This window comes from Rhipicephalus microplus, unplaced genomic scaffold (assembly GCF_043290135.1).
Source record: "Rhipicephalus microplus isolate Deutch F79 unplaced genomic scaffold, USDA_Rmic scaffold_15, whole genome shotgun sequence".
In the NCBI taxonomy this organism is placed as follows: Eukaryota; Metazoa; Arthropoda; class Arachnida; order Ixodida; family Ixodidae; genus Rhipicephalus; species Rhipicephalus microplus.
In genome coordinates, this window is record NW_027464588.1 from 19,040,384 (window position 1) to 19,184,562 (window position 144,179).

The window sequence follows — 144,179 nt, forward strand, 5'->3', positions numbered from 1 at the left end:
CTGACAGGGAGTACCTGGCGGCCGCTTCGTGGGCCTGCTGGACAGCCCATTGCTGGTCGGCGAGAAGTGAGCTCCTGAGGGACCTCTCCCACTTGCTTGAGGTAGAGTCGGGAGGAGTTGTTCTACACTCCCAGAGCATGTGATCGAGTGTCGCTGTGTGTCCACATGATGGGCATGTGTCGCTTGGGTATGCATCGAGATAATAAATGTGAAGCGTGGCAAGGTTTGGGTACGCGTGTGTCTGTAATAGGCGTAGGGTTAATGCCTGCGGTTTGTTAAGTTTCGGATGTGGGGGTGGCAAAATGCAGCGTTCCAAGTGAAAGTGCTTTGTAATTCATTGTACGTGATTGGTGCATCCCGATTGGTATCCAACCCAGCAAGATGAGGTTGCTCTGTGGCAGCGCGGTCGGTAGGTGCGCGCGCTGCATCATGGGCGATCTCGTTGAGGTTGGATAGGGCACCCGGCACCTGGCCGAGATGGGCGGGGAACCAGATGACAGTTTGGTGCTTCAGGGCACTTGGGTCCGCATTGCGCAGGATGCGTAACGCCTGGTCGGAGATGACTCCGCGTTCGAAGGCTTTGATGGCCGGCCTGGAGTCGCTGTAGATGAATTCCCGTTTGCTGTCGAGCATAGCTATAGCTATAGCTACTTGCTCCGCTATTTCGGGGTTTCGGGTGAGAATTGTGGCTGAGTTAAGTCTGCTGCGCGGATGATACCGCGACCGCGGCGAAGGCTTGGTTGTTGCGATAGGCAACAGCGTCCACGAACGAGACGTTGTCCCCTTCCATGTCTATGCGCTTGAGAATGGCGGTCGCCCGCGCAAGGCGCTTGCCTCTGTTGTATTCTGGGTGTACATTTCGTGGTACGGGTGCGATCGTGATAAGGTCGCGGATTTCACGGGGAATTAGAGTCAACTCTGGGGGGTCCCTGGCCCTCGAGGAGAAGAAGCCGAGCTCGCGCAGAATATGGCGGCCCGCCTTGGTGGTAGTGAGTCGGGTCAATGGCACACGTACTTGTCATAAAGTTCCTAAAATTCATATTATAAATGAAATATTTATTTTACGTGTGAAAGGCATGATATAATGCACGTCATTTGGCGCACTTCGAAATAATTAGAGCCGCTGTAAGTTTGTCTCTTCCTAAAATATAAAGCCGAAATACCAGCGCAGGCTTCTCTCTGCGTCATATTCCCATCCATGTGCTTATACCCCAGCTGGTCAAGAAACTCATGCTCCCGTGCTTACAAAAGCTATGCCATTGCTGCCTATGCATCATTCTGGTACTCACTTACGACTCGTTCCGAATTGGAGGGTGGGAAAACACGGACACCAGTATGAAATCATGAAACCTACAAGCTACAAGCTCTGACTGTTCAGTGCCTTATATTCTTCGTAATTCTCAAAAGAAATATTTCACGGGCGTTATTGTAGAAGGTACCCAATATCAATGCGGAATGTGTGTGAAAATATTTGTAAGGAATTCTCTGAATTTATATGCTATTGATTCCATCTCTGCCAATAAAGCAGACGTTCTGTTGCTTCCCAATACGCACACACTGCTTTGCAAAAAAGGTGCACTGCTGACTAAGCAGCATCATGGGTCGCTCATTAACCAATGTTAATATTTCAACGTCTCTGCAACTCCTTGTACGTAAGCTTGCAATATGAGCAGGTTGTGTACATCACATGAACTCACCGCTGGATTGACGTCAAGCAGGACCGTCTCCTGCTTCTCTAGGCTGCACACCGACACTTGCTGTCTCAGCGAGCTGGTGCATTCACAAAATCGACCTCTGGATTGTTCAGACATGAGGCTGAGAACGTCGGTGAATGTCCGCTTTGCAGTTCAAAAAGCGCTTGCACATAACAAGAGCTTTCATTTACTCCAACCAATGATCGCCTTCTTCTGCATGTTCACGTTCTTTTGTAGCTAATACCCACTGTGAGAGATGGGCAAAGAATTGGGGGGTCCTAATAAATCCTATGGGGTTGTTGTTATTCTTGTACCAATGATCGCCTTCTTCTGCATGTTCACGTTCTTTTGTGGCTAATACCCACTGTGGGAGATGGGCGAAGAATTGGGGGGGTCTTATTAAATCTTATGGAGTTGTTATTCTTGTTGTTGTTGTTTTTGTCCCAACACATGGTTTGTACCCAATAGAGGGGATTGCCCAATTATAAGGGGAATTCTTCAAAAATTTACTGGATTGTTTAATTCCAAGGAACGATTGTGTAGAGGCCTTCCCAGATTGAAGACCTTGTCTTTTTATATAATGCGCAAAACATGATCGAGACAAGGCTCCATTACCAATACTTGTTGCTTTCCACTATTCACTTTACGGATGTTTTAGTTTCTCAAGAAGAACATCGAACAATGTACTATATTTTAATCAAATCTTTCCTTCATTCGTAATGAATTAGAAATTACTGTTTTTTTATGCGGTCATTTGCGCAATTACCTCAGTTTGATATTTTTTATTTAGGAATACTTACAATCTCGTCAGTGATGCTTACAGCAGTTGGTCCAAATGGCGTGAAAACATTAGAGCACTCAGTCGCACTATTTCACCTTCTGGCTAAATGTTGTCTAGTGGCTAAGGTACTCGGCTGCTACCCGCAGGGCGCGGGTTCAAATCCCGGCTGCGGCGGCTGCATTTCCGATGGAGGCGGAAATGTTGTAGGCCCAAGTGCTCAGATTTGGGTGCACGTTAAAGAACCCCAGGTGGTCTAAATTTCCGGAGCCCTCCACTACGGCGTCTCTCATAATCATATAGTGGTTTTGGGACGTTAAACCGCACATGTCAATCAATCAATCTGGCTAAATGTGCTTGAAAAAAGGAAGAAACTTAACGAGAAATCGCTTTTGTAAATGTAAAATTATAAAAGTAAAATAAGTATGATAAACTCACGAAATGGAAAATTGATGACAAGTTTACACAAGCCTCCCCCAATAGTTTTAATTACAGGTGAGAAAGAAAGAGTTAAACACATATACGTGACTAAGTTTCCTCATACATCTACTGCCAAAATGACTCTTAATGCAATGCAATTATCAGTGCTTCGATTGTAAGCGAAATCAAAATTCCCTAATAATTTCTATTAGAGTGAACTCTGTGGCAGTCGTTGCTGAGCCTTATTGAGAATAATTACTTTCTGAATAAAGAATAATGGACAGCGCGTGGGTTTCCGTGGGATTCATATTTGAATATTAGAACATTGAGTATTTTTCAATACTTACCATAGATGGTTAAAAAGACAGCTGATTGGACAGCAGCCATCTTAAGTCCCATTCCAACTTTCTCGTAGATGGCAAATAGACAGCTCCGAAAAGACCGCATCGTAGACAAATACGATGCAGGCTACTTTGCTGTCCAAACAAAATGGCGACTCAACTATTCGCTCAGATATGTCGGATCTTACCGGAATGGTCATCTGCACACAAGTAGACACTTCGCCACATACTCAATGTGAGTAACGTTTATTTTTTTTAAATTTGAACACGAAATAAGCCACAAAATACAATATTTACATTTGTCTATTTTAGCCTTCTTTTCACGACGCGAGGTGGCGCCGCGTAGCGTAGAAGCCGCCTTTTCTCAGAGAGGAAAACCAGGCCGCACTACTTTTTACAGACTCACCAGCTGGCTTGCCCGTGCTCAACCTAGTGGGGTGTTCTTGGCTGAGGATTGAGTGGTTTTAACTTTCTGTCTTAGAGTGCGATTTTATAGTTTATCTGTTTCTGAGTCTAACCGTATCTCTAGCGCTCATGTCGACTACTTCTCCTGGCCAAGCGCGATCCGCCTGGTCAGCGTCCCTGCCGTCTAATGAATTACCGCTAGACTCCTTTTTCCGCAGTGGTATTGACAGTATTCCCGTGGCAATGGTACCTACAAATGGAGGCTTCATCAGACTTACAAACCCTCAGGCGGTTCAAAAGGAACTTAGGACAACTTCAAATCATTTCCAGACCATCACAGATGTGCGCCCAATTGGGCGAGGAGGTATCGTGTGTAGGTCGCCGGATCAGACCTGCGTGCAGGATCTTCTTAAATGCACCTCCTTTGCTGCTACACCGGTGAGTGCTTTTATTCCTCCTCACCTTGCATGCACCAAAGGCCTTGTACGGGGAGTCGACTCCAAGCTGACTCCAGCTGAGACCCTAGACAGGCTCTCTGGAGCAGGCGTAATTTCAATTTACCGGTGTAATCGTCTTGTCGACAACGAGAGGGTACCAACCGATTCTGTCATCGCGACATTTGTGGGCACAAAATGCCCGTCAGAAATAAAATTCTGACCACTGATCTTCCGAGTAGAACCCCTCGCTTCTCGTCCGATTCAATGCAAGAACTGCTGGAGATTCGGCCACAGTGCGAGAGGATGTAAATCTAACGTTCGTTGTAGCACCTGCGGAGAGAGCCATTCTTCAAGCAAGTGTACTGCAACAGCGGAAAAGTGTTGTCTCTGTGGGGGCAGTCACTGCGCCGACAACTCTGACTGTTCCGCTCGTTCCCGGGAGGTTCAAATCCTTGAAGTTATTGACCACCGCCGCTGTTCTCGAAGGAAAGCCATAGACATAGTTAGAGACAGGGCTTTTGGATACTCTGGTATTACAGGGCGCTGCACTTCCAGTATGGACTCCAAGCTATCGCAGGCTATTGAAACCGCTGTGGAAAAAGCAGTGAGTAAGGCAATGGATAAACTCATATCTAACCTTTCCGACTGTTTGGTGCAAATTCTTTTAAGTCAGATTGGACAAACTGTGAAGACTAGTACAGAACCAGCAGTATTAGACATTACCAGCGACGCCACACAGCTACGCAATGTAGTGTTGGACGAACTTTCTGCATCTGCAGGCAAGGCTAAGCAGTCAGGAACACAGGTGCACTTGGACCGACATTCGCCTCAGCCGAGCACAAGTACTGCTACAGATATGGAACTCGATATACGAACTAATAAACGTACCAGATCCCCTATCTTCACCAATCTATAGTCCAAATCTAAACGGAATGAATCAGCTATTTCGCGTGAAGATGCTAACAAGGGCGCGACTTGCGCCTCTGTGGTGCGCTCAACACCATAGGTCTGTTGAGGGTACTACAGTGGAACTGCCGTTCTATATTCTCAGCCTCAACCGACCTACATTACTTTTGCAATAATTTTAATCTTGATATTATAATTCTCCAAGAAACTTGGCTCTCACCAGATAAAAATTTTCATCTTGCAGGTTTTCGTTCCTTTCGTTTAGATCGCCCATCACGTGGTGGTGGTTTAATGATCCTTGTATCAAGTAAATTATGCCATAGGGCGAATATTTCTTTCAGAATGTTAGACTTGGATTGTGAAATATTAGCACTGGACTTTTGTCTCTCCGGATACCGTCCCTTTTCAGTTGTAAATTGTTACTTCCCCTCCGGTGTGCAAAGTACGCGTTATCTTGATAGCGTTTTGGTAGCATGTAGAAAGGAAGTTGTACTCACAGAAGACTTTAATTCACATCATTTGTCTTGGTGTATAAGGACAGATTCTTGTGGTAGGCGACTGTGGGAATGGACTATTGATCACAACCTCTCCTGTTTGAATAAAGGTCATGTAACATTCGTCCGAGGTCAAACTAGCTCAGTATTGGATTTAACGTTTTGCTCCAATGCAATCAAGGTTTTCTCATGGGCTGTTCTGGATTCGGCAACAGCGACCATCTTCATGTAGTTTTTGACATTACTTGTCCAAAAATAACTTCAGATCAGCAAAAACGCACATACATCGACCATAGCAAATTTCAAACCTGCCTTCGTTGTGCCATTTCCAAGCTTGGAAATGCCAGTACTAAGGAGATTCCATCTACGATTGGTTCAATGCTGGAGGGATCTATAAAAAAGTCCGAATTTTCTATTCCATTCAATAAACGATCCTCCTCTCGTTGGTGGAATGACGAGTGTACGCGCGATTATAGAAGACGAAAAGCCGCTTGGAAAAAACTTCTTCTTAATCAGAGCCCAACAAACTGGAAGGACTATCAATTCCTTGCTGGCGTATTTAAGCGTACAATAAACCGCGCGAAAGAAGAATACGACAGTAGACATTTTGATTATCTTTCTAAATCTAAATATAAGCGTGCTTTGTTCGCTTATCTTCGGACTAGAAAAGTACTGCCAGCACCTTTGACGTTGCAGTCATATGTCTTGACGCCGGAAGAAATGAACACCTGTCTAGAAGACATAGCGCAAGGTTTAGAACGCCGCTTCACTGCTAATTTTTTGGCTATTCAGTCTGTTCTGATAAACTTGCATGAATTTCCAGAAGTTTCTTTAGCTGAATTGAGTCAGACAGTATTATGCTTATCGAGGACGGCTCCCGGACCAGATGGGATTACGAACTCTATGTTGAAATGTTTACTCCAGGAATCGCCTAATATTTTGCTAGAACTCGTGAATTATTCGTTAGGGAACGCATGGATACCTCCAGAATGGAAACTTTCCAAAATTGTATTGTTGTTAAAAAATGAAAATGATGCATACACGTTGAATAACATAAGGCCGATCGCACTGACATCAAACTTAGTGAAAATGGTTGAGAAAATCGTCAATATACGAATTAATGAAATTTTTACTATGAGGTCGATTCTAAGTCCCTGTCAAATTGGGTTCAGGGCTGGTTGTTCGATTTAGGATGCCCACGTTGATTTAGAGAGTCGGCTTCAATTAGCTCGGCTGCATAAAAAATATGCAGCCTTAGTTACCTTAGACATCGCTAAAGCATATGATACCGTGGAGCACTCTATTTCGATAGATCGATTAGAACATCTTGATTTTCCATCATACATAGTAGCGTGGGTTCACAATTTTCTCGCAGAAAGAAAATTTTATTGTTTTAAAGATGGGTTTTCACCATCTACTCATACCCAAACGAGAGCAGTACCGCAAGGCTCGGTGCTTTCCCTGATGCTATTTAATTTACTAATGAGCACCATTCCACGTAAACAGGATATGACAACTTATGTTTATGCAGACGATATCGCATTTTTTGCAATGGCAGATAACACTCAGACCTTATATGAACGGCTGCAGACTTACCTTAATATATTGGAGAGCTGGCTCGATGGCAACAGCTTTTTACTTAATCTGAGTAAATGTGCCCTTCTTGTTTTTCCGCTGCAATACCCTGTGAACATCTCTCTGTCTTACCACCATGAGGACATACCACAGCTGGAATCTGTTAAATACCTTGGGGTAATTTATCACACGTCACTTAACTGGCAATCTCATATCGAATATATCGACGAAAAAGGAGTTCGGGCCATTGGCATATTACTTAGGCTAAGCAACTACCGCATAGGTATGAGAAGAGACACATTGGTAATGATATATTGCATGTACGTTCGTCCCATTTTGGAATTTGGATGTGTACGTTTCTCTGGAGTTCCAGCTTACAAGTTTCGGCCTCTAATTCTTCTGGAAAAAGAAGCTTTGCGCTTATGCCTTGGCCTTCCCAAAACAGTTGCTAACAATGTGTCGTATCTTGAATCGAGGGTCCCTCCGCTTTCTTGTAGAATTCGCCTTCTGACTGTTCAGACATTCTTAAGAATTTAGGAATCACCATTACGACATTCAAAAACAGCCTTTATTTCCACCCCGGAACCTTTTTTTTCTGCTAGATGGCCGCGATTTTGCACGCCACAAATTATATTTGTGCAAAATTTACTGGAGCCTCTAAACGTACGTATAAGCGACATCATGCCGAGTCGTGATAATTTAGCCCCGGTGGAAATTCAATTCGACGACATTTTTCCTAATAATGCCATATTACATCCCCATAATATTTTGGTAGGTTTACTACAAGATCACCTAAGCCGTATTAAAACGAACGTTATTATTGCTACAGACGCATCGCAATACGACGAAAAGTCAGGGGTTGGTATTTTCAGCCCGATTTTAAATTGGAATTATTCCCTTCGACTACCTGATTTCATACCCGTGTTTGTGGCTGAGTTTCTGGCAGTAGTGCTCGCCTTACGCAAGCTAGATACAGCAATTACATCAGCTGTCATAATAACAGATTCCATATCTCTCTGTGCGGCACTTTCTGTTGGTGCTGATAATCACGTAACAAGGGCGTTCCGTGTACTAGTACCTGTGCATTTGAGAAAAGTGCGATTAGTTTGGGTGCCTGGACATAAAGGTTTGTTTCTGAATGAAATAGCCGATTCCTTAGCTAAGTCGTCAATCAGCGAACCAATTCTACCACTCTGTACATCATCCGCTTATGTGACTGCTGCTCGATTCCGCAGACGTACGCTTATGCAGGTCTTTAAAGGTTCAGCACTAACAAACTCTACAGAATATCGCCATTTATTATATCCCTGGCGAAGAGACTTTTGCTGCACTCGAAAACAATAAGTAGCTATCACAAGGCTGCGTTGCCGGGTACCAAATCTAAATTTCTATAAACAGAGGTCTGCTCAGGCACCTTCGCCACTGTGTGCATTCTGTGATGAACTGGAAACAATAGATCATTTATTTTTGACTTGCAGGCGGTTTAACACAATACGAAAAACCCTATTAGAAATACCTTTACGTGGTATTGGTATGAACTTATCTCTGCCTGTCATTTTGTCTTTTGGAGCTTCCATTTCTGGTTTCTTTAATGCGACAGTATGCGCGGCCATCCGGGACTATATTGATGAAACCTAATAGGTTGACTAATTAACCAGTTTTATTATCCTAACAGGTCCACATAATTATATACGTATAAAATTATATTATTGCTCTATTCTAAGAATAAATTCGTTTATGTAAAAATTTGCAGACATTACACTAAGCAACACACTTTCATAGGCTATCGGTAATCTTTCTGTTAAACCTCCATTATTCAAAATCTGAACAGTAAATTTTGAAACCACTCGATTCTTGGCAAATCCCCACAAGTGGGTATGCGCCACTTACAATAGGAGAACAACAACAACAACAAAAACCAGGCAATGGTAGAGCGTATATCAAATGACAATAAGGAGTTAGCAGGGGAGTGCGAGATAACTATACTAGGTGATATGAATGCGCCCATAGAAGATATAGATGGGTATACTAACCCAACAGGCAAATTGATCATGGCTATGTGTAAAAGGCATGATTTGTTCATTTTCAACAGTACCGGGAAGTGTGAAGGGTAAATAACGCGGGAAGTAGGGAGGCTGCAGTCGACGATAGATTACGTACTGATGTCACATAGGATGTATGATATGCTCAGGGGAATGTACATAGGTGAAGGTGCTCCAGAAGTCTGGGTAGTTATCTCAAACGTATCAAACTAAGTTTAAGAAGAGCAGTGAAAGTGGGAAGGAGGTAAGATGAGCAACTACAGGAAAATTGTTATTCAGAAAGGCAAACAGATATAGCTACTAAACAAATTGAGAAAGTAGTCACTGACGATAATAAATCAGTGTGGACATGCACGAATCTAATTTTACTGTTTCAGCTAGAGCTAGCAAAGACACGTGACAAGTCACCCCGGAAAACAAGACACAAATCCAAAAGTTGGTGGGATGAGGAAGTTCAGAGAGCCAATGCAAAACCTCAGGAAGCCTCTAGGAAACACAGACATGCTAAGCAGTGGGGTGGACTGGTATATGATCTTCAAAGAAAATGGGAAATCTTTCGAAGCTTTAGAATGGATGCATCCCTTAGGATCAATGAAAAGATTAGAAGACAGGGAGCTCAGTAGCTCGCAGAAGTACATAAAAAAAGATAGAAAGGCAGCTGCGAAGTTTTGGAGCCATCTAAACTTCCTAAGAAATGAGACGAGCCTAGAGCAGAGGTTTATAAATACAGCTCAAAATGCTAGGCTAGAAGGGGACGAAGCTATTGAATATATTAGAACAAGAGTGACAGAAAAATTTCAAACCAAGAAGTGCTATAGGCACCACAATAGACCAGGATAAATCGAGTGGCGCAATGGCTCCATTTTCACAATGAGAGTGGGAAAGGACTGAGAAGAGGGTTCCTAGTAGTACAACAACAGGCCCGGATGGCATTCATATTATGCTGATAAAGACATTAGGTGCGAAGTCTAAGCAGGCTTTGAGAGAGGCAGTGAGCAAAAAAATGGTGAAGTGGTGAAGTCCCCGATGCATGGAAATTTAGCAGGATGAGCATGATCTATAAAGAAAAGGGGGACAAAGCTGACATAAACAACTGCCGTCCTATAACAGTGACATCAGTGGTCTACAAGCTGGCAATGCAGATTATAAAGGAAAGGCTGCAGGCATGGATAGAGGATGAGGGGTGCTGGGGGAACTGCAGATCGGGTTTCGGAAACACAGGAGGTTGGAAGACAATCTGTCCTCACTGACGCAGTGCATCGAAATAGTAGAAAAGGAACACAGGCTCTTGTGGCTAGCATTTTTGGATAACAAGGAAGCGTACTATAGCGTGCTTCAAGAGGAACTGTGGGGAATACTGGACACACTACGGGTGAAAGATGTAGCCACTTATTTTATAAAGAATATCTATAAAGGTAACAAGGTAATTATAAAGTGGGCAAAACAGGTATTCAAGCCTGCAGAGGTAAAATTGTGGCTTAGGCAGGGGTGTCCCCTGTCACCCTTGTTATTCATGATGTACCTACAAGGATTAGAGGCCAAATTAGAGAGAAGTGGACTGGGCTTTAACCTCCCTTTCGTCAAACAAGGAAAACTCATTGAACAGGCACTACTAGCATTGATGTACGAAGATGATATAGTGCTAATGGCCGACAACAAGAAAGATTTGCAGAGATTGGTGGACATCTGCGGTAATGAGAGAGGTAGGTTAGATTTCATATTCATTAGGGAAAAATCAGCTTACATGATATTTAGTTACAAGAAGGTAGTGAGCTTAGAATACAGGAGGTCACGCTAGAGATTACAGGTAAATGGAAATATCTGGGCGTATGGATAAGGAATGAGGCCGAGTACCTAAGGGAACATGAAATATACGTGACGACTAAAAGTAAGAGGAATGCAGCGGTAATGAAAACAGGGAACTGTGGAATTACAATTGGTATGATGTTGTGAGAGGAATATGGAAAGGGGTCATGGTTCCTTCTCGGACGTTCGGCAATGTTCGCGTGTTAAAAAAGTGTGTTCCATTTAGAAGCGAGTTAGTTGTACTGAAGCGCTCAGGATACTTCGACAATAAGGTGCTATGCGCTTGACGTACCAGAAGACATCAGAAACACATTCAATAATTCTTGCCTTAATAGCACATTCACTGCCCTAACGATGATCGACGATCATTTAGACTTTCAGTAAATGAGTGATTATTTTCCAACAGGTGCTGGTAAAGTAATTCATCTCATAAATCACTTAGTGTCAGAAAACGCAATACAATAATGCTAATAGATTATTTCGTTGTCTTTGGGACATTTATTATCGTGTTAAAAATATTATCGTCAAGAAGAGAATATTTCCGAATGGCGTGAAAAATTAACTTCAGTACTCTAAATATTTTTTTCCACTGCATACATCTTGAAGCGGTGCTTACTAGCTTCACTTTAACGTTTGAACGCATTGAAAAGCGTTTAGTAAGCACAATGTTTTTTCTTTGATTTTCTAGCTCAAAAGAATGGTTTCCTACGTGCAATGATCCACGTTCTTTCACTGATGGCCGAAATGAAATAAAACCTTGAAAGATTCCGCTTTCTGTGTTAGCTCACGGGCAGCAATCAAAAGAAAGCATTTTTTTCTTAATCAAGTCATTATGATCGCAAAAAATGTACAGCATGTATCCCTACATCTAGGAAAGAGCATTTAGGATCCCAACAGACAAAATGATCTATGCACTCAATCGCCTTTATGTAATACTAAATTCGAGTGATATCTTTGCGTACGCCAATACGGCAAGCATCCTTGGCTTCTATCTATCTATCTATCTATCTATCTTTCTATCTATCTATCTATCTATCTATCTATCTATCCATCCGCCTACATTTGGGTGCTGCGGTGAGCGCCCCATTACCTTGGGTTAAGCCAAAAGTTGCATGTGGGGGTAGGAGGGTTTCACAAATACGACTCGCTGGTCATGAACAATATTAGGCTACTATGCTATCGCGAAGTTGTCAAACACTGCTCGCTGGACAATGACACACACCCACGGGCGTGTACATGCCACAGGTGATTGACACTTCATATCTACCTAGGAGCGGCAAGAACACACATGAATAGTTTTGACGGGTGAGCTTCAAGAAAAAGCTGGCATTGGCTTCGTTGGAGCGGTGAATGTAAAGAAATAATGTCAGGCTCCCAGCAGTTATGCAACCCCAGTATTTTGCTTGTCAAAATGTATTCTTCTACAGAGCCACGCCAGGTCTCGCAGATGCTATCCAGAGAGATCGTAATCTTCGAGAAGCGTGAATTTGGAATGCAGGGATGGCTACCTATATTTTTACCAATACATATGTACTCCAACGTTACAGCCCTCACATGGCGTTAAGTTCAGCTGTAGTTAAACGCAATGCACCAAAAGTGATTGAGAGTTTAAATGAACCAAATTGTGGCACGAACAGACAATAGGTTTACTTCGAGAGCGTTTAGAAAATTCAGTGCACCTTCACGAAGTGAATGGAAACTTATGGGTGAAGGAATAGGTCCCAAAATTCATGATGTCTTTGTTGAAGACCCCGACTAGTAAAAAGGACGAACAGATAGACGGACCGATGGACAGGCAGACTTAAGCACGGGTGCATGGACGGTAGGACACTCGAATGAAGAGACCAACAGATGGGCCGACGGACAGATGGATGGATGGACGAAGAGAGGGGGTGGTCATCTGTTGCACTGTCATGTGGACAATTACACACAAAGTCGTGTGTTTACACATATGTTCTCGTTTCGTGTGTGTGTGTGTGTGTGTGTGTGTGTTTGTGTGTGTGTGTGGCCCTGAGGAGCTTCGCCCCTAGAAGCTGGAACCAGCAGCAAGGGCGGAACGTGTGCACAGAATGATTATCATTGTCTCCATGGGGACCCAGCCCCACATTCTGCGTTGCAACCAAGTATTCTACAACAAAGCGATGCTACGTCTCGGAACTGGCTTTCTGGTAGACCGCATCAGCTTTCCGCTTGTCATCATTTTTGTTCAGGTTCACCTCTTGCCGATGGCGCATACCCATGGTGGGGGATTGGCCGAGAATTGAGTGTTTTTATAAAATATTATGCAGTTTAAGAATAATCTAGTATATATAATAGAAAGATTTTCAATGACCTAGAAAACTGGCGCTTAGTCTAGTGCATATAATTATTTAGGCAAAAAAATTCTCTTGAATGAGAGCAATACTCTGATTTTTATACGTTTATAGTCTGGTAGACACGTCAGAATAATATTCTAGAATAATTAGTCAACTTACTAGTTTCATCATTATATTCCCGGACAGCCGCGCATACTGCCGCACTGTAGAACTCGAAAATAGATGCTCTAAAAGAGAAAATGGCATGCACAAAAAATCCATACCAATACCACGTAAAAGTATTTCTAAAAGGGGTTTTTTTAGTGTGTTAAACCACATACAGGTCAAAAAATTGCCCGCAGCTTCCCTCGGGGGAACACTGAGGAGGATGCGGAGCATATAGTTGGTTAACGGGGTGTTAAAGTGCGACTTACTTGGGTCGATGGCTAAATTGGTTAACGTGGTTGTGAAATGGGGTGTTAAATTGCGACTTACTTGGGTCGATGGCTAAATTGGTTAACGTGGTTGTAGAAGGGGGTGTTAAATGAGTAAACACGTACACACGTATGCGAAAGGGCCGCGTTGGTCGAAGGGACGTCGATCATTGTGTTTGTAAATTCGTTAGAATTCATTTCACCGCGACCTTGGACGTCGACGCGCCATGCAAACCAACCGACGAGCGGCAACTGAGCGAGCAAGCGCCGACCTTGAGTATATATACAGCGCGACGGCGCATGCACTGTCAGTTGTTGAATGTTATCGAAGCGCGACGGCGCATGCGCGTCCACTGGAGAATCAGGAGAATTGTAGAATGTTCTCGAAGGGGAGAAGCGCGCGCGGCACAGATGGTGGGTGACGGTGCATGCGCGCGTCAGCTGTCGAATGTTCGAGAAGGGGAAGCGCAACGGCGCATGCGCGCGTGTCAGCTGCCGATGTTCTCGAAGCGCGACGGCGCATGCGCGTGCGTCAGCTGCTGATGTTCTCGAAGCGTGACGGCGCATGCGCGCTACATTATACAGCTAGCAAATGTTCGTGAAGAGGAGAAGCGCACGCGGTGTGTAGAGGAGGAAGGTTGCACAGATGGTGGAGGAGTGAAGCGCGCGCGGTGTGTAGAGGAGGAAGGAATGCACAGATGGCGGAAGAAGGAGGAGGAAGCTTGCGGACGGCGTCGCACTACAAGCCTCGAGTATTAGATGCTCCGCATCTAAAAGAAATGATCTATTGTTTCTACTTAACCACAGAACGTGCACAGTGACGAAGGTGCCCGAGCGGACCTGTGTTTGTAGAAACTTAGATTTGGTATCCCGCAACGCAGCCTTGTTACTTCTTGTTTAGAAGTTTGGCAAAAAGCTCTTCGCCAGGGATGTAATAAATGGCAATATTCAGTAAAGTTTGTCAGTGCTGTATCTCTGAAGACTTCCATTAGTGCACGTCTGCGGAATGGAGCAACTTTAATGTCGATGTTTTAAAACATAACCAAACCTGGTTCACACAAAACGGGAAGACGTTCGCTACATAGACAGAGCCTCCCAAGATCTCGTGCCCACGGCGAGAAATGAAGGTGCCGATGACCACTTTGTCATAACAGACATGAACAAGTCTAAGCAACTGAAATATATGTCATACTTCAGTGTACATAGGCCTCTTATTGGCGCATTAATGAATGAATAAAGGAACAACTGTACTTCCGCTGATGGTGCTGACACTTCACTGTGATTTGGTCCAAATTAAGGAGGTGTCAACAGCCCACTGGACGTGTATTCTTGATCCATTGGCACAGGAACGACGCAGATGCGTGGCAGATGTACGCTCGTTGGCGATGTGTGCCACGTAACCAACATCGCGTGCTTAGGGAACACTTCAACATACCACAGTTCATGGTGGCGGTACAAGTCGAGCGTGTATAGCTAACGCTCTTCCATAAGCATCCTTCTCATAACGCCGATTTTCTAAGTAAGTGGGATCTGCCAAACATTCGAATAACGAACGAAGGGCAGGACTCTTGTCCCCCTTGTGCTTTTTGAGTTCTTGCCCATGCTTATACCTTGCATTATGCATAAAAAAGAAATGTAAACTAAATGAAGAGGATATTTTTTTCTTAAAATCTCGACTCACAGCTCTTCTGTTGTAATTTCATATATTTGCTGGAGTCTATTTTTAAACACTTAGGGTACTCTATCTTTTGAGCCGTTGTACGTTACGTGGTGGTATACGCGACAGCAACGTTGCAAAACCTAGTAGAGATAACGAGTATGCAACGAAGTCGCTCTGTAAAAGATGTGTGAGTTAACCCATACCGAGTACCGTTTCATGAAAAGTAAACTACATGAAAAAAAACAAGTACAGAGAGACAGAAAAAAGAAAGGACACCAGGGAAGGATAGGGAAGCAAGGACAAAGAGGTAATTTCTGGAGTACAAAAAATTATTTGCTGAGTCGAGGTTCAAACCCGCGCATGCACCATAAGTAGGTGAGCGTCTCAATCATTTTTCTACCCAGGCTTCTTGTTCTTTATTTCTTCGTTTATAAATGGACATCAGACACGATGGTAGAGCAGAAGTTATCCTTGCATACGCGGGGAGATCGGGCTACCTCCGTGCACGTTTGCATATGTGGTGTGCGGCGCGTGTACATACACGCAGTGGCGCTTTGTTGCCTGCGGACTCAGACGATTGTCGGCGAGTAGAGTGTGTGGATCGCAGTTGATTGATAATATTTACGCTCCTCTCTACTGAATCGGTACACGCAACCTATGCAAGGTTACTATTGCCAGCGAGCAAAGCACATTTTGCCTTTCAAAAGGATGTTCGCACTGGGTGACTCTCGGCGCTCTTTCGCACTAAATCACGCTTTGCCTGTGTTGTTTGTTTGTGTTTAGTTTGTGTTCCGCCTGCTGCACTCTGCTGTAGTAGGACGGAACTACGTACTTACCTCTTTCTCATCTGCATACAACGAAAAAGAAAAAAAGATAGTAGAAAGCACGCATATCTGTGCGATGTGTTCAGAACCATTATTTGCACTTATACACAAATGATAATTTTTCCTCATTTTGTACACCATCATATGTGATACAGTCGATTAGTCTGTCCAGGAAAGATTAATGGCTGACAGTGTTTTGTGCCCTACTGCTTTTACCACGTATACGCACGCGTTCATGCACCACTCGATATAAAAACCTCCTAAGTATTCAGCAAAAAGCTTTCATCGATGCATAATTCCTGCATGATAGTGCTACATCAAAAGTGTTCTTATATTTATGAGACAAGTCCTTTTTTTCAAAAAAAAATCACTACTGCCTTCCGTCGGCCGATAATAACGCTCAAAACAATGTAAAGAAACATGAGTTTTTCAGCGATATTTTGCAATAGTAAATGTAAGTAATGCCGTTTCAATTAAGTTTGAATGTTTGGGCTCTTTAAAGCATTCGTAAGTGTAAGCACACGGTTGCTTATGGTAACTTCGTTTTAAGAACAGTGAAAGTACAGAAGGGTCCCAGTTTTTGTGATTGTAATATTTCTGTGTAGGGGCACCATGGACATATAGGCTCATCCAAGGCACCTCGCATATTCGATAAACTACAGTGCTGTAGTTGTGCACCTGCAAAGAGCATGCAAAAGTGAAGCCTGGAGCTTCGTTTTTCTTAAGAAGCAAGACCCTAAAACACTGCATGCACACGCCACTTATTAGTACAAATGTTTGAGAGGATGTCAGGAGCATTTTGAGATGTCCTTGAAGTGGAAAGTGGCACCTATTCTGAAATAACTTCAGTAAATGGACGGCACGACGACAATCAACAGCATTGTGGAAAGTTGCACTCGCTGATCTAATTACAATGCATTAGTAAGAAACCTGGAGCCTTCCAGGGTTCCGGAGCCTTCCACTTGAGCCTTCCGGAGGATTCCACTGCGGCGTCTCTCCTAATCATATGGTGGTTTTGTGACGTTCGAGCCCACATATCAATCATCGATCTATGTATTAGCAGCCGAGGAAGGCCATACTATTTCGTACGTACTGTAAATCATACAATCAAGCAGTTACACTCGCACTAACATGACCGGGCAAATCACCCTTTGAGAATGCATACCGTACGCCCACATGGAAACACGACATGGCTAGCAGATGACGCATGGAGCAATTTAAACTTCTTCTTGTTGTTGTTGTTGTTGTTGTTGTTGTTTTCCTTTGCTCATCACTCGTACCCAATGGAGGAGATTGGCCGATTGTAAGGTGAATTCGCCCAATACTTTCCGCATTGCTTCATTCCTGGAAACGCTAGTTATATAGTTATGATTTCAAGTGCCAATTGCGAATTTGAAAAATATGTAGTGAGCCCCCTATTTAGCAATAAAATCGTTTAGTCGCAGTGATGTATTCCTGAATGGTGAATAAAACATCCCCTTGGCTGTACCCGAATGTAGAGGCTCCAAAAGAAAAAAAAGAGCAGGTTCTGATAATTTCAAGCCCAGTTCTTGAAGAGGTGATCCTAGTGCAATTTTTCTGAATAAATGAAAACGGCGATAACTGCGCGCTTCAGACAGTTGCCGCCAGGTGGTGACTCCACACGGTCTCACGGTCAATAGTGGAGCACGGCGAACGTGTAGGAAAGAAAAGTGACAATAAGGATGAGAGGAGAAGGCAAAGACGGGTACAGAAGAAAAAAATAGAGAGTTAGGGTGCGAAAACGAGTAGAAGCGCAAATATTTTAAATAATAAAAAGCTATGAAGACAAAGATAGAAGTCGAGAGTCTGACGGTCAGAAAAAAAAACGTGAGGAAAAATGAGGAAGAAAGAAAAAACAAATAGAAGAAATAGCTCAAAAGTTAGAAGACAAGTGTCTGAGAAGCAAAAAGAGAGCAATATAAATGATTGAAAGGAGAGCCAAAAAAGCAAAAACAGAGAAGGATTGATGAGTGAAAAAAATACAGAGACAAAGAAAAAAATGCAGTGAGAAAGGTTTTTTTTTGCAATTTTATCTCTAAAGTAATATTTCAGATTGTTTTTAGTTTTATTTAGATGTCCTGCCACCAGGTTCTTGGCCTATTCCCCTTTGTCGGTGATTGCCATTCATCTCAGATCAGCAGCATCATCATCAAACCTTACAAGCAGATAAACACACAAAAGAGATCCAAAGAAAAGAGAGAAAGCATAATCACATTTCGTAGAGCAATGTAAGTATAGTTTGCCGTGTGGCGCACAAAAGCTATAACATTCATGAATCCACACCTCGTCTCTCGATTGTCTAGTTCAACTTAACCTTGTCCGAACGGAACGTTTCCTTCGAATTGTACACAGTGGGATGAAATAACAGCGGCGGGTAAATTATGTGGTCTCAAACTGAATAAACAGACATATTGAATTTGCTGCTCCAATCTACGACCAGTTCACCACCTCTGCTGTAAACCAGTGTTGCCCCACTCTGTCTAAGATGAGCAATTTTTTTTCGGCAGAAGAAGAGCACGTGCTGTGATGGATGCACTAAAACGTGAAGAAGAAATCACGATAAAGACACGCGTTACACGAGGAAGCAGACGCAGAAGAAGAAGACTGCGTCCGCGCCAGCACCTGTGTTCCGTTCCCGCATCGTCACAAGGAGCGTTCTAGTCCAGAAGAGGCTCAGCCATTGCTTGAAAAAGGTCATTATCTTTTGCCTTACTGCAACTCAGGTCCTGGGCATTAGGGGCTGAACAATGGTCATTTTTTGCCGGATCAGAGACACCGTATTATCCTTCCTGCAAGTCTCTCGAAGCAGGCACTTTTTATGCTATGTTCATACCATAAGGCAGTCTAAAGAGGCGAGGAAATATGATCTGTAACGTTTACAATTTCACAAGTAATTAAATATCACTCGAAATCTCATTTAACTTTGATCCCCCTTATGAACCATGCTACAGGACAGCACTTCCCGGTCTGTAGTTTTAAACGCACGACTACGCTGACACATGCTGTACTCTCCGCTTGGTAGTGGTACCATGGACAAGTAAACTCAACCGAGTAAACCTAACCGAGGTAACGGTCAGGCTTTGCGTGCTTACGTTGTCCGCTTTCACGATTCAAAACTGGGTACAAATGGTAATAAGCTCACACATTTGAACTCTTCCCAGGAAATGCACTGTTCGCCACAACTGCAAATGCCGTCATCGAAATCTTACTCTACACAGCAAATTCGCGTGGCCTTAGATATGGTGCTGGTAGTAATTTTTCACAATATATCCACGTGGCATTTGGGAACCACTACCGGTAAACACATGTTTCTCGCTTGCTCATAACTAGCTTAGGAAAAGTAAGCGCGCACCTACGATGTTCAGTGGTCAAAGGATGGCCTTGTTGAGTCCTACAATTTTGTTGTTCACTTGTGCTACGGGACGTGACGCTTCTACATTACGTAAATGAAAGCCTATGCCCCCCTCTTCGTCGTAATTCGACAATTGTGAATTGGACTTTTTTTAAATGTCGTTAAACATTACTTTAAGAGGTTTTAGTTCTGGAGAAGTCCTACCAAAATGCCAGAGGGCAGCACAGCTAATGAAGACGGTGGATTGTGTGACTGATATTCGGCAATAATAACTGGCAGATATGGCCTTGCATGTAAATTATAATTTATTGATTCCCAAGAAGTGTGTGTCTGTGTGTATCGTATGTATATGTATGTGTTAAGTGTGTGTGTTTTTTAGTGTGTGCGCATGTGTGGGTATGTGTGGCCCTGGGTACGCGCGTGCGTGTGTGAGGGTAGAAGAAAACGAATGTCGCTCGTGAAATTTCTGTTCAACCTCCTTTCAATGATTTAGAATGTGGCACTTACTATTGTACTAATGTCTGAGTTACAGTCTTTTGCTATAAAACTGCACTCTCCATAAATTGACACGCTTACGCCAGTAAGTCTTTATTCGATCAAACTTGCCAGGATCACGAGAAGTAGGTAAAAGGGGGGTAAGCTAATCTTGAGCAATTACGCTCAATTTAATGTATTTTCTTTGTACCAACAACATAAATATACTGTTCACCATTACATTGGCAAATCACGTAGGCGAAAGAGAAAATTTTTATCACAATGAAGTGGAATAACACAGCATCATTGTTATCGCGCGTTCCTTGAGAGAGATTTTTATATCTCTCTGTCTTCCCGTATACACGGCGCTTGAGGATCACAATGAACTGCTCATTCATGAAAAAAATCTACATCACAAACATCGCTTTTCCGATACTTACACCCTACGAAACATTTTGCTATCGAATAACCACGCTCTTTTATTGTGGACGCAGTTCCTGACCACCGGGAATCAAGGACGAGTGAACGCATCCTACGCTATAGCTTCGTGAATAATCACCACTGTGTGTTTTCGAAAGTGTGCGTCTTAGAATACTGCATGAAGTTACACATTCAGTATAACAATTCAGTCCCAACTGCGGAGAGCAGATGATGACCTCTTTTTTGACAGCGCTCATAAGAAAGGAAAACCTCGTGGCACTTTTTGATATATTGAGCAGGAAAACAGCATGAACTGAAAGAAAATGACAGGCCACTCCTTCAAAAAAGAACACAAAGCCAAGCATGTGCACTGAAACTTTTCACATGGTGTTACCACGACAGATCAACCAAAAGCGAATTTCTATAGCCTTTCCCTTTCTATTCATGTTGTTTTTCAGCTCATACATAATACTGTTTTTTTATCAAGCCGCTTAGCCCACCACTATATTGCACCTTGAGGCCTCGTTGTTTCTGTCACGCGGTTGAAAACAGATACATTGCCTGAGACGCTCGCTACTGCTGATATTGACACTTTAGCGAGAGTTTACTAAACTGGTGGCGGTACGTCGGCGTTTAGGCTTCACAGCGTTTGACCATACTATAAGTGAAAGAAAATGCAGCGCTAGCAACGCGAACTAAAAACAAAACACGAGATGGCAAAGCAGATGGCATAGTTAGCGGTGGTATGTCATCTCGTGTGTTACTTTGCGCCTGCATTTCAAATCGTTTCTGATGTACAACCGCAAGACCCAATGGACCTTTTTCATAATTCGCAAGTGCGCTTCCTCTGAACTGCTTTTCTTTTCAATGAGTAATGGTGGTGCCTGTCGTGCTTCATGCGGAGGCGTGGTCCTAGGTTCTAGTCATGGGCATGCGTAGCGCTCGTAGTCAGGGAGGTGGAGGTCGATTGCTGCGCACACCACCCTATCTATAAGGTAAATATTGGGGGACAATTTTACGATCTCCCTCTTGTGTGGCTAGCAGAGTGCCCCTCTTCCGAGTCAATGTAAGGAACAGAACTTGCGCCCCCTCTTAAGTGACTAGGAGTCGCCGCCATCCCTTCTGCCCCCTTCGTGCGCACGCCTGAGTCCTAGTTGAATGTGCTCGTTCTTGTCTATTATGAGTGCCATATTTGAGAGGCGACTCCACATTTTCTCCATTATTGCGTACGCGAGACCCGCTTAAACAAGCTATCCGGACAGAATGACAAGCCACCTCTATTTGCTCAAGCCACATAGCAGGAAAGCAAACTTTACAATTTTGAAAAGGGTCTATTTTAGGCACAGTTCGGAATGTCTTAATATTTTTAGCACATCGCCTACGCGCTCCTACCCGCAAGCAACTAAACCAAGTCTTACGCTATTTAGAACTTAGTCCAATGATGTCTCCACAAAGCGGCAGATTGCGTAAAATGAAGGCAGCACATTAAAGTTTTTGCAATGCTTACGCAGTGTAGCTCGATGCGGCCATCCACCATGGTACCCTCGGAGGAAGGCCGTCAGGACCCTCGCAACGACGACGTAAGCTTGTCGTTGCCTGTTCGCGAGATTGGCCAGGCGTCGTTCATGCTTTCACCAACGCCGGATCCTTGTCCGTCCGAGACCGGTGCACACCTCTCGATTGACGCCTGCGTTGGCACTGCCCTTATCGGCCATGCAAGTGTGCCACGCACGGCTATTGGGAGCGCCAGTCGTGATGAACGAACGATGAACGCTCAGCTGATCTCGACGGCGCTTCAGGTGTTCGTGCCCTTTATCCTGGCTGGCTTCGGCTCCACCTTGGCTGGCATCCTGCTCGACGTGGTCACGGTAAAAATGGCTGGAGTGTAACAGCGAACTACTGAGTCACTCAAAATAAGAGCTTCATAAACAACTTTGATAAACGCTGTGAAATATAAAATGCATTGTTGTAACAAGGGAGACACTCACAAATGAAGAAAGAAAAAAAACAGACAGAAACAAGTAGGCGCAATCTCTCAATTGTGAATATTTCGTGAGGCAGCAATCGGAGCCGCTTCATGAAAAAAAAGGAAGAAAACGAGAGTACAAATAAAAGTAGAATATGTGAGAAAACATGGCTGATCTCTCTAATTGGGAATCAGTATATCAAGAATGAGAAACGTGTCATAACAGAAGGAGTTTACAGTTTATTTTCTTTTGTTCGTGCACAAAGGAGAACGAATATATGCTACAGAAACAAATTATACTCTCACGCAAAGAACGGCAAGCAGTTCGAAACTTGCAGCGGGACACTCAAGGAGAAAGCACGCATGAAAGTAGCATACACAGGACGCGCGCAGAGTAACAACTGTCGTAGATCGCATTCTTACTTATTCGTGTGTGAGCAGCTTTGGATAAACTCAATTCGAGTAGCTAGCGAAGCACCCTTCGTGCTCTCCTTAATTACTGTAACTTAAAAGCAATCTAGCCGTGGAAGTGCAAGAGGTACATAGCGCCTTAATCGCGAGATTAGTGGGTGTGCATGAACGACCTCGTTTTGTGAAGACGCGCGCGCATCTTCAGACACAGGACGACGACCTTTACCGCGTGCCCAATGCACGTCTTTCGGGCCATTTCGCTATAAATGTGAACGCGCTGAACGGCCTCTAATGTATATGAAAAGCTGGGCAACGTACACTCCATGGTCTAGTGGTTTTTTTCCGCCAAATATGGCATGGGAGGTTGTATGTTCGAAACCCGGGGAGAAGTTTGCCATTGGTTAGGATATATTTTGTGCGACATCAGTGACGGAAATAGGTCAGCGGAGTTGTGGTGCACCTCGGCAAAAACACATTTGTGGTAAAACCGATAAATCTAGAGATCCTATCGTGGGCGGGGGTAGGGTTGCCCATTTAGTGTGATAGTGAATTTTCATCACACTCGCCCCCCCTCCCTCTTCGTTGGCAAAATCCAAACGACAACGTGCTTTACATTGGGTTAAGGAATTGGAAATTATGCGGAGACTTCCTTCACCCAAGGGCTAGCCTGAGTTGAAGACGGGAAGTAGACAGTTCCTGAAATGCAAAGTCAGGTGTCTTCAGCTGCTAATAATTTAAAATACCAGTGTATTCGTAATTGAACAAACGTATGAGGCAGACTCTACAAACACCCTTTTAAGTGATTAAAAGAATGTCGCGTCTCTGTGTCTTTCCTGTACGCACTCGTATGATGCTATATATGCAAATATTGACTTGAGGCACTACATCATTTTTAGATTCGTTCACAAATTTGTTGCAGTTTCATCATAACATTCGAGCAGTACTCAGCTTTCAGATGGCTGGCGGTGAAACCCGATGTGTTGCTTAGATATCACACATTGCCAGCGTCATAGCATTTTCCACAGAAGAAACTGCTAAAAAATAAGGCCTTATTACATGCTTGACGTGCCTTCACTGCGGGATTAGCGCAAAAGAGCGTACCAAAGCTTTATTTCATAAAAACGAGAGCATCCTGTATTTACGACACTAGACATTCCATTGAGTTCATGTGCATGCACTGGTCCTGTGCGTGTCGCTTTTAACAATTCCTTCAAGTATTTCGGCAAAAAAAGTAACGTGTAAGATATTTCCCATCGCAATCCTAATCACATACCCTGAATTGATTAATCGCATAATGTCAAGCTTCGAAACCTTCAAATTGTTAAATTGTTCCCCATCGCGCCCTTTAAAACTGCACTGCACGACCTGTGGTAATAATGTAGAATATAAACTGTTGTATTGCGTAGCTCCAGTATCCTTCATTCGCAGTAATTGTATTACCTCGTATTTCAATGTGAATGGTTCTAGTTGCGACTTATGAATTTAGTACGAAAATCGCAGCGAACTTTGTGCCTCTTTTAGCACGACCAAACAGATTGTCGTTATTGTTTTTGACGGCCACGTATTTGATATATACAAAGTGGCTGACCAAAAGCAACCACCTTCTAAAAATAGGCGGACTTATTGGGTTGAGTAGCTATCCAATTTAAACCATCATTAGGTCTTTGTAAATGGAGTTCCGTCGAATTGAACGGATAAAACTATTTGCATTGTTTTAAAAGTTCTATTTAAAGCTTTGTATTGATGTATGGTACAACTGAAGAATTGAGAAGAATTGAGAGAAAAAAATGTCCAGACTTTTATTGGTGTTGGGGGACACCGCATTCTGTTTTGCGACTACACCTTGTTTGAGCCTGCTCTATATGTTCTCATTTTAACAATGCAGGAGTGGCCGGTGTATGTGATAGTGCACCACATATTCGTGGTCATTCCACCCTTGCTGGGACTCAACGGCAACCTGGAGCAGACCCTGGTTGCGAGGCTTAGCACCCATGTGCGTATTCAGTGTGCCACTCTTCGACCCACATTATACCGAACTAATCCACGTCCTCGCTTGTCTATTCCACTTGCTCTATTCGAATGTACGTTTTCATGCGTGCCTGTCAGACTGTAGCTTTCTGTTGCTCTGTAGAGTGTCATGTTTTAGTTTTAATCACACCCTCACCTAAATTACAAAACTTATTGATTTTTGATGGCGTCTTCCATAGCATAAGCTCCTTTTGATGTTTGCAACTCATAAAACAACGAACCCATTGTTTCTTGTTTAGGCACACTTTTAAGACGCCTAACTGAAGTATCTGATTCACCCTAATACTCGCAGTTTCATGGACTTTAAGTCTTCTCTATAAGCGTGTTCCCCGCTTCACTACTGTTATTTCGCACAATTTTCAGAAGATGTGAAGAGGAATCGTCGATAATATGGTATCCTTAAGCTACTTAAGCACAGTTACTAGACAAAATGCAGTCATCATTTGAACCAGTGTGTCCTAAAAGAGAAGCAAAGTTCACTAATTCAGGTGTGCTTGTTAAGGTAATAAAAATGTAAAATCCTTCAGCGCTCTGTAAATAGGCACAAAATAAAGGTGACGCTTTGAAAGTCATTGAAATTTGATGCTACAATTGCCACTTACCATAACTTTAGTCACTTTTTATCGCAAAAACAATGCAATAGACACAGATTCGTCTACACAACTTGGCATGCATACTGGAACTTTTGCTTGTAAAGTTAAAGGGACACTCAAGTATATTGACTATTTCCGCCAGAAAGAAAGCTCAATGCATGACAGGATCTAAAACGACAAGTTAATCAACGACAGTGCGCTACTTACCGTGTAGTTAGGGTAAATCCACAAGAACACAAGCGCCGCAGTCAGACATTCTTAAAATAATCCCGATTACATCGAATGAACCACGTAAAGTTATTCCATATTAATTTGTTTAACTGCACTAAATAAAGAACCTTCCGTGCATCAAAATACGCAATAAAGTGCTGCTTTTTGTATCTGTTTGAATAATGGAAAAAAGAACCGGCAGACGTAACTATGGAGAATGGCGCGAGTGGTTCAAAAATGCAATTTTCACGTGGTTACACTGCACAGATGGTGCCATATAGCGGGGCACGGTTGAACCAAAAAACGTCTACAATCTTGGAGCCGATGGCGGGAAGTTGATCTATGGCCGTATTTTCTGCTGTGGCTCCCACTGCTTTCGATCTGCTGCTAGAAAGCCGGGCAACATCGTGCATTGCAACAATGACGGGAGTTGGTCGAACTGTCCACGTTTTGAGGCGAGTAACTTAAAGTGCGCTAACCTGTTGCGGACCACTAAAACGTGATTTTATTTCAAAATAGGCCTTTCCTTGGCACAAAAGGAACACACGAGGTTTATGGACCAATATTTATACAGTCAACGTCGACCTAATAGTTGCCTTTAGTATCTCTTTAGAGGACATTGAAGTCTTGGCCCGCTAAGTTAAAGCGTTGTGCCAAAGCAAACTTCCAATCGCTAGGAAAGAAAATACGCAGTCATAACTTAGTTATGAACTTTTTCAAGGGAGGTCTTGAATCCATGCAATATGACATAGTACATACCCAACAAAAACTGATGACGGTGGAGCCCTTATATCAATTTCTGACGTACAAGTTACACGTGCGGCCTCCGTCAGATTGAGAATGAATTAAGCATAATCCTAATATATTTCATACTTCAGTGATGCATATACCCCTCCACCTCCACGCCCTCACATTTTTTCCCTTTGAAGAAGCCAATTCGGAATGGCGGCCTCCTTATCGCCACCACGCCCGCTTTCAAAGTTGCCCTCTACTACTTTTTGCTTGTTTTGAAGGAGAAGGTATGAAGCACGCATACAGAAGCACTGAAGAAAGTAGTGCAGAATTGAGGACAACATGTCGAAATGACGGCTCTAGCGCATACTGAATGCAGGAATTTTCCTTAACCATGCTTAATATTACATAGCATAGCAAGAAGGTGTGAAGGGAAGTTAGAGTGAGAAGAAGTCTTGTGAGGATGACAGAGGAATTGAGGAGGCGACAGGGTGAAACATGGCGCAGTCTTATAAGGTTCACTTTAACAAAGAGCTAGAGCTTGCGCCCAGGCGTATGAGAAATAAATGTGTAGCTTTGCTGCAGAAAGGGTCATCCGGACACAAAAGTAAGTCGTCCTGGCAGCGTGGTCTTGCAACACGTCAGCGAATTCCAGTCCGAGCACATCTTGATAACGCTGCCCCAACATCCTTACACTGTCCCTGTAGATGCGCCAGACTTTTTCATGCAATAACGTTAGAAAGGTTGTTTTGCAGAAATGCCGGCGTCGGCATCGGGGCCGGCATACTTTGTTGGGAGCAAAACATTATGATCTTGTCCTTGATTGACACAAGAGTCAATGAAATGAATTAACAATAAACATGTCCGGGACCAAGTGAGGATTGAATCCCAGCCAATTTCTTTTCAAGCAAGTATTCTGCCATACAGCCACGTCGATGCTTCGAAATGCAGCTAAAATTACTTCCTCTACTTGGGAATGCAGTCAAAACAACTTTCATGCTTTAAAAACACAAGAGCGTTTTATACAGGCTTCATAATATAACCTGGCATAGCGCTGTGAAAATCGCGTGGTTCAGGAGTACATTGACACTGGGTCACCCGGTAATCATAATGACGTCGTGGTTTGAAGCCGGCCACAGATGACAAAAATCACGGACGTTAAGGCATGTATCCCCTTGCTACCATGTAGTGGGTGCATAGAAAGCTAAAAACAGATACTTAGTTCGCGTAAATGTTTCTGAATGAAAGTGTGCTACCCTCTACAGAGAGTACAGTTATATGCAAAAACTTCATTGACACAAGCTACTTTCAGCTTTATCGCTTACTTTGAAGTAATCCATGATTTCAACATTTCGGGTTATATGACACATAAAACATTTTCATCGAGGTTTTTGAAATACGCAATTTAAGGACAGGACATTGCTCTCGCGTTACAGTTTGAACCCATTATAACCGAACGTACTTTTCAAAGTGCACTCCAATTTTCGGGAATAGAAAATACTGAATATAATATTCTGAACTTGTTCACTAAAATTTAGAATGCGGAACGTCCCAGCAAGCTAATTGTAAATGGTATATTCATTCGGTTCTGCTCTTTTTTGTTTTATAAGTCGTTAAGCTTTATAAAAGTATAACGAATCTTAGAACTAATAAAATTTTTCAACCTTTAGAAAAACGAGAACCCGTCAAACCCACGTAGTCACTGCTGCTTTACCGAAATTAATTTCAGTTTTCCCATTTATATATTTCGAAAACGAATTTCTTGTGCTTCACCAAGAACAAAATACTCCTTCCAACGCGCGAGATGCACATAGAGTGCATAGGTTTGCTTTGAGGTATAATAAATTGTGGGTGTATTTTGTAATCCACATTAGGACTTCGTGGGAGCACACACGGCCTGTTGTGCATTGCCTCAGAGACTAAACTATAGCTTTTTAGGGGTGCGGTATTGGGGGAAGGTAGGCTTTTTTTGCTTATATGAGGCTCACGAGACTGCACCAGTTGTCGTGCGTTGGTGGTGCCTTGGCGCCGCCTTCAGGGCCAGCCACGGTAGTATTCAGTCGTAAACACTTTTGTGTGGAATTGAAGGTGGCGGTAATTCAAGCTCAAGACAAAGAGCGTGTACGAATACGGGCGTAGGACTGAAGATGTACTGAGATGGCTCAAAGGGCCCCGCCACACTTTTACTACAGCCTTATTTAGCACTGAAACGCGTGTAGCCGTGATTACTGAAACAAATGCAACAAGACTGATGAAAATTGGTGCACAGAAAGTGAAATTATGAGTCCTCAAAGTTCAATACTTTAGCAGACGGCAACGAGAAACGTTCTCTTTCAAATGTTACTCGCCTGATGACGTCAAAGACCACTTCCAATCACAGCGCGCGTCTCATAAGGACATCCTGAAAATGTCATCTCTTGGTGGCTTTCACGCAATACCTCTTGGTCGCTTTTTTTAGGGCGTGATGGCGTGCTTAATACAAACCACATGCGTCGAGTAGCAGATGTTCCCATGTAAGATACACACATGCGCTTTCGGAGAGGTCAGGTTTCAGTTTGCATGCAAGGTGCCTTCTATTCGGCAACGCGGGCGTTCACAGCCTGTTGCATTTTTGGCTCGCTAAAAACTCGGTGCAAGTTTCCACTTTTAGTTGCCGGTGTGCCATAGCATCGTTTGCAGGTTAAGTGTTGTGTTCGTTGTTCTGAAAACACACCATTTCAAAAGAGGAATGGTTTCATTCTGAGAAAGTATAAAAAAAGATTTTTGCTGTTTTAGCATTCACACGTAGGCCTAGCTACCACCATATGAATATGGCCTGCTATATCTCGCATCAAGCTAATCAAAATAGTACGGTGTTTGTCGTCACGCCACATGACATGACGTCACTTCTTATAATACAAATAGCCGCAGTGTGTCGCGGTATCCTGAAAAAGGATAGTTTATTCCATGAAATAAATTACAACTGCGTCTATTTTGACGTTGTCGTGTGTGCAGTGATAGTAGTGGGTTCCACAGCACCAGAATAACTAATGATAAATACGTGTTCAAATAGTGTCACAGGCCCCCTTTGAGGCTCTTTTATTGTAGAGTATATCCTATACTTAAAATATTTCAACCTTGTTTCCGAATGTAATATACTACAAGGCATATTTTATTTATCTCGCTGGCAAACTTGGGCAACCTGAACCGGGTTCGCGAACAACTACCCATGATATTTGCAAACATCGCCCTCTTGCAGGTAACGTACCTATTTTTGCTCATTTAATTACTGCTACAATCTTGGAAAGCTTTTGCTAGTGAACTGTAAGGTGAATATATTTCACATGAATAATTAAGTGGTCATAATTGAGATTACTAATTAGGGTGAATAAATATATGAACAAACCAACCCAATAAATAGTTTTACCATTTCGTTCTGCAATGCAATGTTCATTGTTTTCACTTAAAACCACTACTTTTGCTAGATTTCGTTTCGTGTAAGTGGGTATTCCGTGTAGCATTTCTATCCATCATTCCAGTCTGTGGTTATAAAATTCCTGCCTGTGCGATATCTTGAAAAAGGCCTGCATGATGATAACTTCTTGTGATAACTTGTCTGGTGTACAAAACAAATGAGTAATTATCTGTGGTCTGTTATGCCAGCACTGACAATAATGTAGTTCACGTGTATCTAAACTATAAACGCTAAAAACATGGTTTCGACTATAGAATCAAAAAAAGTATTTCTTGTTAAGTAATTCAAGTAGGAATACACAGGGGACATGGATGAGGTAGTTTCGTTGGAAGTACTACAGGTTGACGAATGTGGAAGCTGCTCCTGTAGATGCAGAGCTCTCATCATTTTGTGGAAACAGAAAACAAGTGTGGCAGTGGCACAGGTTGTAGGGGCAAACTTTTCCATTGTAATCATCAAAAATTCAACTCTAAGCACGCTAACACTGATTTGCTCACTTAATTGGTCACAATCTGCGGACGCACTTGTTTCAACTATATGCAGAAACACCATTTTTACTACCGTTTGTCTTGTCGCGTTGTTCTAACTGGATAATTTAAAAGCATTAAAAATATGTATAACAGTATTATAAATATTCAATATATAGGTCTAAGTCGCATTCCTTTATATTTACTACGCGGGTCTCAGTAAAACTTTGCAGCAATTTTTTTCTACAAAAAGATCAACAAAGAGTTCCATTCGGGAGCACGATAGAATTGACAAATATGCACACAGGCCACACTCGAGTAGAATCATCACTTTAGGAGATACATGCAAAAAAAAGTTATTTTTCAAAGTCGCATGAACTTGTAAAACGTACGTTGGTGGGTATAAGTTCATAGGTTGATTGTGGTTTGGCAATTCATAAAGGCTTCAGTGTGCCGTTGAGACAAAAAAGGCTAAATTAAAGAAGGACAAATATAGCTCGATAGTTTTAGTTAGAGCTTGCTAAGGTACGAGTCAAATCAGCCGGGAAAAGCAGACACAAGACCAAGAGCTGGCGGAATGATGAAGGTAATGGATTCATAGTAAGACGTCAGGAAGCTTCCAGGGAACACAGGTATGCTAACCAGAGGGCTGAACAGGAAGATGATGTGAAAATAAAATGGGATAACTTTTCGAGCTCCAGAAGGAAGCACCCAATTTGATCAGTGAAAATGTAAGATGGGGGCCCAAAGAATGGCGGAAGTAAACAGGAAGGTTAGCAAGGCAGCTGCAAACTTTTAGAACCATTTCAATTCTCTGAGTAATAAGACAAGCATAAAACAGAGATTTATAACTACAGTTAAAGGGTTCCGACTAGAAGGGGATGAGGCAATGGAATTTATGATAACAATTATGACAGAAAATTTTAAACACTAAGACAGCGCTGCATGCACCGTACCAGATGAGGATGGACCAATTAGCTGAGTGGCTCCCCTGGGACAACGAGAGTGGTAAAGGGCAGAAAAAAAGAGTTCCTAATAGCACATAAACAGGCCCCGACGGCATCCGACTCATAGATAATAAAGAAACTAGGACCCAACTCTAAGCAAACAATAAGAGAGGCAGTGAGCAAAGCAATAATAGATGGTGCAGCCCCTGATGGGTGGAAGCTAAGCAGAATGAGCATGATCTATAAAGTAAAGGGGGCTAAAGCCGATATATACTACTACCGTCTCATAACAGTGAAAACAGTAGTATACAGGCTGGTGATGTAGATAGTAAAGAAAAGTTTACAGCCATGGGTGGACAACGACGAGGTGCTTAAGAACTACAAAATGGGTTTTGCAAACGAAGAAGGTTAGAGGACAAACTGTTTTCATTGATGCATTGTAATAAAATAGCGGAAAAAGAACATATGCCCCTGTGGCGGACTTTTCTAGATATCAAGAGAGCTTACAATAGTGTGATTCAAGAAGACTTGTGGAGAATACTGGACACACTAGATGTGGAAGATGGAATACCTAATCTTCTAAAGGACATATTTAAAACTATCAAAGTAGTTATCAAATGGGAAGAACAGGTATCTAAACCTATTCAGACACGACGCGGACTTGGACCGGGATATCCCTTGTCACCTTTGTTATTTATGCTGTATCTCCAGAGACTAAAAGCCAAGTTAGAGGAGAGTCGACTCGGATACAGCCTCTTTTTTGCCAAGCAAGGGAAACACATTGAACAGTCATTACCAGCATTGATCTATGCAGATGATATAGTAATAATAACCGACAACAAGTGATATCTGCAGAGATTGATAGACATCTCTGATAATGAGGGAGATATATAAATTGGAAGTTCTGCAGGGAAAATATTGCAATCATTTTTATTGATAAGAAAAGCAGTGATCATAAGATACAAGAAGTGACGCAAGAAATAGTGCGTAATAACGAATACTTGGGCGTATGAATAAAAAACGGCGCTAGGTACCTAAGAGAGCACGAAAGATACGCAATAGCTAAGAACACGAGGAATGTAGCTGTAATGAAAAATAGGGCACTGGGGAACTACAATAGGTATGACGTTGCGAGAGGAATTTAGAAAGGTGTCATGGTCTCGCGTTTGATGGTCGGCATTGCGGTCTTGTGCATGAAACCAGAAGTTCAAGCGAGATTGGAAAATAAACAAAGTGGCATTGGTAGACTTGCTTTGGAAGCATACGGGAATAACCCAAAACAGAGGGTACATGGAGACATGGGATGGACATTGTTTGAATGCAGGAAAGCTAGCAGCAAAGATAGAATTTGAGGAGCGATTGAGAAAAACGGCAGGGGAGCGTTGGGTTAGGAAAGATTTCAGTTACTTGTACATGAAGAAAGTTGATACTAAATGAAGGAAACTAACTCAAAATTATCAAGCAAGTATTTAGACAACAGCAGAATACAACGGTTAAAAAAAAGGTGAAGGAAACAGAGAAGAGACATGTGAAAGATGGGATTGCTTACGAAATTATCACTGAAGACCTACCGAACTTTTAAGAAGGAAACTGCAAAGGAAAAGATGTACGATAATTCTCGAGGTATTTCTCTGCTCTGCGAGGCTAGAACCAGACAATTTCGGACCAAGACGTACCGATTATATATGAAGGCACATACACGGTATATATTGCGTGTGAAGAGCAGGAGGAAACGGCTGAACATTTGATAATGTTTTGTAGAGGACTTCGCCGTATAGCCGAAGATACTGGCACCGATTTTTTAAAAGCATTGGGGTTTAGCGACAGTGAAGGCAAAATAATCTTTAAACGGGTAGAAATAACCAGGAGGAGGCTAAGTGATTGGTGGCTACAATCGAGGCGCGAGTGAAACTCAATCCTTAAACACACAGTGGTAGTACTTAGCTTTATGGCTAGGTGGCTTGAGCCACCGCCTGATCTAATTGGTACAGCCGGATACAACCACTCATCCAGCCACTCGTCGGCGTCGTTCATAGCATCCAGCTATTTCAAAGAGATCTTACACGCCCACCGACTTCATCTGGCTTTAACTCCGCGTTCCCCATGAACGCTCACCCCTCGAACAATCGCCGCATACCGAAAGTAACAGGTGACGCGCGTTGCGTTTCTCTGTCGCCGGGCCAGGCATTGTTCTGTAAGTGGTGTTTATAGGTGACCTTAGCGCGAGTTTCTCGTCCAATCAGTCACACTTTACCGGCTGTCACATTTTATTTTCTTGTTGTGCTCTCCCCCTTAACTACTTGAACTACCACAAGCATCTGGTACCACAAGGGTTTCTTTATTCCTTAATTATGGGTGCCAGTCGTGGGGACGGAGATGTATGACTAAGCGACAACGTGGATACATCCATGTTAACTAATAGACATTGTGCAAGCCCTCTTACCTCAATGTACTATTAACTCTAAACTAGTTCCCTAATGATGCATATTACTTTCGTGTTTTACTGACTCCTATCGCTGAGGGATCAGCGATGTTTTAGGAGCGAAGCTTCTTATTTCGTGGGTTGCGCGTCCGTGATGTATGTAATAGTAGTAGGTAGCCACCTCTCGTTTAGTCTTTGGAATGTCCGCTGGATGGTGGTGCTTTTATACGATGAATATATGAAAAGACGCGAGATGGCGGTACTTGAAGCGTTCATTTGATGGATGAACCGACGAACGGATGAAGAGATACAGGTTCACAGACGGACACACGGATGCACTGACGCACGCAAGCACGGACGCTCATATGGGCGGATGGACGCATAGAAGAACGCATGGACAGACGCACGGACAGGACGGACAGACGCAGAGACGGACACGCGGACGTAGGAATGAATGGACGGACGTACGCATGGATGGTTTCAAGGCTGGACGCGTGGACGGTCGCACGGACGGACGGAAGCAGGAACAAACAAATGGATGGGAGCGCGAATGAACTGACGAACGTTTCGCCCCAATCATCATCATTCATTCTGTGGATGTGCTCTGATTTTTTAGGTGTGAATACACTTTATAAGCGACCCCAAACTATCAACCACCGTCGGCGGCGTCCGCAATCTTCTCTCAATCTTTAAAAGAAAGAGGACTTGGCGGGCCGCAGCGCGACGCTCTACCGAATAAGCCACGAACGCGACGCTGACATTGGTGTCAGTAACACGCCTTATACCCCCTCCCCCTCCGCTCGCTCCTCCGCTCTCCTCGCTCACAGCAGCTGCGCGCGCACCCCTCTCTCTCGCGCGCCCGCCTTCTCTCTCAGTCTCCCGTCGAGAGCGGGTCATGCGATGGATGTCCTGGAGGCAACGCTATTATCAACAACGATTGCAGTACAACCGAATGCCAGCACTGCACCCGTCGTTGGAGGTGACGGTACCGCGGTGGTTTCGCCGACGTTGGAAGACAAAATGGCACTGCGAAGGGCTCGTGAGACCGAACGTAAGCGGGCGAAGCGTGCAGCGGATGCCGAACTGCGTGCTCGCGAAGCCGAGTGCAAGTGGGCGAAGCGTGCAGCGGATGCCGAACTGCGCGCTCGCGAGGCCGAGGACAAGCGGGCGAACCGTGCAGAGGATGCTGAACTTCGCGCTCGCGAGGCCTAGGACAAGCGGGCGAAGCGTGCAGCGGATGGTGAACTGCGCGCTCGCGAGGCCGAGATGAGGCGTCAGCATCGAGCCGCGAACGCGGCCCAAGAAGCGGAACGCCAACGCAAGCGTCAGGCGGAGATGGGCGATGAAGGCCGGCGTCAAGACGCCGCTCGCAATCGCCAACGGCGAGTGGACGTTCCCGAAGCCGTTCTAGCCAGTGAATTTGCCGCGCGGGAGAGGGTGCGAGCCCTGGACTTTGCTCGTCTGGACGCGTCGTGAAGTGTAAATAAATAATACTTCGTATATAATGTATCTGTGTACAAATGCTTCATGACAAACAACACTTAAATTCATTTTTTACACTTTATTCATCATCATCAGTAATAAAACTCCCAAGCATTTCCACGAGGGTGAACATGGTCAAGTGCGAATGCAAGGGGTGATGCTATGGGGGGGAGTAAAGTTAAAATCCGTTGGCATTCGCCAGTGAGTTAACGTAAACTCCCCCGTGTCATCAAATTGCGATTCCCAGGAACCATTACACCATAAATGCACCATAGTGTGATTAATAAATATAATAGGGCGAAATAATGAATACCCTTCATAGCATCACCCCGTGCATTTGCACTTAACCATGTTCACCTTCGGGGAAATGCTTGGGAGTTTTTTTAAAAAACACGGCAAGACAATTGTTACGCATTGTAGTATGTCTGTCTGTCTGTCTGTCTGTCTGTCTGTCTGTCTGTCTGTCTGTCTGTCTGTCTGTCTGTCTGTCTGTCTGTCTGTCTGTCTGTTGGTCGGTCGGTCGGTCGGTCGGTCGGTCGGTCGGTCGGTCGGTCGGTCAGTCGGTCGGTCGGTCGATCGATCGCTCGGTCGGTCGGTCGGTCAGTCGGTCGGTGACAGATTGCACCCACTTGCACTCGACCCACTTGCACTCCACTTGCACTCGGCCCACTTGCACTCGGTCTCGCGAGCACGCAGTTCGGCATCCGCTGCACGCTTCGCCCGCTTACGTTCGGTCTCACGAGCCCTTCGCAGTGCCGCCTTGTCTTCCAACGTCGGTGAAACCACCGCGGTACCGTAACCTCCAACGACGGGTGCAGTGCTGGCATTCGGTTGTACTGCATTCGTTGTTGATGGTAGCGTTGCCTCCGGGACATCCATCGCATGACCCGCTCTCGACGGGAGACTGAGAGAGAAGGCGGGCGCGCGAGAGAGAGGTGTGCGCGCGCAGCTTCAGCGAGCGAGGAGAGCGGAGGAGCGAGCGAAGGGGGAGGGGGTATAAGGCGCGTTACTGACACCGATATCAGCGTCGCGTCCGTGGCTTACTCGATAGAGCGTCGCGCTGCGGCCCGCCAAGTCCTCTTTCTTTTAAAGATAGAGAGAAGACTGCGGACGCCGCCAGGGGAGGTGGATGGTTTAGGGTCGCTTATAAAGTGTATTCACACTTGAAAAAATCAGAGCACATCCACAGAATGAATAATGATGAGTGGGGCGAAACGTTCGTCAGTTCATTCGCGCTCCCATCCATCCGTTAGTTCTTGCTTCCGTCCGTCCGTGCGACCGTCCACGCGTCCAGCCTTGAAACCATCCATGCGTACGTCCGTCCATTCATGCCTCCGTCCGCGTGTCCGTCTCTGCGTCTGTCCGTCCTGTCCGTGCGTCTGTCCATGCGTTCTTCCGTGCGTCCATCCGCCCATATGAGCGTCCGTGCTTGCGTCCGTCTGTGCATCCGTGTGTCCATCTGTGAATCTGTATCTCTCCATCCGTTCGTCGGTTCATCCATCAAATGAACGCTTCAAGTACCGCCATCTCGCGTCTTTTCATATATTCATCGTATAAAAGCACCACCATCCAGCGGACATTCCAAAGACTAAACGAGAGGTGGCTACCTACTACTATTACATACATCACGGACGCGCAACCCACGAAATAAGAAGCTTCGCTCCTAAAACATCGCTGATCCCTCAGCGATAGGAGTCAGTAAAACACGAAAGTAATATGCATCATTAGGGAACTAGTTTAGAGTTAATAGTACATTGAGGTAAGAGGGCTTGCACAATGTCTATTAGTTAACATGGATGTATCCACGTTGTCGCTTAGTCATACATCTCCGTCCCCACGACTGGCACCCATAATTAAGGAATAAAGAAACCCTTGTGGTACCAGATGCTTGTGGTAGTTCAAGTAGTTAAGGGGGAGAGCACAACAAGAAAATAAAATGTGACAGCCGGTAAAGTGTGACTGATTGGACGAGAAACTCGCGCTAAGGTCACCTATAAACACCACTTACAGAACAATGCCTGGCCCGGCGACAGAGAAACGCAACGCGCGTCACCTGTTACTTTCGGTATGCGGCGATTGTTCGAGGGGTGAGCGTTCATGGGGAACGCGGAGTTAAAGCCAGATGAAGTCGGTGGGCGTGTAAGATCTCTTTGAAATAGCTGGATGCTATGAGCGACGCCGACGAGTGGCTGGATGAGTGGTTGTATCCGGCTGTACCAGTTAGATCAGGCGGTGGATCAAGCCACCTAGCCATAAAGCTAAGTACTACCACTGTGTGTTGAAGGATTGAGTTTCACTCGCGCCTCGATTGTAGCCACCAATCACTTAGCCTCCTCCTGGTTATTTCTACCCGTTTAAAGAATATTTTGCCTTCACTGTCGCTAAACCCCAATGCTTTTAAAAAATCGGTGCCAGTATCTTCGGCTATACGGCGAAGTCCTCTACAAAACATTATCAAATGTTCAGCCGTTTCCTCCTGCTCTTCACACGCAATATATACCGTGTATGTGCCTTCATATATAATCGGTACGTCTTGGTCCGAAATTGTCTGGTTCTAGCCTCGCAGAGCAGAGAAATACCTCGAGAATTATCGTACATCTTTTCCTTTGCAGTTTCCTTCTTAAAAGTTCGGTAGGTCTTCAGTGATAATTTCGTAAGCAATCCCATCTTTCACATGTCTCTTCTCTGTTTCCTTCACCTTTTTTTTAACCGTTGTATTCTGCTGTTGTCTAAATACTTGCTTGATAATTTTGAGTTAGTTTCCTTCATTTAGTATCAACTTTCTTCATGTACAAGTAACTGAAATCTTTCCTAACCCAACGCTCCCCTGCCGTTTTTCTCAATCGCTCCTCAAATTCTATCTTTGCTGCTAGCTTTCCTGCATTCAAACAATGTCCATCCCATGTCTCCATGTACCCTCTGTTTTGGGTTATTCCCGTATGCTTCCAAAGCAAGTCTACCAATGCCACTTTGTTTATTTTCCAATCTCGCTTGAACTTCTGGTTTCATGCACAAACCAGCATTCCGAACGTCAAACCCGAGACCATGACACCTTTCGAAATTCCTCTCGCAACGTCATACCTATTGTAGTTCCAAAGTGCCCTATTTTTCATTACAGCTCCATTCCTGTTGTTCTTAGTTATTGCGTATCTTTCGTGCTCTCTTGGGTATCTAGTCCCGTTATTTATTCATACGCCCAAGTATTCGTAATTATCCACTATTTCTTGCGTGACTTCTTGTATCTTATGATCACTGCCTTTTTTATCAATAAAAATGATGGCAAAACGTTTCCTGCAGAACTTCCAATTTAACCTATCTCCCTCATTATCCGAAATGTCTATCAATCTCTGCAGATATCCCTTGTTGTCGGTTATTATTACTATATTATCTGCATACATCAATGCTGGTACTGACTGTTCAATGTGTTTCCCTTGCTTGGCAAAAAAGAGGCTGTATCCGAGTCGACTCTCCTCTAACTTGGCTTCTAGTCTTCATAGATACAGCATAAATAACAAAGGTGACAAGGGATATCCCGGTCCAAGTCTGCGTCTTATCTCAATAGGTTCAGATACCTGTTCTTTTCATTTGATAACTACTTTGATACTTTTAAAAATGTCCTTTAGAATATTAGGTATTCCATTTTTCACATATAGTGTGTCCAGTATTCTCCACAAGTCTTCTTCAATTGCACTATGGTAAGCCCCCTTGATATCTAAAAAGTCAGCCATAGGGGCATATGTTCTTTTTCCGCTATTTTATTACAACGCATCAATGAAAACAGTTTGTCCTCCAACCTTCTTCGTTTGCAAAACCCATTTTGTAGTTCTTAAGCACCTCGTCGTTGTCCACCCATGGCTGTAAACTTTTCTTTACTATCTGCATCACCAGCCTGTAAACTACTGATGTCACTGTTATGAGACGGTAGTAGTACATATCGGCTTTAGCCCCCTTTACTTTATACATCATGCTCATCCTGCTTAGCTTCCACCTATCGGGGGCTTCACCATCTATTATTGCTTTGCTCGCTGCCGCTCCTAATGTTTGCTTAGAGTTTGGTCCTATTTTCTTTATTATGCATGATTCTGATGCCGTCAGGGCCTGTTGATGTGCTAATAGAAACTCTTTTTTTCTGCCCTTTACTCCTCTCCTTGTCCCAGAGGAGCCACTCAGCTAATTGGTCCATCCTCATCTGGTACGGTGCATGCAGCGCTGTCTTAGTGTTTAATTTTTCTGTCATCATTGTTATTATAAATTTCATTGCCTCATCCCCTTCTAGTCTGACTCCTTTAACTGTAGTTATAAACCTCTGTTTTATGCTTGGCTTATTACTCAGAGAATGGAGATGCTTCCAAAAATTTTCAGCTGCCTTTCTAACCTTCCTGTTTACTTCCGCCATTCATTATGCCCCCTTCTTATCTTTTCAGTGATCAAATTGTATGCTTCCTTCTGGAGCTGAAAAAGTTATCCCACTTTGTTTTCACATCATCTTTCGGTTCACACTTCTGGTTAGCATACCTGTGTTCCCTAGAAGCTTCCTGACGTCTTACTATGGATTCTTACCTTCATCAACCCGCCAGCTCTTGGGCTTGTGTCTGCTTTTCCCGGCTGATTTGACTCGTACCTTAGCATGCTCTAACTCAAACTATCGAGTTATATTTGTGTACATCCAGTTTGCTTTAATATCCTCGGTGATTATTTTATCAATCTCTTTAGCTGCTATTTCTATTTGCATTTCTGAATAAATATTACCGTGTGGTTGCTCGTAATGCCGCCTTTCCAGTTTATTTTTTTCCCAAAACTCAGCTTGATAGGTTTGTGATCACTGCCTAAGCTTCTGGACCCAAATTCGTCTATGTTCATCACCCTTAGCCGATCATACATCCTATGTAACATCATTGCGTAATCTATTGTCGACTGCAGCCTTAACACCTTTCATTTTATCTGCCCTTCGCATTTCTCGGTGCTGTTGCAAATGAATAAATCATGCCTTTCACACACAAATATTAGCATTCTGCTTGTCGGATCAGTATATCCATCCATATCTTTTATGTGCGCATTCATATCTCATCATACAAATACCTCGAACTCTTCTACTAGTTCGTCAAAGTCATTTCCTCATCACTGCACCGTTTATTGACTTTCCTCTCTGCCTTTTGCCCCTGTCCACAAGTACACAAAACCGAGGAGCGTCACTTGCCTGGCCACTTTTCCTTTTATCCATAAATGTTCCTTGCGTGACTGCATGACCCTTTGGCAGTCTGTACTTTTATGAATGAATGTTCCAATACCACGACCCTTTCAGCGGCCATCTGTACTGTTAAGATATTCCCGCGTGTAGTCCGGATGGTTAGGAGGTTGTTCCATGCCCCTAAGATGTGTTTCTGCAAAACCATATACCATCGGCCTCTCATTCCTCAGCTGTTCTTCTACCTTGTCCCACTCCAGCCTATTTCTGCCACCCTGCATGTTAATACACCCTACGTGCGAATTGGCTCGGACTTCGTGGCTACGTCGATTTCTGCCCCGGACTCTACGTGTCTTAAATATTGATGCCTATTTGGAATGGTTTGTGTCTATACCACCTGTTAAAAAACTCGCCTGGTTCTTTTCCTCAATACTAGCTATCCTGCACCCCCAAGGGCCTGCGTACCCCCCAAAAAAGCTACTGCGCGTCCTGCAAGTCACTAAGCCACCTTATGGCCTAGCCTCCTATCGAAGTGAATTCTGTCTCGTTGAAAACCACCCCATCTATGCACCTCTCTGTTTATTTCCACTACCTCAAAGCCTTTCTTTCGACTCATTCATCATATCTCTTGGTTTGCGTTGACAACCACTCTTTGCAGGTTGCCGTCACGCACCAGTACCTCCGGTATTGTGCATATCACTACCTGTACCTGAAGAGAAATAGTGCACTTGTCATCGACTCCTTTTGCCAGTGTGGTCGATAGCCCTGCCGTATCTTCATTTAGGACATCGTTTAAACCACCAAAATTTATCACGAGGTTTCGTCTATCAGCTGTATTTTTTAGTTTTGCGCTCGCTTCCCTCATGACTGCTTCCAACTTGCTTCCTGGGAACGTTCCTACTGCGACCTTTTTGTCACCTCTTGCCCTCTCTTTGAATGCTTCTGCGCATCGATTTCAAATCTAGTGCCCAGCGATTATCACGTGCTGCGACTTTTCAGCTGGAGCATCCTGCACCGTGGGGGTGGGGGAATAGGGTTTATTGCACCTGTGACGCCAGCTGCTGTGTACCCTCCCAGCCCCTCCACTACTTCGCTGAAGCTAGCTTTTGTGACCATTGAACCGACAGAAGCTGTTTTTTTTTTCAAGCTTGCTTGCTCTTTCTTCTCCGCCGTTTTGGTGCGCTACCATTCTCTCCGTCGGCCGCTCCTTTGCTCACCTTCGCTTGTGCCTCCTTGGTGGATTTGAGCGTTTCTCTCAGCCTTCGTTTTCTCTTGCTCTGTCGCCAACGCGATCTCCAGCTCGGTGATTCTCATCAGCAGTTCGCTCTAGACAACCATCATTTTCTCCATTTTTTTCCTCGATCTCACATTGCCTACACTTGGCGGCAGCCTCCACTTCATTCGCGTCTGCACTTGGGTCTATTTTCAAACCCACCCACATCGTGAACATTTTAAAGCTTTTTTAACCATGTCTTTTTGACACCAATTGTCCTTATGTATTGTCCCAATCGATAATTACAAAACACGGCATACGACAAACCATGCTCTACGAAAAAAAGGAAGTCTAAGCTCCACTACACAAATTTGCGTGTTCGGTGTACCTGCACCTCTCCCACGAGGTGGCAAGAGGAAAAACACAAACACACACACAAACAAGTAAATACCTGGAGACTTACCCCGAAAACGCCGTGCAATGTAATAAGTGTTACAAAGGTTTTAACTGTTGCCTTATAGTTATAAAAGCAAGCTCAAAACATTCAAAACGACTTATCGGCACAGTCAATCGGGAGCGCCCAAAAACACGTTCATTAACCGTGCCAGCCCAAACTGAGTGGGCTAAGGATAAGGGCGCCACCTGGTGGTATGTTAAGGCATTAACAAAATCGCATTTCAACGGAACACACCGAATGGTATAAATGCTTAGAAACGACGTGTTGAAAAAACTGATGGCAGATGCGATGGCCATATTGCCTTGCTGCTCTATACCAAGAACATGAAAGGACAGTTGTATATATAAGTGACGTATTTTTAAAAGCATACAAAACATGTGCCTATGGCACAGGGGGTTGTGTGTCCAGAATATGTTGTCCTAAACCTAAGGGTGATGGTTTCAATTGTCATTAAAAGAATATTTTTTTTTCGTTTTCTGATTGTGAATAATTTTTTGACGTCATTTCCGTGACGTAAATACGTCAGTGGAATCTTAGTCGACCCCGGCATAAAACTCTTTTGTGTTAAAAAACAACCCTCATAGTGAACGGTAACCTGAAAGGAAAAGCATGGCGACAACATCTTATTGTCAGAGATTGCTGCTGCTGTAGTTATAATCCAGTACAGTTCGAAATCGATGAGTGGACAGAGTAGAATTTGGGAAATAAATGTACTAGTGGATTATGCGTATCAATATAAAAGTTGAGTATGTCGAGATTATTCCGGCAAGATCACACATGAAACATTTCCTTTAGCGAATCTAGACACATCAGAAGCAGCAACTGGGAACTGAAGTAAAAGATTAAGGTCACATTAACCCAGCGCTTTCGTCTTTATTTCCCCAAGCACGCTTGATGTCAGCGTAGTGTCGCTTGCACGCTTACAGGAGGCCTCAACCACATAAAGAAGTCGCATAAACAGTGGTCTCAGACAATGTTGTCAAGTTTTCACTCGTGATAACTCTTCTACTATGTAACCTATTCTTCAAGTTTCCTCCGTTCATAACTGTATCACTCTGAGATTCACGCCATATCAAACACAGTGCGTGAAAATATTTAAATCATAACTACAGTAACTAGTATTTTGTTCGTTCAGTGCTGTTGGGCCTGGAAAGTGAGGTCATTACTAATCACCTGTTTACGTGCAGAGGCTGAATCACTCATTCATTATTCATCTCATTCAGACTCACAATAGTCTGTTCTGGCCATCAGCTTGAGTCAAAGGTAATCCTGTTGGGAAAACATTTTGTGAGTCCAGGTTTTAGTGAGCCCTGAATGAGAAAGCTTTTTTTATAGTGAAGCATTTCTTATCAAAGTTAAGCACATTGAGCTATCTATCTATCTATCTATCTATCTATCTATCTATCTATCTCTCTATCTATCTATCTATCTATCTATCTATCTATCTATCTATCTATCTATTATACAATCTCAAACATTTAGCTCTCCTAGCCGTTTGAATAATGGTATCAATACCAAAACTGGTATTCGATATCATGACTATATGACGAGAATATATAACTAATAATAAATTGAAAACCTTGATAGCTATGTCATGAATGTCATGATTTAAATTACATGCCTTTGCTGCTCTTGCGGTGGCTTCGTTCACATGACACATTGTAAAACTGGTAGGGTATCACATGACGCATGTGAAGATCCTAACCTGGAAATCTTGACATGCGTATCATGAAAGTCATGACTAAACTCCACGCTCGTGTTGCACTCGCACTCGTTTCGCTTACTTCAAATGTACCAAATTTATTATCATGCAACGTGAGCAGACTACGAAGGTGAATGACACGCCCAGACACGATAATCATAACATGCGTGTTATGTAAAACATGAATACATGCCATGCTCAAAGCGCACTCAGGGTCGTTTAGCTAGATCTACATATACCAAATTGGGTATCAAGTGGTGTGTGTAGAAAGAAAAGGTAAATGACACGTCTAAATATAGCAATGATAGATGGAAGTCAGGTACTGCATAATTTACGTCCGTCTGGTAACGTTGGTTTGGTTTTAAAGTGAGATATTGACCTTCCTTGTTAGTGCTTCGCATGTCATCGGTTCCCACTGTATGAGCTACACCTTGTTTTGTCTATCTATGTTTACGTGCAGTGCCAGTCGACAGTGGCGACCTTCCTGACATGTTCACTTGCCGTCCTGAAAGGTCTGGTGATTGACGGTCTCTGGGACCCTTCCCACATCGCTATCCTCTACGCTGGAGCGCTGGCCGCTGTCAACACCGCCAGTCTCTTTCTCAGTTGCGTATTTGTTTTGCATAGCCTCAATCACCAAAGAACTGCATATGGGAGCAGGGGACGAAAACAAGTAATGCGATTGTGAAGCATTTAAAAATATTCTTGAGAAGCTTAGAAATTCACATATAAATATTGAGTTGACAAAACTAGAAATAGGCACGGTGTGTTACATAATATAAACAAATTTGAAAAGCGAGCGAATTCATAGGCATCAAGGAATGAGGAATATTGTTGTGATGATACACATGTGAAAATGCACATACATGTTGTGGTGCTCTATTTCGGTGCCCACAGAATTGTATACCGCAGGCGTTTAAAACCAATAAAAGTAGAAGGCACGATAGGAGCTGAATTATAAAGACGGAAAACTGTATTAGAAGTAATTTCGACAATTGTCTTTTAATACACAAGGTTGATATTATGAACATTTTTTACATAGGCATATGAATTGGCTGGCTTGATATATCGGGAGCTTTCTCGCTGTACGAATGCTCACGCTTCCTCAAGCGGATAGGGTAAAGTGTCAATCACTCATGTTCTGTCAATTGTGCGTGAATATTTTGAAATATCCATGTGCACATAATTAGTGGATTCTATTCATATCGCATTACTTCACGTATATATGCAGGGCGTTTGAAAAATGTGTCTAATTTTGTTTAGAGATCAGAAAAATGCGCTATTTGCTCAATGTCTACACAGTCTTTTCTGTCGCCAAAGGAATTTTAGAATGGTTGACTACATAATTTGGAATAGTACTTAGGAAACTTACATTATTCACCTTTTCAAATAGTGGAGTCAAGTAGGTAAGTGAACTGGATGAATTGGAGTCCTTGAAGTGAAGAACACATTGCTGATTTGAGATTTCGGAAAAAGGGTCTCTTGTAATAACTATGAAGGTTACACGTCCACACAAAGGAGTCGGTAGATGGTTGATATACCGCCCCCTCAATTTGGTTTCACCGCAGAATTGGGGATAATTTTATTTATTTGCAGTTATATTACAGATCGTTTTTGTAAAATCTCAATGCGGACATGGGTTTTTTGCATAAAGGGTTTAAATACTGCCTTTTGACATAACTTTCTAACTACAGTAGTTAAACAGCAAATAATTTAATTGCCCAATTACTGTTTCAAATAATATCTTCAACCCTCTTAAGATGCCTGCCGCTACAGAAACCGATTGGGAAGACAGCGAGCAAATAGCGCCTTTTCATGAAATTTTAGGAGTGTAACTTAACTAATAAACTTAACACGTGCATTTGAAAGTGTGAGCTCATCTTCATATCACTGAACAAATGAAAAAGAAAACGTTGAAGACCTGTAGGGAAATTTTGTTTTAGACATATCGCTTCGCAAGGCTGTAAGGCGAAGTCAAAGGCGCGACATAAAGATCCCCTTCACTGCTTTTCAGTACACTCATCTCAGCACAGTAGTTAACCTAAACAACACAAAATGTCAACAAAGGCTCTCTTTAACCACATTGTTTGCAAATTGAGCACTTACGAACATTCATCTACATGCTGCTTTACAAAATATATCAACCTGACGTTCTGTACTCAGAAAGAGCACTTTTTCAACTCGTGTTTTTTTCTTCACACAGGCTTCATGATGTCCACGGTCGTGGTGCTGTCCACCAAGTGCGAGAAAAACCCGGACAACATCGCGCCGGCCATCGCGGCTTCGTTCGGCGACCTGACCACGCTGTTCCTGCTCTCCGGCTACTCGTCTTTAATGCTGTACCATCCGTGTGCGTCTTTGCCATGGCCACTTTAAATGCGAAGCATTACTTAGCGAACTTCAGCGAATTTGTGCGTATCTATCTATCTATCTATCTATCTATCTATCTATCTATCTATCTATCTATCTATCTATCAAGCCGCCTACGACATTTAGCTCTCCGTGTCGTTTCGAGTAATGATAGCAAACTTGGTATGGCATAACATGACTATATGAAGAACATATCTGACTAGTCATAACATGAAAATCATATCATGTATGTCATGAATATCATGATTTACATTTCATGCTCCTACAGCTCTTGCGGTGGTTTCGTTCACATGGCTTCTTGCAAAACTGGTATGGCATGACATAATTGCATGGCAAACACAAGAGACAAACCCTAACAAGAAATTCATGATATATCTGTCATGTAACAACATGACTATATGCCACGCTCATGATGCTCTCGCGGCCTTTTCGCGAGCGTTCTATACACCAAATTTGCTATTACGCTACGTGAATGGATGACGAAGGTATGTGACTGGTGCAAACACGATAATCATGTGATGCTTGTCATGTCAAAACATGACTACATGCCAGAGTCAAGGCGCCAATACATTTCGACGTGAAGTGGTGCGCGTGCTCGCCAGTGTTATTTTGTCGCGTCAAGCCGGCGTTGGTGCACGCCAGGCACTGGTGCTACCATATACTCGCAGGCACGCGCCGCGTTGTATCGCTTTAACGCATGTGCGTTTCAGCGTGTTCGGCATACCTCCGTCGCGAAAAGAGGGAGACGCAGTGTTGTCTAGGTAACGCATTGGCACGAAATGCAGCATGCCACATTTTACACCGGTTGCCGTCGGGCCGCACTGACGGACGCTGATCGCGCCGGTCGCGCCTGGCGTCAGACTATAGAGTGCTCGCGTTTTTCTAACGTGGCGTCGCTGTACCCATCGGGTTCGCGTCAATGATACATTGGAGTATATTGGGCCCTTCATGGTGCACTCGTGGTCGTTTTGCTAGCTCTACATACACGAAATTTGGTGTTACGTGACGTCAATGAATGACAAAATATATGACTGGTCTAAACGTAATAATCCTGACCCGCGTGTCATGTAAGAGCATGACAACATACGTGCTCGCCACCGTGCTCGCCTTAGCGTGCTCATTGCGTGCTCGCCACTGTTTCGCTAGCTCCACAGATGCTAAATTTGGTATCCTGTGGTGTCCATAGATGACGAAGGTAAACGACACATCCAAACATGATAGTCATGACACGGAAGTCATAAAAGGCATCATTTGCCTTCAACTCGTCACGTTGTGCTGATTTCAAAGTGACATATTAACCTTTCTCATTCATGCTTCGCATTTCAGCGATTTTGACTGTACGTGGGATCTGCCAACTTTTATCAGTATTGTAACGACCAGGTCTTGCAAAAGTAAAGTTGAGCCTGTTGATATGCGTTCTTGTGCAAGTTACACTACGCTTGTTCACTGCGCACATGCTTACGTGCTTGCCGCCGTGCTTCAGGTGTTCGGTTAAGTTTCAGACCCACTTGCTACAAGAATAGTTGATATCGACTGATCACAATGTTTATTATATTGACACTATTGGTTCTGATGGTGCAAGTTGTGGTATTATACGCGTAGGCTTCAGGCACAGGTGCGACTGCTCTATGCTAAGTTTTGCGTGCGTTCAGAACATGAGCTGTGGGTGGATTGGGCCACTGGACGTTGATAGTATATAATTGAAAGTGCCAGAGTTAGTGGACAAGAAAGTGTTGCAAACAAAGGCCAGCAGTTATTCACTAAAAGCTGTGTGCATCAGTTGCGCATAACTTCAAAAGTCTTGCTGTAGCAATATTAAAGATTCATCTACGTATAATACAGCTCACTTTCATCTCTTGTTTTTGCACTCCCGTCTGTTCATGCATGGTCGCACCACGAGGCAGCACCGACTGTCCCATTTCCCACGCTTCTACATTCAATATGCGCTAGACGGTCATATGCAGATCTGGCGCCGCTTGTGATCACGTTGTGCCTGCTCCTGTTGCCAATGTGGATACTTCTGGCCCGACGCAGCACCGTCTCCCGGGAAGTGCTGCGCGTCGGGTGGCTGCCAATTATTATCGCACTCACGGTCTCAAGGTAAGTGAGCAGAGAACGCACCCATTGCTCCTTAGAAAAGCGAGTGTTACAATCGAAGCTTTTGCATTAATTCAGGTGAAATTTCTTCCCGTAATTTACGTCTAAATCGGCTTTCCCTGCTGTTACTGTTGCTGTTCTGTCTTCTAATAGCATTGGCAGCAGGCCCCGCTGTGGTCTTCTAGTTGCTGAGGAACTAAACTGCTGACCGGAAGATCGTAGGATCGAATATCGGCTGCTGTGACTGCATTTTTGGTGGAGGTGAAAAATGATGTATGCGAACGTGCTGAGATTCCTGTGCACGCTAAGGAAACCCAGGTGGTCGACATTCTCTGAGTCCTCCCCTGCAGCGTCTCCAATAATCATAGGGTGGTTTTGGGGCGCTGAATACCACATATCATTCAAGCATTTGCAGCAATTTCTAGGTTATTCTGTACAAATCAATTTCATGGGATCATTCTATTTTGTTTTGTTCTCTACTTCTATTTAAGTTTTGTATGTAGCTATTTGGTGTGTCTTCTACCTGGAATGATGTGGAATGGGATAAAAAGAATTGTTCATAAATAAATAAATCCCAGAATAACCAAACCAAACGGGTAAACAATAAAACGACAATAAACGAAAATAAATAATATTAAAAGCAGTCCTCATTTCAGACATTCAACATTTGCCTGGTCACCTATAATACTGGTTCGTAAACAAGGATAATGGAATAGAATTTCGTAATGGCAATGTGAAATATTCGAAGAGGCTCCAAGTTTAATTACCCGACAATTTGTAAAGCTCTTCGTACGAAAGCTCCTAAATACAAGTTGCTAGTAACTTTTATTGCACATGCGTTTTTGCAGCTTTGGTGGGTACATCCTGGATTACGCAGTCTTCGCTTATCCGCCAATCGCCCTGCACCTGTCTGCAGTAAATGGTGAGTCAGACTATTCAAACACTAGAATCCACCCCGCTCTACACGGTGGGTTTAAACAGTTACTTTCGCAGCCGAGTACGTGGCTGCGCTATAGTTTCGGGGCTAGAATGATACTATCCCTTAGTGATAACTTGAGAGTGAAGTAATTAAAAAAACAAATAAATAGCGCTTATGTAGTGTCTCTTCTATTTTTACAATGTGCCAGCCAGACGTGCCAGATCTAGCCGTTCGTCGCCCTCTCCAGATCTTGCTGTTTTCTTAGCTTTGGCCTGCGCTATGTGGTTAAGGGGGAGATGGCCCATCATGTGGTGTCTCACAACGCAAATCATACGAAGTATTGTTGTGTTCGGTTGTGTACAGATCCGTGGGGCAGTGTCTTACATTCCTGGTGTTCACAATGTTGGTACTCACGCTGCTTCTGTAAATGCTACGGTACTCTAAGATAGCATGTCGGCGTTCATGGCGCTATGTAAGCAAACAATAGGGAAGCATCAGTACGACACTACTTCATGCACTGACTTCAAGAGCACCATGAGGTGGCATCAGCAAGGCTCTGAGCCAGAAACCAAGGAGCACGAATGAACGAATCTGACAGATGTGTAATACTTGAGACATAAATGTGTCCAATATACCTACGAGGGAAAGTGCTGGAACGCACGTGTGGTGCAAGCAGCTTCACATGTGGCGACGCATCACGACAACTCCCTGAACTAAGGTGGACCGATGGCTTCCGTTGAGGAGCGTGCATTCGCACTGGCTCTGAAAGAAATGAAGGAGGCATTGGCTATTTCTTCCTTCATAGATTAGGCTTTTACCTGAAAGGTAAACGTATCTTGACAGAGGTATCTAAACATTTACTGCGCATTTCCACAACGGCGAAGGAATGAGGGTGGCAGCAACAAATTTAAGTTAACGTGAAGAACGGCATGCAGCTCGAACATGCCGCGCGCTGCTCAAGCAGAACAGATGCACGAAACAGACATACAACAGAACGAGTGCCAACTAAGAACTGTATACCAGTTTCTCACTAATAGCTGGCTGCTCAGGCACAAAGGAACGCGCACGAAACGAACGCTCAAGTATACACAGGACCAGTACGAATCAGCAGCTCTCACAATTGTTACTTCTTAATATTTCAGCAGTGCACTCTTTTCGCAAAGGCGGCCACTGCAGTGAGCGAATTGCCGTTTGTGCTCTCCGTAACTTCAACACAAACTAGCTGTGAAACGTTTAAACCACCCGCATCAAGGGCACGCCCACACGAGCGGCAACGTCTTGCAGAAGCGTGCTAACTCGTGCGGACCGTGGGAACGCATTCAGAGGAAGAGCAATGACCTCTAAAGTTAAATCTCAAGCGCACCCTTCTCGCTATCTCACCAGTTATATAAAGTGAACGCGCTGAAGTGCCACCGAGCTATGATCACCGTCAATAGAAAATAACATACATAAATAGCTCACCGTTAGTCCACTGATTAATGTGCGTTCCGTGGTGGAGTCGCTTCGCTCCACACACAGCGGAGCTATATATAGGTGTCATAGGTGTGACTCATGGTGACGGAACAATTTGTTCTTTTCTTCGAATTTTTCTTGGTCATCTGTGCGTGTATATTTCACAACGTATTACCCTCGACGGAAAGACGTGAGTGGAGCGGTAGTGTAACCCGGCGTAAAACATTTTCGTGTAAGAAAGTTGGTTTCGAATCACGATCGAACCAACCATATACTGGTCTGCTTCGCGTGTCTGATGGTTACCAATTGCAGCGCTGGGCGGCAACCTGGCGGCCGTCTTCAGCTGCAGCTTGTCCAGCTACCTGAACCGGGTGACGCCACTGGGAGACATACCGTTCGGGGAACACGTCTGCGTGGGGCCCCTACAGATGTACTACCAGGGTGGGGAGATGGCCAACGTGGCCTACGTGCTCGTCGGCGTCGTGGTGACCGGCCAGACGCTGTTCGCCGTGCTCTCTAGGATTCTGCGCTTCGGCAAGGTCTTCATGACCATCACCTTCTTCGCAGCGTACTGTGGTGCATCGCTAGGGCAGGTGGGTCCTCACCGATGATGTTATGTAATTACGAAACAGGAAAAATTCACTTTTGTTTAGACACAGGAGAAAAAACATGAGTTTTCCGCACCTGACCATCCGGGCTACGAACAACGCTGACAAACACTCCCAGGTGTCGACGCACAAATACACCCGATAAAGTAGACAGGAGGACAACTGCTGCTTTAGTTCAAATCGTTGAGCATTGGACGCCTTATTCGATGGCTGCAGCTGCGGTCTCGGCGGGGCCTGGAAGAAGGAAGAAAAAAGAAGGGAGCATCATCACACGAGTGAAGCCCAGCGTGTCGGCCCAACACATGATTAAAATGTCAGAGCATGCGGTGGGATTTTGCAACTTCGGTGGCGTTTAATTTTTGAGCCTCCTGCGTGAGCCGTCTGGTCTGCACCGAGCAAAAGGATTTAGGATGAAATATCCTGCGTGTCATACTCCGCAGCGCACCGCAGTATCGGCAAGGATCGTTCCGTACTTGATCTTGGGCATGTCACTTGTTGGGCTGACACTGATGGCTTCAAAACGGTCGGCTTGCCACTGCTGGCTCAATTACGTCATCCTTTCTTCTCGTGTATGCCATTTAAAATTTTTTCTTTCAACTAATGAAAGGTCAATAGAAGATTGACACGTCGCACCTTCTATATTTGTCAGGTTACGATACCAGACCCAGGAACTCACTAGCTGTAACTGTAATCGTGACACGTTCCAAATTCTTTCTTTCCTAGAATTAACTGTAGTGGATTGGAACAAATAGCCCGGTAAAAGGTTGATGCAAGATTACCTCTCGCAATTTGAATCTCACCTTCGGTAGGAAGCAATTATCTTCTGTGGCTAGAATAATTTCCGTATATTTCTTTTTTCTTTTTCACCTCGTGCTAACTCGTCTGTTGGACCCAAAGAATACAGGACTAATGCTTATTGCCCTTTAGATTTGTTCATCAATGCACACGTGCGGACAAATCTATTGTTTCCTGTGTCTTTTTTGTTATTTTGATGCACCTATATAATGTACCAAGCTGCCAAGATCGTGTACATGATCACAGTATCAATCAATAAGCGTATAAGTAAACATATATACAAATACATACCTAAATAAACAAGGAAAAACTTAAATAAACAACTAATGAACTGGCAAGCTTATGTTTCAAGTAGGAAAAAAACAGATAACTATCACCAACTGAAACTGGTATTTGCAATCAAACAGAAGCATACTTGACTTGTACCAAATCATTCTTTATCGCGTCCGGTGCTGGTAAACTTAAGCCCGGCGAAAAAATGCGCAGCCTAAGCACCAACAATAAGACGTCCTTTCTTAGGGAATTAAACTACGGCTTTGACTCACTTTGATCCTCCACGAGTCGTTGGCGCCATATATTTGAGAGACTCGTAAACGCACTCTAGGGCACCAAAGGTGAATGGTTGTGTCAGTTTTCCCATGTTCGCTGATTCAGTTTTATATATAAACTGCCCATGCCAGCTGGAGGGGTTTTCTTTTTTGCATGACTATATTGGTATCTTTTGTGTTCGTAATTTTCAGTTCAGTTTTTCCCGGGGGGGGGGGGGTAATGGCCACATAAACTTTGGTAGCAATTTTCATGTTTTCAGACAGTCACTAATGCATTACAGAGAAAGATATTATGAGAGCACAAGGGCCTTTGTGCCGTAATTGTCCGTCGCCGGTGTTTGTATCCGCTATCGCGCGCTGTGGAAAAAAAGAAACAAGCGAAGTAAATAAAAAATCCGAGGCACGACTGGGATTCAAAACCAGGTCCCCTGCCTGCCACGCCAGTAAATTACCATTAAGCTACACCGGTGCTTGAAACCTCATGCGTGATACTTCGTTTCAGATTAACACTATGCAGTTTTCATGTCGAGAAAAAAATCGCGTTATTATAAGTAAGAAATTGTTCCAGATTAGCGAAGAAACAACCAGACATCACACAATGCCAATGGCGTTATGACCAAGAATACCATAGTGGATGCCTTACTACCACAAATAATTGTTATTTATGGCATATTCGCTACCCTGCAAGTGTGCTCGTAGCACTTACACAATGTATGAATAAAAAGATGTCTTTAGCAATGCCACTCTTGCAGCTTTCGCGGTGACAGTGCAGCGCGTCTCGCGCAAGCCTGGTGTTTTTTTTTGCTTGAACAAGAAGTCACTATGAGGTGCTGTAACTGCCCATCGGTCATCATGGCGTTTTAAGCCAAGCCTGAGGCCTACGCACGAGGGATGGAGGATGTGGTGATTCACTTTAGCCGTTGGTTTATCACCAGTCAGTTCATTAATAATAATTTATTGTTCTTGCCTAAGAATTTTATCATTATTATTATTAATATTTATCATTATATCATTAATTTTTGTTGTTGTTCTATGGGTGGTTTGGCGTTCCGATATGAGTGCAAAAGACGACGCGGATGCCTCCTAGACAGACGCTTCAACAGACATATTGCATGCAACACTTCACCAGCGGAATAAAAAGAAAGGCAAGACAAAAAAAAAATACTTGCTAGTCACATTCACCCTTTTCAAATTCTAAGTATCCTGATCATATACTCTATAAGGTAACCCAGAATTGCTTCATCTAGACACGTTGTTTTCTAGCCGTTCTAAATTTCCCCGAGGCTATCCTTATTATGTTCGGCCTTCACCCTCCAAAGGTTGATATGTGGGGCTTAACGTGTCAAAACTAACCCTCCAAAGGCCCTTCACGAAGGTATGTAAAGTAAGAGTTCAAAACTAGGGTGTAGTAGTGCGAATCGAAAGCAATGTATACGTAAAAATTCCAACAAGAAGGTACAGAGGTGCATTATGACAAGCATGAGCAAGAGGCCGTTTTTAGACAAACGCCACTCTCTGCAATGTATAACAGGATCAAGTCCTTTTTATTGAAGTAGTGATACCTAAAATGACGCGAGAGCCACGGTTACTCTGGAAGCTTGTTGTAATAAAAAGGGCGACAGGAAATGTTGTGAAGAAGAGAGGGGAAATTTTTAAGTAAAAGTATAAATTATAGGTCAACGTTATTACACCTAACTAACTACATTAATCTGGCAACAAATTGTCTTAAAGATTGTTCAGCCACTTTTCGTAATAGCCCCTGTCCTATCCGAGTTCCGCCACGGTGGTCTATTAATTATGGTGTTCGAGTGTCAGCAGCATGTCTCTGGATCTTATCCTCTCTGCATCGGTCCCATTTTCGATGGAAGTGAGAAACCTATAGGCCCATGTACTTAAATCTAGGTGGCCGTTGAAGAAGCACAAGGGATTGGAATTTACGATAATAAAAAATTTGAACCCTCTCCTCGAACGGCGCCCTGAAAGAGTGCGAAACATCAGCGTTTAGCATGTGTGGAGGGACGGTTTGAAAAGGCGCTAACGCGTGTCCTGCGGTGAGCGCTGGAAGATTCGTTTGAAGCGATGGCTGGCGTATGTCTAGTTTCTTCAGAGGGGACACGGGCGCTGGACCGGAGCAGGCGCGTGTTTCGCCTTGATGATCGCCGCCTTGTGATCGGTGAAGTGCACGCTGAGAGGTTCCTGCAGACACTCTACGTCGCAGTTGGCTAAGGCCAGATCGATGCGCATTCCTTTTATTGTGGTGGGTGATTTCCGTTCCGCCGACACGCACTTCAGCGAGTGCACGTCTAGCATGTAATCGACGAGCCATTCTCGTCTTCCTCCGCTGACGAAAACGTTGAAATCTCCCGCGACTATAAGAGGCACATCGACAAGCCTCACTACAACAGTCAGCGCCTCCTTCAGACAGCGCTGAAGCTGCTCCTTCGGCAGGTTGGAAGTAACGTAGAGCACGAAGATCGACACGTCACCGAAGCACAAGGCAACTCACTCGAACCAGTTGTGTCTTCAAAAAAGTCCTTATCATTCTTACACGTCGCCTCTTGTTCGCCTGGCGGAGCGCAGCGCTTGCGTACGGGTGCTGCAGTGGAGGCGTGTGGCGCTTTCGAGACGTTGCCAAACGACGACGACGTCGAAGATTCGTCAGCGTTGGCACTCCGCTGTCGGTGCTTGTACTTGGCTTCCTTCACTCGCGTCTCGTCGGTGTTGCCGACGCGTTGAAGACGCTTGCGCTTCGCTTCCTTGGCTTGTGTCTCGTCGGTGTTACCAGTGCGCCTTCTCCATTCCCGCCCTCGCACCTCGTCGGTGTCGTTGATCTTTCACTTCCGGCGCTTGAATTCGGCTTCCCTGGCCCGCGCCTTGTCGGTGTTGCCGTTGCGACGTCGCTATGCGTGAACGCGATCGGCTCTGCTAACCCTCGCAACGCCGAACAACGCCCGGGCTAGGCCAAATCACTTCGGCGCATTTTCCAGCGGGCGATGCAGCTAGCTTCGCTCTCTGGTGTCCTCTCTATTGCAGAGAAACGGGCCGAAAGTGTGTTCACTATACTCGGTGACAACTTCCTGTGGCAGCACAGCCAAGGCTACGAAGCCCACACACGCCCTTTTTTACTACGCTTATGCTGTACCACGCTGTAGTGCCTTTGTTTCGGCGTACTTCGTAAAATAGTCCGTGGCTGCTACGATCCACTTGTTGCCGGCAGATGTCAGCAAAAAGAGCCCCAGTAAATCTATTATTATTATTTGATAGAATGTCACCCTAGGTGGTTCGAGTGGCTGAAGAAGCCCCGCGGGCTTCAGTGGCAGGGATTTGTGGCGTTGACAATTCCGGCGGATTTTCTCGTATCGCTTAACAGATGCCTAAAGCTTAGGCCAGTAGTGCGCTTGCCGAACTCGATCGAGAGTTCGAAGGGAACCTATGTGACCAGATGTGAGCTCATCGTGGCAGGCGAGAAGCATGTCATCACGCAAGTCAGTTGGCACGCCTAGAAGATAAGTTCTCTCAATGCTGTTGGAGTTTTTCTTATACAGGGCCCCATCTCAGAGGCATAATGACGACAGACTTCGAGAAGTACAATGAGGTATGGAAGAGTTACGTCTTTCAAGTTTTTGATAACTGCACGTATTTCGTCGTCCGCGTGCTGTCGTGTAATCAGATCGGTTGTAGTAAGGGTAGTGTAGTACTACCGTCATCTTCGCTGTCATGGCCACAAACTTCGACAGGGGCGTGGGACAACGAATCGGCATCTTCGTGCTTGCTGCCCCATTTGAAAGTGATCGTGAAATCAAGTTTCTGCACACGAAGACTCCATCGTGCCAGTCGCCCGCACGGGTCCTGTAGGTTGGCTAACGCACACAACGAATGATGGTCGTTCACTACCTTGAAGTGGCGTCCATGATGGTAGGGCCTAAACTTCATCATGGCCAATACAACAGCGAGGCACCATTTTTCTGACGTGGAGTAGTTTAGGTCGGCACGGGAAAGAGCGTTATCACTTGCACCATGCCCTCTTGTAGTTGGACAAGGTCAACTCCAAGACTCACGTTACTGGCGTCAATATGAATCTCACTATCAGCATCTTGGTTAAAAGTGACCGAGGAATCGCGGTGCCTGCAAATGCTCCCGTAGTTCAGAGAAAGCTGCATCCTGTTCTTCCTCCAAAACAAATTACACGTCTTCACGAATGAATTGAATGAGCGGTTCAGCGATCCCCCAAAAATTGGCTATAAAGCGGCGATAGTACGCACAGAATTCTATGAAGCCACTTACTAACTTCCTCTCACGTGTAACGGGAAACTAGGTCACGGTGGTGCTTTCGTCAGGGTCTGGTCGAACACCATCCACACTGAAAATATGGCCGAGAAACTTAAATTTTTTATAACAGAAGTGGCATTTTTTGGCGTCAGCGTAAGGTTAACAGAGCGGAGTGCTGCCAGCACTGCCTGCAGACGCTCTATGTGCTCCTAAAAGGTCGCAGAAAACATGGCACCATAATTTAGGTAAACTAGGCACATGTGCCACGTTGGACCGGTAAGAACAGTGTCCTTAGTGCTCTGAAATGTCGCAGGTACAGAACAGAAGCCGAAGGGAGGTACTTTGAAATCATATAGGCCCTCTTGTATAACGAAGGCGGTTTTTTCGTGTTGTTGTTCATCAACTTCGATCTGCCATTAGCCACTATTCAAGAACATCGATAAGAAATACTTAGCCTACCGCAGTCTGTCGAGAGAATTGTTCATGCGGGGCGGTGGATAGGCGTCTTTTTCAGCTACGCTGTTGTTGTCTGTAGTCTACGCAGAAGCGCAATGATCCATCCTTTAGGGGCGAAGCTCCTTAGGGCGTGGGCTGTGCGTCCCCTGTAGCCTGTATGTAGCCACCTCTAGTTTAGTTCTTGCAGTGTTCACTAGATGGCGGTACCGTCTCCTGTATCTAGCCACCTCTAGTTTAGTTCTTGCAGTGTTCACTAGATGGCGGTACCGTCTCCTGTATGTAGATGCCGGAGAGTGTGGTAGAGGTCGGACGTGTTTTTGGAGAGCTCCGGAATGACAGCTACAGATAAGTGTTTTTGCATGTTTCCAGCTTGCCTCTGTCTGTAGCGTTATGAGAACGTAAGGCGCTAGCGTAAAGCTTGATTAGGTCTATTACGGTTTTCGTTTTTTGTTTTTAGTATTTTGTACTGTGTCTTTTTTTTCTCTAGCCACCACGTGGCTGAGGTCTGCGCGTAGACCGACCACGTGCATGCGCAGGTGCTGTGAAGTGTAGCGTATTTATTTATTATTGTGGTTCTTTTTGGCTTAGACCAGTGTATTTTAGTACAGTTTTCTAACACGTGGGCATCGGTAAACTGAGCTAGCCATGGTCAAAAAGACCGTAAAGTGTTCAGAGTGCGGGGTAGGTTGGAAGGTGGAAGTTAGTGCGGAGGAGAAAGCAGAAGATGACGCCAAGTGTAGACAGTGCGAGTTCGAGGAGAAAATGAAAAATATGATGGCGGTCCAGAGTGGGCTCATGGAAAAAATCGCAGAGCTGGAGAGAGAGAGAGAATAAACTTTATTGGGTTCCAGCATGCGGGATTCCCTCCGGCCGCGCAGGGCGTGGGGTTCACCCTATCTCACGTTACACTAGAAGTCCTAATGTCACGCGGGCCTAGACCTCAAGGCCTTCGTGCCCCGGCGCCGCTCGGGTTACTGAGGGTGTCCCCCTTTCGCCTTTGCAGCGCCAGTGCGACCTCGAGCTGCCGGACGGCCCTTCGCTGGTCTTCTGGGTCCGTAGACCCCACACGCTGTTCTACTTGCGGCGGTAACACCGGACCGTCCGCGCTGTCTGCGTCACATCCCCAGAGTATGTGAGCCAGGGTGGCTCTCGCGCTCGCGCACACACTGCACATTTCACTCACGTAGAGTTCGGGGCACAGCGACGAGTCCAAGTCGAGGCTGACGCTAAAATGGTTCCCGGCTCACATGGGTAGGGACCTGATACCAGGATCTCCGAACCGCAACGAGGAGGCGGATGCCGCGGCCCGTGGTCTCGCCACGTGCCGGACCGCGGCCGCGCCCGCCTCCGAAGACGCGACGGCGACCGAAGAAGAAGGCGAGGAGCAGCTGCTCGATTACGGCGACATCCTCGCGTGGTACAGGGAGCAACGGCGTGGCTTCCCGCCTCCGCACAAGGATCTTACCCGGTGGGAGGCGGTGAGGTTGCGCCAGCTCCAAACCGAGACTGTGCTGACCCCATCGCTAGCGCGACACGTGTGCCCCGAACTCTACGCAGAGCTGGAGAATGCATTGAAGCACAGAGCGTTGATTAGGTCTAATACGGTATTCGTTTTTTGTTTTTAGTATTTTGTACTGTGTCTTTTTAATGAAGCCCAGAGCGTTGTGGGGATACAATAGGTATGAGGTGCTTCGAGGTCTGTGGAAGGGTGTAATGGTTCCAGGGCTTACTTTTGGGAACTCAGTGGTGTGCATGAGGGCAGAGGTGCAATCGGGAATGGATGTAAATCAAAGGACTGTGGGACGCCTCGCGTTGGGTGCTCACGGGAAGACGACAAACGAGGCTGTAAAGGGCGATATGGGGTGGGCAGGTTTTGAGGCGAGGGAAGCGCAGAGCAAAATAAGGTTCGAAGAAAGTTTAAGAAATACGAAGGAGAGTAGATGGGCAGAGAAGGTGTTCCGTTATTTGTATAGGAAGAGCGTGGACACACAGTGGAGAAAAAGAACTAGAAGACTCACTAGTAAATATACGGCTGGTATTGTAAGTCATATGTCAACAAAGAGCGTTAAGGGAAAAGTCAAGGAGGCGGAGAGGATTTACTGGATGGCAGCTATGGAGAAAAAACCGGCTTTGAGTAACTACCGAAAGGGCAAAAATGAAATAAGGAGGGAGGCATTTTACGATAATTCAAGGGGAAGCGCTTTACTGCTTGAAGCGAGATCGGGTTGCCTTAGAACGCGTAGTTATAAAGCAAGATTCAGTAAAGAAGAAGAACAATGCACATGCTGCGGGAAAGATAAGGAAACGGCGGAGCATGTTCTGATTAAATGTGGAGATATCCACCCAGGTGTACGTTTGGGCACGAGCCTACAGGAAGCCTTGGGTTTTAGGGACAACAATGGAAAGCTGAACACACCCGCGATTGAAATAAGTAAGAGACGGTTAGAGTATTGGTGGCAGAAAATTAGAGAGAAAGGACAAAAATAAATATTGGAAAAATAAAATATGGACAGTGTGCCGTAAATGGCAGAGAACTTAAGCTGAAAATTTACCTTTTTTTCCATTAAGATAGAATTTATCGAAGTAGAGGCATTAGGCCAACATCAAAAAAGAAAAAAGGTTTTTTTTTGTCGAGCCTGGTGGCATACCTGTCACCACCCCGTTATAAAGGGGACGCTCATAGCATCCATCCATCCATCCATGTAGCCACCTCTCGTTTAGTTCTTGTAGAGTTTACTAGACGGTGGTACTTGTAGCTGATGATGAAAAAATGCAAGATGTTATAAACTAGAAAGCGGTACTTGTAGTTGATGAAAGACGCGAGATCTTATAAAATAGAAATGATGTCACATATGGCTCGTGTCATTGGTTGAAGGCAATCGTTCGATTTAGTGCGGCGACGTACGCTAGGGGGAGCGATGTAATAAACTCGAGTGGGCAAAATGTACAGAGGATTCATGGTTTACCAGGTTTACCTCCGGAGCTTCGCCCACTCATCATCATTCACTTCGTGGATATGGCGGAATTTTTTCCTTTACGAGAACCACCGGAGATGACTACAGCAGTCTTGGAAGGTTGGATAACGTCATCTTGCAGCATCTCTTTAACGTGAGGATTTATCACGTCACGTACCTTTGCCGAAACGCAGTAAGGGTGTTGTTTTATGGGTGAGGTGTCGGTATATGCAATTATTCGGTATTTGAGAATCAGTGTCTGACCAACCTGCGAGTTGGATGCTAAGCACTTATTAACTCTAAATAGCAGTTCACGTAGCTCAGTCATTTGCTGTTCCGAGAGGGTCAAATTGAAATCAACTCTGCAAGTAACGAAGTCACGTCACTTGGTGTCGGTCGAAGCTTGTCGTCGGCTGATGTAGATGTGAAACGTTCAGCAATGTCTGCGACAGGGTAAGCTAAAGTGATGGTGGTGTGACAAAACAGGTGCTGGTACTCGTTACTGAAATTAGCCACAATATATTTGTTGGTGCTTAACGTTCCAAAACCACTTATGTATATGCGAGAGACTGTAGAGCACGGCTCCGGAAGTTTGTACCACCTGAGGTTCTTGAACATTAACCTAAATAAAAGCACATGTGCCTCAAACATGGGCCTCAAGCACATGGGCATCCGTCGAACATACGAACGCTGGGGCAGTGATTTAATCGCATGATGATAATATGTGGGGTTTATTGCCCCAAACCACCATATGTATATGAAAGGCGCCCTAGTAGAGGGTTCCGGATATTTAATCCACCTTAGGTTCTTTAGCGTGCACGCAAACCTGAGAACACGGGCCTACAGAACTTTCGCCTCCATCGAAAATGCAGGCACCGAAATCGAGATTCATTCCCACGACCTGCGAGTCAGCAGCCGGGTGCCTTAGCGACTAGTACACCTTAGCGAGTGGTGGTGTCAGAATTGCTGAAGCTCTCTGCTACGAAATGCCTAATAAATATGTCGTGGCTTTGACACGTGCGACTGCAACTAGTAATATTATGCCGGAACAACCAACACCTACTCGAATTGTGAAGGTGCTCGTATTGCTGTACCTGGCGCGCCTCATCGTGTACCACCTCTGGAACTGGGGCGTCGACCCGGACAACGCGGCCATTCCCTGCCTGACGGGCTGCGGCGACTTCCTTGGCACGGGGTTTCTCACCATGGCCAACGCGTTGCTCTACTACATGGGCGACGAATCGGCCGTTCAAGAAGAAGAGCTGCGCTCCTACGCGCCCGTGACCACTCATCTCACTGCGCATGCGTCGTCTTCTACGCAAAGTTACGGCAATTCCACCTTGTCCTAGTGATGCCACGTACTTCGCTTCAGCTGAGTGGACCAGGTGCAGTTTCAGTGCTCATTGCACATTGTGCGCTTTGATATGTGATGACAAGACCACTTTTTTGTTTTATTTTTCGTTGATTATAGGGTTATTATGCTTTTATCTTTATTACGTCAATTAAATTTGAGAAAATGAAAGTTTGCCGACCCTTTGGTTCTTTTTACTTTGTGCGTGTATGCATGCATACGTCGCAAAGCACAAGTATGCTTCGACACCGTACTGATATCATGATATCAGCTACGTGAAGACGTAAGTGTGATTGTTGCGCAAGTTATATGGGTTTCCCGTGCAATATTTTGGATAAAAAGAACTCCACCCTATGTCTTCTTTGTCTTATTTTTACTTGTGATGGTACATTTTGCGAGCACTGTATAGTAATGAACATGAACATTTAGAAGACGTTTTGGGATACATACCAGTGATTAATAACTTGAACTGCCGAAGGCAATGCCGAAAATATTGTTACATCATATGAAATTTACGTATGTGCATCTGTGTAGCGGCGAACAGGGTGGTGCGAGACGAAGAGGACTTTCGGTTGGTGGCAAGAGGAAATTAGTTTTTTTGGCAAGCTACCCAATTTTTGCCGATCCGCCAAAGTGTGTGTGAGCCACGAGTTTAGGATCTACATCTACATCTACATCTCTGGTGCACGTTCATTGTATACCTTCAAGTCTACCGTTATGTCGGCTCTGAATAAACCCCTCTCGTAGACGTAACAGAGTGGTGGAGGTGGTGGTTAACAGCACGTCAACGAACCACGGAGCCACAGCTGTTTGAACTTCGCCGGAGCTGTCGTATTGCCGGTTTGCACCGACAACAACCGTCATGACTGAGAGCGAATATAACGGCTTCTCAACCATGCAAAGGTCAGTGCCGGCTGCACCTTGGTATCACTACATGGAACCCCACCCGTTCACGGCAAGGGCAGAAGAAGACGTGGATGCGTGGTTGACACATTACGAAAGGGTGAGCCAGTACAACTGCTAGGATCCCACCGACCAACTGGGAAATTTCACGCTGTTTCTCACGGAAACCACCCTGATGTGGTACGAAAACCATGAATATTCACGTGGGATCGTTTCGCTGGAAAACTCGAGAAATGCTTCGGCGACTCTGATTCGAAAAAGAAAAGCGTAGAGCGCACGTTGGGTCAAAGAGCTTGGACTCCTGGAGAAACGTGTATTACCTACACAGAGGAGGTTCTGATGCTCTGCTAGATCATATATCCGTATTTGTCTGAAGAAAACATAGTCGGACACCTTCTGAAGAGTATAGCAGAGGATGTCTACAATTTTTTGATTGGCAGGGAAGACCTCACTTCCGTCTCCGCCGTCCAACGTCACTGCCGTACTTTCGAGAAGCTGAAGACCCGTCGTATTGCCCCGAAATTTGTAGGCTGGCAAATTGTGACAACGGTCACCAGCGTCGATGTGAGCCCGTCCGCCGACCTTGCCGTTACTATTCGGGCCATAGTACGTGAAGAGCTGCAGCGACAAGGTGGTTGGGTTGACGAAACCATTCCTCATCCGCCTACCAGTCCACCCTACCACACGGCGGCGCCCCTAGCTCCTTTGCAACCATCGGTATGTGTGACAGACATCAGTGAAACTAGAACTCCGTGGCCACGTGGTGACTCATGCGCGGCCGACCAGCGATATGGCCCAGGCCTTTGTCACAGCCCCGCCACACAGAGGTGGGCAGCCCCCGCTCAGCAAGCTCGTCACCGACCCTTCACAGCTGAGCGGTCTGATGATGATGATGATGATCTCTGATACTCCGGCGCACACCCACAAAGGGGGATCGGCCAAGAACCGGGCGGCAGGGTCTTAAGTAAAAGGCTTATGGTTTTTCAAACACAACGTAATTTTCGACTAAAAAGAAATATATGGAAAGAAAAGCCGAAAATTGAAAAAGGAGTATATCTGAGCAGGGAGCGATGCAGGCTATCAGATGCCATTTGAGACAGAGGTAAAGGCAGGTCGAAAACGAGCGATATATATATATATATATATATATATATATATATATATATATATATATATATATATATATTATGTAAAATGGCAATCGCTTTGTTTCATTTATGTAGTGAAATACCGCAGAGCAGACGTCCTTGTGGCTGTAACCGAATTTAATGCTGCGAAATGACAAAATTACTGCCACATTGAATTCTAATCCTAATTTTTCGACTGGAGCTACCAGGTATTTTTTCTGCTGATGAGAATATTGGCGACAGAACAAAAAGAAATAGTCTATCGTTTACATTTCTTCACAAGTCTGACATAAAGGTGATGCCTTTAGACCAATTTTATGGAAATATTAATTCAGTTGCGGAATTATGCAACACGGTCTTGTAAAAGTGACTTCGAAGCGCCGTGTTGCACACCACTGTGTATTCCAGCGGCATCTTAGATGTGCGAAATCTCGATATTTATCCGTTGAGTAGCAGTAGTATTTATGCAAACAGAGGTTTCTAAACATTATTGCTGTCGCGTGAGCCGTATCAGGAAATATCGGGATAAGGGGACCGCTAAGACGTACTGTGGCTAGTGTATCCGCCATCTCAATGAGATATATGCCACGATGACCTGGTACCCATAGGAGCTGCAGCTTGTTTAAGTTTGTCGGTATGAGTGTTCGAAACATGTGCATAAGTGTTAAGTTGGCTCCTGAAGATAGAGCAGCACATACTGAAAAAGAATCTGTAATTACGACTGCTTCCGATTCGCCCAAAGGAAGTTTCCGTAGGTCCAGTACAATAGCAAATAATTCTGCTATGAAGATTGGTGTGTAATCTGGGAGTCTAACCGAAAAAGACCAGTCAAGGAAACGTGAGAAATACCTGGCCCAGCCTTTTCATTTGATACGAATGCATCAGTCGCAATAATGTTGTTCATGTTCACGTGTGCCAAGTTTTGCTGCAGCCGATCATTTAAATGTTCAAATGGCATTTGCTTTGCGTAAGAGGAAAAAATATTCTCAAATTCTATTTGAAGATCTAAATTAACGTTTCTTGTTGAGAAAATATGTTTGATTTTGACGTTCAGTGGGTTCCAGCAGCGCTTGAACGAACATGATCTGTGGGCAGTGTAATTGCGACCACCAAGTTTCAAAAAATAAGCTTGGTTCTTTAATAAAAGCATAAAATGATGCTCTCTGGGGCACAGTGTATAAATTTAAAAATGTTTGTATAGTAAACATTTCGAATCTATTCAACAATGACGGTAGACGCGCTTCCATGTATAGCACATTGTTAGCAACAAACTTGGGCAGTCAAAGGCACAGTCGTAAAGCCTCCCTTTCTAATAGTATTAGCGGTCGTATTTTATATGTCGCACTAACCAAATATAGGACACAGGCGAATTCCATGATAGGACGAATGTACATTTTATAGACCATTACCAATGTATTTCTTCAATCCCCTTTTTATGTTGCTGAGCTTGCGTAACCACCCCATGGCTCGTGTTGCTTTGGACCCAATGGGATCAATGTTGCTTTTCCAATTTACCGGGCTGTTATATATGATGCCTAAGTATTTGAGTGAATCGACCTGGGGAATCTGGTCGGTGCCATACATCAAGGAAATGTTGACAGGATCCCTGAACGAGAACGCTAGAAGCATGCTTTTGTTTACGTTCAGAGACATTTCAATTTTTTGAAGCCATTCCTCTATCATGTTTAGGTAATTCTGTAATGTCTGATAAAGTGATTGCAGATCACTGTTTGTCGCAAAGAAAGCAATGTCTCGGCATTGGTTCGGCGAACGTCCTCCTCGTCTCGCACCACCCTGCTCCCCACTACACAGATGCATATACCTAAATTGCATATGTGGTAACAATATCAATAATGAGTGGTGCGTAAGGCACAACAAACAAGTGTTACAGCGTCATAAAGCACAGCCCCAGAATTAGTTGAAGTTATTGAGGAAAATATCAAGGACACCATAAGGGCCAGTTTCACAAGAAAAAAAGTATGCTCAAGGTAACATTTACTTCATATCCAAATGAAGCATATTTATTGGTTCTACGAGTTTCCAAAACATCTTTGATACCTAATATTACGGGAATGAGTACGCACAGTACGACACAGTTACCTATATAACAAAAGAGCAAGCGTAATAATTTTTTTGTAAAACTCAATCATTTCATAGTACTATACAATAACTCTTGGCGACGCTCCTAGTGATCTAACGTTGTGTATTTATCAATGAGCCCAAGACCGCATGACTGCTCATTCTTTTTCATTACGTACGCTTTGCCTTTTCACGAGCGGACACGAATGCCCTGCTTCACTGCGTAATGCGCAGCTACACACTTCAGCACTGGACCAAACCGGAACGGCGACACCAGCGACTCCACAAATGGGACCCGGAAATGAGGTTCCGTATGCCCCCTAAGTTGAAACAGCAACTCACAAGTATGATCCACCGCATTCGTCTTGGTGTAGCGTATACCAGGCGTTACGCACATATCATCGGTCGCAGTGACACCGGCCCTAAGTGTGAACACTCTGATGTGCCAGAAACACTTGAGCACATATTCTGTGTCTGCCCAGCATACGCACGTGAACGACAAACACTGATTTCTTCTACTGAACTATATCGCAGTAGGTCATTAACTGATGAGGCCATGTTGGGCCCTTGGCCAGACACCAACAGTGCAACTGCGGTCACAAGAGCAGTTATTACCTTTTTAGAAACAACTGGACTATGTGCGCGGCTATAAAATATGTCTCAGCTAGAAAGAACACTACATACTCACCTCTCTATGTCTCCATCGTCATCCATTATTCTTTCTTTTTTTGGGACGTTAAACCCCACATATCAATCAATCAATCATTTCTTTTGCTCTTTCCCTTCCCCCAGTGTAGAGTAGCAGGCTAGAGCAAGCTAGCGCTCAGGCCGACCTCTCTGTCTTTCTGTAAATAAACATACCTACCTTCATTATGGGAAAACTCGCTCTACGCTATTGGTGAAGATTCGAACGTGATAGCGTTAAAAAGTTCAGGCTGGAGAAATTTCGATATGAGTAAAAGCTTCGTTTGTTCGCAGCTGAAATCACGACGAATGCCTAAACCTAAAATCTTGAACAGAACTAAACTGAAAAAAAGCGATGCCATCTGGGTAACTGTCGCGTTCTCCACCTGTGCCACGTTGTCTTTCTCCATGTGATGTCACCTCGCCGCAAAGCGTTGTCTAATGTATTGTACACTGTAACTGGTCGCACTATGTCGTCCAATATATTTTACGTTGCGATTCAAGGGGTTTTTTGGGGGAGGGAGGGACAGAGCATACGGTGCACTGGAGGTCAGTAAACAAAACAAAACTCGTAACACAAATTCACATTTATTATCTGCTGCATCAAATGCGAGAATAAATGTGAATGGCCGTTGAGCTCGAAGTCAACAAATATAAGTTCAAGACCAGGTAACAAAGTGAAAACGTTGTCGTTCCTTCAATATACTGTTACGAGTGACTGTGTTTATTTACAGATGAGGTGAAATGGCGTTGTGAAATAGCAGCATACTTCTGAAACAGGCCTAGAACGCTTCCACCCAACCACACAGTCCAGGCGCCGCTCCACTACTCTTCTCCTTCCGCGCCCAGTAGACGTAGACTCGTGCATCTTCGTTTCATTTCCCCCGGCGGCAGACGAAGCTCGCCGAGCGAGTTAAATAGGCCTATGATGGTACGGTTTGAGGCGGGCTACGTGAACGATTTGCGTAGTGCGCGAACGCCGGTTATTGGCTGTGACTCGGGCGACAAGGTAATTCACGTCACTGAGACGAGTGACTATCACGAATGGGCCAGAATAGTTTGCTAGAAACTTCCGGTACAATCCTTTTCTACGAACACGAGTACACAGCCACACGTAGTCACCAGGAGAAAACTCTACGAGGATATGCTTTTCATCGTAGCGACTCTTGCTGTGTTCTTGCGAAGACAATGTTCGAAGGCGCGCTAGTTGACGTGCTTCTTCGCGCGACACAACGTCTGAGCGATGGACAGATCTTCCTGATGCGAGAAAGGTAATTGAGTGTCCAGAAAACTCTGTGGATTTCGTGCGTAAAGCAGAAAGAAGGGCGAATGTCCAGTCACTTCATGCTTGGCGGTGTTATACGCGTAAGTAACACACGGTAAGACGGCGTCTCAGTTCCTGTGGTCCGCATCAACGTACATCGATAGCATATTCGTGAGAGTTCGATTTGTTCTCTCAGTGAGACCGTTAGTTTGCGGATGGTAAGGGGTGGAGTGGCGATAAGGGGAGCCACAAAGGCGCAAAGTTTTTTCAACCATATCGGCCATAAATTGTCGTCCACGGTCACTGATGACAACCCGTGGAGCACCGTGACGCAGTATGACCCGTTGTAACAGAAAAGAAGGTAAACAGCGGCCGCTGTGGCCGATGTCAGTGCGTCCGTTTCCGTATAACGCGTTAAATAATCGACGCACACTATAACATATCGGTTGCCCGATGGGGTCTTAGGAAGGGGTCCGAGCAAGTCGATGCCGACTTTTTCAAAAGGGGAATATCGGTGGAGGGATGGGCTGCGAATAACCTGCCGGGGCAGTGGTGGATCGCTTGTGGCGCTGACATATAGTGCAGCTGGTGACGTACTGTTTTATGGTCTTCCACATTTTCGGCCAGTAGAACCTGTCACGTAGTCGATGTAGCGTAAGTGTGAAAACGAGATGACCGGATGTTATGTCATCGTGCGCAGAACGAAGGACGACCTAGCGCAGGCTTTCCGGCACCACTAGAAGCAATGGGAGGCCATCGGCTGAATAGTTTCTTTTATACAGCAAGCCATTTGAAATTTTAAAGTGCTTGTCGACGGAGTTATGTGCAGCTTCGAGCAAGGGTTTCAGAGTAGGGTCGCGCTGCTGCTCACGTTTGAAGCTGCTGGTATCTGGAAAGTCGGACGAGACAGAAACTAAATAGTCATCAATGTCAATGTCGTCAGCATTGGTGTGTACTGAAGGAAGGTGGGATAAGCAGTTGGCATCTGGGTTACATCGTCCGCTCTTATAGGTAATAGAAAAGTTGTACTCTTGGAGGCGCAACGCCCAACGAGCCAGCCGGCCAGACGGGTCACGAAGTCCCACAAGCCAGCATAGTGAGTGGTGATCGGTCACTATTGTGAACTCGCGGCCATGTAGATACGGTGGGAACATCTGAATGGCGAAGACGACTGGTAAGCACTCGAGCTCGATGACGGTGTAGTTCGTCTCTGCTCGGGTCAGTGTCCGACTGGCATATGCTACGACGTGCTGGCGACTGTTGCAGAGTTGGACCAGCACAGCACCAACACCTAGTCCACTAGCATCAGTATGAAGTTCAGTCAAAGCATCAGGATCAAAATGCTTTAGGATGGGCCCTGAAGTCAATAAAAACTTCAGCTGTTGAAATGCAGCCTCACATTTATCATCTCACATGTACGGTGTGTCTTAATGAAGAAGGGACGTCCGTGGTGAGGCAAGTTGTGTGAAGTTCTTAATAAATCGGCGGAATTATGAGCACAGACCCAGAAAACTTCGCAGGTCGTTCACTGTTCGTGGTGGTTCAAAGTTGCGTACCACTTCGGTCTTTTGTGGGTCTGGTCGCACGCCTTCTTTATCCACAAAAAAGCCTAATACGAGGGCTTGACGTTCTCCAAAATTACACTTCTTTCAGTTTGAAACAAGGCCAGCTTCGCGTAAGCATTCAAACACAAGCGACAAGCGGTGGTTGTGCTCTTGAAAAGTCTTGCCGTAGATAATCACGTCATCTAAATAGCACATGCAAATTTCCCATTTTAGTCCACGGAGTACTGTATCCATAAATCTCTCGAATATCGCTGGAGCATTGCACAAACCAAAGGGCATAACGTTGAACTGAAAGAGACCGTCTGGTGTTACGAAGGCCGTCTTCTCTTTATCTGAGGGATGCATAGGAATTTGCCAATACCCAGAACGCAAGTCGACAGAAGAAAAATAGGAGGCAGAATGCAGGCAGTCCACGGCGTCATCTATACGTGGCAAAAGGTAGAAGTCTTTTTTTGTGATGGCATTTAGGCGACGATAGTCTACGCGGAATCTCCATGAATTATCCTTTTTTCTCACTAGAATGACAGCAGCTGCCGATGGACTACACGATTCTTGTATGACGCCCTTCTTTAGCATGTCTTCAACTTGCTCAGCGATGACTTTCCTTTCGGAAGGCGATACACGATAGGGATTCTGGCGTATTGGTGGTGCTTGGCCTGTATAGATGCGGTGTTGCGTACGTGAAGACGGTGGCGTAACGGTAGACGTCTCGTCTTGGGCAAAGTCATAGACGGAGGCGTAGTGTGCGATCACCTCCTGCAGCATGGATCGTTCAGTTGATGGAAAAGACTTGTTAATCATACGGTCAATGCTGGCAGGATAGCCGGGGTACGAGTTGGCGTGGGGTTTCTTTACATCCACCGATAGTTGGAGTGACCGTATGGTAAGAGTACTTTACTCTTGAAAGCTTGCCAATTTAAGTCCTGCAGGCAGATATATGGGCTGCGCGGAAACGTTCACAGTCCACAAATCGGCACAACCATCGACGGTGAGCACGAGGCAACGAGGCACAATAACGTTTTTCTTAAGTGCGTTACTGAAGTTCGGCTCGGCTAAACCGTAGTAAGAACCCGCACAAGAACGCGAAGAGTTTACACTCACAAACATTGCGGTATGTGGGGCCAAGCAGACGTCTTCAGACACGAAAAACACTTCCAAGCAGTCATCAACGGTATCTTTCGTCAATGGAAACGGCAACACGGGACGAAAAATAATCCCACCACTACCACAATCTAGAGTTTCACTACATTCCCGCAAAAAATCTATACCTAGAATGACGTCATGGGTCGCTCATGTAAGCACCGTTAGTTCAGCTCGAAACGTTCGATTTCCTACAGAAAGTAAAACAGAACAAACTCCAACAGGGGTCATTGTTTCTCCCCCTACGCCACGGAACGTAGCACTCCGATTCCAAGCAATCATTACTTTCGTCCCAAGGCGATTTTTAAAAGACATGCTCATTATGGAAACGGCAGCACCGGTATCAACTAGTGCAACAGTACTCACATTGTCTACAAAAACACTCACTTTGTTCTCAACCATTACAACACAAGGGGGTCTTGCGGAAGATGATTTGCGGCCTTGCCCCCATCGGTCGCACCAGTTAGTTTCCCAGTGGTGGTGGCGTCCCCGAGCGGCGACGCGGAGACTGGGATCGCTGTTGGCGTGCGGGTGGTGGGGTAGCGCTGCGGTCGGAGCAAGGTGAGTCAGCACGTGCGGCGTGTTGCTGTTGGAAAGAGCACTGAATTGGTCGAGACTCGCCAGCAGGTACATAGGGCGTGTACACGTATAATCGTGGAGCTCGCTGCTGGTGACTGTAGCAGTACCTAGCGATGTGTCCAGGTAGCCCGCAGTTGTAGCAAGTACGGGTGTCGCGCCTAGTCGTCCCCGGCGAAGTAAACCTCGTCGGTTGATAAAAGCCGGGCGATGGTGGTCGAGGAGTAAATCGCTGTGACGCAGCTTGCCTGCGTTCCTGGTTTTCGAGTGGTCGTTCACTCCTCCGTTCGAACCGATCGGTGTAATTCTGGCGAGGCTCAAAGTAACTCTTTCGCATCCGAAGTACCAGTGGTTCACGGGGCCGTTGGTCGAATGCACACTGATGGCAGACACCAGCGGTGTCCACAGCTTGCAGTTGAGCAAGTTCTTCTTTAACCACTCGTCTTATAAGAGAATAGATGTCGTCCTGCGATAGAAGGTTGACACTTGCAATCGTGGGCACCTTCTCAAGACGTCCAAATTTCGGTAGGACTTTCCTCCTCTTTAGCGCTTCAAACGCTCGGCAGTGTCTCCTTTGGTCGGACGGTGTGTGTAAGTCTTCCTTAGTGATAAGGAAATTGTACACGTCTTCCGCGATTCCCTTGAGCAGAAGACCTACCTTATCTTCGTCACACATGGTCGCACTCACGATTCCGCAAAGCTTCAAGACGGCCTCGATGTAGGTGGTGCATGTTTCGCCAGGTAACTGAGCTCTGCGTCAAAGCGTTTGCTCCGCCTGCTTGACCTTAGCTGTTGAGTCACCAAAACACCTCTTCAGCTCGTCCACGAAAATGTCCCATGTGGTCAATGCACTCTCATGGTTGTCGAACGAAAGAGACGTGGTGCCGACGAGAAAAAAACACCACGTTCTCGAGCTGCTTAGCAGTGCTCCAGCGGTTGCTGCGACTCACTCTTTGGTAAAGCTTGAGCCAGTCGTCCACATCGTCGTCCGGCTGCCCCGAAAAGGTCCTCGGCTGACGTTCCGGCATGCCGCAGCGATCTTGTCCTGGCGGGTGAGCGTGTTCCTCATCAGCAACAAGGTTGTTATGGCCTGCTCCCGCGTCCTCCATGTCTGGTAGCTGCGGTGGCAAGCCTGCCAAGCGTCTGCTCCGTCGCAAAATCGGTAGAGCTGGGTCGTCCAGATCGATGTACCTCGCACATCCACCAAACTGTTACGAGTGACTGTGTTTATTTACAGATTAGGTGAAATGGTGTTGTGAAATAGCAGCGTACTTCTGAGAGGCCTAGAACGCTTCCACCCGACCACACAGTCCAGGCGCCGCTCCACTACTCTTCTTCTCCTTCCGCGCCCCGTAGGCTTGTGCATCTCCGTTTCAATACAATAAAAAATGGCACAGACGCTAACCAAACGTAACGACTGTTTTATACGAGAACATATAAAATGTCCATAGAGTTAGGTATGGAACATTGCGACACCAATTGACTTTTCAGCAACATTACGCCTTCCTACGCTCATTCCTGTAGCATTTCCGAGACCTGTCGTGAGTGCGCAGTAGAATATCTAATTTTCATACAGGATAGCTGTGTTCGATTCATACTGACACCCGAATAGTTTCCGATTGTATTTGTTGGGCCCACACTGCCAATGTCAGTTCATCTTAACACTCTTAAATTTAAATTGCCCACAATCTTGCATTTAACTCTAACAAGCGCACAAACAGTTATTCCTTCAGAAAACCTGCGAAAAAACTTTGCTTTTACTCTTCTTGTACAGTTCATTTTAAGAAAAATATGAATCAAATATTGTTGGGCACATAACCCAATCAGTAATAATTGTAAATAACTATTTTCGATTGCATAATATGCAAGTCACTAACTTATTATACCATGTTAAGTTAGCAATAGCTGTGGTCTAACGGTTAGGGCGTCCGACTCGGCTGCGGGAGGTGGCACGTTCGAAACCCACCGCCGGATACCCGCCGGTAAAATTGGGTATAAGCGTACGCCCGGCCAGGCGCCCGGCTTTTTTCAGGGTGTTGCGCTTGGGGGAAGCCTCGCAAACCCCGCTAAGCCCTTCGGGGCGAAAGCCCAGTTTCGAACGCAAACCTAGCCTGCAAAGGTGGTTCTTGACGTGGTCTCCACGTGGATGACCTCCGGGTCGGTTAAAACTAAGAGTTCACCAGGTCGCATTTGTGCGACATGACAAACACAGAGAGAGTTGTTTCTCACACTCGCGAAAGCGTACAAAGCGTTCCTACCACAGATGCGTTTCTCTCACCACACCAATAGTAGCTTTGTCCAGGTAATATATTCCTGTACCAATAGTAGCTTTGTCCAAGTAATATATTCCCTGTACCAAATATAATACAGCGGGCATTACATGATTAAATTATCAATCTTATCTCCTGTCGTCCTTGGGTAGATATAAGCTACCACCTGAGGCATGACTAGTACTTGTCTGCATACGCATTCCCGAACGCAACAAGCAACACATCAGTTCGGCGTTTGTTCGCCAGCGTGGAGTAATTTCGTTTGAAAAGCGACGAAATACGACAATGCTACGTCTGAAACATTGAAGACGCTATGAGATAACTTTAAGTGAACAGAGTAAAAATATGTATGTTAGTGAGTAGAGACTCTGACGTTAGGCCTGAAAATAGAAAAAAAGCGATAATAGCTTAAGCGAAGAGGTTGTCGTTCTTCAAAGGGGCATAGATGAAAGAAGGCTTCAAATAAATTTTTCAGGCCGTGTTTCTTAGCTAATAGAACCAGAAAGATCTGCTTCGTTGCAGAAGATATTAAAAAAAAGACTGCAGGCTCTAACGGGCACATAACCGTTCCTTGCAAGAAACCTGAGATGACCGCTGTTCATGAAGCACAAAAATAAACTCAGGAGACAAATCCGTTTGAAGGTTTCAAACTTGTTTTCTTACGTGAACCCGATATAAACTCAAATAAAATGCAAAGAGCACGAACGGTACCGCAAGTACGTTATTTCGAAACGAGTCTGGCAGCTCGTTTGGAGGAATTGAAGGCCCATAGGGCGAAATGTGAAAGGGCTCATGAGACTAACAGAACGACACCGATGAAAATAAGAAGGTATATGCACGAGTAACAATCAGAAGCGTTGTAGGAACTGAATCTTCGTCACACGCATTTCATCGTACGGGCTGCGGCTGCAACAAGCAACATGCGCAATGCCACCATTCTATCAAATATGTGCTTGAAGAAGTTTGAACGGGATGCATGATGAAAGATTTTAGGCCACGCATAAATTGTGTCCCTTGTCACAAGAGATCTTTCCGTCTCATATTTCGAGATTTCGTAAAACGGCCCGCATGTCCCCTTTTACTTCCTTCTCTTTACGCAAGTATGGTTTCTTTTTTTAATGAGCTGCACTGCACAGTCGTACCGATGTATAAACACGGTGCGCTCGAAGATTGGGCCCTAATTGATGATTGATATGTGGGGTTTAACGTCCCAAAACCACTCTATGATTATGAGAGACGCCGTAGTGGAGGGCTCCGGAAATTTAGACCACCTGGGGTTCTTTAACGTGCACCCAAATCTGAGCACACGGGCCTACAACATTTCCGCCTCCATCGGAAATGCAGCCGCCGCAGCCGGGATTCGAACCCGCGCCCTGCGGGTCAGCAGCCGAGTACCTTAGCCACTAGACCACCGCGGTGGGGCGAGATTGGGCCCTAAGGCTAAACATACAAAAGTCCTAAGGTTCCCCTATACGCACTTTTTTATGGTATATTGGAGCAGAATTCATTCTCCACTTTGTCTGTATTTGGTTTGTACAGTGAAGTTTACAATTTTGTAAGTAATGTTCATATACTTCCTGTGTCAACAAAATTATTCGCCGTGCATAAAGTCTCATTGCATGAAGTTTTCGCTCCAGTTGGTTTATATTAGACGGTGACAGAACAGAGCAAGTGCCACTGCATTATTAACAAGTCTCACCATTTCTTCGATCTCTCGTGGATACAAGCATTATTCATTGCGCTTTCGTGGACTAAGCAATGCAAATTCAGGCATAGCACAATATGTTTAATATATCGTCATAATTTGTTAAAAAGAGTGTTCTAGGTATGAATGGATCGCGTTGAAAAAAATTGCCCGCAGCTTCCCTCGGGGGAACACTGAGGAGGATGCGGAGCATATAATTGGTTAACGGGGTGTTAAAGTGCGACTTACTTGGGTCGATGGCTAAATTGGTTAACGTGGTTGTGAAATGGGGTGTTAAATTGCGACTTACTTGGGTCGATGGCTAAATTGGTTAACGTGGTTGTAGGAGGGGGTGTTAAATGAGTGAACACGTACACACGTATGCGAAAGGATGGCACTGGTCGAAGGGACGTCGATCATTGTGTTTGTGGATTCGTTGGAATTCATTTCACCGCGACCTTGGACGTCGACGCGCCGTACAAACCAACCGACGAGCGGCAACTGAGCGAGCGAGCGCCGACCTTGAGTATATATACAGCGCGACGGCGCATGCACTGTCAGCTGTTGAATGTTCTCGAAGGAGAAGCGCGCGCACGGCACAGATGGCGACGGCGTGACGGCGCATGCGCTGTCAGCTGTCGAATGTTCTCGAATGAGAAGCACGCGCGGCACAGATGGTGGGTGACGGCGCGACGGCGCATGCGCGCGCGTCAGCTGTCGAATGTTCGAGAAGCGGTGCGGACGGCGCGGACGGCGCGGACGGCGCACTAAGGCACGAGTATAAGATGCTTCCGCATCTAAAAAATGCTATTCGGACACGACCTATTTTGCACCAGCCGATGAGGCAAGGCCATCTAGAGAAAAGTTAACAAGGCACTGAAACGGGTTGTTGAACAAGCAGGAGTTGACTCGGCGAAGGACAGCTTTATTTAGCGCAAGGGCTAACTGAACGCAAGCCTGCGATCACAGCAAGTCTTCTTCCTTTTCTATATTCGAGCTCGACGCCCACTGCGCTCGTTACAATCACCCCCAGCCGATGAGGGAGTCATCCTGGCGACCTAAGGACAGGTGTACACAGAAGGGTCATGGTATGGCTTGAGCCGAGAGATGTGTACGATTTCTTTTCCCCGGCGGCGCTTGTCCGGAGATGCATCCAGCGGCTCGACAAGGTAGTTGACAGGGGATGTTTGGCGTACAACTCGATAAGGGCCATGGTACCTGGACGAAAGCTTGTGGGAGAGTCCTGGAGGAGTAGAAGGAATCCATAACCACACCAGTGAGTTCGGAGCAAAGCTCATATGCGCGGTTGACGCGTCTTGGCGATGTTTTTGGCGCGTCTGGTCATGTGACGTGAACCCACGAGCAAGCTTCCGACATTCTTCAGCGTGTGCTGCTGCTCGAGAAACGGTAGTCATCTCTGAAGGGTCCGGTCGATAAGGAAGAATGGTATCCATTGTTGATGATGGCTCGCGTCCATAAAGAAGGAAGAAAGGCGAAAATCCAGTGGTGCTTTGCGTTGCAGTGTTGTAAGCATATGTCACAAAAGGGAGTATGGTATCCCAATTTGACTGGTCGGATGAAGCGTACTTGGCCAGCATGTCCCCAAGTGTACGATTAAAACGCTCTGTCATCCCATTAGTTTGCGGGTGATAGGCTGTGGTAGTGCGGTGTATGATGCGACACTCGCTCAACAACGCTTTGATGGCATCGGAGAGAAAAACGCGGCCGCGGTCGCTTAGTAACTCCCGAGGAGCTCCATGCCTTAAAACCAGGCTTTGCAGTATAAAACACGCAACGTCTTTTGCGGTAGCAGAAGGTAACGCAGCTGTTTCAGCGTACCGCGTTAGGTGGTCGATAGCGACAATGACCCAGCGGTTGCTACTCGAAGTATAAGGGAAGCGGACCGTAAAGGTCGATTGCGACACGATTGAAAGCTCGTGCTGGACATGGCAACGGCTGCAAGGGACCTGTGGAATGTTGAGTGGGCATTTTGCGTCGCTGGCACGTAAGGCAAGACCTTACGTAACGGCGAACTAAACGGTACATACCGCGCCAGTAGTACCGCAGCTGCAAGCGGGTGTATGTTTTTAACACACCAGCGTGGCCACATTGCGGATCATCGTGGAACGTGGCACAGATGTCAGAGCGCAGATGTCGGGGGATGACGAGCAACCACTTACAGCCGATCGAGCTGTAGTTTCGGCGGTAAAGCAGGTTATCCGGAATAGCCAAGTGTCCTGCTTGACGGCGAAGTGATGATTAATTTGTGGGGTTTAACGTCCCAAAACCACCATATGATTATGAGAGACGCCGTAGTGGAGGGCTCCGGAAATTTCCACCACCTGGGGTTCTTTAACGTGCGCCCAAATCTGAGCACACGGGCCTACAACATTTCCGCCTCCATCGGAAATGCAGCCGCCGCAGCCGGGAATCAAACCCGCGACCTGCGGGTCAGCAGCCGAGTACCTTAGCCACTAGACCACCGCGGCGGGGCGACGGCGAAGTGTCCTGGAAACTGGAGCGGGCTTCCGGTTTGAGAGAAAGTCCAGAAGAGAAGAAATCCAAGCATCTTTGCGTTGCTCGGAAGGCATGTCCGAAATGCTGATGGCCAAGGCAGCTATAGTGGAGATAGGCGAGCCGACAGGCTCTGAAGCCAATGGCGAACGTCACAGGGCATCGGCGTCGGAATGCTTCCGGCCAGAACGGTAGATAACACGGATATCAAGCTCCTGTAACCGCAATGCCCAACGAGCGAGCCGACCATTAGGATCTTTTAGTGAAGATAACCAGCAAAGGGCATGGTGGTCTGTTACAATATCAAACGGACGTCCATATAAATAAGGCCGAAATTTTCCGATTGCTCAAATAATGGCGAGGCACTCCTTTTCAGTTACACTGTAATTCTTCTCGGCTTTACTGAGGGTGCGGCTGGCATAGGCAACGACGTACTCGTCAAAGCCCTCCTTGCTTTGGGCCAGTATGGCCCTAGCCCGACACCACTAGCGTCCGTATGAAGCTCCGTTAGAGCAGACGGATCGAAATGTCGGAGTATGGGAGGCGTGGTGAGGAGCCGTCGGAGTTCCTGAAATGCATCATCACACGCCTGCGACCACGCTGACAAATCAGAACTTCCGGCAAGAAGATTGGTCAAGGGGGCGATAATGGAGGCGAAATTGCGGACGTAGCGCCGGAAGTAAGAACATAGGCCGATCAAGCTTCGAAGCTCTTTGATGGTGGTTGGCTTTGGAAACGCCGCGACTGCAGTAAGTTTCGTAGGGTCCGGGAGAATGCCGTCCTTAGAAACCACATGGCCGAGAATTACAAGCTTGCAAGCGCCGAAGTGGCATTTATTCAAGTTAAGTTGAAGTCTCGCCGTGGAAAGGCACGTAAGAACTTGCTCGAGGCGGCTGAGGTGGGTCGCAAAGTAGCTTGAAAATACCACAATGTCATCTAAATAACAGAGGCACGTTTTCCATTTCAGACCTCGCAAGACGGTATCTCCATCATCCTTTCGAAAGTGGCAGGCGCATTGCAGAGGCCACAGGGCATAACGGTGAATTCATATAGTCCATCCGGTGTTACAAAGGCTGTCTTCGGGCGGTCACCCTCTGCCATGGGCACCTGCCAGTAGCCGGCGCGTAAATCTAACGAAGAAAAGAACTCTGCTCCTTGTAGGCAGTCCAAAGCATCATCGATGCGCGGCAGAGGGTATACATCTTTGCGCGTTATCTTGTTGAGTCGGCGGTAGTCAACGCAGAACCGGATGGATCCGTCTTTTTTCTTGACGAGAACAACCGGTGAAGCCCAGGGACTGTTAGAGGGCTCGATGATGCCACGTTTCAACATGTCGTCCACTTGTTCGTCGAAGACACGGCGTTCAGCAGATGACACACGGTACGGACGCTGCCTTAGCGGGGCTTGTTGACCGGTGTCAATACGGTGAACGACCGCAGAGGTTCGGGTTAAGCCTGACTGGTCACGATCGAATGAAGAACGAAAGCGGAGAAGAATATTTATAATCTCTTCGCGCTGAGTTGGTGCCAGCTCAGAGTCGATGGCATCCGAGAATACGTCCAGAGCATCATTAGGCGCGTTGGTAGGAGTGACAGCACAAATTGGGAGCGAAACCGTTGAATCGGGTATAGTAGCCGGAAGAATGCACTCGCAAGGTTCGTAGCTTCCCAGGCATTCTCCACGTAGTAGGGATGACGGGCTGTCCGGGGGATTGCACACATAAATGGCAGCATGACCATTGCGAAAAATGACGACGGCAAACGGAAGCATGATATTTCGACGGCACGCAGATGGGACCGATGGCATAAACAACACAGGCGATTTCGGAGGGAAGGCACGCGACACCGAGACAACAACAGCTGAGAAAGACACAATGTCAACGTCAGAAGCAGCAAACACTCTACACGAAACACCATCGTCGGGGTCATAGCACGAGTTCAGAACGAGCACAGTCGACCAAAGCAGAATTTGACGAAAGAAAGTCCCACCCAAGGATAACGTCATCCGAAGAACGGAATAAAACTACAAATGTGACGACGTACATCGCACCTTGAATGACAACTCGTGCAGTGCACAAAGCTGAAGGCTGAATATGATGGGACGTAGCTGTCTGCAAAGATAGGTCGGTAAGTTGTGTGGTCACTTTCTTCAAGTTTCGGCACAGTTTCTCGCTAATTACAGATACGGCAGCTCCAGTGTCGACAAGTCCGTGCACCTTAATGCCATCAATATAGAGTTCGACTTCGTTCGGGGGACAGCAGTTAGGTCTTGAAATTTTTGCTGCCAACGCAGTTCTTGCCTCCGGAACTGCGCCCGTCAGTTTTCCCCTCGCGGTGGGCTGTTGCGACGTAACATCGGAGAAATAGATCGACGACGAGGAGAAGGTGAACGACTTGAGCCGGATGGTCGGCGACTGGGACTACGTCTAGAGGTGGATCGGCAGGAACGGGATATTGCGGCTGAGTGGGCATGGTGGGCATGTAATGTGAGGCCCCTGCAATGTCGTGAGAAGGGAAGCTGCGACGACGGCAGTGACGAGCTACGTGGCCTGGGATGCCACATGAAAAACATATCGGCCGATTATCCGGAGTGCGCCATTGGCTGGCGATAGGGGCACTGTTCGCTGAAAAAGTTACCGTAAATGGTCGTGCAGGCGGCGGCGTCATATAAACGTTCTGACCTATTTCATATACAGCCGGAGACGGGACGGTCAGCGAGCGGGAAGGTGGCGTCGACGAATAAACGTGGCGAGTAGCTTCGTAGATGGTAGGAGACGCTGGCGCACGTGGCCGAGCAACTGCGGCTGCATACGTTAGTGGTGCGGTAACAGTTGGTGGAGCGTGAGCTGGCGGTAATGCTTCGGCAACTTGCGATTGAATGACCTGGCGAAGCGAAGGCGACAAGGGTGCCATCGGCTCGGTAGTTTTTGTGATTATAGATAGCTGCCGGGCGACCTCCTCGCGTATGAATTGCTTTATGACTGGCATCAACGCAGAGTGGTCGGCGGTGTCATGGTGATAGTCGAGGGATGAGATGTCCGCGATGTCTTGAGCAGCGCAACGTGTAGAAGCGCGCTGCCTACGTAGCTCATCATAGCTTCGGCAGAGGTGAATCAGCTCGGCGACCGTCTGGGGACTCTTCGCAGCCAGCATTTGGAATGCACCGTCGTCGATTCCTTTCATGATGTTCTTGATCTTGCCTGCCTCGTCCAGAGATGAATCGACGAGCTTGCAGAGAAATAGCACATCTTCGATGTAGCTCGTGAAAGTTTCATCTGCTCTCTGTACTCTGCCCCGCAAGCGCTGTTCAGCACGAAGGCGGTGGACAGCAGGACGGCCAAAGACTTCCGCGAGGGTTTTCGCCAATTCCGACCAGGTACTGAAATCACTTTGATGATTATCTGTACCATAGTTTTGCCACGTTGGTCAGGTAAAAACTCACATTTGTGAGCTTATCGGCTGCATTCCACTTATTGACGGCGCTCACCAGTTCATACTCGGCAATCCAGTTGTCCACATCTTGGTCCTCTGTGCCACCAAATATTGGGGGTCGCGCTGCCGGAGAGCGCCAGCGCAGAAGACAGGCACAGGTGCAAGATCTGGAGTAGCAGCATGAGATGGCCCCGGATCAGTCATTCTAGGAGGTCGTTGGAGTGTGCGGCTGCGAAGTTCCAGGGTGAGGACCAGATTTACCCAGCACCTCCACCACTTGAAACGGGTTGTTGAACAAGCAGGAGTTGACTCGGCGAAGGACAGCTTTATTTAGCGCAAGGGCTAACTGAACGCAAGCCTGCTATCACAGCAAGTCTTCTTCCTTTTCTATATTCGAGCTCCATGCCCACTGCGCTCGTTACAGCACATACACAAATTGTGGAATACAGTGCGCGCGCACGCACACACGCACACGCACACACGCACGTGCTCACACACGCACACAAACACACGTACGCACGCACACACATACACACACGCATGCACACACACACACGCACGCACGCACAAACACACACATGAACGCGGGCACTTGACGTTCACGTTATTTTCATGTGTGCTTCACGTCCATAATTTATGCCTGCTTTGTTATCGCTCTTTTAGCGTTCCTACTATACACCAATGGTCCCAAATCACTGCGCTTGTGAGCTTTAAACATTACATCGTTAAGTAAGGCGGTGTTTAGTCCTGTGTTATGTTGAAAACGAAAGCGTGCAGTGAAATTTGTGTAGCCAGTGCGGTGGGGTACTTACTGTAGCCCAACCAACTAGCTGAAGCAAGGAGAAAGCTGAAAACGTAGTCTTTTTGTGCGCCTCTTCGTAGCCGTGTAGAATATATCTCCACCAAGTCGAACTAGCACCTGCACTCTGATTACCCTTCTCCGTCTTTCCTGTACCTTTCTCGCTGTAGATGCATTCTACCAAGTGTATTTTTATATTTGAGTGCTTTTTGTAACCGTTAGAGCTTTTTTTTCTGGTATCCGTATGCATACCGCATAGCTATTTTAGTTTTGTCTGGATATCTCTGAATCAATAGGAGCACACGTGCCATGAATAAAGGTGCTAAATTCAACATGGAGTGTTAACGTAAGCTTGTTAGCATAAGCGAGGCATCGGATAAAGAAAACTACCACGGGACATTGAAAGAAGAAACAAGAGCAAGGGCTGACAGAAAACATGAGTCTTATTTCACCGCAACGAAATATGGATTTATAGAAGAAGGAAGAAAATATGATGACCAGCAGATACGTGAAGACTGCATTCAACACTCCAGATAATCATATTTTTTCTTCAGTAGCGCTACTGCTATCATGCTAAGAGATCACTCCTTGTCATCCATTTTCAGCGAATATACAATCTATTGCAGCAAAACAATACTTAATTTGTGTGTCTGTGCTTCATCTCGTGCTTGTGTTTTCTATGCCCCCTGTAGGGCTGTTCCCGAGGTATAATTTAATTGTCCAATACACGACTGACTGCTTGAGGTACGTGTGAACTCTAAAAAAAAGAAATGGTCCCGTATATACATGTTACACTGAAAACGTCATCGACAGACGATAGACTTGCGTTTGGAGAGAGAGAACAAAATGTTTACTCGATATTCTGCGCCATAAAATTGGTGAATGGTATTCCGGAGGCGTTGCGTTAGAGTGCCTAGAGCGTGCAGAAGAGGCGAACGAGTGCATCAAGTCACGTCACACGTGAGACATGAGCGCTATCTGGCAGTTATCTTGGAAAACGAGGTGCACGGCTGTCTCGCAGGCGATAAGCTGTAGAAGCAAGGCAACAGGTACGTGCCACCACCGTGTCGTCATAGCAAAGCCGATGCAAGCGTTGCATCTTCAGCGCAGCGTGCTAAGCGCTACGGTCCTTATAATGACTTATGTATGTCTTTTCTAGTAAACAGACACATATAAAGAATATTGACGTGTATTTATGGTGCCTCAGATATGCGCAATATTTGCTTTTTAATTTACAATCGCACAAATACGAACGCAAAATCTTGAGCAATATTGGTGGGCGCTGCAGATGGGGTCTACGTTTGGGGTATTGTTTGGTGCCGCTTAAAGTATCGTCAAGAACGGACAAACAGACAGCTGTATAGACAGACAGACCAAAATTCTTGCGTTGAAGGTCCTCAAGAAAACTATCATCTTTGAAAAAACCAATCTGTTATATTGTAGCTTCTAGGAGGTTCTCAGTTTGATCACACTCCACTGTGAGGGCACTTGCCTGACTAGCGTTGTCGTCTATGATAACTTGCACGACTCAAAACTTGTCTTCTTTTGTTATTTTCAGTCTTGCCAAAATTGAAGCACTGTTTGTTACACCGGAGTACCTATTATTGTTCCCACACTGGGTAGCTGCTGAGATACACTTTTGCTATCAGTTTGCTATGATTTATGCGTTTTTTTTCTGTGCTGTAGGGGCGTGAACAAAGTTTCTTTGAGTCCTACTTATATTGGTCATGAACAAAATGTATTTTTGAGCGACTTCAGAACAAGTTTCATAGTTTCCGTACTTTATCTCGTAAAATTCCATGGGGTAGCCGTTGTAAATACAGAAATCTTTGAAAACACCGTTTATTCTAGAAAAACATGATGCAGCGCTAAAAGTGTCATAATAGGACAAGAATTTAAAATTTTTAAATGAGAATATAGTTTCCTATGGGCACTTGGCATAGGCCTACCTGTAAATAAATTGCTAAACACACGACTCAGAGATGAATATTGCACAATGAACAGACTTCAACATGTTATCACTCTATTTAATTGAGGAGCACCAGCATATTTCGAAAGTAGCTGCTCCCACAAAAGTATGCAGTACGGGCCACACTTTATTTCGTACACCGAACGTTTTTTCAGTGACATGGAAAGGGATTCTATTTACTCCCGCTATATTAATTCAGAAGTTGCACAAGGAGTGAAATCCTTGCAATGCAGTCGTATTGTATTTGTCTGCTGCATCTTCATTGGAGCGAGTAAATACGAAAATGGTTCGTCTACGTCATCAACTTCCGCACTCTCACAAAAGGTGTTTGTGTCATTTGGTAATCATGAGTACAAATGCAAGGCTTCTCGAACTCAAGTGCGTTTTCGTCCAGAGAAAGTGAAAACTGTACTCTTTGTGACATTCGCTCTAAAAGTGTGACAGCAGCAAGTTCTGATAACTCACGAGTTACTACAACTAAAACAAGTGCTGGTGGTGTCAAGAGGAATAGTTGCGCCAGGTAGCTGGTTGTGTCGGAATCGCTCAAATTGTTTCCAGATGATTACCAAGTATTACACCGGAAATAGCAACCCTCTCAGGGTGGAGGAATCAGGTGTCTTGGAGGTAGAGGCATTGAAACGTGTTGAAAAATATCTTTCCTATACGGGCGTTTATAGGTTATATGTAGCGACCAAGCAATAAAACGCTGATAGCGTAACTGAAAACATAGGTAAATGGCAGCAAAGTTTGGCGAAAGTGTTAGAGAAACATTTTTGGACGAGCATCTAGTTTTTTCCACATCTAATTGCTTAATGAGCGACAAACGTGCCATAGCTGTGTGACCTAGAAAGGTGCAGTACGTGTCGGAGGTGTCAATCAAATTTAAGGGCATTCTAATAAATCAATATGAAAGAAATAACATCATATATGATGCCCTATGTGCACCCATACGTGTCACCTAGCGAATAGCATATGCCACAGTACCGAAAAAACACACACAACGAATAGGAAACGAGAGGGCAGGCAAGTACGCCCATTGACATAAAGAAGAGGAAAGTCGATTGTAAAGAGGGAGACAGAGGCTCCACACGTAACTTAGCACACGCAAGGCAACACGAAAAGAGATTGGAAGTGCATTCTTGGCTGAAGAAAGGTTTGTCCTCTGTACACGACTAGCAGCACACTGATTCGAGGTCACGCGCTGAACTGCGGTCGTCTTTCGTGCTACACTGTAAGCCCCATGTGCTCGCGCACCCATGGCAACAACACGTACAATGAAAGTTCTTTCCGGCCGCCGAGGATGCGGCGCTCATAAGTGTGTTTCTTTGTAGCTATCAATGTGCCCGGCAACGGGGCCACGACCGAAAAGTCTTTGAGTGTGCTCATGTCATATATCACCACGCCCTGAGCACAGGGCTCCTAAGCCAAAGCTGCATTTATACGTGTTTCTCTGTCAGCCATAAAGGCAGTGCGATGGAGCAAGGAGCGCTAGACCTCCTCAGGGCACAAACGTGCTGCTTTGTTAAGAAGCCAATGGAAAGAAAACTTTGCCGGCCATTGTTCAAGGAGCAAGTAGTCTCCGTAAACTACGTAAGCTATGCTCCCGTAACGCTTACGCCTAATGTTTTATTTGGAAACACATTTGTCTTTCTAACATTGTGGTATAATACTGCGTAAGCACAATTGCTTAGGTGGGTTCCTAATTTGAGGCTGCTGTTGCGCATTAGCGTCGGGTGAAGGACGCCAACACTGATGGAAGGTATTGCCATATGATGGGTCTAACATTCAATGAAGTTGCACTGGTGGTCGTGGTAGTGATGGTGGAACTGACAGAGCTGGCAGCAAGTTTGTTGAGAACGCCAGCAAATTAGTGGTCAGGGCCTAGAGCGACCTTCGAAAAATTGGGAGGACCTGGTTCTTGGCTGCCTCACAGGCTTACTGGTTGTCGCACAAGAGCATCTTAGTCTTATGGTATTGTGGCTGATACCAATGTTGCTTTGTGTGGTGTACTGTTTTGTAAGATACATTGATCGTTAGTGACAGTGTTATAAAGAAAGCGATGATCATAGTTGCTAGGTAGAACTGTCTTGCCTCGTTCCACGCAGGACAATTGGGCGCAATGATAAACCTTAAAGTAAAAGAAAGCTGTGTGTGCTTTCACTCCGTTTTCATTACGTGCTCCCAAATCTGAGCAAACGGGCCTACAACATTTCCGCCTCCATCGGAAATGCAGCCGCCATAGCCGGGATTTGATCCCACGACCTGCGGGTCAGCAGCCGAGTACCTTAGCCACTATACCACCGCGGCGGGGCGAAAGGTTCCCATTCCAGCATACATCATCATTTTGGGTGTAAAGCAAAGCTTAACTTTTCAGTTTCCGATAAACTATCGCTCCTTGTCACGAGCTACATAATACAAGAGTGCAACGAAAAGGAATGTTCTACTTCCAGCCTTATGGCTAGAAGTGGCGCTGGCTAGCAGTCCTAATTACACGTACAAAGAAACCAATTTCTTTTGATGTATACGCAATGGTCCACTTCGACTGAACACTATCACGACGTTGTCTATTCTTTCTTTGACCTCTTATTTGTTAACTTTGCTGGAGCACCTTGCCGAGCTCTTCTTATGTTCCGCATATCAAAGGAGTGCACACCTCTATTCATTTCTTCATCATATGAGAAAAAAAATTGTAACGACATTACTCAGCACTCCTTGGTATGTTCCTACGAATTTGTGCTTTTGTGCACATGACACTCATTTATTATTGGCTTTGATAAATAATGGCGGTCAGAAAAGCATTTGCAAACATAATTTTTTATATATATGTTCGATACCACCAAAAAATTCTGGGTTCAGGTAATTCTGTGGGCCTTGAAGTTGCGGTGCTGACTATAGCCACAGCAGATGTGATGCCAATTTCTAGCAGTGCATGAAGGTGGGTGTAAATTTCTAAACACACAGTGCGAAATTTCTTTGTGGTACCCCTTGCGAAAGTAGACCTGCATATAGGAAAATTTATTCCGCTATAACAACATTACAAAACCTAGTCGCAGTGATAGATGAACTAGACTTGCTGAATAATATTTCCAGATTTATTTTCTAGATGAAAGTTTGTCAACGTAGTGATTTGTTTTGCCGTTGGTTCTTTTGCCGTCTTCCCAGCAGTGTTCGTAGCACTAGCTACATCAATAATAAACACGTGTGACTGTCCAAGTCGAAAGACCCACTTCTAAATAACCTACAATAGCTCCGGGAAGCAGCGCAATTTCATGCAGCACTTGAAAAAATATGGCCTATCATTTCAGTCTCAGCAGCTCATACATCCCTCCCACCACACCGGCTGCTACAGAAACCAGCGTTCGCGATCAGAAAAGATGGCATGCTTTTTTGTATCCTGGAAGAAAACCCAAGCTATGCGAAGATGTTATTTTTTTACTTCATCAAAAACTCTGCAATGCAATCTCTTGAGCGTGAATCATTTTGAAAGCAGCGACGACGACATAACCACTCGTGTAGGAAACGTTTTCATCCGATCAAAGTTGAAGTTCGAGATGTTCTAGTGCGACAGGTTTCCCGGGAAGCGTACGCCTTACCAATGAAGATTGAGCGCGTAGTATGTTTGCGAAGAAAACAGCAAAGAAGGCACATTTGTCGACTGTGCTGTTCTCCATATAATACAGCACTTACTTCCTACGTGCGATGGATCAATCGCGGAATGAGTAAGTATGACTCGAAGAAGCGAATGTGCCGTGCGCGATTCAGGAGGCAAGTGCTCGACAATTTACGATAATGTTATAAATTTTGAGGAATCTGCATGCGTCTGGCGCTTATCCTGAGTTATCAGCAGGTGGGTAGGATGTCTTACCCGTTTGCATGGACACCTGTATGTGTGTGTACTCATCTGTGTATGGATATATATAAACGCTGACAACACTTGGAGGGACCGATTTCAGCGGCCCTCACCACGCCTCAATGCCCCCGTCAACCCTTCAGTCTTCCGATATGCCTTTGACGTGGTTGGTGAATAATGTCCGCGTCTTTCTGTAGTGTGAAGTGTCGAGCCAGTTCGTTTATGTTTAAGGCTGAAATATGGGGGACTGCTTGAGCGCGAGGCCCATATAAACAACAACAACAGAAAGTGGGCAATCGGCGTCACATTATCTCGAAAAGTTCGATCTTCCATATCATCCTTCGTCGCGCTCTTCTTTAGCCCTGTGCTGGCCTTAGTGAAAAATGTTGGACGATAAAACAAAAAACAAAGCCAACCTTTCGGGCTGCTGAGTTTATATTATGTTTAGATTGACGACGCTCCCGTTGTATATGGACATTCATGCCACCAACAGAGCGCTCCAAAGTCCCTGCATGAAATAGGAGCTACAAAAACAATACACCCAAATTTTAATGTGTGTGTGCATGACACTTATGAGTAGAATAACGTGAGTATAATAATAATTTGCATGTGAAAACCACACTATGCTTTAGACGCATACTGCACTGGAGGGCTCGAGAAAGTTTGACTATGTGGTGCGTTTCTATTTCCATGCACATCGCACAACACACGGGCCGCAAGCATTTATTTCTTTACAGAAATGCGATCGCCGTGACGAGATAAAGTCCGTGATTTTAGCGTCAGCAGCCGAGAACCACAACCAATGAATGTCCACCAATGTGAACAGGTTAAGATAACCTTACCCCACCGCAATGGCCTAGTGGCTAAAGTACTCGGCTGCTGACCCGCAGGTCACGGGGTTGTATCCCGGCTGCCGCGGCTGCATTTCCAATGGAGGCGGAAATGTTGTAGGCCCGTGTGCTCAGATTTAGGTGCACGTTAAATAACCCCAGGTGGTCGAAATTTGCGGAGCTTTCCACTATGCCGTATTTCATAATCATATGCATGGTGATTTTGAGACGTTAAACACCAAATCTTAATTATCAAATTATCAATTAAAACAACCTATGCAGTTACTCGAAACAATTGTATGTTGTGTGTTCACCGATTTTTGAAAAGATCAAGATATTTTTTGGCGCAGTGTTACCATGGCCTGCAAACTTATGGAGCATTTCGCATATCTGTCGAAGCCAACGCTCGTGTTAGAGACCCATCTGTATACTTTATAGTGAGTGTAAGTTTTGCGTGTTTTCTTGTAATATATTTGGCCATGACCACGTGACCACGTTTGTGCTTGCGCTTGTCTGTTTAATGAGTATATAATGGAGGGTGACGAAAACTAAAAGTCAGTTCCCTGTTCATTTTGGTTCTTTTTGTGTGACTGTCGTTGTTCCTGCCCACCATTTTACACCACCATGTTCAGAAGAACATAATGTTGTCCACCGCAAATGCTAGATAATTAGCAGTGGTTATATTTGTACGCAGATACATATTGTACGCAGATACATATTTGAGATACACTGAAGTAACTGTTGATTTTATTACCGTCATTGTTTTCCTTTCACATCGAGAAAGTTTTATCTGTCAACGTGCCTACGACGAGGGCAGCGGCCCGGGATATCCTGATACTGACTCATTACGCGGGTTCACAAAGTCATACGAGCTGCCCATCGCTCAGCGAAAAAGCGCGCAAACTTCCGACAGCGAGATGCCTCGGGGGACAGCAACCGGAAGGGCCCTCGCTTTTCGATCGCTGCGCAGACATTGACAAAGATGAAGCTTCTGCGTCCGAGCACGAAATCTGCCTCAAATCGAATCTGATAACCTGCTTCGCTCCCTGCTGAGATATATTTCTTTTTCGATTTTTGGCTTTTCTTTCTATATTTTTCCAGCCCTAAATTACGCTGTTTGAAAAACCATAAGCCTTACTTAGGATCCTGCCGCTCGGCTCTAGGCCGATCCCCCTTTGTAAATATGCGCCAGAGTATCAAGGATCATCATCATCATCATCATCATCACCATCATCATCATCGTAATCATCATCATCGTCAAGTTCCCCGCGTTGCAAGGCGCTCATCCATAATTCTACAATTTTAGTTGTGCGCCATTACGCGTTCTCTGACAATTTTTTTTTGTTGCAATATGACCGCAATACGCACTCGCAATACCTTCGCCGAAATTTTTTTGTTGTGGCATGTTTTTGTGCACCCGAGAGCAAATTGTGGCCATAACAAAGCAGACAATATCTAAAGCAAATGATAAGTCGCAAGTTGCTCAGGCTAACAGATGACTTTTGAGGTCAGCTCGTCAACCTCAAGAATTTGCCATATTTGCTCACGTCCAACTGAGAAAAACGGCACTTTAAAAGGAGTTGCTTCTTCATTAGTGCGATGCCCACAACTGTAACCGACAGCGACATCATCGGCCTGACGATGTTGGAGAGATCATGTGGTCTTGGGGGCCGCATGGGCTGCTTACGGAACGCTGCCGTGCATGCTGCAAACGAGTTTTAAGTTCCACCTGCGCAGCGGTTTTCTCTAATGCGGAGGTTTCCTCGCAACGGGAACGTCATCTAACCCATTGTAATATGAGTAACTGCCTCCGAAGGCGGCGAACATGTTGTGCTATACCACTCGGTGCAACATTGCCGTACTCACACGAAGAAGCCTGGTGTCAGCCTGTTCCGGTACCAGGCCAAAAAAGAGCCTGAAGCTTCGGTTGTGAAGGTAATGGCGGGCAAGCAGCAATCTGATAGGAGTCGTGTGTGCAACAAGCAGTTCAGGGACGAACACTTTTCTGCTGCTTAGGGGCTGCGATGTTCGGCGAGTGGCATAAAGTGGCGGAGAACATCCGTCGCGCGTGTTTCCCGCTGGCTGTAATGCAGCTGAGCCACTTGGCGCTGCTTTCCCTTCCAACTCCGCTGTTAGCACAATAAATGTTCACCACCACTACCATTCTACTGACTAATGGTGCTTGTGTCTCGTAGAATGGAAACGGCGCTACCATTAACCATGTGCAATGCCATCCGAGAAACATCCCGTACGACCTATTCATAATTCGCTCCGTGTTCAGCCTCCCCAGAAAACTTTGCTCGAACATTTTGTTTTTATTGCGGAAGCTCCCTGAGCCGTGGACCACGCGTCCTCGATGTATGTAGTAGTAGGCGGTAGCCACCTTCCGTTTAGTCCTTGGAATATCCGCTGAATGGTGGTACTTGTATATGATGAAAACATGTGAGAAGGCGTTGGTGTGTTCACTAGATAAGCAAGCGGGCGGGCGTTCGGGCAGACGGACGGAGGTACGTACGGACGAACGAACGAACGAACGAACGAACGAACGAACGAACGAACGGACAGACAGACAGACAGACAGACAGACAGACAGACAGACAGACAGACAGACAGACAGACAGACAGACAGACAGACAGACAGACAGACAGACAGATGGACGGATGGACGGATAGACACTTATCACGAATATACAGAATTGTACAGGAATAGGTGGACCGACGGAATTTTTAGAAAACCTATAACAATGACACATCGCGAGCGCTGCAGCACACGTAGGTTTCTTAAAATGTCATGGCGATATCTATAAAGCACACTACGTTTGCTCGAGGCGATTTCAACGAACCTGAACCAACCTTCATCTACACTGCATCACTCGTTTAACAAGGTAACTATGTAATGAAGTTCATCTTTATTTCAAGAAATAATTTTTTGGCATTCGAATTCAAGCCTCAGATAATTAAAACTATATTGAAGAAAGCACTGCCATTCAATTGCATCTTACAAAGAAGCTTTTGTGTAAAGCCTTACACTGCATAACAATAATAAAGAGAAGAAAGATGCAAACTCAATATACAATATATTAAAAGTAAAGTGCGCAGTTTTGATAGTGCACACTGGGCAGCTCAAAATTTCTTAATTTTTCTCAGACCAACAAAGATCGCTCTTTACCATATGTGTGCAGAACAGCACATCTAAATGTTAACTCAACAAGAACTAAGCAAGCTGACTATTCAGCTTTGGCCCACTAAACCAAAGGAGAAAGATGTGTGAACTTGAGGGCTCGTTTTCTCTGTCAGGTACAATAATATTGAGAGCTACCAGACAATAATGCTAAGAAACTATAGGGGATGTTATTAGAATTAGTTCTAATGTGAATGCAGCTCTATTTTTCAGACAGACATTAATTAAATGTCGGGATTGACGTAGTGGTAGACACATAAGATCATGTATCCACTTCACTGTTTAGACACGTGTACAAAGTTAATTCGATTTTCTAGTAGTATTATCTTTGCCCAAGTGAGTTATCACGCACCTAATCTAAAGAGGAGTGTTCTGTGATTGCGTCCATTTCGCGTTATGTATTCGTCTGTCATACATGACCACTACGCCATATCTCTCACAGCCGACAAATCTTCCACGCTTCGATATGACAGCGGAATACAACGGTTAGAGTGGGTGAAAAGTCTTAAGGGGTGCAGTCGAGATTAATCAGTGATTACACCGTCGAATACTTGCACTGTACGAAGTGCAGCGTTACGTAAGCTAAACCTGAAGAATACATAAGCATACGCAATGAACTCTCATCTGGGTACATTCCTTCCTTTTGTGTATCTTGAAAGCGTCCCGCTAGCAGGTCACGCCTGCTCCGGCATTGCTGTTCTCCTATGTTGCCTTTGAGCCAATGAACCCGTCCTTTATCATCCTGCAATACCAGTAGTGCTCTCATGTTTCTAGAGCCTTATCGTCATTTTGTGCAAGCATCATGTTATTTTTCGGAACATGAATGAGAGTAATTTCTCGCTTTGCTGGCTTCCATTTTGGCTTCTAAAAAAAGGCAGGAACAAGAAGGAATTATTGGGTAGTGAGCGTTTTAAGCGAACTCTGTTCGACCTGCCGAAGCTTTGAGAATAATGCTGAGGACTAAAAGACTACTATTCATTAAAATGTCATGGGGCCAGGAACGCAGAAGGCGAAAATATATATAACGACTTTCGCAGAGCCTGATCTAGTAAAGGTTCATCTTCTTCATGCAGCGGCGTTGTATTCTCTCGTTGTTTAATCCAACGAAGTTTAATTTCCTTGGCCTGGGCGCCCTAGCTAGGAGAGTTTTGTTTTCTGACTTCCTGAGGCACTGCATCATTTGTACTTCAAAGTGACGATTCACATCGCGTGAATTTGGCTGATAGAATGGAATGAAAGAAACTTTATTTTGTCGTACAAGACGCCCGCGTCACCACAATAGGTATACTCTAATCGGCGCCGCTCCACAGAAACAACATAAGTGCCAGTATAATAATTACCTTGCTCGTCAACTTTAATGTTCTGAGTTGCTCTTGTTCTGTTTTTTCTATCACAGACGAATACGTTGGAAAAAAATAAACAGACATGTACAATGGACATATTGTTTTCGTTTCTATTGCGCCGATGGATCGAAATCTGCACTCAGTTTTCAATACACTTGACATATACAGGCACTGGAATATATAGCACAAACTTCGGCTGCTGTTATCTCGACAGATATACGCGCGGAATCGAAGCGTCATTTTCATGGAAGAAAGTGTCTTCATTCGTGCTTCCTTTTGTTTATCCATCCGTCCATCCGTACATCCGTCCGTCTGTCGATCCATGCATGCTTTCGTCCGCGCGTTTGTCCTTCCATTCGCCCATCCTTGCGTCTGTGCGTTTGTCCATCCATCCGTGTGTCCGTGCTTCTGTCCATACGTCTGTCGTTCCGTACGTGCTTCTGTTCGTTTGTCCGACCGTGCTTCTGTCCGTTCATCCTTGCGTACGTCCGTCTGTTGGCCCGACTGTGCTTCCATTCAGCCATGCGTCTGTCCATGAGTCCGCGCATCTGTCCATCCATCCATGTGTTCATACTTCTGTCCCTCCGTCCATGCTTTCATTCGTCCGTTCGTTCTTGCTTCCAACCGTCTATCCGTCCGTGCCTCTGTTCGTCCATCTGTCCATACGCACGGAGGGATAGATATATGGACACAGGAACAGATGCACGGACGGAAGCAAGAACAAATGAACGGACGGAAGCACGAATGAACGGAAGGATGGATGGACATTTCGGCCGACTCATCATCATTCACTCCGTGGATATGCTGTGATTTTTTTTCAGGTTTAAGCAGTCCGTGCAGTTACCCATTAGAGATCAGTAAACTTTACAAAGTATACTTTCTCATTGTGGAATAAAATTACATAACACTATATTCTGATTTCACCCATTGGAATTCAGTATGTGAAGGGATGCAGGAAGATAACGACAACTAGGCATATTGACTATGTCTTAATATTTCTTGTTCTATAGGTCGTTCAACTTTAGAAAAACGGAAGCCCGTCAAACGCGCGTGATCAGTACATCTCTCTCTAAATTTGTTTCAGGTTTCAGAATTTATGCGTTAAAAAAACGGGTTACTTGAGCATCAGCAAGAACAAAATAATCTCTGCACAGCGCGAGAAGTGTATAGAGTGCGTAGTTTTGCTCGGAGACGTAATCAAATCTGAGTGTGCTTTTGATTGTAGAATGGTACTTCGAGAGAGCACACACATAACTACCGGCGTCTTCAAATCTGCGTGAGCCGTTCTCCTTGAAATAATCCCGTTTATTTTTCGTAATGTGATACCTGTTAGGCTGAGACAGATACCACTGTAGATATGAGAAATCCCGTGGAGCTTTATTCGTAGATTCTGACCCTAGTTTAGACACTTAGGAGAAGAAGGGGAATGACGACAGTACAAAGGATGATGTGTGTCAACAATAAAAAACACAAACCCAAAGTAACGTAGGGAGTATAGCTTCTGTTTCGATACTGAAAACTATTTGATTCGTAAAGACCAAAGACAAAGGCAGGATTTCTATGCTGCCGAATAACCACGCAGTAACTTCTAGGTTCTGTAACCAGGTGACCATACACAAAAAAAATGTCACGCCATTGCCAATTCTTCTCAGCCCATGTAACAATGCCATGAAAGGAGCTGAGCTCTACAACCATGCTGCGAAAAAGTACAGATATTTCATGACTGAGACCAGGTAGTACAGACCTACATTTACTCACATGGTAGAAATGGCCGCAGACAACGAATACGGGGTCTGGAACTGCAATATATGTTTCTGCAGACCCCTACGGGACAGAGATTGCCCTTCACTTGCACAATAACAAGACCCTCAATTGGCATTGGCGTTGTTGTACCTAACGGAAGTGTCAAGATATCTCTAGCATTCGATGAGCTTGCTTTTGCACTAGATTCATATATACTGACATTTTCTCAAATTCTGAAAAAAATCCAGGTATTCCACAGTACACTGAAATAGTGTTGCAGAAAGCGTGACGTAACGCTTTACATAAAGTGCCGGTACTTCAATAAGCCGTAGAAGTCACGATGACTTCGGTATTTGTTTGGCAAAGACCTAGCGTACTCTCCATTCTTGCATCTTATCAGCTTTTCTATTGCTATCTCGAGGGACCAGTGTACTTTTCTAACATACAGTTTCATAGCTTCTGCTCTACTTGAAGTGTTGTGAAAAAGAAATGAAAGGATTTATTAATTGGTATTGTAACATACAGTGACATGGCTAAAACATTACGCACCCCGCCCCCCCCCCCCCAAACCACAGTATATCCACAGGGTGATTGGTGATGAGCTAGGCGAAGCGTCGATCAGTCCGCCTACGCTTCTGTGCCATGCGACCGTGCGTGCGTCCGTTCGTCCGTCCACTCGGGCGTTCGTTCGTGCGTTCATCCATGCGTCCGTTCATTCATACGTCCGTCAGTGCGTTCGTCTCTACATTCGCCCGAGTGCCCATCCGAGCATCCACCCATACATTCGTGCGTCTTTATGTGCGTTCATTCTTACGCCTGTCATAGCATCTTCTATCTCTCTGTCCGTCTGTCCGCTCACCAATTCATCCGTCCGTCTGCTTGTATGTCTTTTCGTCTGTGTGTCCATCTGTCGGTTCATCTATTGAATACTTCAATCACCACCATATCACATCTTTTCATTATATAATCATCATACAGAAGTGCCGTCATCCAGCGCGAATTCCACAAACTAAATAAGAGGAGGCTATCTACTACTACGACAATGACCTTTCCTACATAAATCGTGGACGCACAATCCACGGCATAAAGATTCGCTCCTAAATTTGTCCTGAGCTCTTGTGCAATAGTTGGATGAATTCTTCCAAATTTGTGTAAAATGCATAAGAAGTACGCTTACAAATGCAAAGCATTTCTTAGCGAACTTCGCTGACTTTGAGCGCATCTATCTATCTATCTATCTATCTATCTATCTATCTATCTATCTATCTATCTATCTATCTGTCTATATAGCTGCCTAGGACTTTTAACTCTCCTGGCCGTTTCAATTATGATATCAATACCAAACTTGGTATGACATAACACGGCCGTATGAGTAATATGTTTAACTAGTCATAACATACAAATCATGACATAGATGTCATGAGTGTCATGTGTTACATTTCATGGTCCTGAAGGTCTTGCGATGGTTTCATTCACATGACATGTTGCAAAACTAATATGGTATGGCATGATTAGATGGCGAGCACAAGCGACAGACCCTAACATGAAAATCATGGCCTGCGTATCATGTAACAACATGACTACATGCCATGCTCATGGTGTGCTCGCGGCAGTTTCGCTAGCGTCACATATACCAAATTTGCTATTCCAGTACGTGAATGGATGACGCGAAGGCCTGTGACTGGTGCAAAGAAGAAAATCATGAGACGCGTGTCATGCAATAACATTACTACATGCCACACTCATGATGCGCTGGCGACCAGTTCGCTAGCTTTACTTATACTAAATTTGGTATTACGGAACGTGAATGGATGACGAAGGTCTGTGACTGGTACAAACATAATAATCATGAGATGCGTGTCATGTAACAACTTGACTACATGCTACGCTCATGATGCGCTCAGGCGCCGGTCCTCCCATATACTCGGACACCGCGCTGCGTTGCTTTGACGCATGCGCCTTACAGCGCGTCTGCAATCCCTCCGTCATGAAAAAAGGGAGATGCAGTCTTGTGTGACTAAAGCATTAGCGCGATCCGCAGCATGTCGCATTTCGCGCCGGTTGCCGTCGGGACCCGCTGACGGACCCTAGTCGCGCCTGGCGTCAGACTATAGAGTGCTCGAGTTTTGCTAACGTAGCGTCGCTGTACCCCACGTGCTCGCGCATCAACGCTACGTTGGAGTATATCGGGCCATTCATGACGCGCTCGCGGCCGTTTTGCTAGCTCCACATATATCAAGTTTGGTGTTACGTGACATCAATGAATGACGAAACATATGACTTGTGCAAACATAATAATCCTGACACGCGTGTTATGTAAGAAGATGACAGCATACCACGCTCATAGCGTGCTCGCGGCTGTTTCAGTAGCTCCACATATACTAAATTTGGTATGTGACGTGAATAGATGACGAAGGTAAACGACACATACAAACATAATAATGATGACACGAAGTCATGTACAACATCATTTACCTCCACGTCGTAACGTTGCGCTGATGTTAAAGTGACATATTATCATTTCTTATTCGTGCTTCGCATTTTATCGATTCCCACTGTACGTAAGATCTGCCAATTTTCTTACCTTGAAGGGCAAAAAATAGCTGCAATTGTGACTAAAAGTTTTATGTATCAAGGAAGTAATTTTAATAATTCCTAGAACTTAACGAGTGAAAGCTACGATACTATTGAGATAAGACGAAACAAAGCATAAATAAAGTTCTGAAGCTGTGAGCGTTGTACTTTAGCAGGACACCCACTGATTTGTTTTGATGACGTTGATTCTGTAAAAACTTGTTTGAAACACCTGTTGTCTGCGGTTCGCTTCGTCGGTACGGAATGGCTTTGTGCTTTTCCACAGCAAAGTACCTCGTACTCCAAATATTTAACAACTTTTTCTGAACACACGGGTGTGCATGACATTATGATCGCCCAACAAAACGGCTTTATGCTCTCCCATAATAAAGTACCAACGGCTTCACGTTGTTAAGAACTTTTTCTAAACACACGTACCAGGACCTCATTAAGTCTTAGCCCCAAGGGACGGCTTTATGCTCGTTCATAGTAGAGAACAAATGTTGTAAAGTATGAAGTACTCTAAATCGTTACCATCTCTTTCTGAGCACACGGAATACTCGAAATCGTGCAACACTTTATCTTAACATGCGTTCCGTCAAATTTTTGTCGATGTGGCATCATGAGGTGTTTGTTCCATGGAACGGCTTTATGATCTCCTATAGTACAGTACCAAGCACTCTGAATCGTTAACAACGTTTTCTAAACGCACGTGCCATGGTCTCATCAAGTGTGAGGCACAGGGGATGGCTTTATTTTCTTTAATAGTATAGTGCCTAGTGCTCTAAATTATTACCCACTTTTTATAAACACATGGAGCACTCTAAATTGTGCAACACTACCTGAAAACACGTTCCACCAAATTTTTGTCAATGCAACCTCAACAAGTGCCAAACCCACGGCACGGTTTTCAGCTCTCTCATAGTAGGGTGTCAAGTATCATTAAACACTTTTTCTTTATAGGCATCACGGTACCATACTTGTGTACGATGTACTCGAAGTTGTTAACCACTTACTCTAAACACCAGTATCGGTAACGTATGTCTAACAAGAAAATTTTCTGTTGAAACAGTATTCACATCTGTGACAATAAATTTCTTTAAACGCACCACTTTTTCTAAACACATATTGAGTTCTCTCTACTTCTAATTTAAAAATCTCGGCCAGGAAAAAAACTGGTTATCTTTTTTCCAAACAATTAGGCATTCTGCCAAGCTTAGTGACCTTCTGTGTTCTCTGTATTTTTTCTTTCCTTCGGTGATTGGTGCTTTTGTTACAGTGCTGTAAGTTACATCATGCCCATGCTCTCTTGGTGGCACCTTCTACTGAAGTAATTTTGTTAGACCGTACAGTTCTACTAACACGAAATGTTGTTCCTAGTATGTTACTAGTATGCGTCCTTCAATAGGCAATCCTCGCAAGGCATTTCAAGTGTTGTCAAAAAGAAATAAAAAGATTTATTGATAGGTACTATGATTCATACGGTGACATGGCTAGAACATTACGCTGAAGGAAACAAACAACCAGAAAATACGAGCTATCCTAAAGAAAAAATGCTAAACGGGGATTCCGAACATGAAAGAGACAAGGCTGACGCTTTTTGTAGTTGCAAATTGAGACATGTGAATAAAAAAACGGGAGAAAAATATACTGGAATTGAAGCTAGTAGAAACACTGGTTGGCTACCGTGAACAGGGGCGCGGAAGTAGGAGTCGAAAATAGGATAGAAAGAGGTATTTATAAAACAAAGAAAGGAAAAGAAAACCTACACATGCTTACAGGTGCAGGGCGTTTCGATCAATCAGATTATGATCAAAAAGTTTTTGAACGCAGAAAGCGCCTGAGCACCTGCGCAGCTTTCTTTTGCGATGTACAGTCCTGTCTTACGTACACAACATACAGTCTGTGTTCAGTTCGAACTCATAGAGACTAGCTTTATTAGGGGCGGTCACGAGTAGCGTTAGTCCATTGATAGAAGCTAATCATATAAATGTTAGGATTTATCTCATCATGTAAAATTGTGAGCGAATGCTATTCGATTGATACTCATTTCGATTACGCAAATGCTACCCGATGATATTCGAATTGATAACTATTCGATTCTAGTACCAAATTGAAGAGCAATCTATTCCATTTTGTACAGGAATTGAAGAGTGAAAATGTGAAATATTGTTTAAAAATAGTTTTTGAATGAGCAGCACCAACGGCACAACCCACAGAGAAAATCTTGAAAGAGCTAATGCTGATTTCTTCTCATTTAATCTATAAAGTAGTCTGTATCAAGCCCAAACATTTACGAACCGATAGCAAATGCTCAGGGATTGCCGGATGGAGGCGTCGTTCTGAAAACTTCGCCCTTGCATGTGCACTTTTAACTGTGCTGAAGTTGAAGGCATTATTCAGTTCCAGTCTTCATCTAGTAGTAATGAAGCGATAAAGCGTAGCGTATTCATGCCTAACAATAGGCACAAGTGTTGCATTTCTGTACACTCTTTTGCGGATATAGCTACGAAAACTGATAATTTCATGCTTTTGCTGCCATGCCCCAAGCTCCGATGACAGCTGGCTCTGTTTCATTGCTTATTTACCTCACGTGCAGTGTTTTCTTCAAATTTGTTTGGTTTAGGTTGTCGAATCCCATTTTAAGTCGAGTCGAAAATTCTTACACGGATGAAATAGCGACTGCCGTGTTTTAAAATACAGTTACAGAACATCACGAGGCTCTGTTCTCTGCGGTAAACAAGCTTGCCATAGCTTTATTAATTGCTCTATTGTCAGTCGAATAAACGTAACCGTAATGTCCTTCGGTGAAGTTTTAAAAGCTTAGTTTCAAACAAAATGTAGTAAAGTTCTTGAACTCTATCAGAAACGGCTTGGCTTACTATTCAAAAATCACTCGAACATTATTCAATTACCATTCGTATTCGATTCATATGCGATTTGGTACGGAAGTAACTATTCGCACACCTCTAATACTCATTTGTGGTACCCATATTTTATGCCTCTCTGTTAAATCTTGTTTCTATTTCTGTATTCACCAACAAATCAGATGCACTCCCCTATCATTATGTTTGCCAGGCGGGCTCCATTTTATAGTGGCAACGTTTTCGCTGGTTTACGAGTTAGAGCGCGCGATGCATCGAGTACGTAAATTATTTATATGACCTAATTTGCATTGTGCATGTATTTGTGTTGCTTCATTTATTTCATCGTATTAATTTTACATAATTTATGCACGAAAGTCTCAGAAAAGAAGCATTACGCGGAGCAGAACTATAATCACCACACTTGCTCGAAACGTGACTGGGCCCACAGTGTTGAGAGTGCATGAAATAAAAACTTTAAGGCACCACTTCGATTCATTGTAGCGCCTATAAAAGCAAACAAAAAAATCTTCGACTGCGCACTGGCCTAAGTGTACTTATGTGCACTCGCTTTAACTTTCCAGCTTGCCAAGGGAGCTGGCAAGTCCCATACTTATAGGAAAGTACTCCGCTTCCTCAATCGTTCATAACTGCAATCGTGTTTAGCTTGCAAGCGTAATAACAGCAAATCAAGCTATATTTGCCGCATTTACCGTTAACACAGGCACAAAATGCAAGACCAGGAATACCCATTAAAATTCACGGGAAAGGGAACCGCAGTAGCTCAATTGGTGAAGCGTAGGTCACGCTAACGTGAAATTGCCGGCTTGGTTTGTAATTGCAATGAACTTTGCTTTCTTGGCAACATTCACTCCTTTCATGCCATAATTACTGCGTTCTACAAATCATGTTCCACATAATTTTCTTGACTTTATTTTGTGTTGGTTTCATTAGGATGTGTCTAACAAAGAAACAAGCGTTGCCATTTCTAGGGCATGTTGGTGAACTAACCGGGGTCGATATGTGAGGTGTAACGTCCCAAAACCACTGTTTGGTTATGAGAGACGCTGCAGTAGATGGCTTCGGAAATTTTGACTACCTGGGGTTCTTTAACGTGCACCCGAATTGGAGCACACGGGCCTACAACATTTCGGCCTCCATTGAAAATGCAGCCACCGAAGCCGGGATTTGATCCCGTGACGTGCGGGTCAGCAGCCGAGTTACTAAGCCACTAGACCGCCGCGGCGGGGCTAAGCGCGTAAATGCATTCATTGATATTGTGGAAAATAACGTGTGATAACGTGTGAATGACGCTGAAATACGGATACATCAAAATAAAGATTTCTTTAAGAACACAAGTTATTTATACATAAATACGTCATGGGCTGCGAGTGCTGGTTTTTGAAGGAAACGAGCCCAAAAACTACTCCCCTTCTACTGCTTTTAACTGGCACGTGTGCCATATTCGAAACCCTGGCAATCTAGCTTTCGTTTTTTTTAAATCGAACGTTCAGGAAACTTTGACGCATGAAGGGAACGTTTGAAGTGCTGGGAGTGTACAGGACGCCATCTCTCTTCGAATGCGCTTTAGAAAGGTGAAAAACGTAAACGAGCATATTTGTAACTCTAAGATTAGCATTGGTACATAAATCTGAATTCTCTAAAAAAAGACACAATAGTTATACACGGATCACTTGGGCATCGCTCTCGAGCAGATAATGCAGTATACTGAAAGAGCTGATTTATGTATCACCATCCAGATGCAGCGGTGCGCATTGCAATTTGTTAGAAGTGTTCGTAACCCGGAACATTACGTTGTGCCGGCCGCACTGCTGGTCACCCGGCCTACGTTAGGAATCGAAGGAAAGTCATTTGTTCTAGCGGACCGACAAAGCACAGAGACATTGACGTTTCAAACGGACTGAAAAAAACGAGGTCATGTGCCTTCATAGCACATGAACATAATTGACCCGAACGCATCTGGCAAAAGTAGCGAAATGAGCACGGTAAGATAAATAGCTCCTGATTGTCATGCTTTGTCATGCATTCATGACAGTGGCTTTTTTAAGCCGCCAAAGTAGACGCGCGGTAGGGGGTTTAGATACTATTACTTTTGAGTGAGTTGTGATTGGCACAGCTTGTGTTTATAGCTTGGCTTTCTCTTTTGCGATTTGAAAAGGCACAGTTGAACCCCTTTATACGAGGCATGCTTTAGGTAGCAATTCTTGTCTTTTACATGAGATGCCTCTTATAGGCTAAGTACCACGAAGGTGTTTTATTAGCAACGCTTATTTTACTATAGGCACACTTCTTTCGTATGGTGCCCCACACCAGGTGCGAAACTTGCACAGCTGTATAAAAGTGGCTGAAGACTTTGTATCCCCAGAAAACATTGCTCACTGCTTCAGCTTGACCAATGAGTTCCGTCAGTTGTCTGACACCCACACGAACCATGAGGACAAGCTCCAGGTAAGCATTTATGCCCAGTTTATTTCATAGTAAAGCATGTAATTCTAACAAATGCTCAGTGGCACCAAAATTTAAGCCTCAAGATGTTTGTGTCAATCGATAGTTGTCTGGTTATTCACCAGCTTGTTCATGTCATGACATTGGGCCTGGCTGGCCGACTCCGTCACCCTTACACTGTCGGTCGATTGAGGTCGTGCCGACGTAAGTCCAGCTGCCCAGCATGTTCTCTCGTTCAACACGATCATCTCCTGATTCACATGTCTTTTTGTGAAAAGTACTCTATATTATCACCGCATCAATTTGGCTTCCGACGGGGCATGTCCACGGAACTGGCTCTCCTCACACAAAAAAAACTTATACTTAACTCCTTTGAAAAGAAACTCTTAACACCGAGTGTTTTTATTGACTATTCCAAAGCATTCGATAGAATCAACCACGAAGTACTTTATGAAAAATTGCGTCATTATTGTTTTCGCGGAACCCCACTTGAGTTTCCGAAATCTTATTTATCACAAAGAAAGCAATCTGTAGTTATAAATGACAGCCAATCCTCCCTACTAACCATAACTTCAGGTGTACCTCAGTGCACCATATTAGGGCCCCTACTGTTTAATGTTTATAAAAACGACATAACAAGTGTCAGCAAATATGTGGACTGAATAATTTATGCAGATGACACTAGTATATTTTTTCATGGTAATGATTTAGGTAAGCTTGCAGACTCAGCCAACATTCTTAACGATATCTTCATATGTAGTACTGCAAATTATTTAATGATCAACACAAAAAATCCAGAGCTGTGGTATTCGCGCCGGTTCAGAGGCTGTCTGTCGTGGTTTAGATATATACCTAGGGCCCGAAAAAATTCAGGTTGTCAAAGAAGTTTCATCATTAGGAGTAATTTTTAATGAAAATCTTAATTGGGACGAACACGTTAATAAAGTAACTAGAAATATAGCTAGGATGTGTGGTGCTCTCTCTAAACTTCGACAGATACTTCCAGCAAACATTAAACTTTTACTCTATAACACGTTGTTTTCATCTCACATAAACTATTATAGTCTAGTGTAGGCAGATACATCTAAAGCAAATCGGAACAAAATATTTTTACTGCAGAAAAAAGCAATTCGTCATATTGCAATTGTACCATACGATGCACATACAAGTCATTTATTCAGAGAATATAACATTTTACCGATCGATCACATACACAGCTTAAACCTTATTATAAAATCCAAACAAAACTTGCTATCAAACAATGCTTATTTTCTTAAACTGTGTAACCTCAGAAAACATACACAATCCCATTATGGCATTCGGAAAAGGCCTTCCTGGTTCGTTCCTTAGTCGCGAACTAATCATGGTTTGAGAAGACTTGAACACTGTATTTCTGCTTGTTTTAACATGTTTGAAAACAAAAACATCGACATCTTTAATATACATAAAAAACAACTTAAGAAGCTTCTCATCCAGAATGGCGGCGTGTAGTTTAGCTTCTTCTAATTGTCCGGCTAAAATACTATATGTAAAAGAAACACCCTATAATAGTGCTCGTGTGTAACATGGCATCCTATGATGTTTGCTTTCATTGACATTGTTTTGTTGCTTTTTTTTACGAGTAAAACATGCAACATTTCACTCATCAGTGTTTCCTTCGTGCATCAAAACTTGTGCTTTTTTGCATACCCAGTGTTGTAAACGTCATATAATCATTTTGTAATACTTTGGTAGCCGTTTAGCAACGTGTGCATTGTTTCATGACTGACTGTACGCTGTTTTCTTTTTTTATTTGTTGTTTTTCTCTCTTTGTGGTTTGCTTATTTTATGTAAAGCTGAAACTGATGTAATTTTGATGCATTTCCTTTTTATTTCCTAATTTCTTTAAGTTTTGAAAATCGACGTCAAATTGTTTTTTCATGTTTGTGCTCTGCGGATTTTGTGTAATGCCAAGTGAAAAGAAGTAGGAGCCTCGTCACGCTGCTAACATAGCAGCTTTTTGCTCTTATCCTTGCGTTTTTTTTCGCTACTCTGTGAAGAAAACGCTCAATAAAACTGAAAACTGAAATGCTCAGCGGCACAAAAATTTAAGCCTCAATATGTTCGTCTTGAACTCCTTGGCAACAACAAGGAGTTCAACTGGTACAAATAAATATTCCTATTACGAACGAAAATTTCAAATTTTAGGAGCGCAAACCGGTGAGAATCTGTGAAAACAACAACCTTCGGACCACGTTTTCTTTAAGAGGTATCTTGCAATCAAAATTAAACCTGATCACTGGAAAAGTAAATATGTAATATGATCTGCGATATGTGTTTCTGAATTGTGGAAAGTTTTTTTAATGTCTCTGATTATTAAAACTTGGGTCTGCAATATATTTCATATTTACTTTATTCCGAAATGTCTTAGGCCACTGCATAGTTTGCATTAGCAAGGTAGTCAAGCTCATGTACCGCTAGTGAAATCAAGCTTGATGCTAAGCTAACCATTTTTACACTTGAATTAATTGAGGAATCACTTGTTGTTGATTCAAAATTATGAAATGATATACAGTTTTTTTAACAACAAGGTTAAATGCAAGTTAATATGCATTGAAAAGGTGTTTTTAAGACTTGGTACGTCATTTACTGCAGTGTAACTGCCTTTACAGGGGGTTACATGTGATTATGACACATCACCTGCATTGCAGTCATCCTCGTACAAAGTGCGGACTTGGGCTAAATAAGATAGACTAGAGCTTGGAATTGCTGCGATAATAATATAGTTATCAATATGGTAGCCTGCCGAGCTTTCAATTGCAGGGTCCTTATTGATTCCATGTTGCAATATCAAACTTTGATGTGCTTTTGGGAGCAAGAAGTTTTCTAAACTTGGATAGTTACAATAAGCCTATCATAATAATTTGGACTAATAACTATAAAGTCAACTGAACACCGATGTTATCACATCCCCTTGAAGTAAAGTTGTAATAAACATCCATGAACAAATTTTAATTTTATGCGGGAAGTTCACTCACATTGTTCAACAGTCAAACACTTTAGTTTAGTCATGTTTAAACATACCGCAGGGGTGCCTGTGCAAGCAGGCGTTTGGTGTGCAGCGACACCACGAACCCGAGCTAACGGGGGAGTTTCGACTCCCTCCCACGCCTAGCCGTGCGTGGCTTGGCCGTGTCCCAGGAAAAGGTGATCCTGGGGGTTGAGCCGACGCTGGGTGATTGGACCGTTAAGGCCCCCCGGCAGAGGCAACACACCCCTTTGGCCCCGGCTTCACGTAGACGGCACCCCTGAGCTGACCCACCCAGGGGAATCGGCAGTCGCCTTTTCCTATCTCTCTCTCCCTACATCTTCGTCTTTATCTCTTACTATTTATCTGTCCTGTTTTCTACTCTCTTCCGTTTACTTCCAAACTTCCTGGCGGCTAGGGTTAACCCTGTGCAAATAGCCTACCTTGGTCTAGGCGCATTGGGTTATAGTGGCGTTGTACGGCTGGCGTCTGCAGGTTTCAGCATTTGTAAACTTGTAGCGTCCCCTCGTTGGGCTCCGTGGTGGGTGGCCGCCAACGCTGCTGAACAACAATAAGGAAGACATGCATGGAGCACTCCCACTACTGTCTGATCGTACCGGCTTAAAGCCGGTACGCACCGATGATCTCACCAGAGAAAGATTGGCCACCCTGGTGCAGTATCTGGCCACCCCCTCCCGTAGGCATTCGTCAATTAACTCACGGCCCTCAGTCACCACCAGCTGCGGAGAAACTGATCACGGCGGCGGTCAGGTCTGCAAAGCAGCAGAGGGTGCTAGGAATCTCTGGATACGGACAGGCCACCATTGGAACTTGAACTTAGCAACGTTTAACGTTAGAACATTATCTAGTGAGGGAAGTCTAGCTGTATTATTCAAGGGGCTAGAAGGCATTAAATGGGATATAATAGGGCTGAGTGAGGTTAGGAGGACAGATGAGGCCTATACTGTGCTACAGAATGGGCACGTCATTTGCTATCGGGGCTTGGCAGACAGAAGAGAACTGGGAGTAGGGTTCCTAATTCACAGAAACATAGCTGGCAACATAGAGGATTATTATAGCAATAATGAAAGGGTGGTAGGCATTGTAATTAAACTGAATAAAAGATACAAAATGAAGGTAGTACAGGCTTACGCGCCTACATCCAGCCATGATGACGCTTCAGTTGAAAGCTTCTATGAAGACGTGGAATCGGCAATGAGTAAGGTGAAAACACAGTATACTATAGTAATGGGCGACTTTAATGCAAAGGTAGGGAAGAGGCAGGCTGGAGACCAGGCAGTAGGAGATTATGGCATCGGCACTAGAAACGCCAGAGGAGAGCTACTAGTAGAATTCGCAGAACGCAATAATCTGCGTATATTGAATACCTTCTACCGAAAACGAGAAAACCACAAGTGGACATGGAGGAGCCCTAATGGCGTAAATAAGAACAAAATAGACTTTATAATGACTGCACACCCAGGAGTCGTGCAGGATGTGGAAGTGGTTGGCAAGGTAAAATGCAGTGACCATAGAATGGTACGGGCTCGAATCCGCCTAGACTTGAAGAAGGAACGACAGAAGCTTATACGCAACAAGCCAATCAATGAGCTAGCACTGAGAGGGAAAGTACAGGAATTCAGAGTGTCACTGCAGAACAGGTACTCTGCTCTTAGCGAGGAAACCAACCTTAGCGTAGATACAATGAATGATAATCTGAGGAGTATCATCACGGAGTGTGCAGTGGAAGTTGGAGGCAGGGTAGCTAGACAGGACACCGGCAAGCTTTCCCAGGAAACGAAGAACCTAATTAAGAAGCGTCAAATCATGAAAGTGTCAAGTACAACAGACAAAATAGAACTGGCAGAGCTTTCAAAGTTGATTAATAGACGTAAAGTATGCGATGTAAGAAGGTATAACATGAAGAGAATTGAGCACGCTCTGAAAAGCGGAGGAAGCGTCAAAGCAGTGAAGAGGAAACTTGGGATAGGCAAAAGGCGGATGTATGCACTAAGGGACAAAGAAGGCAAAATAACTACCAATATGGATAGGATAGTTAAAATAGCGGAGGAGTTTTACAGAGATTTGAACAGTAGCCGAGACAACCACGACCTTAATACTATAAGAACTAGCAGTAACCCAGACGACAACCCACCGGTAATGAAAGAAGTCAGAAAAGCTTTGGAGAGCATGCACAGAGGCAAAGCTGCTGGTGAGGATCGGGTAACATCAGATCTGTTGAAAGATGGAGGACAGATTGTGTTAGAAAAACTAGCCACGCTATTTACGAGGTGTCTCCTGACGGGAAAAGTACCAGAGTCTTGGAAGAACGCTAACATCATCTTAATACATAAGAAAGAAGATGACAAGGACTTGAAGAATTACAGGCCGATCAGCTTGCTCTCTGTAGTATACAAGCTATTTACAAAGGTAATTGATAGCAGAGTAAAAAAAAACATTAAAATTCAATCAACCAAAGGAACAAGCAGGATTTAGAACAGGCTACTCAACAATTGACCACATTCATACTATCAATCAGGTAATAGAGAAATGCTCAGAGTATAACCAACCACTATACATAGCATTCATAGATTACGAGAAGGCGTTTGATTCAGTAGAAATATCAGCCGTCATGCAGACACTGCGGAATCAGAGCGTAGATGAAATATATATAAACATTCTGGAAGAAATCTACAGGGGATCAACTGCTACCATAGTGCTTCATAAAGAAAGCAACAGAATACCAATAAAGAAGGGTGAATGACAGGGGGACATAATCTCCCCAATGCTATTCACTGCGTGCTTACAGGACGTTTTCAGAAGCCTAGAATGGGAACAGTTAGGGATAAGAGTTAATGGAGAGTACCTCAGTAACCTGCGCTTCGCCGATGACATTGCATTGCTGAGTAACTCAGGGGACGAATTGCAACTCATGATTACGGAGTTAGACAAGGAGAGCAGAAAGGTGGGTCTTAAAATTAATCTGCAGAAAACGAAAGTAATGTACAACAACCTCGGAAAGGAGCAGCGCTTTGCGATAGGTAATAGTGCACTTGAAGTTGTAAAAGACTATGTCTACTTAGGGCAGGTAATAACCGCAGAGCCTAACCACGAGATTAAAGTAACTAGAAGAATAAGAATGGGGTGGAGCACATTCGGCAGGCACTCTCAACATATGACGAGTAGATTGCCACTGTCCCTCAAGAGGAAGGTATATAACAGCTGTATCTTGCCGGTACTTAGCTACGGAGCAGAAACCTGGAGACTCACAAAGAGGGTTCAACTTAAATTGAGGATGACGCAGCGAGCAATGGAAAGAAAAATGGTAGGTGTAACCTTAAGAGACAAGAAGAGAGCAGAGTGGATTAGGGGACAAACGGGAGTTAAGGATATCATAGCTGCAATAAAGAAGAGGAAATGGACATGGGCCGCGCATGTAGCACGTAGACAGGATAACCGCTGGTCATTAAGGGTCACCAACTGGATTCCCAGAGAAGGGAAGCGGGGTAGGGGGAGACAGAAAATTAGGTGGGCAGATGAGATTAAGAAGTTTGCGGGTATAAATTGGCAACAGCAAGCACAGGACCGGGTTAACTGGCGGAACATGGGAGATGCCTTTGTCCTGCAGTGGACGTAGACAGGCTGATGATGATGATGAAGATGACTTTTGTAATATGCAGTTTGAGTGTTTTTTATTATGTTCTTTTGTTTTAGCGAGGCCTTGATTTTCCCATTCTAGGCACACTCCAATTCTAATGTACACAGTGTGAATCTGATACGACTTTCTGTCATAATACAAGCCTTTGGTCTGGTCTATGGTAAACGATGGCTTATGGCCGATGTGTCAGATTAACTGAGTATTCCTTTGTACACGACACTCACTCATTCTTTAACAGAGAGAAAGGAAAAAAAGATAACGTTCATTGAAACGAAAAGAACATAACCGGCGTATAGCAATCGTTGACGCTACTCTGCGTGGAGAAGAAAAAGGGGGGGATGTCGAAAGGTATTTTCAACGGGAACAGCAATCTCTTATCTTGTAGTTAGCAAATGCCTACGTTGAAGTTTATTGTAAAACCTGTTTTCCTCTATCACATATATTTCGACTATAGCAATGGTTCTATACCGTGAGCACAACACACGACAAAGCTAGGGTGTAGGAAAGTTCGCCCCCGAAAGACCAAGGAAAAACAAAGAATGGAGTGAGTTTTTTTAGGCGTTGGTTTGGCTCCTAGGCGGAGACATGCCCCGGTAGAGTCTCTCAATGTGTGCATTCCAGGTGCAACTAAAAATTGTAAAGCTGACGAAGACTCTCAAAATATCCTAATACTAGTTTCATCACACGCTTATGTTTTGTGAAGCATTTAGAACGCGAAAGACACAAAAAATATCAATCTGTTTCCTATCATTGAACGCATACAAGGTTCATGTCACGCATGCTAATCGGTACAAAATCGACACTAAAAAAATTGTAGAGAACAGTATTTAGTCGCAACCACATTTAGGACAGAAGTCTTGCAGTGTCCAGCTGTGAACACCTACATTAGGGGTTGTTCCTATTCCTCAAAACAGAAACTAGTCTTTCCAGAACAGAACTTTTTCTGATCTGATTGATTTGTGGGGTTTAACGTCCCAAAACCACCATGAAACTTTTTCTGATCTGCCGACAGGCAGCAAGATAAATACTTCATCGTTTTACCTTGGCGTAAAATGTGGGGTTTAACATCCCAAAAGCACCATGTGATTATGCATGAGAAATGTCGTAGTGGAGAGGTCCGGAAGTTTTCACGACCTTGGCTTCATGAACGTGCACCCAAATCTGAGGGCATGGGCCTACAGCATTTTTTCCTCCATCGAAAATGCAGCCTCCGCAGCCATGATTCGATCCCACTACCTGCGGGCCCGCAGCCGAGTTTCTCAGCTACTACATCACCACAGCGGGACTCTGCTCAACAGAAGGCATAACAAAAATGTAGGAGCAAACAGACATTTTTGTGCATTTTGAGGGAATTCGTGACATTTTATTTGCGACTGATCACAGTTTCTGGATTATTAACACCAATTGTTGAACAACTACAATGGTGAAAATATAAAATGTATTCTTCATCATGCTCACTATCAACCTAACAAACAAAATTACAAATAACTGATTACTAGAGGCATCACGTGTGCGCATTCGTTTACTTTAAACGCCACAATTCTGCTCTTTGTCGCATACTTTAAGGCCACCTTCACTACGAGGCTATTTTCCACAGAAGGAATTGTAGAGAGACACCAGTATGTAATGCATCAACCTCTACGCACGTGATTTTCGGTCGTTGTCGAGAGGAAGCTTAGCAGAATTGATTTTTTCCTCACCGGAGTCCAGACCCGCCTGCCGGCTCCCATAAAGTCAATCTTTCGTTTTTTTTATTCTTCCTAACGTTTCTCATAGAGGAACGAAGCCTATAAGAACGAATTCCGCGAGGTAGCATGTCACGTGCGAGGCTTCATAGAGGTCAGCGTAATCCCTGTCGAAGTGTGGCCCTGAAGAGTGCATTACTCCTTTTTTTTTCTCCAGCCTTTTATAAGCACTCCACGACGCCTGCTTTCTTCAAGGTTTCCCCTTTTTACTCTGACTCTAATATCACACAGCATGTTGCGAGCAAAAAATTATAGGCTGACGCACCGCAACAGCGTGAAGTGCTAGAACATAGCATTGACTTGCTGCCTATAAATTATAATTCTAGTGCCGCATGCTTGTCGCCTTGAATGTATTATAAATTTGTGTTGTGCTCTAACGCTCGCCTTCTTGTGGCGTCGCAGCGTGTTTCATATTGCCACAAGGCAGTAGTGGGGTTGGGGCATAAAGCGGTAGAGGGTCCCTGCCTGAAAGAAAAGACTACGAGGTGGATAGAGACTGGTCCCAGCCCGCCAGCGTGCCAGGCATTGTCATCGCGTGTAAACGTCGTAAATATCTGCAAATATACGTTCCCTTGTAAGATTATTGGTGGAGGTGCAGGGTACGCCTTTTCCGGCAAACCAACACGGAACTTCGGAGTGGTCGCCACCTTCATTTTTCTGCAATGGCTCAACAGGCCCACCCACAAGAGCAACAGCAGCCGCAGCAGCAGCAGCAGCAGCTGCCTCCTTTGATTCTCCTGCCTCCACGAGACCCCGGAACCTTCTCGGGCACAGGCAAGGACAAGGTGAATGTTGAAGATTGGTTCGCAATGTACGAGCGCGTGAGCGAATACTATAGATGGGACCCTACGTTGATGCTGGCCAACATAGTATTTTACTTGCGGGATACGGCGCTCACTTGGTATGAGACGCATGAGTCGGAGTTGACCAGCTGGGACGTTTGCAAACTCAAGCTTGTCGAGTTGTTCAGCAGGCTATTTGGGCGACAGCAGGCCGCGAGGAAAGACATGGAATGTAGCGTGCAGACATCGACGGAATCGTATGTATCTTACATACAGGACGTATTGGGCCTCTGTCGAAAGCTGGACGAGAACAAGGGCGAAACTGACAAAATCGCTCACGTATTAAAAGAAATTGCCGATGAAGCCTTTAATCTGTTGATAATTAAAGATTGCGCCACCGTCGGCGCGGTTGTGAAGGAATGTCAGCGCTTCGAGCACGCCAAGAACCGTCGCATAACCCGCCAGTTTGCGCGTCTGCCTAATACGGCAGCCACTTCGACCTGCGAAGACAGCCCCAAGTTCACGCAAGCTACATCGTCCGAAAATGTCACTCGAATCGTTCGCCACGAACTCGAAGCAGTGGCTCCTGCAGCCATCGCCTGCGCCCGTCCTCAAGACAACGCATCCACCGTCTCCCTCGTCCAAGCCATCGTTCGCCAAGAAATAGCAAATCTCGGCATCGCACCTGTTTGCGCTGATCGCACTACCGAGAGCTCAGCTTCTGCTAACCAGATTCCCCTGTACCCTTCACGCTACCCGTCCCGCTACCGGAACCCTGCTGAATGGAGAACGTCAGATAATAGACCGATCTGCTTTCACTGCTCTCGCGCCGACCACATTGCACGCTACTGTCGCAATCGTTGGACATCCAATTCATCTTGGAACACTGGGACATGGCGTCGCTTTGAAGGCAATTCTCGCCGCTTTTCTACTCCGTAGGATCCACAACTGGCTCCTACATAGTTCAGGGCCGAAGGTTCAGCCGGTCACCATCACCCCAAGGCCGCCGATCTCTCTCGCCGATGATTACTCGATCAATTTCCCCTGCACGACCTGGGCCCTCAACCTCGGGAAACTAGACCATGCAGCTCCCGGAGGTGACGCTGCATTAACGACCCGTTCTGCAAATCCTCTGTTGACGATTCCTACACGCCGCAATATTTTGGAACTTTTGGTGGATGACGTTACCGTTACAGCCCTCATAGACACTGGCGCACAAATTTCAGTCATGAACGTCGCTCTCTGTATTAAACTGCGAAAAGTGATCATGCCTCCTATTAAGTGTGCAGTAATGCTTGCTGATGGAAGCACATCTACCGTTTTCGGCATGTGCACCTCTCGCGTGTGTATTGCTGGGCGCCAGACCGTCGTATTGTTCACCGTGCTTGAGCAGTGCCCACATGACGTGATTCTTGGTCTCGACTTTCTCTCTGCGCACTCCGCCCTTATCGACTGCTCGACAGGTGTTCTTCAGTTGGAACTTCCTTTTGACGCCACTGTTGCCCGTGATGCTCAAAGTCGCCTTTGTGCCACCGAGTTCCTGCATCTTCCGCCGCAAGCCGCGACCTACGTGTAGCTCGTCTGTGATCTGCCTGTGCGCGATGGCGAATATGCCGTATCACCTATTACCGACGTTGTGCTAAAGCACTCCATTGCTGTCCCGCACACCGTGGTGAGAGTACGCCACAACCAGACCCATCTGTCTCTTTTGAACTTTGGTTTCTCCGCGCACGTGCTGCCCGCTGGTATTAAACTAGGCTTAATGTCGTCGTTGCAAGAGTGTGATATTTCTGAACTGTCGGCTCAGCAACCTACTCCGCACGTGAACTTGCTCACTGCGCCCAACCTGTCAAGCATTGACATTGCCGAAATGATAGCGCCAGATCTTTCGCCCTCCGAAGCACAAGACCTCCACCGTCTGTTGACATCCTATGCGGACATATTCGATCTTGACAACCGCCCTTTAGGCCAGACATCAGTTGTGACGCATCACATCAACACCGGCGATGCCAACCCAATTCATCGCCGTCCTTACTGCGTCTCCGCTGCTGAACACTTTGTCATCCAGAAAGAGGTCGAGAAAATGCTCGCCAAAGGCGTCAACGAACACTCATCTAGTCCGTGGGCATCCCCGGTCGTGCTTGTCAAGAAGAAGGACAACACATGGCGGTTTTGTGTCGACTATAGACATCTCAACAAGGTCACTAAGAAGGACGTTTACCCCTTACCAAGAATAGATGACGCCCTTGACTGCCTTCATGGCGCAAAGTTTTTCTCGTCCATTGACCTTCGATCTGGTTATTGACAGATCGCTGTTGACCCGTCGGACCGAGAAAAAAAACAGCGTTTGTAACCCTCGATGGGTTATACCAATTTAAAGTGATGCCGTTTGGGCTTTGTAATGCGCCGGCCACCTTTGAGCGCATGATGGATTCCCTTCTGCGCGGCTTCAAATGGTCCACTTGCTTATACTACTTAGATGATATAATTGTTTTTTCACCGACGTTCGCAAGCCATCTTGAGCGACTGTCCAGTATTCTCCAAGTATTCCGCGACGCTGGTCTCCAGCTGAACTCCTCCAAATGCCGTTTTGGCCGTCGTGAAATAACTGTACTTGGTCACCTCGTTACGCATCTAGCGTACAGCCTGATCCAGACAAAATTCGCGCAGTGACTCAATTTCCCGTGCCCTCTGCTCATAAGGATGTCCGGAGCTTCCTTGGTTTGTGCTCCTATTTTCGCCGCTTCATCCAGAATTTCGCCGATATTGCGCGTCCTCTCACCGAGCTTCTTAAAAACGACGTCCCATTTACTTAGAATTCGCCTCAAAGTGCTGCATTTTCGGCGCTCATTGCAGCCCTCACGACCACGCCAATATTAGCCCACTTCGATCAGACTGCACCGACAGAAGTTCGTACGGATGCGAGTGGCCACGGAATTGGTGCTGTTTTAGCTCAGCGTCAGCATGGATGTGACTGTGTCATCGCCTACGCCAGCCGCCTTTTATCCCCTGCCGAGAGGAACTATTCCATCACAGAAAGAGAGTGTCTTGCTCTTGTGTGGGCTGTCACTAAATTTCACGCGTACCTGTTCGGTCGCAGTTTTACTTTACTGTTGTAAGTGATCACCATGCACTTTGCTGGCTTTCCTCGCTCAAGGATTACACGGGACGTCTCGGTCGTTGGTCTCTCCGCCTCCAAGAATACACCTTCTCGGTCGTGTATAAATCTGGTCACCTCCATCAAGACGCCGACTGTCTGTCACGGTATCCAGTGGATCCACCAGACGCCACAGAGAGAGCTACGGAAGCTTGCGTCTTATCAATATCAGACTTTCTTGATATCGCTTCTGAGCAACGCCGCGACCCGGATTTACTTCCCATCTTAGAAAGCCTGAGTTCCGCTACTCCACCCACTTCTCTGAACTTGTATTTCCTTCATGAAGATGTTCTCTACCGCCGCAACATGCGCCCTAATGGTCCTGACCACCTACTCGTTGTGCCTTCCCATTTGCGTGTAGATGTTCTTCGACAACTTCACGATGAACCTGCCGCCGGTCACCTGGGAGTCACCCGCACTTATGATCGCGTCCGGCGTCGTTTTTTCTGGCCACGCCTATGTCGCTCTGTGCAAAAGTATGTCGCCAGCTGCGACCTTTGTCAACGTCGAAAACGACGAACATCGCTTCCAGCTGGCCTTCTTAACCCTATTGAGATCCCTGCTGAACCATTCTACCGCGTAGGGCTTGACCTTCTGAGGCCATTTCCCACTTCTGCATCCGGGAACGAATGGGTTGCCGTGGCTACCGACTACGCGACACGTTACGCGATCACCCGCGCTCTTCCAACCAGCTGCGCTACCGATGTCGCTGACTTTCTACTGCATGACATCATATTGCATCACGGCGCTCCTCGACAGCTCGTTACTGACCAAGGCCGATACTTTATATCTCGCGTCATCCAGAATCTTGTACGTTCCTGTTCCACGAACCACAAGTTCACAACGGCATACCATCCACAAACTAATGGACTTACAGAGCGCCTGAATTGCACTATCACCGACATGTTGTCAATGTATGTTTCTCCAGACCACCGTGACTGGGACGCAACGTTACCCTACGTCACCTTCGCTTACAACTCCTCCAGACATGACACCGCACGCTATTCTCTGTTCTACCTTCTTTATGAACGCTAACCCTCTCTGCCTCTTGATACACTCCTTCCCGCTGGTTCAAACTCCCCTGTAACATACGTCCGCGATGCCATAGAGCAAGCCGACGCAGCACGACAGATTGCCCGACAACGACTCATACTTTCTCAAGCCTCTCAGAAAGAACTATACGATCGTCACCACTGCGAAGTTTCGTATGCACCAGGTTCTCTCGTACTCTTATGGACCCCATGTCGTCACATCGGCCTCCCAAAAAAACTTTTATTTCGCTATGACGGACCATACAAAGTCCTACGCAAGATCACCAACCTCACCTACGAGATACAGCGAGTCGTCGACGAAGCGCACTCAATGCCAACACCATCCACTGTTGTGCACGCCGTAAGACTGAAGCCTTATGTGTCACCCAACACTCCCCTGTCGTGACAAGCGCCGGGTCGGCGCTTTAACGCCGCGGGGTAGTGCCACAAGGCAGTAGTGGGGTTGGGGCATAAAGCGGTAGAGGGTCCCTGCCTTAAAGAAAAGACTACGAGGTGGATAGAGACTGGTCCCAGCCCGCCAGTGTGCCGGGCATTGTCATCGCGGGTAAACGTCCTAAATATCTACAAATATACGTTTCCTTGTAAGAATATATTTCAGATCTATTGGATGCGTACAGCTTAGCTATTCACAACGTCAATTTAATATAATTGCTTATTTACCTGGCACCAGTCTGGGGGCTACTTTAGAAAATTGTTTGCTTGTTTCACAAAGGTAATGTGGACGGAAATCGAATATGATGTAACATGATGCTTTTCGAATGCTGTTTAGTTCAAACATGTGTTCCTACCATTCAAGCGAGGAAGCACACAAGCAGTGAATGTGTGAAGTGCATTGCCGAAGAGAACACTTCGTGTTCGTTTAGTTTAACATATATGGGCCTAATGAAAAATAATGAATTATGCACCCTAGCTTGAAGACTCACCCTTATTTTACGTGATTTCGGTAGACTAAATATAATTATTTGTCAGATACCCTTACTGTACTGGCAGAGATAATTCACTCTATAATAGTCCATACGCTTGGTGACAAAACATTTTGCAGAATATATGTTGGAAATTATTTTTATATGTGTATGACTGATTGATTTGCGGGGTTTGACGTTCGAAAACTATGATATGATTATGAGAGGCCGTAGTGAAGGCCCCCGAAAATTTCTACCACCTAGGGTTCTTCACATCCACTCAAATCTGAGCACACGGGCCTACAACATTTCCGCCTCCATCAGAAATGCAGCCGCCGCAGCCGGAATTAGATCCGCCAATCTGCGGGTCAGCAGCCGAGTACCTTAGCCACGAGACCACCGTGGTGGGGCTTTATTTGATTGCGTGGAGGATGCTGTAATCATAGAATTGAAAGTAATTACCGTCACTGAGAATATGGTGTTTCGAAAGACGCTTTGAAATTTAACAGCGAAAAAATATGCTGTGAGAGCCACAGCTGCTCAACCTGGTATGCTGCCGAAAAGTTTTATTTCCTACACTCTTCAAAAATGTAAAAAGTAGCAACTGGAAACGAACAGGTAGTAACTACAGCGCTTACTACCTTTCTCGAACCATTACTACCCTTTTTCAACCTGTTTGCTACCTATGATAATAAACAGTTACTAGCTGCAGCTGTTACTTCTTGCGATTTGTTTACTACCTATGTTAGTAAACAATTAGTAACTGCAGTGAAAGAGGTAGCAACTACATCCGTTACGACCTTTCTTGCTCCATTACTACATTTTTGCTACCCGGCTGCTGACGATTTAAACCAAAACAGTCTGTGATTCCGATTCTGGTAATTTATGAGAGGAATCGTCTCGACGTATCATCAATAAACAGAAAAATGCCGCAGGAGATATCCAAAGATAAAACAACAATTGTTTTATATTACGCAGCCGAGATGTGTAAACATCATTCTGATATTGTCGAAACAAAGAAGTGCAAGGTAATAAACCATAAACAAGTGTTACAAGCGTTGTAATCGACAACTACAACAAACTTAGTAAATAGCAACAAATTAACAACGGCGGATAAAAATAACAAGATGGTCACAATTATTCCTGGAAGACAGTCACTATTATTCCACTGCGGCGTGTCTCCAAATATTATCTTTGTTTGGCCCGTCTAACCCTAAAAACTATTATTACCTTTTAACCGCTGATATACTAGCTGTGTGAAGCATTCAAATGCACTGAGACTATGTTAATAAGTACCGTATCTTGTTTCGGCCACTGTACATAATGCCTTTTTGTGGCCTTCTTATAATATATAGATATGACATATATTTTTCATTTGCAAGTAAAGATTATTAAAAGCTTTGTGCGGCGTCTCCAAACACACGCATTCAGGTAGTACGATGTAGTGCTCCAGATTCACATTCGCTCTGATTCATCCAGAAAGACAAGTGCTTCCCTGTGCCAGACATGCATCTGCAAAGTAGGGGCTATATGTACCCCACGTGTACCTCATACTGTAGCGTAAAAAGATAGCGAACTTCCTAGGTCTACGCATTCTTCGCATTCATTGCACACCACGCAAGATTACTCAAAGTTGTGTAGTAATCAGACGTGGATTGACCAACATTAGAATTGCATAAAAGCTTTGCCAAAATAAATTAACAGGGTAGTATTGGTTCCTACATTTCTTGAAAACCTTTAACTATCCATGGGTGGTAATGGCTAGGGTATTAACAGTTACTAAATACTGATAGTCACAGCAAAGGTGGTAACTGTTATCACCCTCGCCGTTACTAACTGCGCTTATACTACCAGAGTTATAACATGTGTGACAAACCGTTACTACCCTAAAATTTCCAAGTACTACTACCCTTTTTTCTAAGAGTGTACACGAAACATCAATACTATCTTCCTAACGCACTTCCGTACTTTGTTCAAGATGCCTGGTGGTCGATAAGTGCCTTCTTATATTTAGTTCTAAATTATATCGACACACATTTGTGTTCACATAAGACACCAGTCACTTTCGTTATCGTACAAAATAATTATGTCTAACTTAGTTTCATGAAAGACATAAAAATGCACTGCTGAAAGCCGAAGGACAAAAGCAACGTAAAATAAAGGTGCGTGGTTGCATCTCCTTAATGAATAAACGAGGTTCGGTGCAAATAGGCTGACTACGTATTTAATGCAAAACGAGAAATAATGTGTTTTGACAAGGCTGTTTCACACTCAACCCTGAAAACAAAAGGTTCAGTCAGAGCGGCACGATACAATATCCCCACAAAGCCAATGGTGTTCGAAAGGTCAAAGGAAATGACATATAAGTATATGAAAGTGAAAAGCAGCAAAATGAATAAAGATGCAACAGATAAGATGCAGCATATAAAAACTATAGCTTTTCTCGTGCAGCTTGAAAGGCTTCCGACAGCCTGTAACTGCAAGGAAATGCGAGGGAGCATCGCAGACTAATAGCCTATATGACAGGATGCAGAGTAATCTGTTTGTTTTTAATTTTTGCATATATAGTCTCACTGTGGGATTGCTGACCCCACTGCCATTGGGAATGGAACCCAGAAAGCCACCCCTCTTATGACTAACACGCCATCTTCCAGTTTTGCCGCTGGAAATGCAGGGCGGAGAGTATGGCACAGCTGAATAAGACTGTGAAAGGCAGTGGGCGTTACTCTAAAAGCTAGACTGCTCAGATCACAAGAGTGCTTGGTGATCGTTATTCAAAGATTAATAAGGGTGTACATTATTCTTGAGCAAGCCGGAGTGTCATAATGGCCGTAGCATTTATCACGTGTCCCATTCTGTGAATTCTTTCTTTTTTTCGGAATCTTCCACAACAAAACAAAAAGTGGCCCCGTATGTACATGTGATTCTGCAAGTGTTGTCGAAAGACGATCGTCTTGCATGTGGTGGAGTGAACAAAACATTTATTTGATGTTCTGCGAAAAAACATTGGCGAATGGTATTCTGGAGGCGCTGCCTTAGAGTGCCTCGAGCGTGCAGCGGAGGCAACGAGCGCATCAAGGCACGTCACGCGTGAGACATGAGCGCCATCTGGCAGTTTTCTTAGAAAACAAAGCGCGTGGCTCTGAGACGAGTGTACGCTCCCGTCTCGGAGGTGATAGGGTGTACAGCGCAAGGCAACGGGTAGGTGCCACCACCGTCTCGTTTTAGCAAATCGTTGGAAACAATCGCCTTTTCGTGCAAGCGTGATATGGTCAGCGCAGCGTGATCAGCGCTATGGTCCTTAAAATTACTTATGTATGTATTTTCTAGTAACAGACGCACTTGCAGAATATATACGGGTTGTTATGGCGCCCAAGACATGTGCAATAATTTCTTTTAATTTACAATTGCACAATTATGAACGGTGAAGCGTGAGCAACATTGGTGGGTGCTGCGGATGGGGTCGGCCGTTTCAATTACCCGACGCCGTTATTAAATTGGCAAACAGACAAGTGTGCAGACAGACCAAAATATTTTAGTCGGATGTCCCCAAGAACGACTATAGTCTTTAATACGTCGTAGTCATTTAGCATATGATTTGGTTACGCTACAGAAGGAACAATCACATAACGCATGGTAGCTAATATAACTCTTGTCTTTGTCAGTTGATAATATTTATATTTTTCTTATATATACTTGGAAAGCATGAGCCTTTCGGCTCTGAGAACGCGTTACTTCATTAGAATAAAAAAAACTAACAGGTATAACCGTCCAGTTCATTTCAAGACGCAAAAAAGTTTACTTATTCATTTATTTATTGTCGTCCTCTAAAGGCGTGAAGGCAGTGGCATTGCAAAGATGAATGGTATACCAATATATCATTTAACAATTTGGAAGATGGCAAGTTCTTCGACTGCTAAAACGTACGGAGGACGGCGCCTATAGTCCCTACTTGTTTGTGAAAAAAAACTAAAGAAATAACGAAGGTAACAAGTGTTTGGGTAGCATAAGGGAAATAGAACTTTAATATCACGATCGATCTGTGGAGATAAGTAACCTGAGGGGAAGAAACAAGTGTATTTAAGTGTTGGATTTAAGTCAAAACTTCTGTAAAATATAGGTTTCGCCGAAAATACTTGTGGCGCCATTTACGTGACGGTACGCCTAAAATATCTTTCATGGAAGAAACTCTCGTGTTGCGGGAGCAATTGGAGAGCACAAAACCAGCTACGTGCTTCTGAAAGAACTCAGGGGCCGTAGTTAGTTCGGAGCTAGATAGATCCGAAAGAGAACAAGCCTAATTCAATTTAGATCCTACGAGCGTTAATACAATTTGAGTTTTAAATCTAGAAACAATGACGAAAAATAGTGGTTTTGAGGTCCAAGCATGCAATTAGTGTCAATTGTTTAGAATTCCAACGTGCATATTCTAAAAAAGTTTGTAAATTATCTACCCACAAAAATAATGGTAACCAGTAAGAAGGTTAAACGTGGAATTGCAAAGGATACAGGGAAAGTCTTCATTAGCTTTGTTTTGATCTATTCATATTGTCACGTTACTCACGACAACGTGATATAATGGAATCGTTGAGTCAACTAGCCAAGCAGCGGCTCAGAGAGATCGTCTTTGTCCTGTTTCACTCTTTGATCTCACGCAAGTAAACCATGTGGCAATAGTCCACCCCTGTGAAAGCATCGACTCGATGCTCGTAAATAAAAAAAATCAAGGTATACACACGCAGATATAGAGAACCAAAAGAGGGAGAGTGCCAGTACTCGCAGCGAAAATGAGGAAGTTTCGTCAATGCTTGCGCCAAGCGCAAAAAGAAAAGGCATAAAAACACAGGAGAACACAACAGCAGCAGCAACGCAAAGTCACGGCATGTCGTAGCACGTGAAACCACAAGGGCTACTGTGTGAAGTAGGGCTTCAGCCGAACGACATGCACGGTTTCGGGCCGAAGCTGTCGACGAGAAGACGCTGCGCCGTCCGGAAACACCATGTAGGTAGCATCTGTGACTCGTATAAGAACCTTGTACGGTCCAAAATAACGGCTGAGGAGTTTTTCCGATAAGCCTGGTCGCCGGACAGGGATCCACACCCACACTTGATCCCCAGGGTGGTAGGTGACATATTGATGGCAGAGGTTGTAACGTCGTGCGTCTGCATCTTGTTGGTGACTGGTGTTTATGCGAGCTAGCTGACGAGCTTTTTCGGCGCATTGAGTGTATTGCTCAGCGTCTTGAGCAAGTTCATTGCTTTGGTCGCACGGAAGTATAGCATCGAGCATGGTTCGCACGTTGCCTCCATAAACAAGTCGAAAAGACGGAAATCGCGTTGTTTCTTGCGTTGCCGTATTGTAAGCAAACGTGATGTATGGAAGAATCTCGTCCCAGGTTTTGTGTTGTATGTCCACGTACATTGACAGCATGTCCGCTATGGTCTTGTTAAGCCTCTCTGTCAGTCCATTGGATTGCGGGTGATAAGCCGTTGTTTTTCGATGACTTGTGCAGCTCAGTTTAAAAATGTCCTCCATTAGTCGTGCTGTAAACGACATTCCTCTGTCCGTAATCACGCATGATGGGGCGCCATGCCGTAGGACAATTTGGTGCACGAAGAACTGCACGACTTCAGAGGCCATGCCACGGGGTAACGCTTTTGTTTCGGCATAACGGCTAAGATAATCTGTCGCAACTATAATCAATTTGTTTCCAGAGGACGACAAAGGGAAGGGCCCGAGAAGGTCTATTCCCACGAGGTCAAACGGTGTCCGTGGTGGTGCGATCAGCTGGAGCAAGCCCGCGGGTCTCACAGGCGGAGTCTTGCGGCGCTGGCACTCACGGCAGCTTTTCACATATCAATGTACACTAGTTGATAGTCGCGGCCAATAATACTGTTGGCGTACTCTGGCGAGAGTTCGCGAATAGCCCAAATGACCTGATGTGAGCTTGTCGTGGCACGCAAGGAGAATCTTATCACGCATGTCGGTAGGAACAACGAGGAGAAAGGCTTTGTCGCTACCACGGGCGTTTTTCTTATAAAGAATGCCTCTTCTTAGACAAAAAAAGGACAGTTCGCGAGCAATGTGTTGACGAAAGTTGTGGCCTTCCAGGGAATCAGTGACTGGGCGTAATTCGTCGTCTGCCCGCTGTTTTGACATAAATTCGGAGTCGCTAACTGCTCCGAGAAAAGCATCTTCATCTTCGGAGCCCCTGACAGCGTTCCCCACAGGTGCTCGAGAAAGCGCGTCGGCGTCATTGTGTTTGCGCCCTGACCTGTACACAATCATAATATCAAACTCCTGCAAACGCAAACTCCACCGTGCGAGACGGCCGGATGGATCTCTGAGATTGGCCAGCCAGCAGAGAAAGTGGTGGTCAGTCACCACTTTGAAGGGATGACCGTAGAGGTGAGGCCAAAATTTGATCGTCGCCCACACGACTGCTAGGCATTCTTTTTCTGACGTTGAATAGTTGGTCTCGGTAGTTGGTCTCGGCTCAAGAAAGAGTACGACTGGCGTAATCTATCACATGCTTAACGCCGCCGTGTCGTTGTGCAAGGACAGCGCCAAGTCCGACGTTGCTGGCATCTGTATGAATTTCTGTAGCAGCGTCCTCATCAAAATTGGCAAGAACAGGGGCTGTTTGCATTTTCTGTCGTAACTCTGTGAACGCTGTATCTTGTTCTGCGCCCCAAGTCATCTCGGGTGAGTCGCGTAAGAGGTTCAGCTATCTTCGAGAAGTTGGCGATAAATCGATGATAATACGCGCACAAGCCGAGGAAACGGCGTACTGCTCTTTTATCTGATGGAACAAGGAAGGCGGCGACAGCAGCAGTTTTGTCTGGATTAGGTGGCACTCTAGCCGCACTATTGACATGTCCCAGAAATTTCAGCTCTTCATAGCCGAAATGGCATTTTTGAGGTTTCAGCGTGAATTCAGCAGTGCGAATGGGTTCCAGAACCTTTCTCAGACGCTTCAGATGTTCTTCGAAGCTCTCGGAAAAGATGACCACATCATTGAGGTAGAAAAGGCAGCTTTGCCACTTCAAGCCAGCGATAACTGTGACCATCATCCTCTGAAGAGTGGCTGGTGCAGAACAGAGGCCGAAGGGAAGAACTCGGAATTTGTTAAGTCCGTATGGAGTCAAACGCGGTTTTTTCTCGGTCTCGTTCATCCACTTCAATATGCCAATAGCCACTCTTTAGATCGATGGACGAAAAATACTTCGCGCGTCGTAACCTGTCGAGGGATTCGTCGACCCGTGGAAGCGGGCAGACGTCCTTTTTTGTGACGCTATCAAGCTTCCTGTAGTCAATACAGAATCGCAGCGTTCCGTCTTTTTTCTTTACTAGAACGACTGGCGAGGACCAAGCGCTGCTGGATGGTTGAATAATCCCGTCATTGAGCATCTCTTCTACTTGTGTCTGAATAGCCTCGCGTTCTTTGGCAGAAATGTGATAAGGTTGCTGCCGGATGGGGCGGACTTCATCGTCCGTAATAATTCGATGCTTCGTGAGGTGTGTTTGACGGACTTTATAAGAAGAGGCGAAGCAACATCAAAACTCTCTTAAAAGGTCATGAAGTGCAGCCTTTCTCTCGTCTGACAGCGTCGAATTAATGTCGATGCGGTCTATAAATTCCTCATACTCAAGCGTTTCCTCGCACGCGAAGCACTCCGTGACGTCGGCAACAGGGTCTCCATAAGCTAGGGTGGTTCCGCGGAAAAGATGCCGGTGCTCGTAATTGAAGTTCGTAACTAGTATTGTTGACTGTCCGTCAAGGACGCGCATAACACTTCGGGCGACGCATACACCTTGGAGCAGCAGAAGTGATAGGTTGCTTTCAGCCACCACGTCGCCGTTTTGGAAGTCTTCACATGTGACTTTGATGGGAACAGTTGCTCGAGGTGGCAGCGTCACACTGTCGTCAGCAACACGCAGCGCAGGTCTACGGCAGTTATCAGCGTCTCGATCTGTTGCGCCTTGAGTTGAGAAGGTCACGATGCGCTCACGGTGGTTTATGATGGCACCGTATTCCCGAAGGAAGTCCATGCCGATAATCAGCTGACGCGAACAGTCGCGAAGAACGAGGCAGCTGAGCACAAACGTTGACGCACGAATTTTCACTCTTACGGCACAGCGACCCAGCGGTGTTACAACGTGTCCTCCAGGTGTTCGAATTCGCGTTCCATTCCACAGTGTGATCACTTTCCTGAGATCTTTCGCTAGCCACCCGCTGATGATCAAACAGTCTGCACCAGTGTCTACTAATGCACTGACCTGAAGACCGTCAATCAGCACAGGTATGTCGAGTGACACGCGGTCACTAGCTTAAAATATGGATGTCGGCATTTCTTCGGTACTGCGATTCTCTGACGAAATGCCTTCGGCGTTGCGTGCAAGCGTCGATGGGAGGTCTTCCGCACTTTGAGTCCCAGCGACCTTGCCGCCGAAGGCCGCTGCCTTCAGTTTTCCTGACGAGGACTCGGGGAGCGGTCCCGTGCCGTCACCCCGAAACGTTGCCCAGTGGCTGCGGGTCTCCTCGGAGATGGTGACCGCGATTGCCGTCGTGTAAAGGGCGCACGCTGTTGCGCGAGATAATCTTCGATATCCCTTGGCTTGGCCTTCGACCAATTCGGGGACGAGGGGAATCGACGGCAAATCCGCGAAGTCCAAGTTTCGGGTATGGGCATTGGCGGTAAATGTGACCAGCCTCACCGCAATAATAGCAGAGGGGTCGTCTGTCTGGCGTACGCCAGAGATCAGACTTGCGCGTCGGTGCACGGCGACTATCGATGTCAAAATCAGCGTGCGCTGACTGAATCGCGATGGATGGCATCATTGTCTAGATCTGGACGTATGGCATTGTCTGGATTGGGACGTGCGGCACTGTCTGGATCGGGACGTGCGGCATTGGCTGGGTCGGGACTACTTGACCGCAAAGGGGAGTAGCAGAACGCAAGGCTTCCGCGTATGTACGACGGCGACTGTCAGTAGACACAGGAGCCATTTCCGGATCAATCAACGTGGGCGGAAAACGATGGGCGTGCAGCACCTGCTGGACCTCGTCACGGATGACACTGGTGATAGAACCAACATCGATTTGCCTTGTCCCGTACATCTTTTCAATTTTTTCCCGGACGACAGATGGGATGATCTCGCGAATCCATTCGGGGCTCTTGCTCCCAGGGGTGGCGAAAATTTCGGGAGTTGAGGCAGCATTCACTTGACGCTCAAACAGGGCAGACCGTTGGTGCAGTACTCGCTCCATTGTTGCCGCTTCAGTAAGGAACTCAGCAACACTTTTGGGGGGACTACGCACCAAACCAGCAAAAAGTTGTTCCTTCACACCACGCATGAGGTGGCGCAACTTTTTTTCTTCTGCCATAGCAGGATCCGCTCGCTTGAAAAGCCGTGTCATGTTCTCGACGTACATCGAGACGGTCTCGTTGGGCATCTGGATGCGCGATTGTAGTGCACGCTCCGCCCGTTCGCGGCGGTCGGGACTCCTGTAGGTCTCCGGGAGGCGACGCTGGAACTCGCGCCAAGATGTCAGAACACCATCCCTGTTCAAAAACCACGTCTTGGCACCGTCTTTTAGACAAGTGTACACGTTCCGGAGCTTCGTGGCATCATCCCAGTAATTGATTGCTGTGACACGTTCGAACTCACTCAGCCAGTCGTCAACATCTTCATGCTGCTCTCCGTGAAAGGGGCTAGGCATGAGCGGGTTCTGGACGGTGCAATAGATCGGCGTGGAAGGTGTCGGAGCTCGCACGGGATCTTGTGTCGAAGTCATAGTCGCCACGTCAGTGGTTGGTGTCTCAGGCGGTAGGCCTCGTTGGCCGCGGCTTACTCTATGAACAGGAGTGTCCACGGGTGCAGGGCTTGTGTTCCGGCTGCTGGACGGGGTCTTGGGCATCGGGTGGATCGTGAGACGTTGTACCCAGCAACTCTACCAGTCTTGCCACGTTACTCACGACAACTTGATATAATGGGCTCGTTGAGTCGACTAGCCAAGCAGCGGCTCAGAGAGATCGCCTTCGTCCTGTTTCACTCTTCGATTTCAGCCAAGCAAACCATGTGGCAATATCATAAATCACAATTAGTAATGTTTATTTTCACGAGTAACTTGTCGCATCATTCGGAAACAGCGTCAATGTCAGCATTTGAAAAGTAGGAACTTCATGTGAGTTATGTAGGGCACGATACTATACGTAATCATCAGCGAAAAACCTAGTGGTAGATTCAATTCCAAGAAATAAGTCATAAAAACAAAAATATGTGACTAATACAGAACTCAATCATAAAGTATGTTGTAGCAGTAATGATCTGAAAGTTAATATTATTACCGTGGGAACGTTCTGTAGACTGTTGGTGACAAAGAAGTGAATGCAGTTTAGAAAAGAAGGATCTATACTGAGCTTGCTTCCTTTCAAAAGTAAGAAAGTACGCGAAACAATGTCGAAGGCTTTAGCGTAATCTAAAGAAAAATAAGGTAGAAAAGGAAGATGGAAGTTTGTGATGAAAAACACGTAAGCACGTTGTGTAGAGCCCACCTTTCCACAAGCAGACTTGTCCTTCTGAAGACTGGAACAGAACTGATTTCCTAAACACTAGTGTCTATACTATTCGTACCATGACGAATATACGTGACGGAAATACGTCAGTAGCCTTTGTAGACCCCCGCATAAAACACTTTTATTTAAAAAAAAACACCAGGCCTCCGCAGAACGCTTTGCACATTCACAGCAAAAGCTTGAAGAGCGAGTGGCCTTTAGCATTTGTTAATCACTCTTTGGGTAATTGCTATAAGCTCTGCAGGGAACCCACTACTCCACCAATTATCGTAATGTCATAGTGGTAGGAAACCACTCAATATGCCGTCCTTTGTCATTTTTCGAAGAAGCGTGGTACCCGCTGCATACTTGCAAGGAGTTTTGTGCAATTTTGTTATGCTGCGGCTGACGGAGATGAAAAACTATGCCTGAAGCTATTGTAATAGGTTGGAGCATTCGATGAAACAATGCAGTTCGCATTGTTTGACGCCAAATTATTATTTTCTGCTCTGAAACGCTTCATTACTCAAAATACCACCATTACTTTCCCGACGTCAAGCCTTCCTAAGGTCAGTTTACGACAAAATTTTAAGCATCGGCGTGTATATCTGGTAGAATACTTAGCTGGCACGCATGAAACTCGTGTTCTAATCTCTTTGGGTTCATGGAATCCGGCAATTAGTTTTCTTTTTTCTATTTCGCGCGAAGGAGGTTAAGGACACCGTCTGCGGCGATGGACAACTACGGCGCTCGCGTCCCGGTTATCTCATGACGGCACTCGCTGTAAAAATTAAAACTTGAGCCGTAATCGAACCCAAGCATTTTGCGTGGCAATAAGCTCTTCTACCATAGAGCCATGCAAGATCATAAATCTGCTTATAATGAAGGCAACATGCAGGCAAAAGCCAGTGCAATTTCAATTGTGGTTGTTTTTGTTGATATTTAATGCTATAACTAAGCAATATTCACTACACGTCTAAATCTACAACGCATACGTGACGGCGATTTCACGTTAGTCTTAGTTCCATTGCTAACTTCACGTTTATAGCTCCTTAGTAAAGATAAAATTCGCAAACTTTGCTAACTGCTGTGGCTTGCACGCAAAAATGCCGTCAACGCCGTAAACGACGCCTGAAAGTGAGTGTGTTTGATAACTTTATGCTAACTTTTACTGCCCTACAACCACTAGAGTGCGCTCACAAAAAGATTTTAACAGTCACGAATTGCTATTTTTAACAATCGCACACACTAATCTCGCTCTTGCAAATTAATTTCCACCTCTTTGATTTTTGTAGGAGCAACAAAATCAGAGTTCGTTTGGGCTTGCGGCAATTCCCTTCAATTGTGTTGAAGCCACCTGGGCAAGTAACTGAGCGCTAAGCTACTGAGCGGTAAGATCACTGGGCTGAGTGATGTGAAAGAACTTGCTTATAGCTTAGTTTTTTTTTTGGTTACGCATCTAAGTTGTAGCATCATTTCACGTGTAAATAACTACACTCTGCCACACTGCATTATCCGTGCATGATGTACCCAAAGTAAACATGATTTCCACTCTGCTAATGATTGTATCACAATGCACGCCAAATAACCAAGACACCTATAATAAATTTTGGCATACGCAATGCACAAGCTTTGTTATAGACTGGAAGAACGTCCTTCGCGGGACGACGTTCAAGACAAATGCGTTATCAGCGTTTAACAAACGTAACTTTTGTATTGTACTGCACGTGAGTTCAGATGAGTCGCAGGTGGTGTTAAACCTCTCATTGTCTTTGATAAATTGCACCAATGCTTTCGGCTTAGACGAAACCCCGTAACAATTGTCGAGGAATCAAGTTGATTGCTGGGTCCCGCCACTCAGTGATTAGGCATGACGCGTCTGGGTGGTAAACGATGGGGCGTGGCACGTTTCGTTACATTCCTTATTGACACCTACACTGTCCCACGCATTCCGGACACCATTTCCCACAAAGCTCGTATCTTCAGGGTAGCTGTTTGTTTTAGTTGGTGCAGCGGAGGTTTTTTTTGTCATGTTAGGTTGCACAGCGAAAGAATACGCATGCCTTTGTCTCTGAAATAAGTATGGTCCGAATACAAAGCATGTGTCAGCGTGCTGCCACGGTGAACAGCAGAAGGCTACCAAAACTAAACACACCGTGAATGGAGATCGGGAAACAAGATGATCGATTGATTTGTGGGGTTTAACGTCTCAAAACCACCATTTGATTATGAGAGAAGCCGTAGTGGAGAGCTCCGGCAATTTTGACCACCTGGGGTTCTTTAACGTGAACCCTAATCTGAGTACGCGGGCCTACAACATTTCCGCCTCCATCGGAAATGCAGTCGCCACAGCCGAGATTTGATCCCGCGACGCGCGGGTCAGCAGCCGAGTATCTTTGCCACTCGACAAACGTGGCGGGGCAGTCGGGAAATAAGCGTTCGTCTACTTTATAGTATACAGAGGGCGTGCAAAATATGCCTTTTGTAAGTGATTGCATGTTGGGTAAGAACAAAGCTTTTGCTCAAATCGTCGGTGGCATTGTCCTTTGAATTACCGAGTAAAAAATACAACTTTACATAAAAGTGCTTAACACCACTTTTCAATTACCATAGGGAGGATTCGCCGTTTTGGTGGTGGACTATCTTCAGGAAACGCATAACGAACACTAACTGGAGCTAACGGCGCTTACATTTACTGTTTGTTTTGTCCGCGAGAATTCGAAAGTTTTGACGGTTTGTTTGTTTTTTCACTAATTGAATTGTATTACGGCTCTGCTAATGCAGCTCACATTGAGGAGTAGCTTTAGTTGAATAAAGATAAAAAAGCACCACAGCTTACAACCGTGAAATTACACGATAGTTGGTTTGTATCTGTGATTTGCATGCGTAATCAATCGGATTTTTTTATCTTTCCTTTTTCTACCATGCAGCTATGACGCAAGCACTTTAAAACTGACGGGATTGTGTTTAATAAGCGCATATAACTGATGATTCATTATATTATAATGGTACGTAGGAGTGCGCTGGTGTATGAATATTTGTGGACTCGCAGTATACACACAGAAAGTGGCATTGCAAGAAGGAAAATGTTTAGTGGATAAAATTGGCTCCAAGTACCTCCAATTTTTTAGATGCAAAATCATCTTTTGCTTGGGGTAGTGTCCCTTCTACGGTGGCCACACCTGTACTGCGCATGCTCCAAATCTTCCCCTCCCCTCGCGCTACAAGAAGGGAGAGAAGGTTGTTTGAGTGCTGCCTCCACTTCGTTTTTCATTTCCCATTTCTCTCTATATGCCACAGCTGTACACTCGTATATGAGCCGGTACTACCTCGCTCCTGTTACTGTCTTTTACAACAGTGCCATGGAAGCTCGCAAACCAGAACGTAAACGGCAACGCCGGCAAGTGAATCTCGAAGCGTCGCGGCTGCAAAAGCGCGCGTTCACCGCGCTTCCGTCGTTTTCTTTCTCTCTTTCTGCAACAGAGTGCAACCACCATTAACAACGTCAACGTCTCCGCTAGTTGCTGCGGCAGCGCCACCACGAGGTAGCAGGGAAGCCAAACGTAAACGTCAGCGTCGACAAGCGGTAACTGAAACTCCTCGACAACCACCGTAATATAAGTATCATAAGAGAAACGGAAACTCACTGTGCACCCTCCGCCATGTTTTCACATCACACTATGGTTGCCCGTAGAGAAATTCAATGTGTAACTTTTTAGCGGCAAAGCTCTTTAGTGTGGCACCCATTCGTCCCTCGTAGCCGTAGTAGTGTGTAACAAGTATAAAATTTTGACCCCCAAGGTGGTGCCGGTGAGAGATTTCTTCTGTGCGTTGTCGACCAATAAAAGAGAGTGCTCCGTGTACATGTCAATGGCAGCTTATGAGGAATAAGAGACAGGAGTATTTGCCTTTTACTTAACGTGCACGCTGCAAATTTTTTTATTGTTCAACAACGCACAAAAGACAAGAAAGGGTTGCTACGTTATACTCGCTGGGCGTAACCTCCTAGGTTTCAGAAAGGTTTAGGGAGCGTTGGGCCGCAGTACCATGAATACAGTGAACTAGTATATACCATGAACTCGAGGTGGTTAAATTAGGGAAGTACACACGAAGCGCAAGTCATAGGAAAGTGTGCGTGTGCAGCCTCTCGTTCTGTCTTTGTAATGTCCGCTGGATGGCGGTGCTTCTATATGAGGAATATATGATGAAAAGATGCGAGATGGTGGTACTTGGAGTGTTGAATAGGTGGATGAACGGACACACAGACAGATGCATGGACGGACGCAGGAGTGGATGCATGGCTGAAAGTAGGGACGGACGCACAGATGAACGTGCGTACGCACAAACAGACGCACACACGGACGGGCGGATGGACGCATGGGCGGCTACACAGACGCACGCATTTTTTATGATATATAGATAAAAACTAGTTCCTACCAATCACCATTTATGAACTTGTTTTTTTAACTGCTGCATTATTCTGACGTGCTGTCTCATTTCAACGTACCTTTAATATAAATGGTCCCGCACTTCACTGTATGGCTCGGAAGTTTTGATGTGACCTTGCTGTTATGAAGAGTGCACCGACAGTGAGAAGCCTATTTTAGCCAGGCGTTGCCGTTCATGTGGGAAGAAAAATTCGACTGCAAAGAAGATGTGCACGGCCCGAATAAAAAGTAACTGCAGCATACTGCTACAGATATGAAACGCGAGAGCCTTCGTTCAGCGAGCATGAATTCTTCAACGCAATAACGGAAATGGCCACCCATATAAAATAAAATGCAGCGTTAAAACTTGGGAGCACAAGTTCGGAAAGGGAGAACCTAAAATTAAGCGTATCACTCGGAGCCATTTGGGCTGCGTACTAACCACCCTAATGAAAACTGTAACGACCAGGAACGCCTATTAATGTGAAGTTATGATGATAATGTTGCGCGCACTTACCCAACTTCCGCATAATAATAGAAGTGCCGCAAAGCTGCAGCAGATTAGTCTTTTTCCAGCGAACTGACAACTTTTCAGTTTAGGCAATTAAAAGAAAAATGACAACGCAGAAAGCGCAAGTAATTAGGCCACGTACGGCTTTGTTCTTATGATGCAATTTTGCGTGAAAAAATGTGTGCGTTTCACTTTTGATCTGTGGGTAGAATAAGTGTAAATTCTCATTCTTCAACATCCTGAAGACCTTAAAACAGTCGCAGTCATTTTCGTAATCCAGATGTTTTAGTGTCAGTTAAGCCTTACTTGCAGTGGAAGATGCCAGTTATCTGTGCCTCAGAAAATAGCTTTTGTATATTAATTTTCAAGTTAACCTATTCAGATATTTAGTACGAATTGTTTCATTTATTATGAAACATCTAACACCTGACTCTGCAACAAATTGTTTTAGTATTGCCTTTCATTGCGTTATTCGAAAAATGCATTTATTGTGACAAGGAGGGAACGTTTATAGCTACGCGTATTCTATTCAAGCATAGCCGAAGCCTAGGCTCAGTATGAGTATTATTCAACTTCTGCATTTTTCTATTGTATGGAGGATATTCATGTCCTCTCGTTATGCTTGTAAGTGGTTGCTTCCAACTATGTTTCTCTTTGTTATTTTTTGTGAATAACTATTGCATTGCCCAACTGCCACTCTCTCGAAATAAAGTAGCAGTATCGTAAGTAAGCAAATAAAAATTTCTAAGAGCGAAACAAATTTAGTGGATTCTGTAGACGACCGTCTATTCACGTGCAAAAATTCAATGTTTGTTATCTCTAATATTGATGTGAATCGCTTCCGGCTTTTTGCCATCGCGCTGCATAAACTATCGCTGTAAGGTTACAGTCTGACTTCAAATCGAGTGGGCTTTATGAACTCGGTAAAGTTATCGTGGATCAGGATAAGCCGGAAGTCCGTCATTCAAGGGGCTTTATACTGTACGTATAAGGGCAGTGCGCGGGCATTACTGAGAGAACTTATACCTTTGTGATGGTGGATTTTACCCCAAGTACTTTTTGCGGAACGCGGCGTCTTTCTCCGCATTCTCAACAGATCGACTCGCTGTGTGTTGAAAAGACTAGCGCATTGGGGAGCCTACTTTTTAATCTAGGTCACCCTCGATATAGAGCAAACAAATTGCCCGCAGCTTCCCTCGGGGGAACACTGAGGAGGATGCGGAGCATATAATTGGTTAACGGGGTGTTAAAGTGCGACTTACTTGGGTTGATGGCTAAATTGGTTAACGTGGTTGTGAAATGGGTGTTAAATTGCGACTTACTTGGGTCGATGGCTAAATTGGTTAACGTGGTTGTAGGAGGGGGTGTTAAATGAGTGAACACGTACACACGTATGCGAAAGGGCGGTGCTGGTCGAAGGGACGTCGATCATTGTGTTTGTGGATTCGTTGGAATTCATTTCACCGCGACCTTGGACGTCGGCACGCCGTACAAACCAACCGACGAGCGGCAACTGAGCGAGTGAGTGCCGACCTTGAGTATATATACAGCGCGACGGCGCATGCACTGTCAGCTGTCGAATGTTCGAGAAGGAGGAGAAGCGCAACGACGCATGCGCGCGCGTCAGCTGCCGATGTTCTCGAAGCGCGAGGGCGCATGCGCGCGCGTCAGCTGCCGATGTTCTCGAAGCGTGACGGCGCATGCGCGCTACATTATACAGCTAGCGAATGTTCGTGAAGAGGAGAAGCGCACGCGGTGCGTAGAGGAGGAAGGGTGCACAGATGGTGGAGGAGTGAAGCGCGCGCGGTGTGTAGAGGAGGAAGGGATGCACAGATGGTGGAAGAAGGAAGAGGAAGCTTGCGGACGGCGCCGCACTACAAGCCTCGAGTATTAGATGCTCCGCATCTAAAAGAAATATTAAAGCGAGAGAAGTTAGGCGCTTATTAAACTTTCTTTCCTACTCTTTCGCACACAACTAGAACTGATTTCACTCCCTTCACTTCCGCCCATTGTCGTTCCGAAACCTATTGGGTGCTCCTTTGAGGATACTAATAAGCAGAGAATGCTCCTAGAACTGTTTTTACGTTCCGTTTAGAAGTTTGCTAACTATGCTAACACTTCATCAAATTCTGGCAGTGGGATTGCTTTGAAACTCATTCACGAGTACAGAAAACTGGGAACTGACAAGAAGGAATGTTTGCTAGTAAACAGATGTCATTTTGGTTTGTTCATAAAAAACATCGCCAAACCTGGGCGGATTAGGCAGCACCGTCACAATAACTGGAATAGTGGCCTTGTTGTACAAGCAAGTTGTTCAAGTATATATATGTATTAGGTACCCACCATGTCAAAAGTAATCGAAACTTTCATTAAGAAAGCAAGCATTTACAGACAATGGTGATCATTGCTTATATAGTCTCCCAAGGCAGTAGTGAAGTTGTGTCATACTAAGGTCCCGGTCTGGGCAAGACAACTATGAAGTGTGAAGAGACTCTTTTCAGCCCACTACTGTGGCAGCCATTGGCCGGTTTATTGGCCAAGCCACTGTGGTGGATACGAGCCAAGACATGCAGGAGCAAGCAAGGAAGAAGCAAGGCAGCCAATATCGACTATGTTTGCTTTCATTTAGCATACCATCGCTAGCAAGAAAAATATGGTTACGCGAAAATTATACAAGGGCACAGAAGGCGCTGACTTTGTAGCTTGCCTGCTACCATTGTTTTCTCAAAAGTGTAGACCAACTCATAAAGCAGCTACTTTTATTTTATTGGCACTAGTTTGTACCTTAGCCACGCATATGTTTCATTATAAGACGATCTCGTAAATAGATATACGTTGGTGTGTTGATTAAAAATTTCAATCAATAATCAGCATTCTTTTCCTTTGTTTCTTTTTCATCTTCGTGTACTTGCGCCGTTTCATGACGAACCTCTGTGAACTCGCCGATTTCGCTACAGTGTTTACGTGATGGGCCCATCTCATAAAACAGAGGGAGAAGCATGCGTGACAATACACGTGAACACATACAAACATGCGCACAAACATTCACATGAGCTCCAGCACCCCTATCGAGAACAACTGGAGAAATGCTTTACTTGGGTATACCCAATAGCGGCACAATATCCCTGAACTACACCTTAAATTGTGTTTAGAAAAAGTGGTTAACAAATTAGACAACTGGGAACTCTACAATGGGAAAGGGAAACGCCGTCCTGTGGAAGCAAAATGAGCGCAGTATATCTCTTTTAATCCTTGCTACGGATTGCAAAGCTGATGTCATGTTTCTTTACAGTGCTGAAGCGAATACCAAGAGCAACGTAGGAAAAAACTTGCCGTTGAAATATGCTCCGCGAGGCACCACATTTGTTCCGGCTCAATCGATTGATATTTATTATATATTGATACCTAATTGGTCTTTATCTTAATTAAACATAAGATCAACTATCAAATGCATGCGTCAAGTATAACTTCTAGCTGTATTTCTAACTGTCGATTACGTGCCGGTTCTATTTTTGAAAACACGTTTGATGAAAAATGGTAAAACTGAAAGCACGGGGTAAAAATATTCAAGCGTATATACTTGTCGACCGGAAGTGCGTAGAAGAGAAACAATAATTTGACTCCTTCCACGTGCCATTGATTGTTATGGCTTGTAATGATACCACCACAATTTATTCATTTACCGAGAAGCTCTAAGAAAAAGAGGTGATGGTGATGTTGATGGCGTTTACGTTGAAGCATAGCAACTTGCAGGGATTAGCCGGAAATGGGGCAAACTAACCTCATTCATTAGGTTCCGCAGTCAATAAGAATCAGCAGTTTTTCTTTGTTACTACAACTGCTCTTTATTTAATAACGTTGATTACTTATAATTCGCCTTCAGAGCGGAGAGGTCAATAAGAAGTCACGATATGAGTTGGTTGCAGAATGTTTTGACTTAGATAATGCAAGGCACTTAACGTATCCAAGTTTAATGCCTACTCGAATAAATACTCATGAAGTAATAATAAAATTGTGTTAAAATATAGCACAAATTTTCCTAATTGCTTAGTTCAGGTGAATAAAGCTATCTAGTCTGCTCAAAATTTTAAAAGTCAGTTATTATAAGAGCTTTTATTTAATAAACTAACCGTGCTTTTGGGCGGAGAGCCCCAACCATTATCACTATTAGTAGTAGTAATAATAGTAGTAGTAGTAGTAGTAATAGTAGTAGTAGTAGTAGTATATTTTATTTTTTGGAATACAACAAAAAGTAACTCAGGAAAAAGGCAATAAATAGGCACGAGAAAAAAGCCCGCCATGGTGGTCCAGTAGCTATGGCACTCGGCTGTTGACCCGCAGGTCGCGGTATTGAATCCCGGCTGCGGCGGCTGCATTTTCGATGGAGGCGGAAATGTTGTCGGTGCACGTGCTCAGATTTTGGTGCATGTAAAGAACCCCAGGTGGTCGTAATTCCTGGAGCATTCCACTACGGCGTCTCTCAAAATCATATCGTGGTTTTGACGTTAAACTTCGCATATCAATCATCAACGCCTAAGAAAAGCCTCTGCACCTGAAGCTCGCTACCGATAACGAAAAAGGTTTCACGTATCACCTAAGAGCGCTAATAAAATAATAGGGCAATCAAAGTAAAAAAAAACAAGCAACACGTGATACACTTAACATCCTGATAAGTGCATTGACGAAGGAAGCACAGATGAAGCGACGACTAAAATAATGTTCGAGGAAAGAATAGTTCAAATGTGGGCGTGCGCTGTGAGCTCAACAAACGACGGAAATGTAATCCACGCCCTCGTGCTTAGCAGCGTGACACCTCGTCGAATAAGCTTTCACAGCAAGCATGCGTTTGTATTTCACGTGCGGCAAACAACAAGCTCAACAATTTTTTTACGGGCTTATCTTGTGTGAACAACCCACGCACAGGATACATTCAACACATGCACAAAAATACACGCACGCACGTACGCACACTTTTCCATAAACACCAGCGTTTTGCGATAGTAACGAACGTGAACATTGAATGTTTGTGCACATATAATAATAATTGTTGTGGTTTAACGACCCAAAATAAAGTTATCATAAAGAGAGACGTCGTAGTGGAAGGTTGTGGAGATTTCGACATTGTGACGTTCTTTAACGTGCACCAAAGCATAAGAATACGAGCGTCAAACATTTTCGCCTTTTTCGAAAATGCGGCTGTCGCGACCACGACTCCATTCCACGACATGCGGGTCCGCAGCCGGGTGCCTTAGCCGCAGACCACCTCGGTAGCTTGCCCATATTTCATTAGTGTCTAAACTACCAATCCTTCATTTCATTTCATTTCATTTCATTTCATTTTATTATACCCCTCAGGGCCAGAGGCATTACAGAGGGGTAGTGGTAAAAGCACAAAAAGGTAACAAAATAAAAGGAACAAAATATGCAAGTACAATAGAGACGCACTATAAGTTAGAAAGAGCCTGAGTATACAATATTAGCTACAGAATTGCGAAAATGTTTACAGTTATTAATGTTTACAATGTCAGCGGGAAGGCCATTCCAATCGCGAGAGGTTCGTGGTAGAAATGATTGATAAAAGTACTCAGTATTACATGAAGCGAATCCAACTTTGTGACGATGATCAGTGCGATGGGATACATAAGATGGTTGAGGGATGAGTCGATCGCGCAGATCAGGATGATGATACATTTTATGAAACAAGGCAATGCGTGACACTTTTCTGCGCAGTGATAATGATGGGAGGGAAAGGTCTGATTTCATAGAAGTTATGCTGGCGGTGCGACTGTAATTAGCGCGAATGAAACGCGCTAATTACATGCGCGCTTCATGACGACGTTTGGTGTCCCAAACAAACCTGGGGCATTCAGGTGATGCAGATCACGTCGCCTTTTACGGGCGAAGCTCCTCTTAGTCTAACCTTGTCCTGTGTCAGGCGTAACCAGCTAGATGGACAGACGGACGCACAGAGGGACAGACAGAGAGATGGACAGACAGATACACGTACACACAGACAGACACGCATGGGCAGACAGGGACACGTACAGACAGACAGAGACACACGCACAGACAGACAGACGGAGAGACAAACGGATAGACGCTTCGACCCACCTATCAGCATTCACTCCGTGAATATGCTGTAATTTTTTTGCAACATTTTTTCTTCCTTGATTTTTTTTCACCAGTAGAAATGTTGAATGGGCTCGAATGCTCCCTCTTGCACATTGGGGTTGCACTCGTTGTGGCCTTCCTGCACAAATGGGGTGATCCACGATCTTGTGTCAAGGCGTCGGCGTGAATGTGGTCCGCATTCGGCACGATTTTTCTCCACGGGAGTAGAAACACATTCTTTGACGATTTGTAACATTACGTCATAGGCCACCGTCGTATTCTTCTGGCTATGCACTCATGTGCATGCGCTTTGGTGCCATCTCGTCGCCGAGCACGCTCGTCGCCGATTACGCGGGGCATCATGCGAGGCTGGCCCGACAAATTGATCGCTGTTGATAACAGCCTGAGCCAGTTCCACTCGCACAGTGCTGCGCACAGCAGCGACAGCCGTATCTGGAACTCGACCGCTACGAACGCTGCGAGGTAAGGCCTGCCTGTTATAAAGGGGAGTTTGTAATTATTAGTCGGCTTAGTTGCACTAATTCAATGTTCTTCTTTTTTCTTCTCTATGTTAGAGGATTTGATTACGCGGATACGATGAATGGTAACTTTAACGAGTGTTATTTGCCCGAGCTTTTATTGTTAACGCTGACTGGCAAATTTGGGTTTAGGTGCTTTCGCTTTGGGCATCGCAAGAACCACGCATAACGAAAACGGGATGCTTTTTTTTTTCAAGCCGTCGTCATTGGTAGCGTGTGTTGTGTTCGCTTGAGGCTGTGACACGACGTGTTGAAGATAAAAGTTACTAAATTTGCCACATGCTGCAAAGGATCAGTACTATTTTGAGTCGAGCTGTGAGGAGGAACAACTCCCAGTATTAAATTTATTTTGATATTTTTGCGCAATGTCCCGTTTACGGCAATGAAAGTCAGGTGGTCGTGTCAATGAATTCAAGTTATCACCGGCGAGATAATAATCAGAAAAATGCGATAACGTTCACTGAACTGGGCAAACTGATAGCTTCACTCCATCGACGGTAAAGAAAATTGTTTGCCGAGGCAGCATACTGTATCGGTATTGTAGCTTCTATAACCGTTGCGCAGGGAATAGCGAATGCCGGCTGTCTTTTTGCATTGCCGTAAGCATTTGGAACTAGAAAATAGAAGATGGTCCATCTCGCGCAATGAACATGTTTTGGTTTCGGAAAAGACAGGCCGCTCGTAGGTGCTTGGACTGGACTGGATGACAGTAACGAGTTGGTGAATGAGGCTTTCTTTTTTAGTAATGACAGGGGGCCCACTGGGACATCATAATGAAACGTTGTTACGTTAACGAGTCCAGCGGCCGAGGAACTGCATTTAAAGATTGTCACTTCCGGTGAATGTATCACTTTGCGTGAGGCAACCAGCACCTGCTATGCATGGGACTGAAGTGGCATGTACACCTTCTTTCACGAATACATGAGCGTGCACCAGAAGCAATATCATGGTGATATTTACAGTTTGAAATGAGGCCACAAGTATGCACTTAGGTTGTGTACTTCAGCACAGTGATGGAAGTAACGATCGCCATACAAACAGAGCGGATTTGTCGGTCACGCGAAACCTGAACCAGCGTGCCGCTTCGCTTGCACGTGTGTCGCTACGCTTGCACGTGTGTCGCCACTCATTCCAGCATAATTTCGGGTGCTTGCGCAGGATTCCAGCTGAACTAATGTACTTGTGTCGTCGAAAATGCAATGCGTCAAGAAACAACCAACCCATTTTTGGATGATTGGATGCACCAAGGCATCGCATGTGCCCGACAATTGAACGGCTGACAGTAACACCCGTTTTAGTCATTAAAGCTCCTGGCAGTTGAATGAATGAATAAACTTCATTTAAAGTCCGGCAGTTTTCACGAGGTGAGGTGGGGGAAGAGAAGATTAACGGCTGGCAATATGAAGTGCAGCGGAACTGTTCGGTAAGCTGTTCATTTAAGCAGGGTGTGCGATCGACTGCGACCATCGACCAGGAAGGGCTCAAATAATTTAAGGCAAAAATTTGGCGTACACTGTCATCTTAAAATTCACAACGGCTGTGACGGAGGGTGTAACAGAGACGACGAAATAAGGGCTGTCACGTGCAATGAACGTAACGACCGGATGTTTTCACTTATCTCGCGTTAGTTGGCACATCATACTTTGATGCCGCATTTCCTTGCGAGCGTCAGTGGAAAAGCGAAGAAGAGATTTCGATGCTTATGTGGACAAAGCGTTACTGTGGCTTAGAGAAAAATATTTTCGCAAAACAGGAGGGCATTCGATGTGCCGAGCCCCCGTCCTTCTTTATTCTAATTGTCAAAAAAGTTCTGCACTTTCATGGTGTTCGTCTCTGCCGTCAACGAATTAATTTTGGTTGGGTCGCATTTCAGGGAGACGAGAAGCTTTATGGTTAGTGGTGACTGAAGCGGGGTAATTGAGAATTGAAATTGTGACGACATGCGCGCTTCTGTATGCAAGAAGGATAGATGACACAATGAGACAGACAACACACGTTCCGCTTGTGTATATGTACTCCTTAAGGGCTACATAAATGAACCTAGGCAAGCACGAAATGTGGGCCTTTTGTTATAAAATTATTTTTACATCTGTTTAGGGACGAATAGTCATAACCAGCAAAAGAATCAGTCGAGCTCGACTCGAACCACCTAGTATTGAGTGCAAATTGTGTTTCGAAGACATATTTGCAAGATGTTTCAGCGCGCGAACAAAGGAAAAAGGACAAGGTAGGCACAAAGAGCGCTGACTTTCAACTAACTTTATTTCATAGAATGGCAAGAATATTTACTGCTAAAAAGGATGATAACAGAGCATGGAGGTGAAATGCAAGCCTAATGTACACATCAGTAACATAACGCGTGTGACGGGTCCTCTATCGCCTCAAAGCCCAGCCAGGTAATCACGTTAAGCCTGTGATAAAGCAATCGATGATGTTCTTACACATTAATCTCCTAGCAAGTGTATTTTCTCGGCTTAGATAATTTCTCGGGTAAGCTGGTTCCTGTGCCTTGCTAATATTGAGCACTGATCAAAAAGAGGGGTGTACCCACAATCTCGGCAATGAATGCCAAGATGCCCTTGTACCGCATTGTGCACATTGTTTCGGTGTTCTAAGAGGCGGTCATTTATGCACCTGCCGGTTTGCCCGACATAGATGCACCCACACGTCAGCGGAATCAAGTATACGACTCCCACTGCCCATGGGACGTAGCTTGTCCTGTGTGCGACAGAGCACGAGGCAGAATTTGCACAAGGTGCATTGACTCGTTTGCAAAGCCTCCGCAATTTTTCCGGTGCAGAAAAAACCACAAAAAACATTGGCGTCTTGAGCAATCTTTTTTAGCCTGTGTGAGACGTCGTGCACGTAAGGCAGTACGACAGGCCGGATCTTTCTGACACTGTTTCGCTTATCCGGTTTGTAGCCTCGCTTCAAGACAGTGACCAGCTTTTCTGCCACCGAAACGAGAACATGCGCGGGTTAACCAGCTTTGGTAAGCCACTCCACTTCTATAGCAAAGCAGTGGTTTACCATGTGGGGGCAGGACTTCTTTAAGGCGTTGACAAGGCAGAGGTTAGCAATGCCCCGCTTGACCAATTCAGAGTGAGCTGAGCTAAAAGGCAAAAGTGGCTTGCCGCTTCTTGGTTCAAACATCCAGCAGACACGTCGAGACTCTAGAAAAAGCTTCAAATCTAGAAACTTCAGGTTGTTATCAGTGGGTGATTCATGTGTTAGAACTAGTGGTTTCAGGCACTCTCGGAAAGCAGTCAACACGTCAGAGGAAACGGTCTGAAAATTTTGACTATCGCATTTCAACAACACTAAATAATCATCAACAAAACCGCAAACTTCAAAAACTACAGGGTCGTCAAGCTTGTTTGACAAGACACGATTATTATGTGCTAGAAATATGTCACTGAGAATGGGTGCCAAACATGAACCAATATATATTCCACTTTTTTGTAAGTAGTTTTTGTCTTCCCATGATATAAAAGTGACCTTCAAATGAAAACTGAGTAATTCTAATAGGCTGCTGTTATGAATTCCAGTACGCGTTGGGAACGCTGATGATCCTAACCTGTCTATGGATTCCTCTAATCATTTAAGTAGTTGTTCATGCGGCAAAGAGTAATACAAGTCCTTAATATCCACAGACATTGCCTGGAGTCTTGTGTTAGTTCGCCCAATAATGTCAATAACAGCGTCAGAGTTCTTGACCAAAAACGAATCGTCTATTGTTATATGTTTTAGCTTTTCCTGCAGGAAAATTGCTACAGACTTTTGCCAGGTCCTCTTTTCTGTTACAATGACCCGATATGGGCAGTCAATTTTGTGAGTTTTCGCTGAAAACAACTGGTCAAAGCCAAGCTTTTTGCAACTATCTATCGCCTTTGAAAGCTTTTGAAACCCCAGGGCCCCAGTAAGACTTTTCGCACAATTCTTAAGTTTTTATAGACCAATCTCATTATTCTCGTTGAAAAGAGACTGTATTGTCTGCATAGCTTTCACCTTAAACATTGAACTAGGAAGAACCGCAAAACCACCTTCCTTGTCAGACGGCACAAGTGACAAGGAATGTGCCTTTAGGTACGTGACAGTGCTTCCTGTATTGACAACTTTGTTCGAAGGCTTGCATCATGAGAGCACCTGCACGCCTTGTGCAACACATCTATCACATTCAGAGTCAGGAGCACGACGGGCGACTCCCCTGACCAGAGTGAGGAGCTCGTGCGGTGAGTGAGGAGGCTTCGAACAAAGTTGTCAATACAGGAAGCGCTGTCGCGTACCTAAAGGCACATTCCTTGTCACTTCAGCCGGCTGACAAGGAAGGTGGTTTTGCGGTTCTTCCTCGTTCAATATTTAAGGTGAAAGCTATGCAGGCAATGCAGTCTCTCTTCAAGGAGAATGATGAGATTGGTCTGCATAAACTTAAGAAGCGTGCGAAAACTCTTAAGGGGGCACTGGGGTTTCAAAAGCTTTCAAAGGCGATAGATAGTTGCAAAAAGCTTAGCCTTGACCTGTTCTTTGCACCGAAAACTCACAAAATTGACTGCCCATTGCGAGTCATTGTAACAGAAAGGAGGACCTGGCAAAAGTCTGTAGCACTTTTCTTGCCGGAAAAGCTCAAACATATAACGATAGACAATCCTTTTTTGGTCAAAAACTCTGACGCTGTTATTGACATTATTGGGCGAACTAACACAGGACTCCAGGCAATGTCTGTGAATATTAAGGACTTGTTTTACTCTTTGCTGCATGAACAACTACTTAAATGTGTAGAGGAATCCATAGACAGGTTAGGATCATCAGCGTTCCAAACGCGTACTGGAATTTATAACAGCAGCTTATTTGAATTACTCAGTTTTTATTCGAAGGCCACTTTTGTATCACGGGAAGACAAAAACTACTTTCAAAAGAGTGGAATATGTATTGGTTCATGTTTGGCACCCATTCTCAGTGATATATTTCAAGCACATCATTATCATGTCTCGCCAAACAAGTTTGACGACTCTGTAGTTTTTGAAGTTTGCCGTTTTGCTAATGATTATTTAGTGTTGTTGAAATGCGATAGTCAAAATTTTCAGACCGTTTCCTCTGACGTGTTGACTGTTTTCCGAGAGTGCCTGAAACCACTGGTTCTAACACATGAATCAACCACTGATAACAACCTGAAGTTTCTAGATTTGAAGCTTTTTCTAGAACCCCGGCATGTCTGCTGGATGTATGAACCAAGAAGCGGCAAGCCACTTTTGCCTTTTAGCTCAGCTCACTCTAAATTGGTCAAGCGGGGCATTGCTAACCTCTGCCTTGTCAACGCCTTAAAGAAGTCCTGCCCCCATATGGTAAACCACTGCTTTGCTCTACAAGTGGATCGGCTTACCAAAGCTGGTTAACCCGCGCATTTTCT

General features: G+C 44.9%; 1 protein-coding gene across 1 annotated transcript; it reads left to right on the plus strand.

Annotated features, from left to right (window-relative positions):
- Positions 1–21,912: 21,912 nt before the first annotated feature.
- Positions 21,913–61,463, plus strand: LOC142784608 (solute carrier family 41 member 1-like). The gene is made up of 8 exons (XM_075883031.1): positions 21,913–22,245; positions 24,640–24,747; positions 44,107–44,239; positions 45,850–45,996; positions 47,981–48,116; positions 48,962–49,035; positions 50,797–51,077; positions 61,191–61,463. The coding sequence occupies exons 1-8, from the start codon at positions 21,913–21,915 to the stop codon at positions 61,461–61,463; spliced, it is 1,485 nt and encodes a 494-aa protein (XP_075739146.1).
- Positions 61,464–144,179: the final 82,716 nt, after the last annotated feature.

What these genes read in the sequence shown, in the direction of transcription:
- LOC142784608 (XM_075883031.1), top strand. Translation starts at nt 21,913, where the DNA reads ATGGTACCCTCGGAGGAAGGCCGTCAGGACCCTCGCAACGACGACGTA. An exon ending in TCCTGCTCGACGTGGTCACG is followed by an intron (nt 22,246 to 24,639) that starts GTAAAAATGGCT and finishes TTAACAATGCAG; the next exon opens with GAGTGGCCGGTGTATGTGAT. An exon ending in TTGCGAGGCTTAGCACCCAT is followed by an intron (nt 24,748 to 44,106) that starts GTGCGTATTCAG and finishes GTTTACGTGCAG; the next exon opens with TGCCAGTCGACAGTGGCGAC.